We start from the raw sequence: 144,179 nt of genomic DNA on the forward strand, positions 1-144,179 counted from the left end.
TACAGCTAACGCTTTTTATACCTATTTATACACAACTCAATTTCACCCTGCACTGGATTCCACTCCCCCCCTCCACAACTTCTGCTCGATAGCAAATACCTAACACCATGGGGCCTCCAACACGTGCAGCACACACGCCATACCAGCTGCCTCTCGGACAGGTGTGGGTGGTGCAATTATCTACCTACAGGACCTTATTATCCACAGACGAAATGGAGAAAGTTGGTCAGGAAAACCGAGAGAAAGGGCTTGCAGCTCTTGCTGCTGAGCGAAACAGCGCCACCTGCACGGAGAGCAGCGCGGACCACCACACACTCCAATCTATGCTATCACAGGCATCTTTAAGAATCCTAGGCTTTCATGTGAAAACCTAATGCATGAAAAACCAAACGTTGTAGTAGGGCTTGAGGGACGTTTAAAGACCAAAGCCTAAGTAGTGTCCCCCGCTAGGACTAGACTATAAACAATGAACTTAGGGGTCTGAAGCAGAATCCAATAGTGATTCACTAATGTTGTACCTATGCCAACAAGTGTGCTTAGGAACCAAGAGTTATAAGTAGAGTGGCAGACCAAATCGCCAAAATGTGAGACACCTGTAACCGTGAGTCACCCCTGTTTGAGGATTCCCATCAAAGTCTTGTATGGATCAATATTATCATCTGGTAATCCTTATCGGGTATTGTGAAACATGTTGGTCTCTCCGCAGCTATTTGTGTGTACTGCGACGATTTTGCCAAACTGTTCTTGTTTTTAATTAGGAAGGGGCCAACGCTCATTAAAATAGATTTTTGTTAGTTCCCTATCCTTTTTTAATCACCACTCTTATTATTTTTGCACTGCACTTCCTCATCAAGTCAACATCATGTGGCATATCTGAGTGATTGTGGTCACTACCCCGAACCATCCATCAGGGTATGCATGTGGTCTCAATGATCAAGAGACACAATACCCGATAAGGATTACCAGATGATAATATTGATCCATACAAGACTTTGATGGGAATCCTCAAACAGGGGTGACTCACGGTTACAGGTGTCTCACATTTTGGCGATTTGGTCTGCCACTCTACTTATAACTCTTGGTTCCTAAGCACACTTGTTGGCATAGGTACAACATTAGTGAATCACTATTGGATTCTGCTTCAGACCCCTAAGTTCATTGTTTATAGTCAAAACCTAATGCATACCAAGTCTTGTAGTCTTGGTTTTCTTTCCATAAAGCTAACCCAGCTGATGCCTATTTGAAAGTTAAACACCCAGTAGTGGAAACAGTGCTGGTGATGATGTGGTCACCCTAGTGCCATGGGCCCTAATAATGGCAAGAAAAACATGACAGTGTAACCACTTCACTTCATGTCTTCAATGACGCTGCTGCTACTGTAACCACCTAGTGCATTGTGGGTTCTGTAGTTTTTGTTTCAGCTGAACTAGCACACCCAGTAGGTCTTGATGAAACGTGTCTGTGAGGACATGGAATGAGAAGGCCGCTTGTCCCACCCATTGGTAGTTAAACAAACAGTGCCAGTGGCCCGGCATCTGCTTCACCAATGATAGTGCTCCCACGCAAATGCAAGGAGACGAGAAGAAACATAGCGCAAGAGTGCCGTGACCCTAATACAAGAAGATTAGCTGGGCTTCCTGCCCCTAGTTTGGAAGTAAATAAACAGTCACTAACCGTGGGTTCTGGCGCTGCACTATTAATAGAACCGCCACTGGAACACGGACTCTAATAATTGCAAAGAACACGCATTGGCAAAGACAGCAGATCGGACATTGTCAAACTTGTGCAGTGGTTAATTTTTTTATTGCAAGCACAAGCTAAAAAATAACAAGCATTTGCAATGCAATAGGGCTCGCATTACTGAAAGTTTGAGCTATTGCCGTTGCGAATAATAATGCAATGCCAGTAGCTCAAACTTTCAGTAATGCAAGACCTGTTGCATTGCAAATGCTTGTTAGGTTGTGACTGCACAGCGCTTGCACTGTGCTTATGAAATCTATTGTTAATATAAATCTTAAAATGAACTTACCTTGCTTTCATTGGTTCATGTGCTTGCAACTTACTTTTCCTCTATTTCTATTGGCTGTAGCATGCTATTTCCTGGTGTTCTTCTTGTCTTTTTCTTATGCATCTCCTGTCTCTCCTTTGACATACCTCTCACCCAGCACTCACATTACTCTCTCCCTGAACTCAAATCGCTCATCCTGCACTTATATACTATTGACATACCTCTCAGCCTATAGTCCCACACCTCTTACCTTGTAGAAGGTGGCATCTCTCACCCTGTGCACTTACACAATTCTCATTCTGCATTGAACACACATCAATCACCATGCATTGAGGCACTTTCACCCTGAACTCAGACACTTATCAGCCTTCATCCATGCACCACTCACCCTCCATAGAGAGCACTGACACCATTCTCCCTGCACTCATGCCCTGCTCGCGCACCTCTTGACTTATTATTTCCCCGGCGGGAGAAATCTAATGCATTTACTAATGCTTGTTAACTGGGTCTCCAAACAACCCTGAGAAACAAACATCTGCTCAGGCACATTTCGGTCATCTGTGAGAGGACGCCGAGCTCTGCTTACCAGCAGCTCCTCGAGCGCATTAGTGGCTATCACCTTCTGCATGCTGCAGGCATTATGACCCGCCCTGCCCCTCCGTGGCACACACAGTGCTGTGCCAAATGAGCTCTTCCAAGGCATGCACAGAGGTGATAAAGCCGCTGCGCTCCATTTATAGACGACGCTGCACCCAAACACCTGTGGCTCAGTGAGTTGTTGCCGGATGCCAACAGAACGTAAATATGTGCCCCGTTTGTAGGTCGGTATTTTAGGCGTTTGGAGGCCCAACTGAACAGTAAAAAGCCGAAATCCACCTGAGATCAGTGGCGTTTATCACATTGCCAAAATAGCTCAGTTGGTTACGAGGGTGTTGCGAAGGCCTGTGTTTATCCTGGAGATTCAAATGTAGGTGTATCTATGACCTCTTATCCATTCGAGGTGGATACAATTTGGGCCATATGTATCAAGCCTTTTGTGAATCGCAAAGGCCGAAATTCGCCGAATTTCGGCCTTTGCGAATCGCAAAAGGCTATTTTGCATGATTTGATATGTATGAAACAATCGCATCTTAAGGAATCGCAAATACTAGCGATTCCTTAATTTGCCATAGCATTTAAGGAATCGCAATTTTGCGATTCCTTAAATGCTATGTATGAAGCTTTTAAGAATTGCGATTTCAGGTTTAGAAATCGCAAATTACCACTAACTTGTAGTTGGTGGTAATTTGCGGTTTCTTGTAAATATGCACAATTGTGCATCCGTGAGGGTGGCATATGACGCACATACATGCCCATTGGGCATGTATGTGCGCCATATGCACACACATGTAATTTACAGAAGTGCAGCAGGGTGTCCTTGAGACACCCCTGCACCCTTGCAATAATTCTCAAATTGCGATTAGCAAATTGCGAATTTGCAATTTGAGAATTATTTGGAAATCATTCCTATGAGCCTCCTGGCCCATAGGAATGCATTGGAAATTATTCCTTAATTGCAAATTCACAAAATGCGAATTCGCAATTAAGGATGCTTAAGGAATCGCAAAAAAAAGCGATTTTCTTCATACATACCATTTTGCGATTCCTAAATAGCGATTCCTTAAAAATCGCTATTTAGGAATCGCAAAACGGAACTATGATACATTTGGCCCAATGTGTGTCAACTCTGTAAACATACATTTTGCGGGAGAAAGCATCGCACAAAAAAACTGCTTCTAAGTCAACCTATGCTGTTTCTGTAGGTCTTAGTTAATTAAAGGAAACATTCTTATGTACTGCTGACATTTATGGATTCCCAATCTGTACCTTATGCTATATTTTTCCTAATGTAGAAACATTGAATAATGTACCTTACCTTCTGTTAAATGTTTTGTATTCACTTCTGGTATAGGAAAATATAAGCGAAGAGTGCTTGCGTCAACTTTTTCTGAGCACTCTGAGACTCTTTGTATCTAGCAACACTATAGGAAGAACTTTTTAACTAAAAAGCAAAAACTGGTGGAGGCAGAATTCAGAACTAATAATAAAACGCAAAAGCCGCCCAACAGTACATCCTCTTCCTCTTTCTGAAACAGAAACTTTCTCAGTGGTGTGAAAAACACGACTATATTGCGCATCACTCACACCATGATCGACCAGCATGTACCGGACACCACACTGGTTCCTCTCTACAAGACTAATTTTAGAGCAGGGTTCTACAGTGTTTTCTATACTGAGAGCTACTTCTGCTCAAAGAAATCCCTCTCGACCTAAAAGCACATGTAATCACTGTGAAATAGTGACCACATCTAATAACTTCATATTAGTAACCACCCTAAAAAGATGATCTCCCAAGTATTTTGGTAACAACAGCTTTAAAAGGGTTTTGGAAATACAACCTTTTTCCTTGAGACGGTCAGTTTATGAAAATACACATTTTTCTATCAAATACCACTTTTCATTTTGGGCAAACAAATATAATTTTCCAGGTGAAAAACTTCTCTTACAAAAGCACCATTGTGTCAGAGATGGCTAGAGGTAAGCCAACAATGCTCTTAATGTGTCATTGCTGGCTGTCTATGTCCAACAACCAGTGGCGGCCAGCATGGATTGATAATAGGGGGGGCGTGGGCAGGACGACCCGTGGGAAGCGGGTGTTAAAAAAGTTAATTAAAATTTACCTTCGCTCCACTTCCGAACCGCGTCTCTCCGTAGTCCTCCCTCGCTGGCCTGAACAGGAAATACACCCAGGCTCCCAGTCAGCCAATCAGAAAGCAGCATAATGCGAAGTGCGCAAAACTGCTTGGCCGGCCACGCAGTCACTGCACACTTAGGAGGGTGCTACCACTTGTGGTGTTAGCGTTCTAGTGGCAGCCGGCTAGCGTGTGACGTAACACGTGCCGGCAGAGAACGTGGGACTGCGCATGCGCGAACGGCTGTTCGCGCCGCTCAGAGCCCGGCAGAGCGCGATCCCTACAAGACGCCTGGCGCTCTTCCCCGATAATTGCTTAAATCAATAAATGAGTATTTCCCCTCACACCTGCCTCGGAGTGATCATTTGGGAGGGGGCCTGTGCACTTCCACAGTGGCGACGAGGAGTGGGATCTGTCCACTCGAAAAAAGAGACTGTAGCCTGGCAGGATCAAGAAAAGTGGAGGCACAGGGAAACCCAGGACAAGATCACCCACGCCACCAACCTGCAGAAGAAGGAGGGAGGAGTGAAGTCACTACAAAACCGACGGGAAGAGCGTGGCAGAGGCGCAGAGGTACACTCAGGTACACTGAGAGCCGGAGAGCCAAGAAGCAAGGCAACCTGCGCAGAAGCATGGTAGGAGCATGCAAGCACCCCCCACCAAGGCCCTGGCTGAAAAGGGTGTCCACGAGGGAGGGAGAAGAAGCGTACCCAGCTCCACCATGTCGCAAGCAGAAGGCACCAACGCACCTGGTAGCCAAAGAAGTCAGGGAGGGAACAATAGCGCGCCAGGCAGCCCCAGGAATCAGGAAGAAGGGCCAGAGAGACAGGTCAGAATGAGCAGCCAAGCGTCATCACTCACAGCACCGATCCCGTTTCTACCCAAGCCAGGAGAACCACAGATGAAGTGGGAGGACTGGAGGGAGTACTTCAAGAACTACTTAGAAGCCCTGGAGGTTGAATCCACTGACGAATTCACCCCCGCAAGACGGAAACGGATATTGCTGCACAACCTGGGCCCAGAGGGCATAAGGGTGTTCACGAACATATCGACGACGCCACCACAAACAGTTGACGCAGATGTTTTCAAACAGGCCCTTGATGATCTAGACGCCCATTACCGTCCGGCTGTTTGCGTCTCCATAGATAGGTTCAACTTTCAGCAAAGGAAACAAGGCGACGGAGAGTCAATTGACGACTACCTGGCAGCCCTGAGGAGACTAGCAGTCACGTGCAAGTACGGGGCACTGGAAGAAGACTTCATCAAGGACCAGATCGTAATGCATATCACCAACAGGAATGTGCAGAACAAGCTATGGGCTCACAGTGAGGCAACACTAAAAGAAGTAATTGCAATGGTGAAAAAAGCTGAACTCTCCAAGCGGTGCTGAGAAGCCGCGAAAAAAGAGAGTGCGCAAAGGGTCATGGTTAATAAGATTGATGACGCAGAACCATCGAGCAGACACAAGCTGGCGCCGGGAGACAACCGCGGAACCAGAAAATGGGCGGGAAGACCTGGCAAGCAGGGAAACAGTCCTCATTCACCAAATCCACGTGCTGTAGGTGTGGAAGTGCGAACCACGCAGCCCACGATAAACGCTGCCCCGCGGTTCGTGCGAAGTCCATGTTCTGCGGCCTGGTAGGCCACTATGAGAAAGTGTGTTGGAGGAAAGCGAAGAAAACAATGGTGAAATACATAGAGCACCAACAGCAGGAAGAAGGCGCCGAGGAGGAGTCAGACGAAGATGACAGAGTGTTATGCATCAAGGAGCAAGTACTGGGTATCGACACTCAGCGTTCTGACAAACCAAGAGCGGACATGTTAATAGGAGGAGTCAAAATCAGAATCGTGATTGACTCTGGATCCCCATACACCATTGTGCAGAGATCGGTGTGGGAAGAAGAATTCATACCGAGCCTGGGCCCACAGCTAAACCCGCCGGACATCAGACCAGTGTCGTACACAAGCAACCCGATTCCCATAGTGGGATACCGGAGCCTGAAGTTCGAATTCAGGGGGAGAACAGCTTCATGTAAGCTGTACGTAGCTGAGAGGGGCCCCTCTGTTCTGGGATGGAGAGACCAGGGAGACTTGGGGATCAAGCTGGACCCAGGAGGCAAATAACAGGTGCTGCTAACAGATAGTGAGCAATGGCCAGACCTGGAAAGGGTGAGAAGAGAATTTCCCAACGTCTTCGGGGGCAAAGTGGGGAAACTGGAGAAATTCATGCATAGAATCGTGCTCAGAGAAGACTCCCGGCCAGTATCCCACAAGGTCCGCAATGTGCCCATTGCAGTGAGGGAAGCAGTCCAACAAGAACTGTCTCGACTGGAAGAGCAAGGGATCATCAAGCCGATCGATAGCTCAGAGTGGTTGGCTCCCTTGGTGGTCGCCAGGAAACCAAACGGCAAGGTGCGCCTATGTGTGGACCTGTGCGAGCTGAATAAATGCTTGGTGGTGGAGAAGTTTCCCCTTCCTAGGATAGAAGAAATGTTGGCGGGAACCAGGGGAGTGAAATCGTTCTCCACAGTTGACCTCACGTCAGCATACCACCAGATCAACCTACACCCGTCCAGCAGGAAACTGACGTCTTCCATCACCCCCTATGGTTGTTATCAGTTCCGCAGGATGCCCTTCGGGCTAGCGTCTGCCGCGCGGTATTCCAAAAGCTCATGCACCACCTGTTCAAAGACGTCAAAGGCATCCAGTACTTCCAGGACGACATCCTGGTAATGGGGAAGGCTCGTAAAGACCCCGATACCAAGCTGGACAAAGTGCTGAGTGTTCTACAGGAGAAAGGGCTCACGGCTGAATGGGAGAAGTGCAGATTCGGAATGACGTCCGTCACCTACCTGGGGCACGAAATAGGCGGACAAGGGATCACTCCCAAGAAAGACAATGTGAGAGCAATCTGCGAGGCCAGAGCCCCTACCAACAAGGATGAAGTACGGTCATTCCTGGGAATGGCTGAGTACTACAGCAAATTCGTCCAACATTTTGCTACGAAAACGCACAGATTACGACAACTGTTAAGAGACAAGACGTCATTCCAGTGGGATGACGAGGCTCAGAGGGAGTTCGAGCAGCTGAAAGAGAACATCAGCCAGGCCGTTCGAATGCATGGGCATGACCCAGCGGGAGTCACCATCCTTACCACTGACGCCAGCGAAAAAGGTCTGGGTGCAGTCCTCGCTCAACAGAGAGACGACAACACAGTTGAAACACTCAGCTTCACGTCCAGAGCACTGTCGCACACTGAACAGAAGTTCAGCGTAATAGAGAAAGAGATGCCGGCTGTTGTGTGGGCCATGGGAAAGTTCCGGCAGTACCTGTGGGGCACGAGGTTTCGCCTACAAACTGACCACAAGCCACTAGTCAAGGTGCTCACCTCGAGTGGGCATGCCGCGGCCACCCCGCGGATTGCGAAGATGACTCTCAAACTACTAGAGTACACGTACGATGTAGAGTACATCCCGGGGACACGCATCAAAGTGGCGGACTATCTCAGCAGGGCCTCAGCCATGGAGAAAGCGCCCACGCCTGCAGAGGAGATTGAAGAAATGGTGGCAGTAATGGAAGACATGGAAAGAGCGATCAGCAAACAAGAATGGGCACACGCATATGGAGAAGATGAGACCTTGGAAGAGATCAAGAGGTACCTTGTCAATGGGTGGCCAGAAAAGAAAAGGCTAAAGGAGGTGCCTAGGAAACTGTACGAAGTGAGAGAGGAGTTATCCATGAGTGACTCACGAACATTTCTGTATCGCAGGGACAAGGTGGCGCCACCAGAAAAGCTGATCTCTACATTACTGAACCAACTGCATGAAGGTCACCTCGGCATTGTGAAGACCAAATCGAGGGTGAAGCCGATGTACCGGTGGCCAGGAATGGACATCCAGATCGAGAGACATGTCATGGACTGCAACCAATGCCAGGAGTCAGACAAGGTGCTCAAACCTTTGAGGCTGGCGTTGGGTAGTTTTGAACAACCCTGTGATCCATGGGAAGATCTCACTGTTGACATCCTAGGGCCGATACTAGATGGACAAGGAATGGCCAAGTACTTGTGTGTACTGGTGAATAGGTATTCCAAATGTCCAGAAGTGCATGTGCAGGAAGAAATGGACTCGGATGTAGTCATAAAATTCCTCACGTCGGTGTTCCTAAGGGAAGGCATCCCGAGGACTATATTGACAGACAATGGCCCACAATTCACATCCGATAAGTGGCACCGATACACAGAGAGGAACGGAATCAAGTCTAAACACACCTCAGTGTATCATCCGGCCAGCAATGGACAGGTGGAAAGGTTTAACCGAGTTCTTATGGGGTCAATTCAAACTGCCATTATGCAAGGAAAAGACTGGGAGGCAGAAATTGAAAGAATGCTGTGGGCGTATAGAATCACTCCCACTGCAACAGGGTACAGTCCCTTCCAGATCCTTAGAGGCAGGCATCCGTTCACGAAAGACAATGTAGTGTGGAGAGAAAAAACGGTCACCAGTAAGTGGTCGCTTGGCGTAGTCCAGCACAACTTGGAGAAGGCCCAAAGAGTGTAGACAGACCACTAAAATCGGAGAAAAGAGTGAAGGACTCGACTTTGGGAAAAGGGGAATGGGTGAGAGTTAAACAGGCAGTACTGAGGAAGAAGGGAGAAAGCAAATACAGCCCACCCCTACAAGTGGAGGAAGTGTACAGCAGAGCAGCCCTCCTTAGCGATGGAAAGGTGTGGTCTCAGGATCGCATGGCTAAGATAAATATAATTGTGCAATGGCCGGAGGAGAAAGGAAACTGCACTTCTGCTCAAAGACAAGATGGAGACATGGAAGAAAGAGAGTCAGTTGACGAAAGTCAGGGAGGTGGAGATGCGTGCATAGAGAGTGAAGAACTGGTTGAGATGAATGTGAAGGAAACACCAGCAAAGGAAGAGGCGACACCCAGGAGAATGGGACATGGTCAAGGGAGAGAAAAGGTAGGGAGCCCCGCTCCCGAGGTTGTCCATGAAGCCTCCACTCCGGTAAGACGCACGCGCGCTGGGAGAGTGATAGTCAGACCTTCACACCTCAGAGACTTTGAGTGAGAGAAAGCTGAACATTGAACTGTAAATGTCCGTTGTGTAAAAGGGGGAGAAATGTGGTGTTAGCGTTCTAGTGGCAGCCGGCTTGCGTGTGATGTAACACGTGCCGGCAGAGAACGTGGGACTGCGCATGCGCGAACGGCTGTTCGCGCCGCTCAGAGCTCGGCAGAGCGCGATCCCTACAAGACGCCCGATGCTCATCCCCGATAATTGCTTAAATCAATAAATGAGTATTTCCCCTCACACTTGCCTCGGAGTGATCATTTGGGAGGGGGCCTGTGCACTTCCACACCACTCCTCTCCTGCCCCTTCACGCAAAGCTGCGGAGGTAGAAGAAAATAAAATGATAACGCAAGTTATTATCATTTTATTTTCCCTTCATTTCACTGCTAAAAAGCAGTGGGTCGACGCTCCTCCGCCTTAGCGGAATCACTGGCAACAACAAGATCAAGGATTCTCAAAATCCCAAGATATATCTAGGATGGTGATTATTATGTAATTTCCGCTATTAGTTCAGGATCCTTTTGGTGGTCCTTAGCTCTGCACAGAATCCCGTAGCTGGTGCAATTAAACTTTGGTGTACCGAATACCAAGGCTGGCAGCGTTAAATGTACCTCATGCTTCTTTAATCCATTATCAGACAATCCCTGACCCTTTATCTCACTCCTGAAGGTTTCTGTTTTCTCCCTTTGTGACGGTTTTTCACTTTTTCTGTTTTATGTATTTTTTCCTCTTTTGCTTTCGGTAAATGTCTGATGGGAAAAATAAGTGCCAATGACCCCACCAGCTCAAATTAAGCACTGTTGCTAACACTGGGGAGACAGACACACACATGCATGCACACAGTCAGTCTCTCTCTCTCTCTCTTTCTCTCTCTCTCTCTCTCTCTCTCTCTCTCTCTCTCTCTCTCTCCTTTTGTCCATGTCCGTTGATCACACACATAGTGTGCTTGATAGGGCAGGACCTACAACCTTGCGATTGTGCTACATTGAGCGTGGAGACGGATGGTCAGGTGGCAGACCAATAGACTGATTGAGTCTGTTTAATGTTATCATGACTCCTGCAATTGGATTGGGTGACTGCCTCTCTAAGCATTTTAAGATGAGCAGTGCTGCTTTCTATAATAAGCACACACCCTCTGAATGAGGTACTGGGTTTGACTTCCCTCTTAGAGCTACTTGAAGGATGGGTGCTACCAGTAGCTCCCAAATAATTCTAGGAGGTCCTCGTTTTAGACATGTTTTAGACACTCAGCCTAACACCATCAGGTACGTCTGCATCACACTTACATTGTAACCACAAACAACGACTCGCTGATTGGTGCAAAAAACAACTACACCGCCTTAATCTGACACCTTTTAATCCACCATCTTGTTGTCTAACAACATTCCTAAATACTGCTGTCACTTGTTTAAGCCCAGTGAAAACAAATGTACTTATTCTCCTATCTACTCTAGGCCACGGTTCTTAGTGCAAGTAAGGAAAATGGGCCCAAGTCACTGATTTGAATACTAAAAACAGCATCAGTTGTGGTGCTTTGTAACCTTTATTCACTAGTGTCACTGCTCCTGCTGCACTAATGATAACCACATCCCCACTGGCTGAAGATGTTACCCACTGCACACCACTGGATTCAAGCAAGCCGGGCTGAAGACGGCTGGAATGCCAGAAACTGGTCCTCGGAAGTTTGTTTCCGGTCCAGGGAAGACATGGCTTGGCAGTTCGGGCTGGACTGTTCCCATGAGGCACAGGGTCAGACTGATTTGCATATGGCCATGTCTGAACTGGGGTGGTGTGGAGTGCAAAAAAACGATGGATTTGGGCCCAGATCTCTGTACTGGAGTGAATGTATGACATTGTTCTGCATACTGTCTATCACCTGTGGTTTTTGCACCGATCTCATAGAAGCAATCCCTTCTGGGTATAGTCTTGTCAGACTGGATAGGGTAGGCCGGCGAGGTGGGGGGGGTGGGCATTCTCCATAGGGAGACTCTTGTCTGCCGTACACAGCCATTGACAGCACCCCTGACCTCTACCAGGCTCTATATTTTTCAATTAATATTCATCCCACGGAAAGCTTCTCTGGAGTCCTATGTTATCGGCAACCGGGATCTAGGGCATCTTTTAGCCAGGATTTTAGAAGTCTCCTAGAACCTTACCTAGAAAGATCTTATCTTACTCTTCTGGGTGATTTTAAATTCCATTTAGATAAGACACTGTGTTAGGATCCTCAAATTCTTCTAGAAACCATGAGTTGCTGTGGTTTCATACAGCTGGTCAAGAGTGCCACCCATATGGCGGGACATATCCTAGATTATATTTTTTCCAATGACCCTCAAATCAAGGTGGGAGAACCCACTCCTCTCCCCTGGTCTGATCATTTTGCCATCCCTTTTGACTTACGGACGTCAGCATCAGGGACTGGTTTATCTGAAAATAGGAACTTGGAGGAAAGGAGAAACCTCAGTCTTATTAGTAAGGAGGCACTCACTAACCTCTTTAATAACTTTCAGCCCTCTGGGCACCAGGATGCAAATATGGCAGCAGCTGAACTATCGCAACAACTGTCAGTAGCCATGGACACCCTGGTGCCCGTGAGCAAGCACTATTCAGCAAGAAGAAGGCCCTCTGCTCCCTGGTTCTCTGATAGACTCAGAAAGCTGAGACAGATGTGACATAAACAGGAGAGGTTGTGGCATATAGATTTAGCGCCAATGTGTAGGGAATTGCACAAACAGTGTTTGAAAGAATATAAAGTGGCTATTATGGAGGAAAAGGGATTATACTATTCAAAGATAACAGAGTCGATGAAATCCTCTAGGGATCTTTTTAATGTCATTAATTCGCTTACTTCTCCCGTCACAGATTCTTCAGAGTTTTCTCAGGAGTTCTGTGACAGGATATCAGATTTCTTTCATACCAAAATCACAAATATTTATTCCTTGCTGGAAGCCTCCAACTCTATAGCGGGGACACCTGCTCAGTCTACCTTCCTCCTTAATGAAGGTGCATTAATGGAGGAGGCACCCAGGTTTCTTATGTTCCCTTGTATGGCGTCAGATGTCACTGATCGGCTACTAGAAGGAGTCAAATTGGGTTCCCCTCTGGATCCTTGCCCCCTTAAGGTGCTAAAAATTGGTCGAGAGGTTATTATCCCCACCTCACTGCTGTACTGAACGTAGTTATTTCAGAGGGGCAGTATCCTACCTTGTGGAAGACTGCAGTGGTTAAGCCACTTTTAAAGAAGCCTTCTCTGGACCCTAAGGAATAGAAACATAATCGTCCTATCTCTTTGCTACCAGTCCCAGCTAATATTTTGGAAACATATATGAATTCTCACCTTAGTGCATACCTAAAAGACTACCAGTTACTTGATTGTTCACAATGCCTCTAGAAGCCATCACAGCACGGAAACAGCATTAACTGACGTATTTAACGACATCCGTACTCAAGTGGACGCAGGCCACACCACTCAGGTAGTTCTACTTGCCCTCACCGCAGCCTTTGACACCCTATCTCCTCTGAGACTGGTTGATCTAGGGATCGGAGGCTCAGCCCTGGCGCTTCTTGCTTCCTTTCTCAGGGATCGGACACAGACAGTGACATTTGGCCAATTCTATTCGGCCTCCAATCACATGTCATGTGGTGTTCCTCAGGGCTCCTCCCTGAGCCCAACCCTTTTTAATATTTATGTTGACCCACTGGCTAAGGTGGTGAGATCCTTTGGGTTGAATGGTGTGGTCCTATGCTGATGACACCCAAATGATGGTGTCTATCACTCACCGCATTAGGGACTCTGCCCATAACTTTAGAAATTGTATGCAGGCAGTCTCCTCCTGAATGACGGAAAACTTTATGAAATTGAACGGGGAGAGGACTGAGGTCCTGATCTTCGGCAGCAAACTGGACATCTGGTCCAGCAATTGGTGGCCGGACATGCTTGGTGCCTAGGGGTTATAGTGGACAACTCGCTTTCTTTGAGCCTGCAGGTAAGAACAGTGTCCACCTGTTTTGAGATCATTAGGATCCTTAGAAAAATCTCCTATTTTCTTTCATTTGCCTCACACAAGCAGGCTGTGATTGCATTGGTAAGATCCAGATTGGACTATTGTAATGCCCTTTATTTGGGCATTAACAAAGGCCTGGTGCGACGTTTGCAGCTTGTAGAGAACACTGCAGCCAGGCTGGTGATGGGTCTTCCGAAATACCATTCAGTCTCAGCCTCTCTCATGACGCTACATTGGCTTCCTGTGGACCATAGGATCCTCTTTAAAACACTTTGCCTGACTCAAAATGCCTATTATGGCTCAGGCCCCCATGGTATAACGGCAATACTTCATCGCTATGTTCCCATTAGACAGCTTCGGTCCACAGATAAAAATCTGTTAACAGTACAGAGGTTTAAAAAGGCGAAATGGGGAACGACGATGTGGAACTCCCTCCCGGAAGAGCTTTCTGGTCAGGTGTCACATTCTCTCTTCCGAAAAGCCTTGAAGACCTGGCTTTTAATACAGATTTCAGATAGTGCACGCAATCTTGTCTGCACATTAGTCCCGCAATAGCCCTGTGACGCCCTTGGGTAAAGTTTAGCTCCCTATAAGTGCAATAGTCATTCATTCATTCATTCATTCATAAAGAGTATATGGTCTGGGAGTAGGTCATTACAAACTCCGTGCTCCATGATGGCTTTACTGAAACCTGGAAAGTTTGGTAAACTTCTCAGCACATTAAACCCACGCGGATGCCAGTGTGGGATTTAATGTAAAATGTACTCAGGGGGCATCTTAGAGAAGATCCCTGAAAAACGACCAGCTCTGGTGTGCTTTCTGAATGGCTACCTGCCATTTGCCACCACCAGACAGGTTTCTGGATCCCTAGGTAAAGGGCTTCGCTCTCTGGGTCCAGAAACAAAGCCCATCCTGGGCAGAAGTGTCATGCCCCCTTCCCAGGATGGGCTGGGTCCACGAAGGGGAATATTCAGAGGCCTGCTGCCTTTGTTAGCTGACCCTGCTTTTTGCTGCCCCAGCAACTGGCTCCCACCGGTTCTGTCCCCCCTCATTGGGCAGGAGAGTTGGCAGAAAAAGAGGAAGAGAGGTGTACCCACCTTTGCCAACCCCACCCCTGGGGGAGGCAAGATGAAGCACACATCTCAGTCCCCTCCATTCTGAGGACAAGGGGACGCAGCCAATCAGAGCAAGGCTCATGCCCCCCTCCCACTGGAGGGTGGCATAATAGGGGGTGTACTCACCCCAAGGAAGGGACCTATTGGTCCCAACCTGCACACCCCTGTAACACCTCTACATTAAGCATTTAGGGGCGACCCTGAACCTTGCCACCTCAGATTTATGCAGCCTATAAAGAAAAAGGATGGTAATCGCACAGTAGAGGAGACTGTAGAGAAGAACTGACCTTGCCCCAGCCCTCCCGGCCTGTCTGCAGTTTCTAGAGATCCTTTGCCAAAGTCTGTATCGCCTGTGATACGCAGCTCTGTTCAAAAGAAACTCCAAAGAAAGACTCTGAGTCTGCTTGATGCCTGGAGCCACCACTGCAACCGTTGTCTATGGCCTGAGTCCAAGTGGCCCACCGGTCCCAGTGAAGTTCCCCAGTGCTCCAGAGTATGAGTCCACTGGGGGTTGACCCCTCCAGGACTCCAGGACTCTCCGACGTCGCCTGTAGCCTCTGTACGGAGAACCTCCCAACCACGAGTGGCCCGGTAAGGTGAAATCCGACCTCACAAGGCACCCTTGCATCTGTCTGCCCTACGCCCTGGAGAATGGGACCTAAGGTGCACCTATATCCTCGAGTCCTCCAACATACCTGCCCTGCTGTTGGGTCCTCCCTGAAGACTTGCTGGCCCAAGCCGTAGCCAAAATCCAAAACCAGCATCATCCCTAGGACTGCATTGGGCTCCTGACACCTTCGAATCACCCTGCACATGGCTAACTCTGCGTGGCTGGTGGTGTGGACTTGGTGCTGACTTAGACCCCCTTTGCCTTGACCTTAACCCTAGGAGCTCGGCTCCCAAGACCGACTTGCCTGCCTGTGATCAACCCCCAAATGAGGTGCCCCTCAGGCATCTTTGGCTAACATTGGCACCCTGCACTCTGCACCCATCCCCCCTAGTGTTGCTGGTGGTGCACTTTGAGTGCCAATTTGAACCTTGGGATTCCTTGGTTCCAACTCCAGACACCCAGCATTGTAAGTCATTTACTTACCTGCAAACCTATAACATTCTTTTTCTCCAAAGGAACCCAGGTTGTGGTATTTCCTCTGATAATGTTCTGTTGACCTACTTTTAAATGGAACAAAAGTAACTGTGCTTTGAAAAGCACAGCAGCAGTGGGGCGACGCGCCTCCGCCTTAGCTGAGGAACCGCCACTGCTTAGGATGTTGTCTGTGAACTGAGAGGCCAGATAGGGGAGAGGGCTGTTCCATTCATGTATCACTTTGACTAAATCCTCTAACTTCATTCAAGCATCTACGATTTGGTAATCACATAGCAGCAGAATACAACTATACCTTTATTGAGAAGCTATTGCAGAAAAAAGCCATTATATAGAAAATTACATTTTGGTTGTTACAATGAAAATAAGACTCAACAATTTTATTTCCGATTGATTAAAAAAACGTTTCACATAGCCCTACTGCTTTCTTTTCAGCTTTGCCGTTCTGAAGCTCTGTAAATGGCAGGTATTATTATTACCTAATTATACACATACAGCCAGGTAAGATTTGTCAGCCTTGTAGAAATTCGAACTGGTCACCTTCAGAGGAGTGCATCCCTCGGCAGGTGACACTCTGAGCTCCTCCGTCGTTTGAAGACCTGTTCAGAGGAAGAGAGGGACATATTACCAAGGTGAAGTATTGCGGCTTTTTCGGCAAATTGTGCCTAGAAAGCGGCGATACTTCTAGCGCCCTATTAACAAGAGCATGCTAACGCCTGCCTCAAGCCCACTTTGCATGTCAGCGAGAAACATCGCTAATGACATGCAAAGTGGGCGTTCCCACATCCAACCACATGTAAAATGTGGTTGGAGGTGGTAACACCCTATTACCAAGGCAGGCGTTGGGAGAAGGAGACCTGCGATAAACTTGTTTATCGCAGGTCTCCCAACGCCTGCTCTGATCAGGTGTTAGGCATTGATAACATGGGGGTGTGGATCATAAAGCTGAATCCACCCCCCCATATTATCAAGGCACACATTAGCACATGACAACAACGCTTGTTTTCACGCGCTAATGTTCCCTATCGCCGGCTATATCCGGATTTAAAATCGCCTATGTGTTACGCATTGATAATGACGCGCTAACACAGCGATAAAATCCGGCAATAGCCAACGATAGGCAAATGTGCGATGTGCGCTTTTTAATGCACATCTTGGTAATATGGCCCAGAGTGTGTCCAAGATAACTGCTATACTTGAAGTTGTGGTTCGAGGGTCAGAGATAGATATGTTTACCTCTAATCTATCCCATCACATAGGTCCCCAACTACCAGTGCTTAATTTGAACCGGGGGCTTTCCGGTGCTAAGCACCGGCACCTAATTGGTTTCGGTTCTCGGCACCAACACCTAATTGTCAACACCATACATAGAACAGTCTACCACATGTTGGTGCTGCTCATCTATTTAAGAGATTAGCAGAATGGTTGTTTAGGAATACATTAATTATAACATTGCAAATACCTGCCTCCCCAGCCATTCCTTTAGCTTTGGGAACCTGGAATAATCTGAACTGATGCATTTACAAGCAAGAGAGATGGTTAGTAATTGTTTTGGCAGCGATGACAGGGGCGAAGGGTGGTGAAAGCTGCAGTGGCTCCCGGTCAGAGCCCTGGCACTTAATTTTTTACAAATTAAGCACTACCAACTACTAACACTTCCTTTCACAAAATTACTGAAAACACACCTTCCTCGTTGGCTTTGAATGCATCCTAGTAAACAGTGGGGTGGTGTTCCCAACAGTTGCCATTTAAACTGTTAATGCCGAGACAAAATTCCCATGTGTATCTCAGACTACCTATCCACCTAAAGTACAAAACTTGCGCCTTCTCCTAATATAGGTGCACCGAGTAATCTGCTGTGGTCTCAGAGTGAAGGACCTACATGTACTATAGGAGAAAGGACTGTGCAGCAATGTATACCTGAGGGCATGCCAAAACATGTAGCAGAAGGTACCACCGTGAAGCATGACAACCCCACCTATAGGTTGTGCAGCATTATTTAAAATCCATTTAAAGAACTGTGTAACGCCAACTAGCTAAGGCACCTACAGATAGATTCATCAACGGAAAATCGGCTCGCCAAGGCCAGATTCTGAGAATCTGGCCCTTTGCGAGCGCAATTTTTGATTTGGGATTCATCATCCCAAATGCAAAAATCGCTATTATAGAATTCGCAAATTTGCGAGGAATTGCATTTAAGGAATCTCTATTTGAGATTCCTTAAATGCAATTCATGAAACATTTAAAAATTGCGAATTCGCTATTTTGGGCCGCTATTTACCGCAAAGTCAAACCTCGTGGTAAATAGCGGAAACTTAGAAAAATGCACTTAAGTGCATTTTTCTAAGTTGTATGTTACACACACACATGTCCTTGGGACATGTGTGTGCGTAACACCAGCATCCAATATTATTTCAGGGGTGCAACAGGGTGTCCTTTGGACACCCCTGCACCCTTGAAATCGCAAACTCAACATGCGAATCGTTAATAGCGATTCGCACATTGATATGTCTTCCCATTCATTCCTATGGGCCTTTAGGCCCATAGGAATGAATGGGGAGTTATTCCTTATTTGCGATTAGGAATTAGCTAATCGCAAATAAGGAAGCTGTAGAAATCACAATAAATATTGCGATTTCTACATGAATCCCGTTTGGCGAGTCTGTAATAGCGATTCCTTAATAATCGCTATTACAGACTCGCAAAACATGCCGATGATGAATGTATGTGCTAGAGATTAGAGGGTTTGTGCAGGACTTCATAAATGCCAAATGTGGGGAAGTAGGAATTTTGAATGCAAGCACGAAGGTTTCATAGCTGCCAATTTTAAATATCTCACATTGTACTCAGTTAGATGGCTAGCTCAGTCGGTTCATTTGTAATTTGCTCCTCCTCCTTGCAAATTTACATTTCAAATCAACGTGTAATTGCGTTTATTTCTTAACGAAAAACCTAAACAATGCAATATTTTTATTGTCGTTCATTATTGACAATAAAACATTGAAATATTGATAGGTGTTTCCAAGTAACAATGCAGGACTGAAAAGAAGAAATTACAAAGATAAAAAGAGAGGTGTATTAAATACTCACTCTTAAGTCCTGAAATGCTTATAAACTTGCAATTTAGGACCTGATGTAGGTGGTAATGTAAAATCCAACGACTTCCAATGGGTGCATTAAATCCGTCATCAGGGTTCTTAATACTGGCACTAAGACTTCATTTTGTAGTATGGAAGTGGTAAAGACACAACTGGTAATTCAGCGAAAACTAGAGTTACCTCGTCCATCGGAAGTCGTTGATTTTACATAGCCACACATTCCTTACTCCTGCGGAGAGTTCTTGCTAACAGCGTTGTGATGGGTCAGGAGGTCAGTTAAGTCTCAAATATCCAGGAATTATAGCAAATGACGGGCAATCAATGGAAGGCTGAAAACCTACAAGAGAGGACAGACAGTCCAATACGAAACAGCAGAAAAAGTACAAAGTATTTTATTGGCATTATGAGTCAGACAAATATTAATGCATAAAGTATAAAAAGTGATGCGTAGATAACAAGTGTATAAACTCTTCTGCTGGGCTGCTCACGGACAGTGTCTTTTCTAGTTTGGAAACTTGCAGAGATAAGGAAAGGGATCCTCTCTGCTGGATCCGGTATTTACCCAAGAAGAGATTGTTTTGTTGTTCATCTCAGGGATTCTGCCTTTTTCTCAGTTTGTTCTTGAATGTTTGTGAATTGTCCTTGTAAATGGGTTAGGGTAGGAGAAGGTGCCTTCTTCGAAGGCCCATCATTAGCATTTTCTGCCCCCTCCCCTCACCCTGCAACCAGGTTTAATCTCTGTCCATCAGGCTCAATTTCTGGTCAGTGTACACTCGCCTGTATTTGATAAGTGTGCCTATGGTTTATATTTCGGGCTATGGCCAGGTATCCCGCACGGTTGAAGTTTGAGTGCAGTTTTTCCTTCACCCGTGTTTTGTGGCGTTGGATGTGCTCTAGGGCGTCCAGTGGCTGTTCACAGGGGTCGGTTATAGAAATGGCTCAGATTTCATAGCTGGTGCACATGCTCCCAGGACTGGTCACACCCCACAATGATTCCTTTGGGTGAGAGCAGGAGTCGGATTATTGACCTCGAGATTGTTCCAACATGTCAAAGAGGCCTTTCCAGTTTCAATGGAGCAAAGGCCAACCTCATCCTCCTGCAAGATGGCTTGTGAATTGAGACAAGAAACAATTGGATGCAAATGCATAAATCAATCTTAATGCACTTCTGCCCTTTAGCAAACCCTTGCCATGCAGGTATCCTGGCCACAGCAATAGAAGCCAGGTAAGTCTCTTTTTGTCTTAATCTCCTTGATACCACTCCTTTTATGATGCTGAATAGCTGCACACACTCTGCATGCTAATAATGTTAAATACTACAGCACCTACTTGATGTTTACTACTTGGTTATATAAATAATGCAAAACTCTTGCATCATGGGTCCTCCAGTGGAGACCAAGAAGGTGCCATAGGTTTTTATATTACTAGTATGGAGAGTGTGCGCAGCTGTCCAGTGCTGTAAAAGGTGTGGTTTAAAGTAGTTAGATCTTTGGAAATGAGAAAAAGACATAGGGTTGGCTTGAAACATGTAGACCATCAGAGAGGCAGGTACATCATCACCTATACTTTCTAACTTTTACCTGTTTTTGACCGTACCACTGGGGGTCAGATTAAAATAGCACTTACCTACCAGGCAGGTATTTTTAGCTTTTCACATAAGCCACCCCACTCCTATTTTCATCATTTAGAATGCATATAAGTGCCCTCACATAATTTGTAGGTCGTAGCATGCCCTGTTCCGCAGCGGAACAGGGTGAACCTGATGATGAAGCATGCCGCCAAGGGGTAACCCTGGTTGGTGAGGGTTATATAAGCAAACCAAGCGTTTTCTTTATCGCGTTAAGGATTAGTTCACCTAACACAGATGGGGTCCTTTGTTTTTGGTGCATATCAGTTAGAAGACGAGCACTTCTGAGACTTTCCTCTTATCTCCCCCTTTTTTGTTGAGATCCTTTGACATACAGCCCAAAATTATTCCATGCTCGCAACATTAACAATAAAGAAATAGAAAATCTTCATTTTATTTCCTTACCCGTGGATTTCTTCATCACTGCTTCTTCATTGTAAAATGCCAACTCTAACGGCAAGGACAGCTGCGGAGGGCAAGCATCATTGATGTCAAAACAGAGGAGGGAAAGCCAGATTACGTCTTCTCTTCCAGGGGGATATACTCTAAATATATTTCTTCCCCTATTTTAGGCCTGTCCTAGAGGCAGCATTAACTGTCTCACCAGCCTGATGTATTCAAAATATTCATAAATAAAAATATTTGATTATATAGATGCATAGATACATAGGATTATGTAAAATTGACATTCACATTTTGTTTCCGCCCACCACAGCACCCAGCATTGGGCAATAGGTTAGTCCATTTCAGTCATTGCACATTCACCTGAAATTTAGAGCATTGCTGTGCCAGCTCTGTTAGGCCAATCTGTCTTTTCTTCTCTTTTGTTCCTTTCTGTGTGTAATATATATGTAAACTTTATTGCATGTGGCAAAAGTATAAAGTTAGATGAAAAGAAATTGTCTAAGGAATGTTTTTAAAGCTATGGCTGCCTTCGCAAATGCTGATGCCTCTTTTACTGCTTGACCCATGCTTATATGTTTATAGTTTGAACTTTACCACTAAACCCCAGTCATTAGTCCTCAATTTACCAACACAGAATACTCTGGGTGCTTGTGGAATGAGATCCACATAGTTTTTTTTCAACAGAGAGTCATCACAGTTTGCCATACTAATTTATTTTGTATTCCTTCATTTTTCTTGCAGAGCAAGTTCTAGACAGCCAAGGTGTGTTTTGGTCACGGCAGGTATCCCAATGACTTCTTCAGGGCTTCTTCAGACTCAGAAGCCAAAGAAAAGTTAGTAAATTCACCTATAAGGTGTGCAGTGAAGAATGAAGCACTGGTGTTTCATATCATAAACTATTATAGGGTACCCAGTACAGGGCAGCTAGAACTTACTGTGAGGGGAAAAGCTAGGAATAAAAGAAGAATTGGAATGATGGGCTATGCTGACTTTCTGGTGATACTTTGGAAGTGCTCACAATTTCAGTTGAAAATTAGGGTATTTCCCAATTCCTACTTGGGGATCATTCATGCGGCTGCTCCTCCCTTTTTCTGAGCACCCGAGTAAGTACTTTAAAGACGTGTCAGACACTTACTGTGATTTGAATAGGATTGCGCTGTCGCTACTGAGGCCACTAAATTGTATTTTGTATGGATTTTTGTATGGAGATGTAGACCTCTTTCTGTCTCAGCCCCTAACAGGGCTTTCATCATGCATGTCTTCAGAGAATATCTTGCAGACTGCGTGCACAAATGAATTAGAGGTAGTTCTATTGTTTTTCTGCCCAAATGTTTGACAGCTGGTGGAATGTTTTGATAATCCTCAAATATATCGCAGTGGAACTCTTACTTGGCTTCATTCTGCCTGGCCAGAGGAGAATGTTTTGCTCTGAGTGTCAGTATCTGTGTTCATTCGGTCCAGCTCCATGGGGTCACTCCTTTTTCCATGGTCAGGAAGTGCATGAGCATCCTTGTTAGTGCCAGTGACTTCAGATGAGGTTCCTTCGAGGAGTTTGGCCAAGAAGCCCACACCTGCTGTCTTAATGAAAGAGCCTCCTACAAAGGCATACAGAATGGGGTTTACGCTGCTGCTTAGAAACGCCAGGGCTGTCACGTTGGGCCGAGCCCTGGCAGCGGCTGACTTCAGGCTCGCAGCACTGGAATCGGGCAGCAGGTTGCCTAGGACCTGAATAACATTCACTACATGGTAGGGCAGCCAGAACACTGCAAAGGCCAGTACAATCAAGGCGATGAGGCATGCTGTCTTCTTCTTGTGCTGAAAGCGGGCACTCCTCAAGCGAAGCCCAATATAGTTGTAACTCCCAAGGATGATGGTAAAGGGGAGGAGGAAGCCAAACAAGGTCTCAAACAAATATTGGAAGACAACATGCCTGGGGCTGATGTGGAATGGAACACAGACAGTGCGGTTATAGTAGAAGGTGACCACTCGGTAGAAGGGCATGGGTATGGCGAACAGGAAGGCCATGAGCCAGATGACCAGTAGGATCGCCATCACTACTGGTTTAGTCCTCACCTTCTGGGACAGTATGGGCTTGTAGATGACCAGAAAGCGGTCCAAACTCATGAAAGAGATCAGGAAGATGCTTGCATACATGCTGAGGCAGCAAATGTAGTGGCAAATCTTGCAGATAGCAGCCCCGAAGGTCCAAGCACCTGTTGCCAGCAGGTTAATGAAGAGTGGTGCTGTGAACAGTACTGCTGTGTCAGCCACTGCCAGGTGGAGGATAAGCACACAGGTAACGCTGCGCTTGGTCATGCGTGCCAGAATGGTCCAGATGATGAAGACGTTCCCGGGGATGCCCACAGCTGTCGCAATTGAGAGGATGATGATGCCCAATGTCGGAGACGAGCTTGGAGGTTGGGCTTGTGTGTGAGTGGCATTAAGGACAGTTTCGTTACCAAACTGGATGGACATCTTGATAGAAGATCTTTCTAATGGAGGAAAAAATACCTCTATCAATGAAAATGCCTAAAGGCAATCGTTTTTTTTACATTTGTGCTATTACATTCTCTTCACACATTTTTTTAAAAGACAATCATGAATAAGAATAGGCACAAGACGACTGAACATGTTTAAACACATTTTCCAGATTACATATATAAAAGCATTGCTTGTTAAAAAGTAAATGACACATAACTAAAATAATTGCCCAAACTTAGAGATGATGAAATGAGAAAAACAGTCATCAAAAGTGATTTCATTAACATTGACATTTCATAAAATTCGATTGTCGTCATTGTAGCTTAGCGGCTTGGAGGAGGCGGGAGGCGAGCAAGCCCCCATTGTAGCCGCCACCGCCAGGAGTCCACTTGTGCAGCCCACAGCGCCGCCGCTCCGGGACTACATCCCCCGGCAGCCTTAGCGGCGGCACTGCTTCCTGACACCACCACCGAAACGGAGAGCTCCGCTCCGCTCCGCGGGACGCGAGCGGGACGCTGTGCTAAGCCCGGGCAAAAGGCGGGCCCTCTGTGGCCCTTAGAGGACCCGAGGAGGACGGGATGGGCCACCCCACTTGGCCCCATCGAAGGAAGAGGTACAGAGACGCTCAACCCTTTTATCTCTATCGCTTTGAATAGCCTAGTGTCGCTCCCGGATTTTTATTTTTGTTGTCCAATAACTATGTCCATCTGGGAGGAGCTGAATGCCCTGTGTGGCACAAACTATGTCCCTGCCATATCAACCCCCCCTAAAGTGGGCAGAGACACTGACCACATATACTGCACCCCCCAGGACGTACTTTTATCCCCCGAAAAAATTATTTCTCCAGCTAACACACTGTCCCGGGGCTCTACCAGTAAAAGGATATCTAATGTCAATCAAATGTGCTGTAGCCCCTCAATATCACCACCTAACCCAACTTTATTAACGCCGGATAAGGCGGGGACTAGAACAAATGACTCTGTATCACCCCTCCAATTGACCCTACTGGCTCGCATTGAGCGATTGTTAAACTCTGCATTATCAGCCCTGGTCACAAAAATCAACGATCTGGGGGACAGGTTGACCAATATAGAAAAAACAGTACAAAGGATTCATCCATTAACTGGTAATTCTGCTCTACCCATTTGTCCTACTCTCCCTACTAACCATGAAAAGCCTCAGTCAATTGCTCACAGGAAAGCACGAACATTTGATTCCCCTCTTAATACACCCATTCCAAGTGGCCGCAATGTTACTTCTAATTCCGCACATGTCCCTCTCATAGCTCCTAGGATACTCCAAGAAAGAAGGCATCGAATTAATCTATCCCCTGAAGCCGCCCCACACGTGACCGTTCTCTCTGGGGTCCCTGCACTTAGTCAGGGCAAACTTGAAACACACCAGGACCTGCTGAACAAAGCCATTTTTTGGCTCAAAAACAACAGACCGCTGCCACCTGCTCTAGATGGCGGAATCCTGAGCGTCAGGAGGGTGGGGTGGCTAGGTATGTTGCCCAAAGTCATTCCGGGAGACTTGATAATAATTAAATTCAAACACAGGAACATTGCCCCCTATCTACGATCAACCGAGCCCAAAATTGGAGATGGCCCCATCTGTATCTGGGACTTACATGACTTTTATCCTGGCCCCCAAGTACTGAATTATAATACTTGATGAAGGGGACTCTGTGTACTTTGATTAGTTGATTCGCTAAATTGATTTTAGTTGGTTTTAAATAGTCGGTTTTCTTTTAACATTGTAATGAATTGATGAGTTATATATGCATGTATGTATTTCTTTTTTTGTCGCTTTTATGGTTTTTGAAAAAGACCGAATAAAGCTTATTTGAATTGATTGTCATCACCAATTTACAATTAATATCTTGTTTCAATTATTGGACACTTTCTGGCTCCTAGTGCAAATGTGAGGAATGAAACACTTGCCAGGTCTACTGATTAAATGGTAAACTACCATTTTGAATCATTCATTCTACCAACAAATTAGTCCACCGCTTGCTACCGCTTTAAAGACCAAGGCAGGGGCATAAGACACACCTTCACAGCTACCGTGGTGCTGGCACCCTACTTCCTAATTTGAAGAGCTCACATCATGCAGCGTGTTGCAGCCTGCTCTGTCTTGTTTGCAGAGACAGCGAGACTGAAGCTGTTTTGCAGAAACAAAAAGAACAAAAAGTATCAAGCTGTTCTTACAACTTGTGAAACATTTATTGACCTTTTTAGGTCGAGCCTGCAGGCAACACATGTGTGCTGTCGCTTGGCAACAATCTGTTGTATCTTAAAAAAACACAAAAAAAAGGTCTTTTGACCCACCCCCTCCCTATTACTTACTATTTGTTCGCTTCATGATCACTCTCATTTAATTTCTTCTGATTGGTCACTGCATCGAGGCATCGCATCCGGTTCATTATCTTCTTCATGTTGTCCTTTTGATAGAGTGCATGGACCAAGTACTGATCGATACATTTATTTATATGTGTCCTTCCACTTTTCTCATTCATTTTGAGGTACTTGATTTTTCTGCATCCCATCCCTCCAACCACACTCCATTGCTTGATACCCTTATCCATCACCCTCCTGCGCTGTTGCTTATTTCTTTTGTATGCTCCTGCCCTTATAATTTCATGGAGGGGCATTGACTACAATCTCTTCCAGTCTGTGGTCCCAATGAGATTAACAAAGGAGCTGCTATTTCTGTCAACTCGGATATCAACCTATAATGAAAAGAAGAAAGGTTCTTGGGTGCAGCAAAGCACAGTGTAAGAACTTATTGTTCTTGGTTGACTGGGGCATGAGCCCTGGTCAAGCAACAACCACAATCCCTGTCAGGGTAAGGCACGAGTTAACCCCACAATAAATTGTCCCCCACAAGCTGTCGATGCTGTAGTGTGAAGAGTCGGGCTGACAGCGCTTTGTGTTGATTCTCGGTGCAACTGGTACAGTCTAAGTAGGAGCTAGCTTCTTAACGGTCACAAAGAGCCCAAAAGCTCGATTATAACTCACTGAGGCACACCAAGGGTCCGGGACCTGAGGGGCAGCACTTGGAGGTCAGGAACTCACTGCAGCTAGGTCCAGGGGTTGGTGGTTCAGGTTGTCGGGGAGGCCTTTATGTCTCTGAGGCTCAGATCAGGAGGTCAGCAGCCTTGCCCTTGGAGTCACTCTGGTACCCTGGGTTCAAGATGAAGGTGCAGGTCCAGTTCTCTTTTCCCAGGCAAGAGGGCAGCAGGTCAGCCCTACAGGCCAGCAGTCCTTTAGAGCAGCAGTTCAGCAAAGTGGCAGTCCTTGTAGCAGTGCAGCAGTCCTTCTTCCTTGCAGAGTGTCCACAGTTCCAGAAGTGTAGTGAAGAATTGGTGTCTGAGGCCCAGTGTCCATACCCAGTTGTTCCTTTGAAGTGGGGGAGAAGCTTCTAGAGTCATGCCTTGGAAGTGCACAGATGCCCTGCTTTCCTGCCCCTGGCTCCAGACCAACCACAGGGGGATTGCAGCCCTTTGTGTGAAGATAGGACACAGCCTATTCAAGTATAAGTGGGGTTGGGTCGCCCATTCCGCCAGGAGCTGTCAAATAGCTATAGAAGTGTGTTAGGGGGTTTTGTTTTGTTTCCATTTCAGAAAAATGTAAATCAAAAAAGTAGTAATGTGATTACAGGGCAATATTGCAAATAGACTATTGTGATTGTGGGATAATAAGGGTCCCTAGAAAACTGTACCAGCAATATGACCTAGGTTACATTGTAAATTTAATTCCTTTGTGGCGCCTCCTAAGGTTTGCGCTCCGTGAGTTTGGAACAGGACATGCTACTGTTTACAGATGGGCAACAACTAACCGCATTGATGCTTGTAATATGATTTCTGTATTAATCATCCCATGCATACTACCTGTAAAAAAAAGTTTAAGTATATTTGGGGTTGAGCCCAGATCCTCCCTCCCATTCTGCCACCTGTGGCCCAGACAGTCACACCTAAACTCCGCATTGTGAGTGGTTGTCTAGGAGGAATAAACAAACCCAACTGTCATCTACAGCCAGTCATGTGACTCAGAGACAGTCTGCAGGCACCAAATGGCTAAGGCAAGAAAATGTCAACTTACTAAAATTGGCATTTTCAGAACTGCAATTGAAAATCCAACTTTACCATAAGTTAGGATTTTTTGAATTGTGATTACAGGCACACCAAACATGAAGGGGTTACCTCTTCTCAATAAAAAATTATACCTATAAAATGCTATAAGTTAATGTTGTCCTATGGGAGAGGTAGACCTTGCACTGGTGGAAATACATGTTAGAGTTTTTCACTACCATGACCTGTAAAACTTAAAAATACATGTCTTGCTGTTTAAATACATTGCACCCTGCTCTCTGAGCTGTGCTGTACAGGACCTACCTAGAGGTGGCTTATATGCATTCAAAAGAAAGATTTGGTCCTGGCAAAAGGTTTATTTTGCCAGGTCAAAATGCAGTTTAAAACTGACAATACTCAGGTTGTAATGGGAGGCCTGAGACATGCTTAAAGTGCTACATAAGTGGGTGGCACAATCAGTGCTGAGGCCCACTAGTAGCATTTGATTTACAGGCCCTGGGCACAGATAGTGCCACTTTACTATGGATTTTCAAGTAAATTAAATATGCCAGTTGGGTATAAGTAAATTCTACCATATTTAGAGTAGAGAGCACAATCACTTTAGCAATTGTACGGCCAGAAAAAACTAGGTCAGTAAAAATGGAGGAAGAAGGCAAAAATACAGTTTCTGATTATTTTAATTTGCACGCAGATTATTAAAAGTAAGTGTGGTGATTTATGCACATGTAAATTTACAATAACACTTGACAAAGTTAGGCATATCTTCTTAAGATATCTCGGAGTAAGGACCACGTACTAGTTTCCTTCAAGAAAAGTCAGATTACAAAGAGGAGCTGAATACATTATATGTATTTGGAGAACAGCTACAAACTCTCACTAGATACAACAAGCATTGAGAAAGCAAATAGATTTCATCTATGCTGGAGCTATTGGCTTTGCCAATATTCTTTAACCATGTTTTACACCAGCGTGGCTGCTGTTTAGTATGGCTAAAAGAGAGTGATGTGGAGTGGAGTGATGTAAAGTGGTGCCAAGTGGAGTATTATGCAGTGGTGTAGAGAGTCGTAGAGTGGCGTTGAGTGGATTTCAGTGGTTTGAAGTGAAGTGAACTAGAGTGCCATGGAGTGGTGTAGAGTGTTGTGGAGGCTCATGGAGGGAATAGAATGTTGTAGAGTGGAAAGGCGTAGAGTGGAGTAGAGTTGAGTGGTATTGAGTGGAGTAGAGCGTCAGAGTGTGTCATGGGGATGAGCCTTGCATTTACACTGTGTTCAGTTAGCATGAGCTTATTAGAAGTTTAAACGCCATTTTTCCTTTCTGCTGCCTTTGCACACGGCACACATTATTAGAAATGTTTAGAGTCTAGCAGACCGTTTTGCTTCACACTAGAATAATATGTTTTCCTATAGTAGCAGCCTTTCTTGGTAAGCTTTGTCTGAACAGTGAGTGCCGAGGCCTTCAAGGTTATTTGAACACAGTGGTTGTTGTTCAGTGTGATTAGCGCACGTTCTAGACATAACATATATGCAGCTGTGGCCACCTCTGATTTCGGCGCGTTTAATAATGCACTGCGCAGGCATGCTCACACACTTGGAAAACATTTGCATGCAGAGAGCTGGTGTAGAAAATGATGTGATCCATTTCTACTAGGGCCAAAGGTATGGGGCCGCCCTTGTAAACCCAAGAGACCTTCTGTAGATATAAAATAACCTACTAGCAAAGGAGGGTGAGATCTAGGTGTAATCTAGCCTATTTCCATTTAGCATTTTAACATGATTTCTCCTTTTGTATTTTATGGAATAGTAACTATGCTGATAATCTTGTTGCTTATAATATGTCTGCTTGTATTAGCTAAGATATGGCGCCTGAGAACACGGCATTCGAAATAAATATTTCAAACGTGCACGTGTCTTTATTTACTCCCAGTTTTGGACTGATAAAAGAGTATAAGGAAAGAGTGTTCATGTGTTCCACATTGCCTGAGGTATTCTAAGTTCCATGTTCTGGGAGGCCAAATCATTGGGGGTATGGAAGAACCAATGAGATACTGATTGCTAGTCTGGTAGGGGATTTTGGCTACTAAGGTGAGTTTTGGTACACCCTAATTCACTGAGGTTCCAAGTCTCTATGCACAGTTCTGTGTATAAGCAGAATCTCTGCTACAAGTGGAGTAGCATGTAATATAGTGGAGTGGCCTAGAATGTCATGGAGTGGTGTAGAAGAAAGTGGAGTGGAATAGAGGGTGTCCTGTAAAGTGGAGTAGAGTGTTGTAGAGTAGAGTTGCATAGAGCAGTGTAGAGTGGAGTAGTGTAATGGAGCAGAGCGGAGTAGTGTGTTGTAGAATAGAGTAGAGTAAAGTGGCATGCAGTGGCATAGAGGGAGTTGCATAGAGCATTGAAGAGTGGAGTAGTGTAGCATAGTGGCATAGAGTGGATCAGAGTGTTGTAGAGTGGAGTGGCATAGAGTGGAGTAGATTTTAATGGAGTAGAGTGTTGTAGGGTGTAGTGTCATAGGGTGGAGTAGAGTCACCTAGAATGAAGTAGCCTAAAGTACAGTGGTGCAGAGTAGATTGGCATAGAGTGCAGTGGCATACAGTGCATTTGTTTTGAGTAAAGTGGTGTAGGCTGCATTGGCATAGAGTGCATTGATGTAGAGTGTAGTGCCGCAGAGCAGATTACAGTGACATAGAGATTAATGGCGTAGAGTGGGGTTGCCCAGAGTAGAGTAGAGTGGCATAGAGCACAGTGGGGTAGAGTGCAGTGGCGTAGAGTGGAGTAGTGCAGGGTAGACTGGAGTGGTGCGGGATAGAGTGGAGTGATGCGGGGTAGAGTTTAGAGATGTAGAGTAGCGCAGAGGTCAGTGGAGTAGAGTGCAATGGGGCAGAACGGATTAAAGTGGTGAAGAATGGAGTGATGTAGAGTGTAGAGGTGTAGATTGAATTGACGTAGAGTACAGTACAGTAGCGTTGAGTGGTGCCAAGTAGAGTGCAGTGAAATAGAGTGTAGTGGTGCAGAGTATAGTGCCATTGAGTTCAGTGGTATAGAGTGCAGTCTTGCAGAGTACTGTCATAGAATACAGTGTAATAGAGTTCAGGGATGTAGCGGGCAGTGGCATAGAGTGCAGTGGTACAGAGTACATTAGCTTACAGTGCATTTGCTTAGAGTACAGTGCAGCAGAGTACAGTGGTGCAGAGTACAGTGATGCAGAGATCAGTGGTACAGAGTGCAGTGGTGCAGAGTTCAGTGGAGCAGAGTGCATTGGCATAGAGTAGAGTGGTGAGGAGTAGAGTTGAGTGATTAAGAGTAGAGTAGAGTGGTGTAGAGTGACAGCATAGAGTGGAGTGGCATAGAATACAGTGGCATAGAGTAGAGTGGCATAGAGTGGAGTAGAGTGACTTAAAGTGTAGTAGCATAGAGCAGATTGTTTCAGAGTAGAGTGGCTTAGAGTGGATTGTTTCAGAGTAGAATGAAGTGGCGTAGAGTGGAGTGGTAGACAGTGGATTGAAGTGGCATAGAGTGGATTGGAGCAGGGTAGAGGGAAGTGGAGTGTTGCAGGGTAGAGTACAATGGCACAGAGTAGAGGTAGAGAGTACATTGGCATATAGTGCATTGGTGTTGAGTGCAGTGGTGTTGAGTGCTGCAGAGTAGATTATAGGGGTATAGAGTGCAGCGGTGCAGAGTTGATTGGCGAAAAGTGCAGTGGCATAGAGTGCATTGGTTTTGAGTAAAGTGGTGTTGAGTGCGTTGGCATTGAGTGGAGTTGAGTGGCACAGGTTAGATTGCAGCAGCCTAGAGTGGAGCGGCTTAGAGGGGAATTGCGTAGAGTGGAATAGAATGAATGAATGAATGAATGAATGAATGAATGAATGAGGCAATTTATAAAGCACTGTAGCACCGAAGGAGTATGCAGTTCCTGTGGGGTGGGGAAAGAAGACGAAGGCTAGGTTGGTCAACACCCTTACTCAGTAGTGGAGTGTGGGTGTCTCCCAATTTGGGTAGTGGGGCCCTCACACACCCATTTAGGTGTCATTCTGTAGTGTAGTTCCGATAGTACCCTTTCATGCAGGACCTACGCTGTTTACGGATAACATTTTCTGTGGGCTAGGTGGCAAACTGAGTCTGTACAACCCCACCGAATATGTCAGCCTATGTTTTCGCATTATCTAGCTCGCAGTGCTACTAGAATCTCCTGTTGTCAGAGAGATTTGTTTTTACAAATTCAAAACATAACCTCAGACTTGTCAAAACAATATAGTACTTTTCACCCAGTCACTCGTGCATGCTTGTTTTGCTCTCAGAGAGATACACAGAAGAAACAGTTGAGCGAGTTTACAATAAAAATTTATTGTACGTAGTTCTTCTCATGTAAAATAAGTGCGCTGCTACAACTGTAACACAGTAGCAGAGATATAGAACCAGCAGTACAGTAAATAAGAAGAAATAGTATTGTTCTAACATTTCGCAATAGTCATGAACACATACATGAATATGAAATGCATTTACAAAATAAAGTGCGTACTCCTAAGATGCCTGTCTAGATGTACCCAAGTGTACCTAGCATGTGAGTAGGTGTGAAAGAGCCTAAGTCTAAGAACCAAAGTTTAAGCGCCAAGAATCCCACTAGGATTTAGTCAAATCCCCATACCTGAAGAGTGTGGGACCTCGTCCTGGACTTGAGTTGGACAACCCGCAAGGGATCGTCAGACCACTGTCAGCTGGGGCAATGGCATGCCGGAGCCACAGCGTCTCTGGTCAGTGTGTCGGCCTTGAAGTCTTGGTTCCCTCCTGACTACTGACAGCAAGAGGTGCTGTATATATACAGCCTATGTGGGTGTGTTCCCCATTGTTCAGTATGAAGATGACGTTGGGGATTAAACCTTGTGCGTCGATGGGAGAGGTGAAGTGGACCTCCTGTAGAGCGTACTCATAAATTATTCACATGTGCTAAAATTTGACGACTTAGCAATATCAATTGGGAAAAACCCACCCTCGGCGTAGAACTAGGTGAAATGTTTAGTCCATAAAAGGCTATAGTCTTAGAAGGTGTCATGTCCATACAAGGCAGTCTGTCCTTATTTGAAGTTATGACCTTATAAGGCTTGTTCATATGAAACGATGGGGAGATGATGTAGGGATGTAGGGAAAGTGTACGATGTTCCCAAGACCTATATCAGGGTACCGATATGAAATATAACACCCACTCCACCTTATACTTAACATTGATAATACACATTTGAGATACACATTTATAACGGTGTCAGTGCATAAAATCATTAAGCAGTCATTTACAATGTTTCAAAAAACATTAAAATTCAATTTAAAAACAGTTCAAAATATAAGAAATACATGTTCTTTGTGAAAATATGACATTTGTGGTAAAGTTCTTCAAATCACAGTTCCAAATGAGTTCGATCACACAAGTTGAACTACTGTAAGCGTACTTAGAAGGCCATGCTTTGGTATAGAAAGTATCAATTTTGAAAAAGTTCTTTTAAGTAAAAAGTAGAGGAAAGGAAAAAAACGTAATTCTTTCCAAGCATACTTAGAGAGATCTGAAGTGGGCATGCTCCTAGCAACAGAGGCTGGATGAAGGAGGAGACTGAGCCTCTTCCTGACCTCTTGTCTGCAACAGAGCGAGAAGGTTCAGTGGATGGTGTGAACCTCTCTTCCACCCTGACCCCTGAGCAACAAAATTACTGTCACCAGTTGCTGGGACAGTTTTCCAACCTGTTCGCCCTGATTCTCAGTGTCACTTATTGGTGCGTCCATGATGTAGACACTGGGGACAGTTCTCCTGTCAAGCGAAAAACTTGGGTGACTGACAGGGTGAGAGCTTGCATCAAGGAGGAGGTCTCCAAGATGCTGGAATTGGGGGTGATTAAGTCCTCTGACAGTCCTTGGGCCAGCCCAGTGGTCTTGGTCCCAAAGGCTGCTGCACCGGGTGTCACGTCAGAACTGCGGTTCTGTGTGGACTACAGAGGGCTCAATTCAGTCACCTGGACTGGCGCGCACCCCATCTCCAGAGCAGATGAGCTCCTTGATCGTTTGACTTAACGTCTGGGTACTGGCAGATCACCTTGACTGATGGGGCAAGAGAGAGGTCAGCATTCTCCACACCAGATGGGCACAACCAATTCCGGGTTATGCCCTTTGGGATGAAGAATGCCCCTGCCACCTTTCAGAGGTTGGTCAAACAGGTTTTGGGTGTACTGGAACAGTTCAGTGCTGCCTACCTGGATGATATTGCAGTGTTCAGCACCAGTTGGGAAGAACATCTGCGTCACCTCTGGGAAGTGTTGATGGCGCTGCGGAGAGCAGCCCTCATGATCAAGGCGAGTAAGTGCCAGATCGGGTAGGGTTCCATGGTGTACTTCGGACACCAGATTGGGAGAGGCCAGGTAGAGTCCCTACAGCTCAAGATTGAGACCATCCTGGCTGGGAACCCCCAAGACCCAGACAGAAGTGAGAGACCATTTTAAGCCACACTGGGTATTACAGGAGGTTTGTCAAGGGGTATGGTAGCATTGTTGCACCCTTGACAGAGCTGACTTCCAAGAAGCAGCCAAAGAAAGTGATTTGAACTGACACTTGTCAGAGAGATTTTGATGTCCTGAAGACTGCCATGTGCACGGCTCCAGTGCTCCTGGCACCCAACTTCTCAAAACAGTTTATTGTTCAAACAGAAGCGTCATTGCATGGTGTGGGGGCTGTTCTGTCACCGATGAATGAGGAGGGCCTAGGCCAACCTATAGTCTTCATCAGTAGAAGGATACTTCCATGGGAACAGAGGTGGAGAGTGATTGAGCTTGAGGCATTTGCTGTGGTCTGGGCACTGAAGAAGTTTAGACCATACTTGTTTGGGACTCACTTCCGGGTTCAGACAAACCACAGGCCCCTCAGATGGTTGATCCAGATGAGGGGTGAGAATCCAAAGCTGTTAAGGTGGTCCATTTCCCTACAGGGGATGGAATTCACGGTGGAACACCGCCCTGGTACAGAACAGCCAATCCTAATGGTCTGTCCAGATGTTTCCGCCTTAGTGATGAGAACTCCCAAGAGGTAGGGTAGTTCTCTCCACATTTCAGCTAGAGGGGACATGTGTTAGAACTGGCACCATTTGCGTGGGACTCCCTTCCATTTTTTGCTGTTGCCTCTTATTTGTTGATGCTTTTAGGCACTGTGCCACTGCTATCCAGTTCCACAGTGCAAGTGTTCCGTATGGTAAACTTATGTATGGATTAGGGACTTCATGATTGGCTTTATTGGTTTACTTGTCAGACCCTAGTACAGTGCACTGCGTGTGCCCAGGGCTTGTAAATCAAATGCTGCTGGTGGGCTTGCAGCACTGTTTGTGCCAACCACCGGAGCAGATTGTAAAGTGTGTCTAGAGGCCTGCCATTGCAGAGCCTGTGTGCAGTCTGGTACTGCCATGTTGACTTGGCAAGTGCACCCATTTGCCAGTGCCCAAACCTTCCCTTTTCTCCATATTAGTTACCCCTTTGGTAGGCCCACGGGCAGGGTGCATTGTAGGTTAAAGGTAGGACATGCCCTGATGTGTGTGGCATGTCCTGATAGTGAATTACAGCCATTTTCGTGTTTCACTATTGCAAGGCTATCTGTGACCTGAATAGGGCTGTGCATGCCTTCCACAATGCTGGCTCCAAATGCCTGGGGTGTGTCTGATGTCTCTGACCTACACTGTCAAAGAAAGAGAAAGATTCCTGTAAACAAAGTGTTCCAGGACTGCACAGAACTGGTTTGGACTAGGCACAGACACTCTACCCTCGGAGACAAAGGATTTTGGTGTGTAAAAGGAGGGACCCAGACCCCAGAACATTAGATCACTTCTGGGAATCAAGACAAACCTTTGCTGAGGAGAAGAACCAGGAAGATGAAGGAGGAGACTACCCCTCTGCTGTGTTTTTGGGGGTTGGCCTGCAGTGGTTGCTTCATTTCTTTTTTGTTTAAATATCTTTATTGGTCTTTTCTTATTTTTTCTTTTCTTATATTGCGTAACAGTTTAGGAGTATCTGAGACACTATCCAGACATATACAAAGCAACACAATAAGAACCCTGTGTATATCAACAATGTGTCACAGACGTGAAATTATAATACACAGTGATGCATACATGTTCCTCCAGAAGGCATTTACTGGTAAATTGTTGTGTGCTACTCCCTGTTCGCACTGCTGCACTGCATTTCCCAATCTTCCTGCAGTGGTTGCTTCATTGCCAAATGAAGGAGAAGAGGACTGAGTGTGCTTTGCATTAACATGAAGAAAAATCTCCAAGGGCTTGAACGTGAGCTTGCTGCCTGCCTGAAGTCTCAGGGATACAAGACTTCACCAACCAGCTCCCCCCTGAATTCCCTTTCTGGGAGTTGAAGTGCCTGCAGTTGTGCTGGGCCTTCTGAGAGACTGCATGTCACTGGGAGCTGGTAGCACGACGCAAAGACGAGAAGCGTGTCGCTGCCACAGCAACTGTCATCGAATCGCCGAAGAAGCGAGCCGCCGCTGTCATCTTCGCATCGCCGAAGCATGGCAAAGCACTGGAGATGCGTGCTGCTGAGCAGAGGTCGCCGTCGCATCACCAGAGAAGTATGTCACAGAACCTGTTGTGGCTCTAAAGATCTTTGAGCCACCGCACAGCCGTCGGGCGTGCATGCATCGCATCGACATTGACGCATCATAACCAAGACGCCATTTTGTTGCATTGCATCGGAGAAGAGTATTGCATCGGGCGCCATATTGTCGCATCGTACTGGAGAGCAGTAAGAAACCAACGCATCCACTCCCCTGAGTGTAAGGAACTGACGCATCACCTTCCCTGCAAGCCTTTTGTTTGTTATGCATTCAAGGTACATTGAGAGTAAAGTGTTGCATTTACAACTTGAGAGAACTGAGCTATATCCTACCATTTGAGGTTCCGTGACGATCGTAAGTGGTGTTTTCGACTCACACGAATATGGTCGAGTCTAGTATCTATGAACCGCAAATGACGAGTTTAGTGGGTGTACGCAGTTTCGCTGTACTAGCCTAAACCGTTCGTCTGTTTCGTGGGTTTATCTACATCTGTAGCCACAGGTTCCATCTTAGATACGGCATCCATTTTGTTTCTTGCCCTCAAGTAGCCAGCGAACGGACGCTGTCCGCTTCGCGACCCTGGGATTCCCAAGACTCTTGCGGAAGACACGTTTCCTTTGAAAGTGTCTTTATGATGAGGGGGATGATACTGTAAGGCAGATGGCTCCGCTCGAGGCACATCTTGCCGTGCCGGTCTACTGTCTTAGTCGTGCATCTCATTAGGCACGTCCCTTTGATTCCTGCAGCTCGTGTTTCCTGATACCACCCCTTTTACACCCTTTCCGATCTCCCCACTGTTTCTGCCTTCCTCTACACCTGTTTCTGTTCCTTCTTCGATCTGTTTACTGCCAATTGGAATGTACTAATGGTGGGAAGATGGGTTTTTACAGTTGGGAACCACCAAATGTTTCCGTACTTATGTTCCGGGCCCTGAATACATGAAAGCAACCCCCCCTTGTTGATTACGATGGGAACCAAGTTGTAAACCTTTGTGTATCATGTTAACCTATGAGAGAAATGTGTATAAAAGGAGCGACCCACAGTAGCAATTCGAATCAGGCTCCGTGAACCTACGTTATGTGTTTCTCGTGACTTCTGTGTTCCCTGCAGTAATAAACCTCGAATCTTTGACGCCGTCCCGTGTCTCTGTCATTTGTACGCCGGAACAGGTTACCCACGAAGGTTTCAGGTGTTGTCCCCTGGCACCGCTGGGTAGTAGAAAAACCCAGTCCTTCAGTTGGCGCCCAACGTGGGGCTGCATCAGTGGTACCGGTCCAAGCCCGACGATCGTGAGGAACTTCGTGTGAAATCTCCGAGGGAAGGTGCACCCCGCTTCATCGATCCTGTTGTCGAAACAAGTGGCCCGACGACTTTTCCCGCGAAGATTCCCGCCTCCTGACCGCTGCGACGGACTGCTGCCCTGACTGTAGACCTGTTTTGGCGCCTGGCGTAGACCTTGGTACAGCGAGACGATTGACAGGCCTTCCTGGTGACGCCATCGATCTTTGAGTTAAGTATTTGTGGGTCGCTCCCAGAGTCCTTAGTTGTGGGTGCTTAGTTGTTGCATGGTTCCATTGCATTTGTGGTTCTTAGTACTTGGTTCTTTGTTGTGATATTTGACGTCTGCAGTCGCCAAAAACCGAGGGTTTTTGCTCTTTGCAGGGACTTTGTAAATCCCGTAACCCTTGAAGTTTGTGAAACTTGGCTAGTGTGCAAGATGCCTGGCCGTAGTACTTTGTTCAGTTGTTTTGGTCGTTGTGGTGCGGATTCCCGACTGGAGGACTCGTGTCCGATACCTCCGGTTGGAACTCCAACTTATGAATTATATAGCAAGCACAGGTTAGGTCCGATTACCTTTAATGAATATTGCATTCGCTATACTAGAAAGGACGGTGTCCTTAGTTGGCCACCTCATGGTAGTTTCGAGACACCGATTTTAGATAACCTTGAGGCTAAACTGTTTAAGAAAAAATCAAGGCCGGCCATGTTTGATGCCTTTCGGTTATGGCGCAAAGAAGCCAAACAGAAAGAAATCAGACAGACAAAACGCAATCAGAGAGATGGAGTTGCTACTATAGTAAAGAAAGCAGAACAGTTTCAGCGAGATAAGGAGGAAAAGGAAAAGGAAGTTTTCGATAGGCTTCAGCGTATGTCTATAGATAAATGTTACCCCGCTTTGCCAACGGAGTCGGATAAGAAGGAGGAATCAGTTGAGGACCCTTTACTGTCCTATCTTCTGAAGTCACCACCTCCGTACGCACAGGGTACCACAGCTCCTGTGGTTTCCCCTGTACCTGCTCCTGTACCTGTTCCTCAACCTGTTCCTCAACCTGTACCCGTTCTTCCGATTGTTCCTGCTCCTTTGCCTACTTCTGTTCCTACTGCTCCTCCGCTTGTACTTCCTCATACTCCTGCTCCCTCTGCTGCTCCTGTTCTACTTACTCCTGCTGTTTCTTCTGTTCCCGATTCTTCTCTTGTTAATCCCCTATGTTATACTTCTCCATCTGCTCGACGTCGTACCCCCTCTGTTGCTGCTAACTTCTTTAATTCTCTTGGACCTATTCTTGAGTCCGCTGGTTCGGACGGTCCTCAAAGACGTAGTCAGCTTCCCAGTAATCGGGAACGTGCTGCGTTGTATAATATGGCGATGGGTTGGATGAAACACCCCCTTAGAAATCCTCCACGTGCGGTGCTTGATACGTTCTGTCAATTCAATATACCGACACAAAGATACGTCTTTGAAGAAATGTGTAAGGTTTTACGTGATCAAATATCGGGCGATGCATCTGACGATGTATTGACTGCTTTGACTAATTTGCAGCTCCAGTTTTCGAGCGGAATGATAGTAGATTCTAATGTTCGACGCGCTGTTGAGCAGTTATTGTCTTTTCGTCCCTCTATAATGCCTCGAGCATTGTTTGTGGAAGACATTGAGGGACCACTAGAAGCGCCTGGTCAGTATCCCATGCGCGAAGTTCCACCAGTGTGGATGCCGGGTGATGCTAATGCCGTTCCTATCGTCCTGCCGCACTTTCAAAGAGTGTGGATACATCTTCCTTGGAAACGATCGGAAGTTTTGCAGGTCAAACAATCCTTGCCTGACCCTCGCAAAAATCCTGCAGGGTATTATAAAGAATTATCGCAGCTCGTGGATGCTACGATAATGAATCTTGCTGATATCGATATGCTGTTTGGCAACGTCGTACCGCAACCAGTATGGGCAAAGATTCGTCAGGAAGACCATGCGGGAGAATTAGGCGGTGATTGGAATGCATTGCGGGCTGCTGACGCTTTGCAAGTTGGTGGGGCCAAGCCTGATCACTTAATTACGGCTCTGCCTCAGAGAATAATAACTCTTATGAAAACGCTTATGCCAGCTATGAAGGTAAATTGGGACAAACTGTCTGCTTGCATACAGAAGAAGGACGAGAGTGTCTCTGATTTCTTTATGAGATTTGAGGAGGCATTCATCGACCATAGTGGTCAAGATATGGGTACAGAGGGAGGTCAGAGGTTGTTTGTGGACAAATTTGTTTTTAACTTATTACCTGACTTGAGCAACAAATTAAGAAATTCTGAGAGTGCGTGGGCTGTCTCTACTTCTGCTCAAATATTGGCTACGGCACAGTATTATGAGAATAGGGAGAAAGAAGAGAATGATCGTGCCGATAAAAAGACGAAAGAGCTCAAAACTAAAGTGTTGTTACAGCAGGCGTATCCTCCGCGTTCGAATCAGAATGATTCGCAACAACGTAATCGATCGCAGCCGCAGTCTAATAGGTCGCAATCTCGAAATGACTCCTCTTCGCAGAGATCTTCGTTGGGGTACAATCAGTGTGCCTATTGTAGAAATGAGGGTCATTTAAAATTCGATTGTCCAGTTCTCAATGAGCGTAATAGTGGCAATTCGTCTAGAGGAGGTCGTGGTGGTTCTCAACAGACATCACGTGGTAGAGGTCGCGGTGCTCAAAACGATCGTTCCACTAACACTTCTGACTCCAATAATTGTTTTGATCAGCGTGGATCGTCGCAAGGGCGATCTGCTCAGTACAATGTGGATGATTATTACGTCGATCAGGATGCTGACAACGGTAATTACTAGGACAGCCATAGACAAGGAGAGGGAGTAGTATCAGTTCCGGTTGATCAGAGAGGGCCTTACGTCGCAGTTGCCACCTCGGGCGTCGTTGAGCCTTTTCTGTTGGACACTGGTGCAGCGAAAAGTTCCATCATGCATTCGAAACTCCCTGGCGCACCTTTGTCTGGCTTAACAAATGTTTCCGTTGGATTCTCTGGCGCCCCTGTTAGCAATCCGGTTTCGTGCCCTTTGCCTCTTACAATTGGGCCACGTGAGCTGAAAGCTCTGCTGATTTTGACCACCGGGTGTGGTGAAAATCTTTTGGGCCTAGATTTGCTAAAACGTCTGTATGCGACTTTGTATTGTTCTCCTGCGGGAGTAAAGCTCACTTTGGGTGAGAGAATTATCTCTCCAATGTACTTGTCCCTCGATAAGCTTCCACCGGAATTGAGTTCTCTTCCTGCATCTTTGTAGGCAACAGGTCCCAATGACGTGGGCCTGCTCGACATATCCCCTTATGTTGTTCACTTGAAATCTAATGTGCGATTGCCACGTATTCCCCAGTATCGTATCTCCCTTGACGGTGAGCGAGCATTGTTAGCTATTATCTACGACCTGATTGAAAAAGATGTTATTGAGGAGACTCGGGGAAACGTGTGCAACAGCCCTGTACTGCCCATTCTGAAACGTACTGACCCTTCGAAACCACCTGTTTATCGTTTTGTTATCGATTTACGGGAGGTAAATAAAATTGTGATTCCTCAGTTCCCTGTGGTGCCTGACATTACGGCTCTACTGACTCTGATTCCAGCTTCTGCATCCTGGTTTTCAGTGATCGATTTGAAGAATGCGTTCTTCAGCATTCCGATTGCTGAAGAGAGTAGAGACCTTTTTGGTTTCTCTCTTGGTGGCCGCAGCTTCCGGTTTAAACATGCTCCTCAGGGCTACTGTGAGAGTCCATCGATATACAGTCAAGCCTTGAAGGGCCAACTAGATGCGTTTGTGTTGCCGGCTGGTGCAGCTTTGATCCAATACGTCGACGACTTATTGATGGCCGCAGATACTCAGGACATTTGCAAAACCGCTACAGTGTCGTTACTGCAACATCTCTGTGACTTACATCACAAGGTGTCGCCTTCTAAACTTCAATATTGTTGTCAAGAAGTAACCTATCTAGGTCACTTATTGTCAAAGGAGGGAAGGAGGTTGACCCCAGAGAGAATTGCAGCGATTGCTCGGATGACTGTGCCAACAACTCAGAGAGATGTGCGTGCCTTTTTAGGTATCACGTCATACTGCAGACAATGGATTCCAAATTTTTCATTGCTAGCGAAACCATTGGTGGCTCTTACGTGTAAGGATGTTCCGACTCCTTTACCATGGACGGATGAATGTCAGAAAAGATTTTCTGAACTGCGTGACGCATTGTGATCGGCTCCTTTGTTAGGTACTCCTGACTACAGCAAGCCGTTTACATTATACGTTCACGAGAGGGAAGGTTGTGCGTTGAGTGTTTTGACGCAACCTTTTGGTGGTAAGCAGCGTCCATGTGCATATTTTTCCTCGACCTTGGACCCGGTAGCTAGAGCATTGCCGAGTTGTTTGAGAGCAACAGCGGCAGCTGTGGTGTCCATCCGACAATCTGCAGGATTGGTCATGGATAATATGCTTACGGTGATGGTTCCGCATGCAGTTGACACTCTTTTGAATCGTACGAAAACTCAGCACTTGACGAGTGCGAGGTTGTCTGGGTACGAGTTGACGCTGTTGGCAAGTCATATTCAGATAAAACGTTGTAATGTCCTGAACCCGGCGACTTTATTGCCAATTAGCATGGAGTCAGATGAAGTAACACCTCACGACTGTTACTTACGGACTGAGGAGGAAACGAAAGGTCGCGTGGACCTTAAAAACACTCCTTTGGAAGATCCCGATGGGACCTTGTATGTGGATGGTTCATGTTTTAAATTGCCGAATGGTGATGTGACGACTACGTATGCTGTGGTAACTTTGAATACTGTTGTGGAAGCTGCGAGATTGAATCAGAACTCTGCCCAAGCTGCAGAGCTGATCGCTTTGACTAGAGCGTGCGTGTTGTCGAAAGAGAAACGTGTGAATGTGTTTACCGACAGCCAATATGCTTTTGGCGTCGCCCATAGCTTTGGACGATTGTGGAGAGAGAGAGGTTTTATGACATCGCATGGTACTAAGATTCAGCATGGACAGCTTGTGAATGATCTTTTGGATGCACTTACACTGCCTAAGCAGGTGGCGATTGTTAAATGTAGTGCGCATCGTAAGGTGACGGATGATGTTGGTCGTGGTAATGCGTTTGCGGATGAGACTGCTAAGGAGACTGCCCGGAACCTTAGCACTAGAATATATGTGACGAGTTCGGTTAGGTGGCCTACAGAGACTAGTATGTGCGAGGATACTATCGAGAGTGTGAAAACGATACAGAACGAGGCCACCGAGACTGAAAAGACGAAGTGGAAAGAGAGTACGGGAAAGTTGGATGCGAATGGTTGTTGGATTGATTTGTCGGAGCATAAGAGATGGATGTTGCCGGATGCGTATGTACTAGCTGTTGTGACGATGGCACACGGGTTAGCACATATTAGTGCGAAAGGTATCTGCAAGTTGTTGTCCCCTGTGTGGAAGAATGATGGTATCACTAAATGTGCTGAGAGATTGGTGAAGAATTGCATGATATGTATGATGTACAATCCTGGTAAGGGAACCCCTACGCCTCCTGGCCATTTTGCTCCACCTTCATGTCCCTTTGAAGTGATCCAGCTAGACTTCATCCATATGGAGCGATGCAATAATCTTAAATACGTTTTAGTTGTGGTTTGCGCATTCTCCCGATGGATCGAAGCCTACCCTCTCAAAGACAATACGGCTTTGTCCACTGCGAAAATCCTACTGAAGGAATACTTTCCTCGGTATGGAATGCCATGGATTGTATGGTCTGATAACGGAAGTGAGTTTGTGGGGAGTGTGATGAAGAGTGTGTGTAAGGGCCTTGGAATTACTCAGAAATTCCACAGCGCCAACCATCCCCAGTCAGCAGGTTTGGTTGAAGGGTACAATGGCACCCTCAAACTAAAATTAGCGAAGATTCAGGCTACGACTGGTCTTTCGTGGCCTGACGTTTTGCCTTTAGCTTTGTTGTCAACAAGGGCGACTGTACACTCCCGAGTAGGGCTCAGTCCCCATGAAATAGTGTTCGGCCGTCCTGCGAATGTTTGGGGGTCCCTAGACCGAGTGCGTTTTCTGATCTTGAGTACCCAATGTTGATTGATTATCTTCATGATCTGACTGCTAAACTGAGGCTAATTCACCAACAGGTCTTTGAAGCACTGCCGACGCAGACGGAGGGTCCAGGCCACCAGCTCCAGCCCGGAGACTGGGTGGTGACGAGGAACTTTGGAAGAAAACGTAACCTCGAACCTCGTTTTACTGGACCCTACCAAGTCCTCCTTGCCACGAGAACTGCTGTCCGTCTGGAAGGCCGGAAGAACTGGGTGCATGCCACCCACACCAAAAAGGTACCTATACCTTTAGCAGCGGACTCGTGGGTGAGGAAAGGCATTGCTTCGTCTGAAACGGAAAGTTTGCAGACCTTCGTACCTTTTAGCGACGCCCAACCTGTCGGAGAATCCTCAGTGCAGCAGAACGACATTGTTGAACATTTGTCACCACAAAGCTCAAGATCTGAACAATTGACTGATCAACAGAACTCTGTTCCCTCATCGGATCCATTGTTTGACGAACAGACACGTCCTGGAAAGAGCCGATACTTTTTGCGATCTAATACCAAGGACAAATAAAATTTGCTTTTGTTCCTCGACATTTACGTTACCCCATTGCCACGATCAGTCTAAACACTCGTATAACTGTGATTTTGTAAATATTGAGTTTTTTTCCACATCTGTGTTTTTGCTTCCACAGCTGAGAGACTTTGTACATATTTGTGAATTAAGATACCTTGCATCCAGGTGTACCGTAGGGCCGCGCGTGTACTTCCTTCTGGTTAGTAGGTCTTGACACTAGGTCGAAGACCGTCGGTTCCTGGGAACTCCTAGGGATTGACTACTGCTACACAGAACGAAGTGCGTCAAGAAACGTTGCGGACGGTTTTAGGGGATGGCGTTTTCAAAGCTTGAGGATTTGGAAAAAGCTCAGGCGCAAAGATTCGAACTCCAACGAATTACTCGTACAAAATGCTTTATGTTTCAGGTGTTCCTTCTGTTTCTAACTGTTTCCTCGTTATTGGCGGGTGGGGTGTATTATATGATACAGTACTTCCTACCTTCTGCCATACCTACTCCTACTTCTGAACCTAAATCTACCACCACTGTGTCCCCTCATTCCTTCCATGTTCTACCCCAACACGAGCAGGCTAGACGTGCGGAATTCAGAAATAATTCCTTCATTCAGCTCCTTCATCAGCATCAGTTAGTGGTTAATACTACTAATTGTTGGGTGTGTGGGTTAATGCCACATACCACGGATAAGGGAATTCCATATCTGGTCCTTCCTTATAGTTCCCAGGGTTCAGCTCGAGCATTCCAGACAATGTTTCGAAGTGCACTAGATTCCTACCCCAATCGAGAGCCACGTCCTTCCCACTTTGGTCCTGGTCCGCCTTTGGCTATAGCGATCGCTGATTTAGATAGGGATATCTATGAGCCGTCGCTCATCCCAGAGGAGGAGGTGCGAGCCTATAGGGATCTGAGTGAGGCTGAGTATAGTGCACTCGTGGGTGAAAGACAGCTTAGAAGCTCGTCTCCGATATGGATCGTACCCCACCTTGGTAATTTCTGTCTAAAAGGTCGTGGCCGATGACCGAGAGCTCATTTTGGAGAGAGTGCTTGCTGTGAGACGTATGTCTTACCGATGCTCTCGTCCCCTGTGTTTCTGACTGCCAAGGGTACGTACTTTGTCTGCCATGATCGTGCGTATACGTGGTTGCCCTCCGACTTTGCGGGCACATGTTACATTGCAAATTTGTTGCCTCCGACGTTCACCGTAGATGCAGATTACCACAAGACTAGAGTTGTGAGGGGCGTGATTAGCGAAGAGGACACTGCCAGTCAAGAGGCGGGAGACTTTTTCAAGGGTTTCTTTCCGTTTTGGGCGCCTATGGTCAATAGTAGGAACCTGAGACAGTTGACCCGAGTAGTGGAATCGACAGCTAATATCACTGCCAGTGCCCTTGGTAATATCACCGCAGAACTTCAGGCGGATAGGCTCATGACGTTACAAAACCGTATGGTTTTAGACGTTGTTTTAGCAGATCAAGGTGGAGTATGTAAGGTGATCCATTCGAGCTGCTGTATTTTCATTCCAGATAACGCTCCGACTGTCTATCAAGCCATCTCAAAGTTGCATAAGATCTCTGAGTCCATACACGTGGACGTAGGGGATTGGACGCTACTTGGGTGGTTTTGGGGCCTGATGTCGACTTGGGGTTGGAAGATTCTGATGATCATCGGAGTCGTTGTAGCATTTCTGTTCACGTGTTGCCTTTGTGTGCAGTGTGGTCCTGCCTTATGTGGCCTCTGTGCTACAACGTGTATAAGACAGCCGCCTGTTACCAAAGGAGCTCAGATGGATAGAGTTATGTTGCAGCAACATCTAGATGGTCTGATGAATATCGAATATGATTCTGACTAGTGCTTGCCTACATGAGGGCAAAAGGAGCGTCTGAGGTTCCGTGACGATCGTAAGTGGTGTTTTCGACTCACACGAATATGGTCGAGTCTAGTATCTATGAACCGCAAATGACGAGTTTAGTGGGTGTACGCTGTTTCGCTGTACTAGCCTAAACCGTTCGTCTGTTTCGTGGGTTTATCTACATCTGTACCCACGGGTTCCATCTTAGATACGGCATCCATTTTGTTTTTTGCCCTCAAGTAGCCAGCGAACGGACGCTGTCCGCTTCGCGACCCTGGGATTCCCAAGACTCTTGCGGAAGACACGTTTCCTTTGAAAGTGTCTTTATGATGAGGGGGATGATACTGTAAGGCAGATGGCTCCGCTCGAGGCACATCTTGCCATGCCGGTCTATTGTCTTAGTCGTGCATCTCATTAGGCACGTCCCTTTGATTCCTGCAGCTCGTGTTTCCCGATACCACCCCTTTTACACCCTTTCCGATCTCCCCACTCTTTCTGCCTTCCTCTACACCTGTTTCTGTTCCTTCTTCGATCTGTTTACTGCCAATTGGAATGTACTAATGGTGGGAAGATGGGTTTTTACAGTTGGGAACCACCAAATGTTTCCGTACTTATGTTCCGGGCCCTGAATACATGAAAGCAACCCCTCCTGGTGATTACGATGGGAACCAAGTTGTAAACCTTTGTGTATCATGTTAACCTATGAGAGAAATGTGTATAAAAGGAGCGACCCACAGTAGCAATTCGAATCAGGCTCCGTGAACCTACGTTATGTACTTCTCGTGACTTCTGTGTTCCCTGCAGTAATAAACCTCGAATCTTTGATGCCGAAGGAAGTGTCCCGTGTCTCTGTCATTTGTACGCCGGAACAGGTTACCCACGAAGGTTTCAGGTGTTGTCCCCTGGCACCGCTGGGTAGTAGAAAAACCCAGTCCTTCACATTTTAAAGTATATTTTTGAGTACAGTATTGTGGATTTTTGTCGTTTGGTCTTGTGATAAGTCTATATAAAAATACTTGTTTTCCTAATACAAACTGTGTGGTGTCCATCTGTAGTATAGGCACTGTATTACTGTATGTGTTCATAAATGCTTTACACACTGCCTCTGAGATAAGCCTGCCTGCTTGTGCCAAGCTACCAAGGGGTTGAGATACCTCTGCCAATTAGAGACCCCCAAATCTAACAGTATGTTGTTGGTTGGAGAGGCCAAGTATGAGAGGTTAGTACATTAGTGTGTTTGTGTGCTTGAGGTGAGATTGGTTGGGTGTGGTTTATTGTAGTGGATATTTCTCTTGTCTATAAATATTTCATGTTTCTTATCACATTTATATTATTGTCTTTCAGTTTCTGTTGAAGACAGCTATTTTATGTGTTACTATGTGTAATACTCCCATGTTAGAATTTATGGATGTGTTGTGGTCTCATTACATATTTTTTAGCTGTGTCATTTTATATAATGAAATGATAAAATAAATTACCATTGGTGGAATAAATAAAAAAGTTTTTTAATAAAAAAGATATACAGCAGTGGTTATATGCCTGAAAGAACGATTAATGGTTAGCCCATCGAGCTTTAGCAGGCCCACATAGAAGAAATACAGGTCGTGTAGGAGTTATTTTTGTTTCATTAGGTTTTTATCCCCCATACTCCTAGGCCTACCAAGTACGTACAGGGTGTACCTTTTCTCAGATATAAACTGTTAGATTTGTTCAGCTATGCTGTCATCTAAAATGAAAGGCAGGGCTGCCAGTATATATGGCTCAGAGATTTGGGGGGATAAAAAAACATCTTCCATTTAAATTACCTAGAACAAGGTTCTACGATGGTTACCTCATTTGTGTAAGAGAAGACTTGGGCATCAAAGAACAAGAACCATATTGTCCCAGTACCGGTAAAGTATTGTATCTATATTTGGTCCAAAGAGGCAGGTGCTTAATGTAGATTCACACTATCTGACATTATGAAGAATCTAAACTATTGCTTTCTACCCTGGTTTGCTCATATATCAAATATTCTTTATAACGATTGGTCTGGAAAACCTCTTGTTCCATCCAGAAAATATTACCAAGGCCAATTTAGATCTGGTAATATAGTCTTATTGGCTGCATGAAAATCTAAAAATGTTTATTTCGAAAACGTTTTATAGCAATCAAACAAGATCGAGGTTTTAATCTTTCGTGGAAGAAACAGTGGAAAAGAGAACTCTTTATCTAACATTCCGATTGGGCACTTTGCCGGTTGCTTCGACAATCAAAAGAGGGTCCTTAAAGTCTGATGGGGATGCAGCTCTGTATCCGATGCTCTTTGGGAGGTACAGAAACAATTATTTGCTTTCTCTTGCATGTTATGGAACGTTAAGCATTCGAAAATACGATTTATGTGTGCTGTTTCTTAAATATGATAGGGTAGGATTTGCCTTCAAAGGGTTTTTTTAGAAACAAAAATACTAAACAAATTATTTATAAAGAGTGAATCTTAGGCCCTAATCTTATTGACCCAAACTAAAAAATAGACAATCACCATATAAATTTACAGTGACATTTTGATTCAGATAAAGCACTAAACATTACAACAAGAAAATATATTAAGCAATGTTTTAACAGATGAGAAAAGAGCACAGAAACCGGTATATATAAAAAATATTTTTCTTTATGATTGTATTTTCGAAGGGGGAGACCGAAATGTCGACCTACGCTTCTTCTTTCATCATTTGTTTGTATTTAATTTTAACAACGGAAGAAAGGCGTTACATAATGTTACAGTGAAGGTGTCATTATTGTATACTGTATCCCTTCTTGTCACATTGTTTATATACACCCTAGTACCCCCTTCGAAAATACAATCATAAAGAAAAATATTTTTTATATATACCGGTTTCTGTGCTCTTTTCTCATCTGTTAAAACATTGCTAAATATCTTTTCTTGTTGTAATGTTTAGTGCTTTATCTGAATCAAAAAGTCACTGTAAATTTATATGGTGATTGTCTATTTTTTAGTTTGGGTCAATAAGATTAGGGCCTAAGATTCACTCTTTATAAATAATTTGTTTAGTATTTTTGTTTCTAAAAAAAAATCCCTTGAAGGCAAATCCTACCCTATCATTTATACTGCCCAAGCCCTCAAGGGTATATGGGGTCACCCACTTTGTGTACAAAAAGTTTCTTAAATATAACATCAGGAAGTATAACAAAGCTGTAGCAGTCTTTATGAGATCAGGCAAAAAACACATTCAGGCAGCATCATCTTATATTGGAAGTCAAGCGTATGAGCTCAGGAAATCTTGTCCATACTCTTAAAGCTATTCTTGAACTATAGGCACAGATGAACATAATATTTGAACACTTCTCAGGACATCTTTGGATCATAAGCAGCGAGCCCTCAAGTTTTTACAACGCTGCAAGCAAGAAATTGTTTTGACCTTAATCAACTCCCCCTTAGTCTAATTGTTCCAAACACTTACGACGTGGTTTTTCTGAGATATCCCACTGGAAAAAGTACCCTTCCTTGCTGCTATTTAGGGCAATAATATGTTGATTGTCCGAGAGCTTGCTACTGAGGGCGACCAATTTGAACGTAATTAACTCTGTCCTCGATACATGTTGTAAAAAGAAATCATGTGGTCTTTCATGAGATATTTTGAATGAGAATATTTTTTCCTGTTGCTAATTTAGTGGAATTGTGGTGATTGCGTCACAGGTTAATAATGACAAAACTAGCAACCCACTCGCACTATATTTGAGATGTCTAACGATATTCTGTTGGAGATAGTCCTGTTTAGCTACTATTTAGTGGAAGAATATTCTGACAGTCTGAGGGGTTAACTTAATGTTTGCAAGTCTCTGTAATGCTCCAAGAAAGTGACTGATCTGAACTTAATTACCTCTCTCCTAGATCCACGTTGTAAAAATATATTATGCGGTCTTTCCTGAGATATTTAAATGGAGAAAGTCTTTCCTGCTGCTACATTCAGTGCAGGGTTCCATGAGGCCTAATACCTGCCCTTTGAGGTCCAGTTGAAACCTTTTATTCCACAACAAGAAGTCCGAAGCAGCACGAAACTGACTAGCTTGCACATAGAGGATGGGCACCCCGATGAGGAAACCTCAGTACCTTGTGACACGCAGTCCTGCAAGGGTGGAAAAAATCACTAACGTCCACGATTTTCGTACAGCTTGAAAAGTTCATTCTATTCCTTGTACAGCCCCACCTTAACAGAGCAGGCTTCCAGGCTCCAGGGGCCTCATTTATGAGAAATGACGCATCGCTGCGTGAAAGCAGTGATGCGTCACTTCTCAGTGCACACTCCTTGCGACATTCCTGATGCGTCATATTTAATGTATGACGCATCATGTCACAAGGAGTTACAGATACGTCAGTATTTCTGACGTATCTGTAAGCGCAAAAGTGACGCATTGCTGGAGTGTGTCACAAAAGTGACGCAACCCCAGCAATGCGTCCTTTCACAAAGGGAAAGCCCCATGTGAAAGGGCTTGTGTCAGTCTTATGCCTGCTGTGAGGCAGGCGCAAGATTTTGACGCATCGGCGTCCTAAAAGTGACGCAGTGAAATCTCATAGATTTCACTGCGTCACTTCTACGACCCTTTCTTGCGTCAATACGACCCCCTTGCATACATTATATATTACTAGTGCAGGTGTAATGTGGCGCAGGGGTTTACAAAGTGACACATCTGCCTAGATGCGTCACTTTGTAAATATGGCGCAACAAGGCACATTTTTTACTCCACTGGTGCGTCACAAAAAGTGACGCACCGGCGGCGTAAAAGTGACGCAGAGCCTCATAAATGAGGCCCCAGGTCTCTCTCTATCCAGGCTTCCTACCGGGTTCAGTGCACAGTCATGAGTCCTTCTGCATTTTATATCCCTGTAGCCTCAACAGGAGGCAAACCACGTGAACCTTGGTGAGCAGTTGCCGTCTCTGGGTATCAGCAGGAGTCAGGAATCCTTCCAACAGTTTTCTCCCTGCATGCAGAATTCTACACAGATCCTGTTATTGCCTTTCGTTCGCTCAGGTGGTCACCCCTCACCGCTTTTCTCTAATACATGTTCTTTTAGGTGAGTGTCCAGCGCTCAGATTCTATAATACTCTGCTTGAATCCGGACACCTGCTCAGTCCACGGTGTGCTTAAATGCTTGAAGTTTTCCCCAGTTTCAAAATGTTTGTGCTGCTACTTAAATCAATAACGTTCCTGTGCTGCACTTCACTAATTGCTTGTTTTTTTCTTTTTTTTGCACATTATTTAAGCCACTCCCTTTATTACATTACCTACGCTGCTGGCGATATCCTTTCAATCCACTTTTTTCTGCTGTACTGTCCCTCACATTTTAGCAAATTAAGGCGTTATGTTGGGCTGTTAGGGCAGGACGATGGTAGGTGGTATTGCAAGTTATTTTACCCTTCACCCCGTCTCAACCCATTGTAACCTCCTTCAGCGCTGTTCCCCCTTTAACACACTAGCACATAGATGATCATCGCTGCGTGCTCTCTTCAGAGAGGCCAGGTATTGGATGGGCGTACATCAGCCGTGTGATGCGACTACAGGCCAGGTAATGTCCCCCAAGTGACTTGTGTTCCCACTATCTATCCACAGCTTGCGCCTGTTTAGTCCCCCCATGCACCCAAATGTGCTGCTTTATTCCACATAATTTGGCCTCTTTTTTTAAATGTTATTGTTTTCTTATACCCTTTCCTGCCGCATACTATAGCCCAAGCCATCGTTGTTGCTTATTTATCTTATGCAACTAACAACCATTGACAAAGCCAAAAGACCCGACTTATTGTCAGTATGCTGCTACTCGTTGTATCATATATATGGATGCAATGACCGAAAATGCCAAAATACAAGTGGGGCAGCACAGTAAGCTAAGTACAATTTTTTTTTTTGCACGTTATTCAAGCCACTCCCTTTATTACATTACCCACGCTGCTGGCGTTATCCTTTCAATCCACTTTTTGCTGCTGTACTGTCCCTTACATTTTAGCAAATTAAGGCGTTATGTTGGGCTGTTAGGGCAGGACGATGGTAGGTGGTATTGCAAGTTATTTCACCCTTCACCCCCTCTCAACCCATTGTAACCTCCTTCAGCACAGTGCACCCCTTCACACACCCGCACATAGCTGACCATCGCTGCGTGCTCTCTTTAAAGAGGCCAGGTATTGGATAAGCGTGTCTTCTGTTAAGGGGCATCATTCATTCCAGTTACCTTACACAAAGTCACATTCATTTTTATTGTCCCGGGTATATTAGCTTATTCGTCCAGAACTCTAGGATTCATCCTTGACTCCTCCTTCTCCATGTCTAAGCAGGTCAACGCCGTCTCCTCCACCTGCTACAACACCCTCCGCATGCTCCGCAGGATCTACAAGTGGATCCCGACCGAAACAAGAAGAACGGTCACACAGGCCCTCGTCAGCAGCAGACTGGACTACGGCAATGCACTCTACGCAGGAATCCCAGCCAAACACCTACGATGACTACAACGCATCCAAAACGCCTCCGTCCGACTGATCGTCAACGTCCCCCGCCGCAGCCACATCACCCCCCACCTGAGAGACCTACACTGGCTCCCCGTCGACAAGAGGATCACCAAGCTCCTCACCCACGCACACAAAGCTCTCCACAACGCCGGACCAGCCTACCTGAACAGCAGACTCAGCTTCCACACCCCCACCCACCAGCTCTGCTCCACCAGCCTCGCCCTCGCTGCTGTCCCCTGCATCCAACGAACGACCTCTGATGGCATACCCTTCTCCTACCTCGCCGCCAAGACAAGGAAAACCCTCCCTACCCACATACGCAGACCCAAGACCTAATCGCCTTCATAAGACTCCTCAAGAACTGGCTCTTCGAACAGTAGCATCACCCTCCTCTCCCCTCAGTGCCTTGGGACCATCACGGGTAAGTAGCGCGCTTTACAAGTACTCTGGATGATTGATTGATTGATTGATAGGATGTCGAGGGACTCCGTGACTCGAACCCAATTCCCAGTTCTAAAGTCAGCAGGTCTGGCCATTACACCACATCCTGGGGCATGGGGAGTGGGGCAGGCAATGCCACATGGAGGCCAGCTCGTCATGGGCTCGAGGTGCCAACAGGACCTCGGGCTGAGCTAGAGCCAGGCATCTCCCCCTCCCCCCTTCACTATTCAGGGAGCTGAGCCGAGCCTGCCAGGACCTCTCTACAGGCCTCTGCTCTGCTGATGTGGACGGCAGTAAATGAAGAGTGTACTGTAAGGTGATGCCACGAGTCCTCGCTTCCTTCCTGATGGCTCTGCGCACAAGGCGACTCTTCTCCTTCTCTGTACATCTATCCCCAGTAGCGCCTCGCTCTGCGCACAGCTGCTTTCTCCTAGCGCTGCATGCTTCTAGCTCACTAAAGCCTCACTAAAGCTTGACAATGAGTTCAAGCGCAGTGGAAGACCTTTTACAATAGTTGACTAGTTATCTTTCATTTGTTTATTGGTGCATTTGGATGTTAAACAGGTACTGCTATAAGGTGAAATCTTTGCCCAGATGGTGTTACAAAATAGTTAAGTAATATAACAAAATGTGTTGCATTATGCCACATAATTTGCCTTTTCTTGCCATATAATTTAGCGGCATACTTTGGTCCATCACTGCCACATAATCCCAGTGGTCCTAAATATAATGTTCTAGTTAGACCACTATTTCTATGTCAGGAGAGTTTAAAAGCTCAAAAATAGACATGTGCATACTTTTGTAATCGTCTAGCGTAGGGGTGGCGTGTCGGGGTCTCGCACCCGACCTATTTTACATCTATTTTCTCACATTTCGGTAGTTTTTAGGTTTCGCTGGGGGGCGGAGCCGTTAGGCTCCTCCTCCAGAGAAATCTATTGAGTACAGTAAGCACTATGGAACACGCCCCCCGTCCCATTGGCTAGCTCCATAAATGGAGCCTAGCCATTGGACGAGGGGCCTGTCCATCCATGCCGGACCAGACACGGGGGCGTTCCCGAGATTCTTTGGCTTTTGCCGACGTCACGCGACGCCGGGAACGCCCCCGAGTCTCCTCCAGCCGGGCCGTGCTTGCTGCTGTCCTGCCTTACTCTGTGTCCCTCCTCCTGCCGTCCCCCCTCCCCCCTCCTCGCTGTCCTGTGCACGTTTCCGCCTCCCGTGTCCTCTCCCGCCCCCCTCGTCCTCTCCCGCCGATGAGCAAGGCAGAACTGCCGTGAGGACGTGAGATCTTTATTTGTGGGGAGCAGGGCTTGAGCTCCGAGAAGCATGTGCTGCATTTGAAAGAGGTCTATAAAACAGCCCAGTGTTTGTCTGTAAAGGTGGATTTATGGCCCCGGGCGAGCGTCCCCTCCTCTCCTCCCGTAAACGCTTCCTGCATGTGCTGCGTGTGTTGGGTGAGGCAGGAGGGGGTGCAGCGCAGTGTGCGCTGCCTGCTCCCCATTGTCAGGCAGCGCCGAGAGTGTGGAGAGACCTGCTGCTGCTTGCTGTTGTCCTCTGTTATCTCTCAGCATGCTGCGAGGAGGGAAGCGTCGGCGCTGCTGCTCCTCTCCGCCCCCTCCCCTGGCTCCCCGCGCTGTGCTGTGTTTTCAGCCGGCAGCAGTCAGGGCGCAGGATCAGTGCTTGCCTCCAGCGAGTGTCACAGCGCAGCGCGGCCAGAAGCTCTGCTCTAGGCACAGTACTCAGCCATTGCCGCACGTGTGCTGTCAGGGCCCGGCGCTGTAGCCGTATCCCCCCTTTTCTCCTAGGGAGGTAGGAACTGAGTGCTCACGTCTGGGAAGATGATCCACGTGTGTGTCCCTTGCTTCCCTATAAGCTAGAAGCCGTCTTTTTGGGTAAGAAGTCACCCGTAGACAGTGCCAACTGCAAAGGAGTGCTCCGAATACGAGGCAGGGTAGAACGAATGCTGCCACACCAAAAACCCAAAGAAAACCCTGTATCCCGGTGATTTGCAGCTGTGCATCTTTTTACAAGGCAGTGGTGTCGCACAGGATTGTAAACGAAGGGCGACCAAACGTTCTGACATAACTATGACAACCACCAAAGAGGATGACACGAGTCTGACCACGAGGCATTTGGAGGGAGCAGCCCTCGGCTCGCAGGATTAATCACACGAGGGACTTTATTTGTAAACTAGAACCATTCGTGTGTTTGAGCCTGGTAATGTAAACGGGAGCCCCCAGCCTCCACCCGCTCTTGCAGCTGAGGAGCCCGAGGCTGCGAGGAAGGAATCCCCTCTTAGCTCCTTCGTGTAACCTAAACAGGTCCCGGGCAGACGGGGATATTGTATTTAGTCTGAGGCGACAGAGTGCTTCGAGCTATAGCGCCTGGGGAATAGAGCGCGAGGCGGGCGGGCGGGGTCAGCATTCTCGCAGGCACTAGCCGTGTCACTGGAGGAACGGTGTGTGAACACAATTGAAACTTCACACTACAGAGGAAGGTTCCTTACTTCAAGAGATGTGGGAGAACCTCACAGCGATGCCAGGCCCGGTGTCAACTAAAGGGGCGCAGAGGTACTAATGGTGCTGGGAAGAGGCGTCCACAGACGCGGGACACCCGGGGTCTGTGATTGACGGCAGCGGGTTGGTGTTTCAAGTGTCTGGGAATGGTTCAGCTCCACTCACATACTTCGGGGCATATTAGCAAGAAGCTCGTTAAAATTATCGCAGTTTTAGCGGCAGTTTCGATAATTTTAACGAGCTTGTTGCTAATATGCGCCAGTGTTTTTACATTTTGTTGAGGGAATAATTCCAATAGTATATAGTGAAGGCTTTATCTAGCGGTACATACCGCAGCTCAGTCGCTTCTAAGCACCCACAGACAGCTGTTATTAGGCAAATGACATAGCCGGCTGGACCCCCTGCTCATGTGTTGTCCACTTCACGAATAGGAGTGAAAATATCTGGCCTGTGGAAGTCCTCTAGTGAATGGTCAGCTGGAGGGCCTGAGGGGGGAGGAGCGTGAATACGTGAACGTAATTAACACTTAGGAAGCCATCAATGTTTTGTGTATGGCAAATGCAACCTCTGTATATTGGGGGGAGGGGGGGGGTATTCAAGGTACCCCTCTTTTAAGAATCTTCTTAGAAGTGATCCATAATGAAGGGATCCTTAAAGAAAGGACCCTTGAAGGAGTCCCGATAGAAGGGGTCCATCCGGAATAGTGCAGGGCCCATATAGAGCGGAGCCGCTGTTGAAAGGACCCCTGTAGGAGGGGCCCCACGAAGAAGAATTACCTCTTGAGGTGAAATGTGAGCAAGAGCCCGTGAACCTACAGCCTTTCTCCCACGTTAGAATCGGCGCCAGCACGGATTCCACTGGCAGCCTGCTTAGCTTGCCTCAAGCCCGCCCGCTTTCAGGCGCTCGCTCTTCAACTCGCTTCCCTGCTTCGAAATTACCATATTTGCAGAAAAGGTGATGGCGTAAGTGTCAAAAACACATCTGCGCTGACAGAATGTTTTTTTTCTTTTCACACTCGGTGCAGAGAACGAACCGCACACAAATGAAAAGCGTGCGAGTTGTGGCTTCGCTTTACACTCCGCGCTCATCTTCTTGACAAACACTTTTCCCGAGAGGGAAAGCGTTCTGCATTAATCCCGGTCTGTTTTTCATTTACATATCTGTGGCAATTCAAGCAGTAACTGCTACAGCGAGGCACTCATGTGCAAGACACGCGCTTGGCTGTCTTTTGGGAAGTTTTACGAAAAATAGGGTTTGTAGTTTATTCAATTTTTAGCAAAGCTACATGGGCTTATTTTCGGAAAAAAACTTGTTGTTTTCGTATATTCATCCCTTTACGGGATATTCTGGAGGCATCCAAAACAAGGGAAAAATCAGTAAGGAGAAGTGGAAGAAATATTGCTGAATACTAGTCAATAATGTGGGCTGTAGTGTCTCAGATTGAAAAATTTGGCAAGCCATATCACTTAAAATTACTGAACACAAAGTCAGTCAATGAAGCCAATTATAGGCCTTCGCCTGGCTAATGGCCCGCACCTCAGGGCGCTCCTAAGGAGGTATAGGCAGGGACATTGGAATTTTGCGGCACTGTAGGGCCAAATTATGTGGCAGGGTTGTTTAAATTATGTGGAAAAAAAGGCAAATTATGCAGAATAATGCAACACTTTTTGTGATAGTATTACTTCGTTTGTAATTTTTGCTCATGGTAACACTGTCTGGGCAAAGATTTAACCAGGTTACTAACAATTTAACCCAGAAATACAGAAATAAGCAGTTGACAAATGACCAGTCTGCAAAGACTTACCACTATGTCGGAAGCTTGTTGCCACACTTTTAGTAACTTTTGGTCTGTTTGTACTAGAATCTTTTCTTTGTTAAAATCTGCAAATTATGCAGCAGTTGACGGATTTTGAGGCAAATGTGGCAAATCCACAATTATGCGAAAGACGCAGCAGCTGCATAGTCACATAATTCCAGTGGCCCTGGGCATAGGTTAATACTTAACATTTTATTGAAAATATAGTTATTCCTTCTAAAAAGGCACTTGTCTAGTGTGGCAGATGGGGCATAGAGTCATGACTGACATCCACTGACTACAGTCTGAGGAACATGATTGGCTACCCCCACTCTCAATATTCCAGTTAGTGTGGAAATTGCTTTTATTTGTTGCTCCTGTAGCACCAGCATTCAGCAGTACACTGTTTCACAGTGCTTGGCACTCAGAGGCAGCTTTTTGGATGGGAAGCAATGAGGAAAAAAAACACACCTCACAGCTTCTTAGTGGTCTGTTAAAGTTCTGTTCCATTCCGTTCCTCTCCTCTCCTCTCCTCTCCTCTCCTCTCCTCTCCTCTCCTCTCCTCTCCTCTCCTCTCCTCTCCCTTGTCGTTGTCTTTTCTTTATTTTATTCCATCTATGCTTATTTTTCTTAGATTTTCTTACTTCTATTATGTTACCTAGTAGTCACTATCGAATTGTTGTGCATACAAGTTGTGGTACAGTTAGTAAATATCCTTGATTATGGGCTATATATAGAGTTATGGATAAAGTTAAACACTCCTAGATCTTCTGCGGTAGGATGGTAGTTAGTCGCGAGTGTGCTTATATTCGCAAGTGCGGCCAGTAGCATATTTTCTGTGACTTGCCTTCAGTAAGAAAGAGTTCGACGGTTGTGGCCTCTCACTGCTGCGGCCCAGCTCATGCACGCCTTCCGTGGAGAGCTCAATTTTTATCTGTACTCTAAAGAGGTGATAGGTTGATTGTGGCACTAGTGGTGCAATGAGTTCACCACAGAACCTGGAGCCGTGTTTGTGAATTGACATAGAGGCAGTCATGTGGGAGGTTTTATGGGTGCACTTGGGGGATCTTTCTCCCAGGATAGTCTGGCCTGTTTTGTCAAAGCTCTTCAGGCATGATGCATTTGACCTTCCATTCCACTGGGAGCCAGTGAAGTCATTTTAATGTAGTTTGGACACATACATAACTTAGCAGGTTGATTTGCAAACATCTAAATGGCACCCAAAACATAAACGTGATTAAAAAAAGGAATGTGAGAAAATGTTCTTTGGGGGGACATATCTGTAGGCACACGTGAACTACTGCAGGATGGGTTTCTCTTTCAGTAAGAATAACAGGCAGCAATGTACACACTAAGGCCACAGAGACTCCTTTAGCCCACAGCACCCTAAAGATCTGTATCTGCAGAGAGGTCAAGACTAGTAGCTAAAATAAATTGCAAGGGTGGACAAAGATGAGCAAAGTAAAGGGGAAAAAAGTATAACAAAATACATGGAATTTGTGTCATTGCATGATTCGCACAGGCCCTAAAAATTCAGCTGTTACACTTTCCAACCAATGAACAGAGAGCTGGCCCAGTTGTCAACAGTTTCACTCTGAAGTAAAATCGGCATTTCCAGTCCACCCCTTACTAATTGAATGTCAAACATGGTTGGAAAAGAGGTCTTACATAATTTCTCGCGTGATTCATGAAGGGTTAAATCCCTGCCAGCCCTAATTTCCTCTGGTCACTTGCTTTCAAAGGCTCGCTCCCAGCCCTGCCATTTCTCAGGCTGCCAGGCGGGTTGTATGGCTGGTGAAAGTTAATAGGCATGCTTGCCTTTCCTCGGCCTCCTGTCACTCTGCCTGCGAGTACCAGCCAGCCCCTGGGCTGACTATGGGAAGAGGGGCAGGGGGCACATGTTTGCACGTCTCTGCTTTTACTAGCGTCACCCTGTAGTGGAGCCCGCGCACACAGGCCTTCTTTGTGCCTCGTAAAATAGCATGATGCAAAAATGCCCAACCTGGGTCCCCACGGTTAGAGAGACTCATTGTTCCGAGCAGTGAGCATGGGCGCCAGCCAGAGCCGGGAAGCTGAGCTTTCGCACACAATACCTGTTCAGTCTGCTCCATGAATCCTGGCTGTGGATTGTTTCCATGGATGTGGGGAACAGGTAATGGCGGGAGTGTTTAACCATTGTGTTTCCAAGGCCTCCACCACCGCTAAAGGCACAGTCTGCACAAAGCATGTTAAAGCACCACAACCATATTCCAGTTCCTGCAAGGAAGATGACAAACGAGGGTGATTCTGGCAGGGGCATCCACTGTGGACCACCACCCACGAGCACGACACATCTCCAAAACACATGTCACAGTGCAGTACATGGTATAGGCCAATTCTACTACAGTACCTGCTTCAGTGCACACTTGCACTGAGAGCAACTGCTGTGCTGTGACAGCTGTGTGGGCGGATGGCTGTGAGAGCTGTGAGAGCTGTGTGGGCTGTGTGGGCTGTGTGGGCTGTGTGGGCTGTGAGAGCTGTGTGAGCTGTGAGAGCTGTGTGGGCTCTGAGAGCTGTGTGGGCTCTGAGAGCTGTGTGGGCTCTGAGAGCTGTGTGGGCTGTGTGGGCTGTGAGAGCTGTGTGGGCTGTGAGAGCTGTGTGGGCTGTGAGAGCTGTGTGGCCTGTGTGGGCTGAGAGCTGTGTGGGCTGAGAGAGCTGTGTGGGCTGTGAGAGCTGTTGGCAATGTAAATAACAATGCCATTTATTTATAAGTAAAAAAAAAAAGAAATGTCATGAGCAATGCCAATAACTCTAACTTTTCCAAAGGCGAAACCATTGCATTGTAAATGCTTGTTGTAAATACAGTTGGGTAATTTAGGTGGCTGTTGGCCATGTCACAGCAGCTTCTTTTGGCGTCTCAGGTATAATCACCCTTGTATCTCAAGAGGCTAACTCTTGGGTCTCACCAGAGGGTCACTTTATTATCTCACGAGAAGATCATTTGAGGATATAATGTGAGGGTCACTTTAAGAGCTAACATGAGGGTTGTTTTAATAAATGCTTTAGATTTCACTGACGGGTCTCCATCAGCCGGCCAATTAATCAATGTACTGGTACACTGCTTTTTCCCAGTGGCGATAGATGCAAAGCGGAAGTGTGCCTAGGATTTATAGAGGTTTAACAGCAGTGCAAGGTATAACTCGGACCGACTGTCAAGGGGGAGCAGGGAGTCTGGAATCACATGCTTCAGAATATGAGCATTAACTGTGTGCTCCTCAGAGCTGACAACATTAGGCTTATCTGCCCCCTCACCCGCCCCAAATACACAGCCACATACACACAACCACACACACACAACCACACACACAACCACACATACAAACATACATACAACCGCACACAACCACACACAACCACACACAACCACACACAGAACCAACCGTCAGTGCACACTTTCACCAAGCACAGACACTATCAGTCATAAGTGCATGCTTTCACCGGACACAAACACCACCAGCTGCCAGTGATCGCTTTCACCTGACACAAACACCATCAGCAGTTAGTGCACGCTCCCACCAGGAACACACCATCGGACGGCAGTGCCGCGTTTTCACCAGGCACACACACACCACCAGCGGTCAGTGCACGCTTTTACCTGGCACACACACACCACCAGCCATCAGTGCACACTTTAACCAGGCACACACACCACCAGCCGTCAGTGCATGCTTTCACCAGGCACACACACACACCACCACCAATCAGTGCACAATTTCTACAGACACACACACCACCAGCCATCAGTGCACACAATTGTTAACGCATCCACAATAAACTATTGTAACAATAGCAGTATGGCACACTTTACTTTTAAACATATTCATTTAAAGTGCAGCATGCCACCATTGCTACAAAAATAAATACAGATTTTTTTGGCCTACAATTTATAGACTTTTGTTGCAATTGGTGTTGCAATATTTAGCAATGCCAATAGCTCAAACGTAATTAATGCGAGACCTATTGCATTGTAAATGCTTGTTTTTTTTGCATGTGTGCTGTCTTGTGCAGCACACATTGGAAAAAGCAAAATGCCATGGATTGTTTATGTGTAGAAAATTGTCCCTTTGTACACATAAACAATCCTTTAAAAAAATGCAATTTTGTGACTTTCATGTGTGCTGCACGAAGCAGCACACATGACAGTGACAGAATGGCATTTTAGGATTGTTTATGTGCAGGAAGGGACACCTTACTACACCTAAACAATCCTCCCTTGCACGCAGACACCCTTGTACTATGGTTTAAGTTTGTGGGTATTCAATATCAACAAGAGAGGTAGGGTGTAGACACTCCTGTACCCCAATAATATATACTGTAAACAACGAAGGAGTGACTAAGGTGCAAAAGAAAAGTGACAATCGTGATAGGTTCAAGAAATAACGCTCCACTGTGTACTGGACGCGTGATCGATGCTCACACGCGTGCAGTAAGTACAGTGGGGCAGTCTCAAAGTCCCTAAGGGGGCCCGGACGACCGTCTTTAACTGGAAGAAAGTCAGGGCGTTTACTGGTCACCCTATAGTGGGTGGAGGGAGAGAACCTTAATTCTTAGAAGGACCCTCACTCACCACTAGTTGGTGACATGCTTCATCATTGGGTCCCCACTGGGGTGACCGAATGCCTCCCCAGCGTGCTACGACGCCTGATTACAGCGGAGCAGGATGTGGTGGGTACAACAGTGCCCAAATTAGGAAGTGACTAAACGTGATAGTGCAAAAGTGTATTTAACAATTAAAAAATGCAAAGGTTGTGCCTTTAGAATTTTTTTTTAATAATGGCCAACCTGCATTGGTTAAAAACAAAGTGAGCGGACTCCCCGGGTTCATAATTAAGGAACCGGAATCCTAAGTCAGAAGTAAAATTTGGTCGACATGTTTCAGCTGTTTAAGTTGCATGTAGCTCAGCTTTCTTCAGGACCTAAACCAGAAGTCCTCCGGTGGTGTGCACGCCCTAAGGTGCACCCTCCCGTGAGGCTCTAAGTGTGAAAACATTTTTTATATAATGTCAAAGGATGGAAAACATTCCATCAACACCGCACTACTCACTCTGGTAGGGGTGTATTAAAAAGGGAACCTGTGAAAAAGAAGGGACAAGAACAAGACCACGAACACATAAACATGAAGGAGAAGGGTTAATTCCTTCTATGCAAGGTTATTATCAACATTGCTTTCTTCCAGTTGAAGACGGTCGTCCGGGCCCCCTTAGGGACTTTGAGACTGCCCCACTGTACTTACTGCACGCGTGTGAGCATCGATCACGCGTGCAGTACACAGTGAAGCGTTATTTCTTGAACCTATCACGATTGTCACTTTTCTTTTGCACCTTAGTCACTCCTTCGTTGTTTACAGTTAAGTTTGTGGGTGCCTGCGTTGGCGCTAAGTTGAAAGACTTATGGTGTAGCCTTGCATTTTAGAAGTGGCGGAGAGGTATTAAGCCAGAAAGGCTAACGCCTCTCTCTGCCACTTCCTTGTACATATCCCCCTATATTTCAAATATACTAACGTTTGCTCATGCATTCAAAATGCAAAGAAAATCATAGTGTCTATTTACTGGAGTAAACTAGGGGAGCCAAGAGGCCTGTAAGAAATTGGATTATTGGCTGAAGGAAGTGCAAACCCACTTCAAAGAATAATCACAATCCTTGTCAGGGTGAACCACAAAAGTCACTAACAAACCTGAGCTTAACCCTCTGGTAGCTTGGCACAGAAGCAGTCAGGCTTAACCTAGAGGCAATGTGTAAAGTATGTATGCAGTAGTAAAATAGTAATAAAGTAAAAAAGACAACACAAGAAAAATCCCACACCAATGTAGAAAAATAAAGTACATTTCAATATATCTAATGACACCAAAACAACAAACTCCATTCAGTAGAACCAGAGTTATGAGTTTCCAAAGTCATGGATAAAATAGCATCAACTGATGGCTATCTGGTCATGCCGGACAGGAACAAAGTCACAAGTTCAGGCTGATCGCGATGGAACACAGGCTGGGTATAGAACCTGGTACATCCTGCTGGAAGCTTTACCGCTGTGTTGCTCGGTGTCGCTCTGCATTAACGGCATCCGGTGGGGTTTATAGTCAGGAGATGCACCATTCTGTTGGACTCTGGGTTGCTCAGCATTAATCAGGTGAAGCCTTCTATGATGAGCTGCATGGCTCTGTGTCACTCTGCGTTGTGCTGTGTTGGGTCTGGTGAGTCTTTCAGTCTGGAGCTGCACAGCCCTGCATCAAATCCCATGAAGCTTTTGTGGACAAGCTGTGTGCCGTGGTTCTGGAGATGAGTGATCCTGGACACCGGCAGGAAAGCTCAATTGGCGTATGCAGGTAAATGGCAACTTTTCAAAAGAGGCATTTTCACAATAGTAATTTTAAACCCGACTTTACCGTTAGGTTAGATATTACAATCTTTTTACAGTGAGTCTTTGAATCATTTTTCTAGCTAATCCCAAACTGTAGTTATGCATTATACGGTGTTATAATTGTAACCCAATGCTTTTCTATTGGACAATCAGCCTTGTCACAGTGAAAAACAACTTTGGAGGTTTTTCACTGACACAACATGTGTAACTTGAAATATACATGTCCTATTTTTTAAATACCATGCACTCTGCCCTTTGGGCATCTACAGGCTATGCTAGGGGTGACAAGCATTAAAAAGGAAGGTTTGGGCTTGGCTAAATGTTTATTTTTACAGGTCGAAATAGCTGTTTAAAAAACTGCACACACAGGCTGCAATGGCAGACCTGAGACAGGTTAATCAGGGTTACTTTAGTAGAAGGCACAATAAGCGCTGCAGCCCACTTGCAGCATTTAATATACAGGTTATATGTATATATTAATATATATACATTTATATAGTGCCATATCTAAGGGACATAAGTACATTACATGTGAAAATTGGGTGTATGCCAACTGTAACATGTTTAAAAGGGAGAGCACAAGCACTTAAGCACTGGTCAGCAGGAGTAAAATGCCTGGAGTCCTGTGGAAAACGTGATTTTACTACTTCATATTTGACGCCATGACCGTATGCGATTGTCACCATACAAGTGGTGGGAACCATGGCATGGTTTGATTTGAGACTTGATGAAAACCCACAAAATCATGAGTTTGCGGAATTGAAAGTCCTTCTCTGACCCTTCCCCACTCTGGACACTGGCAAAGATGCTCTCTACCAGAGGGCTGAGTAACTCCGTTTTCAGAATGGGAAGGGGAACAGAACATGCCCAAACTTCACTGAGGTGTTTGGTAAAGGGTTTCTCCACCTGAAAAGATGTTTTTCCCCAAAGAGAAAAGAAAAAAGACGACAATTGGCACATCGGGCTGTCTTTGCCTAATGCATGTTATACGGTGGCCATAAGTCCATACGAGGGAACAAACAGATGTCGCGTGCCGTTCCTAGTAGTATCGCTGGAAAGCTGACACTTGGAATATTTGTGATTTCTAAAAAGTAAGACATTTACTATTAACTCACATCACTGCTTCGAAGTTTCAAGATCTCGCGTGAGAATGAGACGTGTCCCCCACTGGCTTCCGGGCTCACAGCTTGCAATATGTTACAAGAGGGGCTGGGAGGCCTGAATGGAATGGCCCTGACGCACGTTCCTACAGATGCGCCCCCCTCCTGCTCCAAGGTGAGAAGAGCCCCCAGCTCTTTTAATCAAAGTCACAGCAAGTGTGGCACCACCTGCGCGTCTTCTGCCCACACACCTGGAGCAATTAGGTGGAAAGGGCTGGTGATATCCCTGATGGTGAACTAAGCAGACACAGCTGATTTCACACCTTCAATTCATATAATAAATATCTAATCCGTGCGACCTTTAAGAATTACAGTCATGTGCAATTAGCTTTCATGAACATTTTTTGGCAGCTACACTCAGTTCTTTTAACAAACGAAGCACTGCGAATGAGTTCTCGTCATTAAGGTGGTCTTGCCCCGCATAATATTGCAGGAAAGTATTCTACATACCTCGAGGGGTAGTAGATTATGGAATAATGTTACACAGATTCTCCTATGTTCCATCACAATGTAGAGGAAAACGAACTGATCATGTCAGCCTGTGTTTAGATGAAAGAATCATATTTCTTTAATCAGTTTATTCTATACTTGATTAAGGCGACAGATAAATTCACTGATTACTGTGCCCTGTGGTAAAATATAGAACACAATTGATCTAACGACTTTACTCTCCATTGGATTAAAAATTAGCACTTCAAATAATTTTACCTGCGTTATATTGCAGAAACCTACATGATCATTTCACAATTCATTAGATTACAAGATAAATGACTAATTTTTTCATCCTTTAATGAATTACAGAAACTTGGTTTGATCTCTTGACTTACTTCTGTTGCTAGAATTACAGAAGGCCATTTCTTTGATTATTCAACCTACATTATATAATAACAAGAGAGTGCCATTATTACCATGCACTTTAAATGGACTACAGGTGAAAACGTGTATTGCATCCCGTTGATTTACTCTACATTAGATAACAGGAAGTGATTACTCTCACAATTTACGATCTATTAGATAATGGAAGGAGATTAATCCACTGATTTTGCCTTTGTTATGTTACATGGAGGCTTACTCTGGAGTAAAGTAGAGTACTATAATTATTTGATTACAGTTCATTACCTCAGCTATTCCACTTTTACTGAATTACAGAAAAATGTTCCTATAGATTGCATAAAATGACCCTGGTTATTTTACCTTACACCGAGGTAAAAAGGTGATCACACACATTACTTCACCGTGTGTTAGATACAGGGACATAGGTATCACCCAAGTCCTTTTCTAGCAGTTAGCTCTGAAGGAAATTCATGCACAGAAAGTAATTATTAGGGTGTAGATCTTTAATTCAGGAAAACATCTGCACTCAAGAGCATCATTGGGTCATGTTTGCACTCAGAGGCCCTTGGGACGTGTGCCTAGCAGGACAAGAGTAGGGCTGTAGGTTCTGACCGTCCCCATTCTAACAACCACCTCAAAAATAGAAAATGTCCTCAAAGTGGACTCTTTGTTTCCTCCGTTCCCCTGCCAGTGCTTCCTCACAATCCCACACAGGGAAGTATAGCATAGCTCCGTCACTCGTCTTCACTCCGGGAATCAAATACTTTGCAGCCAACCAGCAGGTACAGCAGGCGCCATACGCTGCCAGGGAGTTGGGGGGCACAGGGAGACAAACTGCGCCAACCAAACATGTTCATTTTAAAGTGTAAATTCTCAATTAATCTGCCCTAAACCGGGTGGGCTCACTGGCTACTAATGAACTCTTTCAATTTTCCGCAGTCCTCAAGAGCAAATATCTCTCTGCAGCATTAAATCATGAACGTTCCTATAGAATGGTATGGGCCTGGTGCTGATGCTGTGCGCACAGCAGCCAGTTAGAAGAGAAGCGTTAGTGCCTGGTGCAGTGTGCATCACTGGATCCCATATACACAGACTATCCTGTGCCAACGGGGTCACACAGACCTTACATCCCATGCCATGAGATCATGTCTGCCACTGTCCGTGGGCCAGCTGATGCTTCCCAGGTCACACAATAACATGCCATCAGACATGACTGTATCTGCCACATTCGTGCCAACACTCCGAGATAGTGCCAGGGAGCATACCCTACATCACTGTCACTAAAATATTCAGGGTTGTGTTGAGTTCTCTTCGAGCGCTGCTCACATCTTCAAGGGTGCTGCAGATAGTATGATGCTCAGACTGCCACCACCCTGGAATGCGGCTGGAGTATTGTCGGATGCAGGAACAGGCCAGGGAAGTTGAGTGGCCCATGAATGAATGAAAGAATGAATGGGGGGATTTGTAGAGTGCAGGACTCATGGGCTGGCCACTGTGCTGGAGGCTGCTGGCCGTGGGAGGCACTCTTCACCTCATCTGAGCCGGAGGGAGCAGGTGCTCTCAGCGCTGGGACTGGCAGAGGTTACCTGTCACTGTGCTCTTGCAGGCTCAGTCAGTTTCTGCTTACTCCCTTCTCTGAAGCACCAATTGCCATGCCGGGTCCCTCTTCTAGATGTAAAGCACCCGCCCATGCCAGCTTCTGCATTGGTCACTGATGAGGCCCACCAGGGCCCTGAAGAGTCCGAGGTTGCACGCGTTCCCATACAGAGACCCGGCCTCGGCTTCGGCTGTTGCTTCCTACTGGACGAAGCCAGCCTGGTTTGCATATGGCTGCTCTCACGGTGGAGTGACAGAAGGGACTAGAAAATGATGGACAGAAATGCGGCACTAGACATTATGATGGCAGACATTAATTCAAACATTCCACCTATCACTTTCTTGTTATTCCAAATGTGTGTAAAGCATTATTGCCAGGCAGCATGACAGTAGGCCCATTTCCTTTTGATCAACCCAGAATTCACCAGCGCGCAGTGCTTAATTTGAGTGGGGGGTTATCAGTGAGGGGCACTGACACTCACTATATGGAGACTGGCACCTATTTTTCCTCATCAGAAAATTCCCCACACAAGAAAGAGGCAAGCATTGGCAAAGCCATTAAGTCTCACATTTGGAACCTATTGACTTTGCCAATTGTTTTTACCAATGCTGAACAACACAGGACAACAAAGAGAGAAGCACACGTGCAAGACATAGGAATACACAGAGCTGGACGGCAGAGAAGCCCACTGATAAGAGCGAGCAACATGAGCATGGGTGGCGGAAGAGAAGCACATGGGTGAGAGAGAGCAACACGAACAAGAGTGAGAGGAGAGAAGCACTTGAGGCAGACAACTCGAAAACACATGCACTCACATGGAGTTAAGCATGGGCGGAAAATCCGTTTCGCTCGCGGATTTTGCGGATTTTCGGTAAATTCGCAATCCGCGAGATTCGCGAATCTCCCGCAAAATCCGCAAATCCGCGAGCAGCGGATTTTGCTCACACTGCTCGCACTGTTCACGTGAGTTCGCGGCTTCCTAGTACAACTTCGCGCCCCGCGAATAAGTGCAAAATTGCAGAAATACGATCTTAGCAAAACTGAAACTACTTACCAGGTTCAAAAGTTCAGGCTCATCATTAGTAGCCATTTCCTGTAGTGCTTCCTGAGGGGCCCCTCCAGAGTTCAGTTGCCAGTTGCAACTATTATGTGACCCTGCTCTGAACCTCAGAATAGTTACACATATGCCACAAAGGTCCTGAATTACAGCTAAGGGAGACAAGCAGGAGCCAGGCTGGAGGTTCAAATCCATTAATCAGCCCCTAATTCATTATTGTCAGTTGGGGCAGGGCAGGTGTTGTAACTAATTTTGCAACAATGAAAGCACTTAGCAAGTTCAAAAGATCACTAATCAGGAAGCACTAAGGAAGCAGGTGCCAGCTAAAAAAATATTCTGTGACGCATTAATCAGCCCCAAATTAATTCAGGTCACTTGAGGCAGGGAAGGTGTGCTTGCGTTGCCACAATAATGTACACTGCTGGACAACCAGAGGGTGCTGTGATGAAACAGAGGGTGGCATGGGTGGGCCAGAGGGTGGCATGAGTAGTCAGAGAGTGGCAGTGGTGACAGAGAGTGGCAGTGATGAAGAAGAGTGTCCCAAACAGGCTGGACACGTAGAAACAACAAGTTCGCGAAACTTGCGACCCGACAGGTAAGTTCGCAATTTGCGACATTGTACAAAACCCTCGCGAACTGGCAGAAACCCGCGCAAACACACAAAAAAAATCCGCAAATTCGCGAGAATTCGCGGATTTTGCGGATTGCGAGTTCGCAAATCCGCAAAATTCGCGAACGCGAGATTCGCAAAATTCGCCCATGCTTACATGGAGTGCTTAAGCCTAAAGAAAAACAATGTTTTCTAAAAGTCAGCAGTTGAAAGTATAAAAGCCAGCCGATCCGAGAAATGGCAAAGAGGCTATGCTCAGTGGGAGGGACAAACAGAGGACTGACTAAATGCAACATGGAAAGCCATTGGCTAAGAGGCTCTTACTCAATGCTTCAGACCTCTTTAGAGCTCTGGTATCATTCTTGTGTCTGATGCAGCTGAAAAGCTGTATGAATCTTATCGTGACACATGAACTGAAGTAACACATGAAGAACCGAGTGCCAACCATATGTTAAAGAGACATGAAAAATAAATGTGAGAGAACTAAGTTTCTGTATCGTAAAAGCATGCAAATAATTGTAGAGTAAATGAAATTATATTCATTTGAATAATACGTTTATGTTTTATTAATCGACTTTAACATAATTATTTCAACGTATAATAGAAATGTTAAAGTTATGTATTCATAGGTTATACAATTCTAACCATCCTCATGGAAATAGTAAATTGTGTCCACAATTAATGAAATCTTATGTAGTTTAGATAACTTTACATGTGATATTGAGGGTTTCCTTGGAAATTCCATATTCTGCATATGTAAAATTGTGCACCAAATGAGAAAAGTAAAATTTGTACTACACAGTCATATTGAGTGTAAATATCATGAAACCTTCAGATAATAATCTTCATACATAAGCTCATACAGAACACCTGACATTTTACAAGTTAGTACTTTGAAATTGCAGGAAAACGACATAGTTATATGCAATCTTAGCCAACAGATTATTAAAATCTTTGAATACTTATAAATTTAAATGGTCTATTAGAATATTGATTTACCTTTATGAAAAGTATATTCCATTACTTTATATCTTGTAACTTCTTGCAATGACTTTCTTATAGGCCTGCCTTTTTACTATTCAGCATTGTCTTATACCCATGAGAAGCTTTTCCAAACTTACAATGTGAACAAAACTGTTGCTTCCTAGAAAGAGTTATCACTCACTTAGAAGGACTGCTTGCATCGAAGTTGACACTCTGGGAGCATCTGCAATGGGAAACTATCCTCTTGAACTCACTCATGTGCTTGCTGCTTAAGGATCATAGTCTGAAGGTTTACATGTGCTGGATGACCTTACAAATTACATGATCAGTACCACCTATTTCTTTAAAATGGTTCTTCCTTTATGTCTCATGAAGATCATCCTATATGAACTGACCAATGGACTGAGTGGTCTGAAATGATGTGGTGACCAAGGAGGTTTCACCCATCAATTATACGCCATCAAAGTATACATTGATTTGATGGATGGATGGCTTTTCCTGCATCTTTGTGCTGGGAACAGTTTTGCTGACTTTGTTCATGCTCATCCCTTCGAAGACTTTGCTTGCTCCTTTCCATTGGAGGGACGCATACACTGTGTGTGCAATACTTGGACTCTTCCCTGATGGGACAGTACCCATGAACTATTGTGGCTCATGTTCTGGCTAAACGTTCTTGAATCCTTTGACACTTTATGGCAAGCCCAAGCTAACTAAATTACCCTGTACTCTAGGCAATAAATGTTTAATAATAATGTGATGCCCTTTATTTGAAATCTTTGATTAACTAAACTTTAACTAGAAACCTGAGTCTATAAACTTTCATAATGTGTTTATTTGAGTTGATCGTGCATTCTAAATGGATTTATTAATGCCAAGGAGAGATCAGCTTGGAGAAATCTCCGAACATCAGATACTAATGTTATTGTTTTGTATTGCCCTAGCAGAATTATTGGTTTGCATGATTTTAGTCCAACTTAATTTCCTCAGAAGGTTCAGACTTGCGGTGGTATTACTCTACATGCATAGTCTGGTTTTGAGAGTCATATACATAGATCTAACTTTTAGTTAGTAAGTAGGTTAGCCAATTCGTGATCCGCATTGGATTTCTGGATATTAGATCTCCTATATCCAACCCCATCATTGGCACTAAACAAGATCCATCGTAGGATCAAGTGAGGGTTGAAGAGTTAAGTCATATAAAGAAATCAGTAAATGAAAAAGGGCCCAGTATCCGCTGGAACATGCCTGTAGAGGGACATTCTTCTCTCTTGTGATTATCTTTCCATCAAAGCCAAGATTTAAGACAGTTTTAGGATCCAAAAAGAATATTGCAGACATCTAAGATTGAACAACAGAAGTTTCACTACAAGATGAGCCTTCCCACTTAGGGCGCCAAAAGCAAAAGGAACAAATGATGGACGGAATGCTGAATAATGCGAACATTCACCCCCAGTCACAAAGATCTGGGTTAAATCCATCGTTCTTTGCGATAATATAAATTAAGCAGTATTGCTTTGGCCAGCCTACAGCAAAAGACTTCAGGAAAAGTTGTCTGTTCTTAAATTTGCTGTAATAGGTTCATCGCTGGCTTCGCTTCAACAGGTAGCAATGCTCATTCAATGTGCATATCTATTCTCATTAGGACTGGCAGATTAATGTTTACCTACACTAAGACACGAGCTCTGAGCTGCACCTCCTGCTTTCAAGGAAACTTTGACATCATGATATCTTTTCAGAATGTATCAAGCCAGCACGGTTAAGTGTGCATCCACACAGTAAAGTGAAGCGTGTCCTCTGACTGAAAGCTTCTGAGGACAGTCTCACATTGATGTTAACTTTTATTATAACTATAAACAATAGCTTTGTATTTGTTTAAAAGCTTGCAACCAGACTTCCGTTGAGAGCGAGACTCATTGCCAAACTTGCAGTGTGTATAAGGTTAGTCTTCACAGCAACACATGCGGACAGTACATAATACCATAGCTGCCAAGGTTTCATATTGCTTATGCGTGTCATTTTAATATTTTCTGGGTATTTATGAGTGACATTCAATGATTATGAGTGACACTTTCTCGTGAGAAAAATCAAGCAATGAAGATGAGGAAAACATATAAATACCAGAAATTACACCCATTTTAACAACAAGAAACTGTAAGAAGATCTTAAAACTGCTTCAAAGCGCCTGAAATGGAAGGGCACTAGGATGTGAGAGAGGCCACAGCACAGAGCTTGAGCCAGCCTCACTGACGCTGAACTCAACTCTGTGCAGACAGTGACTGCAATGAAGCTCAGCTCAGACGCTGAAATTTACTTACAGGCTATAGCTGTCACATTTTCAGACTGGTTGCCATGGTTTCAGTACACTTACGAGTGACATTCAACTGTCAAATCTGTGACCCTTTTTGTGATCCTTTCTTGCGAATAAAACCAAGCAAAGAGTGCATGGAAAGAGAAATACCAGAAATTATACACCTTTGAGCAACGAGAAGCTCTAAAAATATTCTTTCAGCTGAAATGGATGACTTTAGAGTGCAACTCCTCTTGTATACTGTGTGCAATACAATTTTAAAACAATAACCTGCATATTTGCAGTGGTTTCAGTTACAGGCTGGGACTTCATTGCACTGTAATACAGAAGTCACTATTCCGCCTGTGCCATGAAATATTTATATTTCTCTCTGATTGCACACAATATAGCTGCAGGGATAGAATTAACCAATTGAGATTTTATAATGTGAAAGAGTGCATTTCCCCTATTCTTTCCTTGTTTCTGTTCTGTTGTGAGATCTAGGCTGCATTGGCTTCTCCAGCTGTCAGAGCTAAAGCCCATTTATTGCCTTTTGACCTCCACAGATTGCACCAGATATTTACTCGAAGACTGGCTTTAGTGTGGGCCATCAGAGCAGCACAATAGATCAGGGGATACTGAGAGCTTGGGTTTTACAGCTGAAAGGAGTTAGAAATTGACACACACAATCCATCTCAAAGTATTTCATTGGATTCATTTGCTCTTTGTGGATGGAGCAAGTTAACCTAAACCCATGACATTTTCGTGGGTTTCAAACGTCTGAAATATAAATGAAGAAAAATATGCCTCCGCCTTACTTTGATGTAAAGTAATTGGAATTACCGCCTACTATTGTTAAAACATATATGCCTGCAGCGGTCAGAGTAAATTTCTGTGCAGTCAGAGAGAGTTTGTGGGTGACTCACCCAGGTTTCGGGTTCACAAGTGCCTGGGCGAGTGTGTCTGCCAGGCAGAGGGCTTCCCTGGCGATGGTCTACTTTCTAGCGAGCAAAATCAAGCAATGTAGACCAGGAAAACATATAAAAATCAGAGATTACACCCATTTGAGCAATGAGAAACTCTGAAATGGTGAAACTGCTGCGAAATGGAAGGGCACTAACCTAGTTCTTCCTTTATGAACCTAGATCGCCTGTCAGAGTCACTGCTCCACACTGGCTCAGCCGGCTGCAGACACTTGACTCTGACTGCTGCTGTAGAGATGAGACATTGGCGGTCTATGTCACGACGGAGGCGGTGAGAGGAGCTCTCAGATGCTTAGTTAAATGGGCGGCTCGGCTGTTATGAGAGAGCCGCGCCCCGTGGGCCTTTTAAAGTCCTTCAGCACCTCTCCGGTCATTGACTCAGCACATGTTTGCTCTGTTGCCGGGCGGCAGTGAACTGCTCAACAAATTCCTGGGGGTCTGGGCACGGGCAGGAAATTGAACATCCTGCCACACTTCCTAGGTCAGACAGGTGTTCTGTTGCTGGGTAGCTGAGCAGCAATTCATGGAGCACAGGCAGGACACTTATTGAAACATATCCTGCCAACAGCCGGCCTGCGCCAGACCAGAACTAGTCGATGGCAATCGACCTCAAATACTTGACACACGGAGTCTGTCCAGGCTCTGTCCCAAGTGGGTCCCGGCCAATGAGGCCGAGAGGCTCTGCGCGATCTCAGCTAAATAATAAATTAAGTACTGAGTCAGCAGCTGAGTGGTCCAAGCACTGCTCAGTCACCCACAGTAGCACCCGAGCCTGAGGAGAGCACAGCCGTGAGCTACAGCGCTCAGCTGTAAATTAAACTATATTTTCCAGTCTGAGGAAAAAGGTCTAAGCAGCCATCATCAGGGAAGAGGATGAGAAGCTAAGGCAGGGCTGCTGGAATTGGGGAACCATGTTTGAGTTTCAGTGTCGGCTCAAAATCCTGTGATTCTGGGCAAATCACTTACTCTTCCAGTGTCTAAAAAAAAAAACAAGATGGTGTTATGTGTAGCCTCAAAAAGGCAACACATATGTAAAACTAAAAGCACATTATTTGTACAATAACACCTAAGTATTATGAGGTACAGGCAAGCGTCGAGCAGGGGTGGGGGTGATAGGGCTGCTATATGAGAAGGTGGGGGATAGGGAAATAAGCATCACGCGCATGTAAGAAGGGGAAAAATTAATAATACCTCAATCACAGTGTGAGCATCAGACAGACACTAATTAAGTTGAATCAAACTGTGCTTGGTCCGGCTCCACAAAAAAACGAAGGAAGGGATGGTTGGCATAAGCTAAACCTGTTCTAAAGATTGCACCTCACTTGCATTGCCATGTGTGGTTTACATCAATATGGCTGTATTGGCATGACACCAGTTTACATAACACAAAGTAAACAAAAATGTGTCTACACAACACCTGTTTTGAAAGCCTATTGGCTTCCAGGGAAGGTCGTAGGGAACTTCAAAATTGTGTGACTCATGTCCAATACTTACTGCTTTACTCACAGAAATGAGCACCCAACTACAGAGCATCTAGAGTCCTGAAGTCAGCAAACTTCCATACCACCATGAAGCCACAATTCAAGGATCCGTAGCACAAAGTAAAATCCCTTGATGTGAAGTCCTAAACAGTGGAGTGCCTTTCACCAGCTACAATCTCTGTAAGGGCACTAAAGTAGGCAATGTGCCAATCCTGCACTCCATTGCACAACAAACGGGACTTGGCCATAGTCACTCTGACCAGAATAGATTAATATACCTAGTACAGGGAGCTCTGCACTCCTGAAGGAAATGATGTTCATCTATTCACCCAGAAGCCACGCGCGGAGATACCCCTTAGGGGCTGATTCTCGCGCGATACAAGACTATAAATAAATAAATAAATGTCTACAATAAAGGTTTCACTAACACAAAAAAGTGGGGTTTCGATCAGGGATAACCACCTGGAAGGGAGAATGTGAACCTCAAACCAATAAAGTACCTGCCTGCAGATGCAAAAGAAACCCACAAAACTGAAATGATGTTGTTGGGTGTCTTTAGATTTAGGGTGAGGAAAAAGCATTTTTGTTTATGAAGTCATAGAATCGTACCGGGACAGTGGCATTTCTTTTTGTCCTAATGAATGCACAGGACCAATTTTGGCCATAAGAATTGCACAGATACATCTTGACAAGCTAAGAGTCATAGGACCATTGTACTCCTTGATTGCCACTTCCCATAATTATCATTAACATAATTTTTTGTATCTAATAAAGGGATCCCTGGACGTGGATGAATCATTTTAATATTAACCCCGAGTCACTATATGCAAAAAGTATACATACAAAGAGCTCCCTGGAATACGGCGGAGCCCCTCCTCGCTTTTCGAAGCCAGGATGAACCCAATGACGAAGTATGTGTAAGTGAGGGTTGAATATAAAAACAAAAGCTTTTTCCTCCCCTGAATCTCAAGAAACCCAACAACGTTATTTCTGTTCTGTGGATTTCTTTTGCATCTGCAGACGGGTACTTTACAGTAAAGGGTTTACAAAGAAGTGTCAGTTCGAACTTATTCGGAGGGAAAGAGGAGTTTATCGTTGTCCCGTTGTTATCTTACTTCAAGAAATGTCCTATCTATTGTCTTCATGGACATAACTATTAGGGCTACAAACACTATTATAGACAGCATGTGCTACTTATTCAAAGTCTCGAGGGTCGCAGAACTAACCAGACAAACAGATCCACCAGCTATGAACACCAGGCAATCAAGAAAGTGTATCCAATCAGTCAGTCCTTCCAAGATACATTTATTGGCCCAGACGCAGACATTTACACAGATAGCTCTTTCCTGATTCTGTGAGTGGCAATGTATTGACCCCAAGAAATAACATATGAAACAGACCATGTACCTAATACTTCAGGTCACTCAACACATGAATCCAAAAAGAAAGGAAGTTGTTTTCTATAAGGCAAGGTAAAACACAACTAGCCCCTGGTTTCCTCAGAATAAGTTCTAATGTATTCCCCTCCAGAAAACCTTGGCGATAGTTACAGAAAAATGACTGTCTCGCAGTGATGGATGCCAACTCGAGCCCCAAACCACCCTACCTTCAGAGTGAATTTTCACGTGTCTTTTTCTCTCCATTTTGAGGGGCACACGTGTGAAAGGTTTCCAGGGATATTTTGCAAGGTTCATCTCTGCTTTGAGTAATGAGCGCTCCCCAAAAACCGCAATATCGCTGCATGGGCCCCACCCATCTGGGTCCCACCCACCTCGTGGCATGTTTCTCTGCCCCTGACTCTGCAATCACACAGGTGTTTTTAATGGTCTCTGAGGCATGTGTCTAGAAGCTGTAACATCCGTTTCAGTTTGAGGATAGCTTTTATGTGTATGGATGTATGTAATGAAAGGAGTCTGTGCCTCCGTGTGGCATACACAAATGCTCAGCAGGCGTTGTTCTGAGTCTGTATGATGTGTGGGATGAAATGGCTATTCTCTCTGTGGAATGCGTGTAACCTGAGAGATGCTGGCAGAGGCCCCGGTCTCTGGAGCAAAGGTAACAAGGTGACAGACAGACATCAGCTTCTTTCTTTCAATTCAGGGAATAATATATGTTCTATGATCCCTTGGATTCTGTAAAATCATCATGACCAAAGAAATTGTGTTTTTTTAACAAATGTTCTCTTTTTTATCGAATTTATTGTATATGTTCAAATCAATCCTTTTTACTAATTTTATTAAATTTTGTATATCATTGTAATTCGCTGTGTACTTTCCTTTCATTGCTGTATTTTCACATAAGCCAGTTTTAGTTTATGCTTTTTGTATTGGGTTGTTACCTTTGCTCCAAATTGCTTACCTTGACCCAGGAATTATATCTGAACCAGGGGGTCCTTGTTTCTTCCAATAAGAGGCCTCGGTCTCTACCATGCTTAGCCTGAGGGTTTGTTCGGCTGCTAGTTGACTCACTATAAGATCTGGTCAGTGAAAGGAAGGCCTCTTCTGAGCCTGTTTTTCTTGTGCTGCGTCACTGAATGCTCAGAGGGCTGTGACTGTCCCATGGGTACACTGAGAGGTCGATCTAGTGCTTACACCTGTGTCTTCTGCTCTTTCACGCCATAGCATGGAAGGGTGGGTAACTTCACGCGCTGCTGCCTGTTTGTTTCAGTGCTTAGAAGCACAGTCTCCACATAACTGCTAAACAATCCAAACTTAATTATAGGTACACAAATCTCCTCTGTCAGAAGGTCCAGTCTAGGAAGTGGGTATTCCCTACTTCACCTTCTTGAGGGCCTTACTTCAAAGGCTGAGTTGTTGAGGCTCCCTGTTGAAGCCCAGAGCCTTTGGGTGGTTTTCAGCAATGGAGCTGGACGCATTTATATTAAAGATGTATTGTATTGTATTGTATCGTATCTGTGCTTAAATAGCGCTACTGCCACCCTACGGGTATCCTAGCGCTCAGATATAAGAACACTTCATCAGCATGATGGCGAGCAGAGAGATAGAACATACGGATCAGAATTTCGGAAAGAGCCAAGTTTTCAGGCTCTTTCTGAATTCAATTTAAGAGTCAATCTGTCTGATCCTTTGTGGCAGGTCATTCCACAGCCGAGCCCCTACCACAATGAAAGGCCTCCCCCATCCGGGAGCGTTTAAATCTCATGGTTGCCAGTAAACTGGCACCAGAGGACCGGAGCTGTCTCTGCGGAAGATACCAGGAAAAACTTTCCTGCAGTGGGATTGGACCCATCTCGTGTGATGCTCTATACACCTGACAGAGTGATTTAAAGATAACCCTTTCCTTGATTGGTAACCAATGGAGCTCTCTCAGTGCGAAGGTGGAAGACGAGTTACGCCACAGATTCAGCACCAGTTTTGCCGTGGCAGACTGGACTCTTTGCAACCCCTGGAAAATGTACTGAGGAGCCCCTAAATACAAGGAGTTGCAATAGTCCAGTCTGCTCATCACTGTGCTGCTTACTACCAGGGAGCGCAGATCCTTTGGTAGGATCGGAAGTATCCGGCGTAGCAAGAGTAGCAAGCTGAAGCAAACGCTAGCTGTCTTAGTTGCCTGTGACTCCATCTGCAGGTTCTTATCTATCAGGACCCCCAGATTCCGTACCGTGCTGGCCGGAACCAACGGATCCTCCTCGGGGGTAAGCCTAAACTCAGTCAGAGTATACGAGGACAGCCTCACGGAGAGCAATATAGCACCTCAGTCTTCCCTCCATTGAACTGCAAAGAGTTCCTCCGCAGCCAGTCTGCGGTCTGGCGCATGCACTCTTGGAAACGGTCCATGGAGACTGCCTGTTTTCCTTCCAATGAGAATGCCAGCTGCGTATCGTCCGCATAGTTGACCAAGTCAACCCCGAACGATTTGATGATAGGGAAAAGCGGCTGCAGATATACATTAAAAAGAATAGGACTGATGGCGGAGCCCTGTGGGACCCGATAGGTGATAGGTGATTTACAGGATGTGAATGGTGCCAAGGTGACTGTCTGTTCTCTCCCTGTCAAGTAGGACTGTAACCATTGCAAGGCCCGTCCCTTCACTCCTATTCTCTCCAGTCCCTCCAGAAGGATTGAGTGTCTCACAGTGTCGAACGCGGCCGAAATATCGAGAAGCACTAACACTGTGCCATTCCCGTTGTCGGCCCGCATACGTAAATTGTCCATCATAGTGGACAAGGCTGACTCCGTCCCATGCCCAGGAGGAAACCCGAACTGGTCCTTATCCATTAAGGGCCATATGTATCATACTTCCGTTTTGCGAATTCCAAATAGCGAATTTTAAGGAATCGCTATTTGGAATTCGCAAAACGGTATGTATGTACAAAATCGCTATTAAATAGCGATTCCCTACCATTCCTAATTTGCGATTAGCAAATTTCTAATCGCAAATTACCCATTCATTTCTATGGACCAGGAGGCCCATAGGAATGAAGGTGCAATTTGCGAATAGCAATTTGTTAATCACAAATTAGGAATTTTTTCAAGGGTGCAGGGGTGTCTCAAGAACACCCTGCTGCACTCCTGAAAAAGACATTTGGGGGCATATGGCGCACATACATACCCTAAGGGCACTTATGGGCGTCATATGGCACCTTTTGTTTTTTGGACAAAAGCTTTTTGAAAAGAATTTGCAAATTACCACCTACTAGAAGTTGGTGGTAATTTGAGACTCCTTAATGGCATTTTTTGAATATTTTTTGTTTGATACATTGCATTTAAGGAATCGCAAAATTTGCGATTCCTTAAGTGCAATCGCAAAATAAGGAATTGCAAATTTTGCTATTCCTTATTTTGCATCAAACATGTTTGATACATACCATTTGTCAAATTAGCATTCGCAAAGGCCAATATTCGCAGAATTTCGGCCTTTGCGAATGCTAATTAGCTTGATACATATGGCCCTAAATGATGTTCCTCCAGAAAGCCGGATAAAGATCTGCTTACAACCTTTTCCAAGATTTTAATTGGAAATGGGAGCAGAGAGATTGGTCAAAAATTAGCCAGGTTTGTCGGGTCCAAGGTGGACTTCTTGTTCAGGGGTGTTACCACCATCTGCTTCCATCCCACCGGGACGGCGCCTTCTTCCAGGGACTGATTGCATATCTGTTGAAGCCAAGAGAATGTCGTTTGGCCATAAGTTTTCCACACTTTCTGTAGCAGAGGGTCAAGTGGGGACACTGAAGATATACTTTGCACTACGATGTTAAAAGCAAGGTCAGAAAGAGCCTGAAAACCATCCAAAGTATATAGCTGACCCGGAGCCCCTTCCGTCTCCTGTAGGTCATGAATCTGGGCGTCAGTGTTATTCTCCGCAAATGAGCTAACAATCTTACCCACTTTATCCAGAAAGTGCGAAGCAATTTTATCGCATAATTCCTGGGAGGTCACCACTTTATTACTCAAGCAAGTCGGAGCCGATATGTCTCTAACTATCTTGAAAAGTTTTTTTGTTCCATTAGAGGCATGAAGGATAGAATTAGCATAAAAATGTGCTTTACATTCTAGGATCCATAGCTTATACTTAATCTGTGCCGACCTCAACTCTAGCTTATCCCCCTCTGATGCAAATTGCAACCAGTGGTGGTGGAACACTTTTCGGAGTGGGGGTGCTGGCATCAGTGTTACATCACTGAAGTCACAGGGATTGTGAAAACTCCAAGTGTCACACAAAGAACAGGAGTTACAAATGAGCCATGCCCATTAAGCAAGAAAGTGGCGAGGATGTGGTATGTAGTCGGTGCAATCTGGTTCACACTGTTGCAAATATATTACTAAAGCCTATACTGATAGAACCCAGTCAATACAGACAGCACATTTTTTATTGAAATGCCCACAAAAATTCGCACTGACATGCAGTTTTACTGATAAAAGCGCACAAACGATAATGTGTAAAAATCAGTTTTCAGCAAATATTTCCATTTGGGCATTACCAAGTAAACAGTCTTGATATGTATGATCCTATTCAATTGTTTGTTTCCATCAAACCTCAGAATCACAAAAATATCTGCTTCATTTGTGCTTTCCGAGCTGCTTTCAAATATTTGTAGTTATTTTACTGATATTTAAATGTTGATTGAAATCCTGCAGCCTTTTCTTTTATTCGTCTTGATTATTGGATAGTTCCCTTTACATTTCTTTCTCTACCTGCAAAGTAAGAGGTTTTTTGTAAACACCAATCTGCCTGAGGTTTGGCCTCTGTCTTTGACTGCACAGAAAATGTGACAAGACAAGCATAAAATGTAAAGGTATCTTTATTGCTCATTCACCTTCTGAACTCACCATGATTGTTTTGGGGATGCTGCGGCCCCCCACACACTCTTACTTCAAGCATCCATGAATGCAACCATCAATAGCAACCCCACAGTGCCCAAGGACTTAAGGTGCTGCAGCCTTTAATCCCACAGACTGCTTTTCATACGGATGTGCCCTATAAGACGCTATGGTCCTGATTTTGAGTTTGTCAGACCGGGTTACTCCATCACAAACGTGGTGGATATGCCGCCCGCAGTAGGACAAGTTCATTATATCTTATGGCACTTGAAATATGGTGGATGGGATAACCGGCACGTTTGTGAAGGCGTGACTCATCCATGAAACTCTACATCAGGCCATAAGTGTTTCTTGCCCCTTCACAACATTTGACTAAGTGGTCGAGTCTACTTTAAGGTGGTAGTTTCAGTCGCACAGGCTTTCACACTGTAAATATCACATTCGATCAAATAAAGACAGACAAGCACAATCAGCTATCAACTGCAGGTAAAATTATTCTGCTAAGTTTACATTTTACACATTAACCCCTTGGCTGCGGGCGTTTTCACCTGCTGTTCGAGGGGGAGGGGGGCCGCGCGCGGCTCCGCCGTGCTTGTGACGAGCTCAGCTCGTCATGAGGCACAGTGGAGCTGCACTCATGATGAGGTGAGCTTGTCACGACCACACCCGTTTTGGAACGTTGAGCACAGCGGGGAAATTATCCCCGCGTGCAAACGTTCCAACGGCATTGACGAGCTCAGCTCTTCATGAGTGCAGCTCAACCGTGCAGCTCAACCTTGTCATGAGCATGCAACGGGTTAAAAAAAATGCATTCTTCAAATCATATTTCCCTTCTGACTCCCTTCTGTAAATATCAGTGCTTGTGGTGAAACTGGCTCTTGATATCTATTCTTGCCAGTCCATATACTACAATCGTATTCTGAACCACACCTAAAGCTGTTTAGTTTGGAACTTTTAAACACTGTAAGTATAGGAAAGCCTTCTTTCATCATGTTGCAACCAGTGTTCTAACGTGGGCATACAGTATTTAATCTCTTGAGGGACTTGGGCCAGCTGATTAGGTCTCAGCTACATTTTGTTTGCTTTGAAATTGGCACATTTTACACTGGTATAAATCATAAGTAATTTTCGGCTAAAGTACTGCACAGCGCCACAAAGTTCAAATATGGCCTTCAATTTTGCAAGAGGTGTTTCCCACACTTGCAATTTAAAACAAGCCTTGGCATAGCCAATACGTCTCGCTTTTGGGACCTTAAGTGTTAAGTTATCCAGCACAATATCCTGAGTGCAACAACATCAACTGTTGAAGGGCTACACACTTATAAGGTCCCAAAAGCGAGACCTATTGACTACTTCGCTCGCCTTGAATTTAGTTGGTTCATACCATCTCGGCTTAAAGCACTTTCCATCTTTGAGTAATAGCTCCTCTTAACATTACCTTGAGTGCTTTGGTTTCTACCGCCTGCTCATATAATGGTCCTCTTTTCCCCTCCTCTCCCTGGCCTTGGATCATCTCCCCCACGCCATCAAAGAGTGCCTTCCCGGACCAAACACTCTGTGAATCCCATTCCTGACCAGCACTGGTTTTGTTTTTTGATCTTATTGGTCTTCCTTTGTCCTTCTCTGACTAGACCTGTGGCATGCTTAACCACCTAGACTTCCTGCCTAGGGCGCTCTGCCCATTCATCGCTTTCTGCACGCCATTTGCTCTTTCACGCCATAGCAGTAAATGTCAACTTATGACGTCAATTGTTCATGTGAAAGTTTATTCTCTTTTTATGCAAATGTTTAGCACTATACTATATGCCTTCTGGCAAAACTTTTAATAAACAGATTTCAACAAGCAACAAAAAAAAATCCTGCCCCTCACTCTAGTGACAATGCCATTAGCGAACAAAGAGGCAAGTCAGTTGTCATGGATAATACCCTGTATGTGCCTATACTCTTATAGTGAGATCAAAATTATAATCTATTACATTAAACACAATACGTTTTTGTATTGCTCATATTATGAAATTACTTTTCTGAAGTTGCTTTTGTATGCGGTAATGAAGAAAAACGAGGATTGGGGAAATAAAATATTTGCGGAAGATTGCACAGTTTGGTTAAGTGAGGAAGCCGGGCCTAATCCTATGTTTTCTGGTTTCACTTTGCACAAATCAGCACTAAATGGGCATTTGTCTCTCTTTTTTACAACAACTTTGAATGCTTTGCTTTAAACCTTTTTTGCAACGGAGTAGAAAGAGGGAGAAGGAATGAAGCCGCATGAATGAAAGCTCGCTTGCTTTGCTCTCGATATTCTGGAGGACATCGAGCTGAGCCAGAGCCGGAGCCAGTCATTTGACTCGAGCCTGGCTCGAACTTCGAGCGGCTTGTCCACCTCTAGTAATAGAGAGGAGGACTTGTTGCCTCTTATGCAATACCAAAGGCCTGTTCACTGCAAACATCACAATGCGCCAATTGCAAGTGGGCTCCACGCTCTGTAATGTCCCCCGCAAGGCCCTTGCAATAACTTTGACAATAGAGTCCCGCGGTCTGGTAAAGTTAACAGAAGAGGCCCAGCGTTTAATTCTGCATATTTCTGTCAGCGTCTCCCGAGGCACCAGCTCCTTGCAAGCAAACACTCATTGGTTAGTTTTTGATCAGCAATAACTAATCACTTTGTATCATACACAGGATGTTCCAGCTGCATATTTCACTGTTATACATGAAAGTGTAACCCCACGTGCTACAATACTTATCTGCGCAAGCACAAGACAAGCCTTGTTCTAACAAAACAAACACAAGTAAAAAAGTTAAACAACGTGTATCTAAACTAATCTGTTGGTGTCTCAAGGTTGAAATGCGCGGCCCCTTTTGCCGTGAACTATGCATGGGCGACATTCCGCATTCAAAAAATGTTCCTGAGTCAATTAGAAGCAAAGACAAACTTGCTTGTGCGCGACTGGATTATACTTCGTGCCTGGCTGGCATCCCAATGGGCGGGTATGTACACACATGCCCGCTCACACACATTAGTAAACAAGCACAAACACGCTCCTCCCGCAGCGGGGGGTGGGTGAGGAGGTAGGCGGGCGCGATTCACTTGCGGGAGAGAAGATTGCTGCCAGATGGTGGCGGGCGCACCCGCAAGTGAATCTCCTGACGTGCACGCGTTGCCATTGAAGGCAATAGAACGCATGCACGTGCTTGGCTGAAAAACCAAAGCAATAAGGAAAAAGTCTTTTTTCCTTTGCAGCGCATGTGCACTGCAAAGGCGAGACCTAAAAAAGATGTCCTAAAGACCACTTGGATGTTCATTGGGTTACCGATCACCCTGGACAAAAGGAAAAAGGAAAATTTAATTTCTATCAAGAAAACTTTACATGCTACCAATTCGAAGTCTGTATATCAATATGTTTGGCAAAATCAATGTAAATATAAAATTATGATGAGCTCTCTTTCTCTACGAATAATGTATCTGACTGAACGTCTTGTGGTCTCACCCCACTGTGCACTTTCACACCTAAACCTCCCTGGGAGTTTAAGAGGCCTATTGCATAGCTTCACAGGCCAGCTCAAAGGGATGCAGAGAGGAAAAGATTCTAGTTGACCCCAAACACCATTATTTCCTCGTACAAGGAAAGCATATCACCTACGTTCTTTTTCCGGATAGTCCATCCTCAGGAAAATGAAGACCCTACCTGCATGGAATAGAAACAGATGATACTTGGAGGTGGGAGAGACTTTCTTTGCTCCTGGGCAGGCAGACTTGGGCCTGCCTTGGGAGGAGTTAGGAGAGAATGGAGGGATCTAGAAGTGAATCACATTTCTGCCTTTCTGGATACATGTAGTAAAAAGACCTCTGTAATAACTATTACAATAAACAATATTTTTAATTCAGGAAATGAGGCCCACTGCTAAACATTTTAGACATAGAAAGAGTAAGTACTTTAGTTTGATTTCCTCACGGGGTTTGCACAAATCATAGACTGACCTAGCCTTTTAAATCTCTTATTCGATCATATTACTTTCAAAGACTGGCAACATTAGAATCATTTTACGAAGTATTGCTCATATTATGAAATTACTTTTCATAATATGGTGTAACAATTTCCTGTAAGAACCAGAACTTTTCTCTAGGTCTAGTGGGCTAGACTCTTGCTGACCCCCAATGACCTGGGGGCCATGGCTCTGCCAGGAAGTTTGCTCGCCCCTTTGAGCTTTTAAAAAAAAGCTGAAACATATAGAGGAGCCTGGAGAGAAAGGAAGCTGTAAATGTCGGTAAAGACGCAAGTGACAGCTGTACATTTCCATTGCCTATTATTTTTGGAACTTTGTAGCTGTGCGTGGGGAGAGGAAAGGGTTTTTGGGAAAGGAAGTTGTTCCTGCAGCAGAAAAGGACATTTTGCTGTGGACCTAACCAGGGTTTGTGGGAGTTAGTTGCGAAAGGAAACCAATGACTGGTGTCTCAAGAGCCATTTCTGAAGATGTATTTTTGCATTTCCCTTAAGTTTCAATCGTTTTTTGTCATTTTGAATCGATAGTACAAACAATAGGTGAGCATACCCACCTACAATCCTTTCCTCTTTCCTACATTCCTCCCTAGCAAAACCAACCGCTTAAATGTCCTGAAATGGAATGAAAAAAACATTTATATAGCGCGATAGCTACTCTGAAGCATCCTAGCGCTGTGAACAGACGCAGGCAGAGGACAGGGATCAGCGGTTACAGGTGTTTGTTAAAAAGCAAGTCTTTAAAAGTTTGCGGAAGGGTAGAAGTTTGGGCTCTGTCCGCATTTGGAGGGGGGGAGCATTCCAGAGCTTGGCAGAATTGTAGGAAAAGGAGCACCCACCGCATCTGACTCTCTTTATTCTGGGCCGTAGGGCAAGGGAATAGGAAGTTGAGTGGAGATGCCTGTTAGGTTGGTAGGGTGTTATTAAGAGCTGGTTGATTGAAGAGCCCGTCCTCCAAAAAGCCTTATGGGCAATGCACATGGCTTTAAATTGAATTCTTTCCTTGACCGGTAGCCAGTGGAGGCTCCTTAAAGCAGGTGCTGCGGACTGTCGGTGAGGGATCTGAAGGAGCGTGTGGGCTGCACAGTTTTGGATTATCTGAAGCTTGCGTAAAGTGGACTGCGGGCCCCTAGATACAGGGCTTTCCCGCAATCCAGATGGTAGAGGATGAGGCCTTGTACACTGATTTTTTTAGCTTGAAATGGAGAAGGGGAAGTATCTCAGTGGCGGCTGGTGACATTTGAAAGTGGCGGGGCGTAGCGCGGGTGCCCGCCCCCCCTTCCCCCCCGAAAATTAAGGGGCACAACGGAATAACAAGTCCCGCTCAAAGCCCTATACTTTAGCAAGGGCCCTCCCTTATAAGGCTCAAGTTAGGTTGTGCAGATCAGAAACAAAAAGGTTAATTGCCTAATAAATATATAGAGCCCCCTAATCAGTTTTTAGAAAAGACGGTTGTTTCACACAGACAGTAGATAATTGGCTTTGTCTCTGACTCTTGCTTGCATCTATTCTTCCACAGTCCGTCTCTAATGAATTTCTTGTAGCAAACTAAAAAAAAAAGCAAATACAATTATAGAGTGCTCAAAGGCTCGTATTTGAAATGGAAGCTTCAAGAGCAGAGAGCATTCTTGACCTCCAACGTAAAGACACGAGACCTCGGTTCAAAGCAGCGCGCATGCCTCACGGACATGACAGAGGACTTGGACACCGGATACACATCACGTGGCCCGATCACTCTCACTGCGGCGCGCGGGCCCCACTTATTGATCGGTGTCCAAACCTCAGGACAATCTGGCGCTCTCGCACATATCCGAGTAAAACAGTATGAAAACCTTATGTGACCTGCAGACCGTTGACAAATATTGTAAGCCTACATGTTATCAGGGTGAAACGTGACGAACAAATAAAACTGCGTATTTAACAGCCGCAGCCATGATAGAACCGAGAACTGTACAATAGATGTTGCTCACGCTGAAGCAGTGTTTAAATGAAGGGCGGCTAATTTCGATTATGTTCAAATATTTCAAGTACCTTTTACTTCTTCAAATATATTTTAACAGCAACACATATCTCCTTCAAATAAATAAAATTCAAATACTTTGTAAAGAAACTGCTTCATGAATCGACTCAAAGAAACGTACACATTGCACCCGCATGCTCAGGGTTGTATCAATACAAGCCATTTCACATTCAAGTTCGAATGAACCCCATTCGTGTACAATATACACAACATAACACAAATAATCAGTTTGTCTCGAGGAAGGATTAACACGAAAAACACGAAACGCATCAAGAATCCTCAACCTATCAGGCTCAGTGAGTCTGTGGATGACAGTCACGGCTCGCTCACAGTGGGGGCCAGGGGGGTGGGGATAAATAAAATAAAAAACTTACCTTGTCTTTACTTGACCGGGTCCGCACCATCTCTGCTCTGGGGTCCCGTTGGCGCCTAGACTAATTAGTAATGGCTGCCAACTTGCCGAGACACAGTAGTAGCCAATCCTGATGCTGCTCTCTTTAGAGGAGAGCTGCTCTCTAAAGAGAGTAGCATCAGGATTGGGCTGAGCATTAAAAAAACGTCGTTCGTTTTTTCAGCAATGGGGTGCGTTGCATTAGGCAGGCAAACCCCTAATCGGTTGTTTTTTCTAAATGCACATAGTTTGCTAGTTAAAAAAGCCCTGCCGGGCAAACACCACATGCGCAGTGAGTGCGCACTGTGCCGGCACAGTCAGTCCAGCGCCACCCAGTGTCAGACAGTGCATACTGTCCAAGTCAATGACACACACCACGGCCGCAGGGCAATAATTATCGGGCAATTTATTCGAGCGGCGCGTTAATTTATAAAACTTTTATTAACGCGCCGCTCGAATAAATTGCCTGATAATTATAGGTGGGGCAACGCCCAAACGCCCTAATGGTAAAACCGCCACTGAAGTATCTTACGCAGCATCCTCAGCAGTCCGAAGGAGGCGGTCGAGAGTATCTCCGCCTGATAGTTAAAGCTGATGGAGCGGTCCAGCCATATGCCAAGGCTTTTGATCTGGTCAATTTGGTACTTGGGAGGGGCCTAGACATTTCAGCCAAAATAGCTCTGAGCTGAAAGTGGGTGATTTTCCAATAAGCATGATCTGGGTTGTATCACAGTTGAGTTTTAGGCAAGAGAGTTCCATCCATTTGGCCACCTCCTTGAGACAGCCTTCAAGAATGATTGATGATTTTTCTGAGTGGTTTAATGCCAGCACAAGCTGAGTGTCATCAGCGTAGGTAATGATTTTTAGGCCAAATGAAAGGACAATCTCTGCCAGGGGATTCATATAAATATTAAATAGTGTAGGGCTCAGGGAAGAACCCTGAAGCACACCACAACTAAGGGGCATCCGTTGGGAAACAACATCGCCTTCGAAGACCTGGAAGGACTGTTCGCCTAGAAAGGATTGTATCCAGGTGATGGCATTGTCTGAAACACCCAGATCCCTTAGCCTCATGATCAGCGTGTCGTGGTTTACAGTGTCAAATGCGGCACTGAGGTTGAGAAGAATGACAGCCGCTGAATCTCCCTCGTGCAACATCCTTCTTTCCTCCTCAGTTACAGCGAGGAGGGCAGTTTCAGTCCCATGTTGTGGATGGAAACCAGTCTGTGAAGGATGGAGTAGGTTGTTGGTTTCTAGAAAGTCTACCAGCACTGTGTTAATATGTTTTTCAAGCATCTTACTCATCCAGGGAACTAGGGAGATTGGGCGATAGTTACCAAGGTTGTTCTGATCAAGATTTGTTTTTTTAAGAGGGCCTTTACCATGGCACATTTCCATGCCAGGGGACCACTCCAGCGGAAATTGAGGCGTTCAGCAGGTCGAGTACGGTAGGTAAAATGTTTGCAGTGATTGGTAACAGGGCACGGGGGCGCTGGGTCTAAGGGAGAACCCGACTTTACCCACCGCATGATGGGGTCTAGGGATACCGGGTCCAGGGGAGGAGTAGTTCCAGTGTGACTTGAGTTCCACGTTCTGGAGATTTAGAGGCTGCTTTAATTTTTTCCTCGTAAAAGGCAGCTTGAGCAAATTTGATTTCAAATGTGTATGTTCTTAATGCCTCCCTATACACGGATTTGCTAGGGACTGCATAGGTCTGTCTTCATTTTCTCTCTAAAGGATGCGCCAGTTAATGTGCGCCACAGCTCCGCCACCCATGGTGCGCCGCATTTACAATGCGGCGCACCATGGGGCACAAACGGCACAGATGCGTGACGCATCTGTGCCGTAAAGGTGGCGCATTGCTGGAGTTGCGTCGCAAGCGCAACGCAGCTCCAGCAAGGCTCGGGGGTGCCCCATCTTCACAATGCTGCGTCAAGACCTACGCCTGCTTCAAGCAGGCGCAGGGTTTTGACGCAGCATTGGCCTGAAAGTGACTGAGTGAAATATTATAGATTTCACTCAGCCACTTTTAGGAGGCGTTCCTGTGCAGGAACCCTTCCCCCCCTGCACAGGAACGCCTCCTTATGGCGCAGGGCTTTACAACGTGACTCATCTCCTAGATGCGTCACATTGTAAATAGGGCGCATTGTTTGCGCCGCCGTTGCGTCAAATAAAGTGACGCAATTGCGGCGCAAAGAGGCACAAGGGCATCATAAATCTGCCCCTAAGTACTTTAGTTTGATTTCCGTAGGGGGTTCCACAAATCATAGACTGACCTAGCCTTTTAAATCTTTTATTCGATCATATTAATTTCAAAGACTGGCAACATTAGAATCATTTTACGAAGTTCTCACGGTCCTTTCCTGTAAGAACCAGAACTTTTCTCTAGGTCTAGTGGGCTAGACTCTTGCTGACCGCCAGGACGTTTGCTCGCCCCTTTGAGCTTTTAAAAAAAGCTGAAACATATAGAGGAGCCTGGAGAGAAAGGAAGCTGTAAGTGTCGGTAAAGACGCGAGTGACAGCTGTACATTTCCATTGCCTATTATTTTTGGAACTTTGTACCTGTGCGTGGGGAGAGGAAAGGGCTTTTGGGAAAAGGAAGTTGTTCCTGCAGCAGAAAAGGACATTTTGCTGTGGACCTAACCAGGGTTTGTGGGAGTTAGTTGCGAAAGGAAACCAATGACTGGTGTCTCAAGAGCCATTTCTGAAGATGTATTTTTGCATTTCCCTTAAGTTTAAATAGATTTTTGTCATTTTGAATCGATAGTACAAACAATAGGTGAGCATACCCACCTACAATCCTTTCCTCTTTCCTACATTCCTCCCTACCAAAACCAACCGCTTAAATGTCCTGAAATGGAATGAAAAAAACATTTATATAGCGCGATAGCTACTCTGAAGCATCCTAGCGCTGTGAACAGACGCAGGCAGACGACAGGGACCAGCGGTTACAGGTGTTTGTTAAAAAGCAAGGTCTTTAAAAGTTTGCGGAAGGGTAGAACTTTGGGCTCGGTCCGCATTTGGAGGGGGGAAGCATACAGAGCTTGGCAGAATTGTAGGAAAAGGAGCACCCACCGCATCTGACTCTCTTTATTCTGGGCAGTAGGGCAAGGGAATAGGAAGTTGAGCGGAGATGCCTGTTAGGTTGGAGCTGGCTGATTGAAGAGCCCGTCCTCCAAAAATCCTTATGGGTAATGCACATGGCTTTAAATTGAATTCTTTCCTTGACCGGTAGCCAGTGGAGGCTCCTTAAAGCAGGTGCTGCGGACTGTCGGTGAGGAATCTGAAGGAGCGTGTGGGCTGCACAGTTTTGGATTATCTGAAGCTTGCGTAAAGTGGACTGCGGGCCCCTAGATACAGGGCTTTCCCGCAATCCAGATGGGAGAGGATGAGGCCTTGTACACTGATTTTTTTAGCTTGAAATGGAGAAGGGGAAGTATCTTACGCAGCATCACTCAGCAGTCCGAAGGAGGCGGCCGAGAGTATCTCCGCCTGATAGTTAAAGCTGATGGAGCGGTCCAGCCATATGCCAAGCCTTTTGATCTGGTCAATTTGGTACTTGGGAGGGGCCTAGACATTTCAGCCAAAATAGCTCCGAGCTGAAAGTGGGTGATTTTCCAATAAGCATGATTTCGGTTTTATCACAGTTGAGTTTTAGGCAAGAGAGTTCCATCCATTTGGCCACCTCCTTGAGACAGCCTTCAAGAATGATTGATGATTTTTCTGAGTGGTTTAATGCCAGCACAAGCCGAGTGTCATCAGCGTAGGTAATGATTTTTAGGCCAAATGGAAGGACAATCTCTGCCAGGGGATTCATATAAATATTAAATAGTGTAGGGCTCAGGGAAGAACCCTGAAGCACCCCACAACTAAGGGGCATCCGTTGGGAAACAACATCGCCTTCGAAGACTTGGAAGGACCGTTCGCCTAGAAAGGATTGTATCCAGGTGATGGCATTGTCTGAAACACCCAGATCCCTTAGCCTCATGATCAGCGTGTCGTGGTTTACAGTGTCAAATGCGGCACTGAGGTTGAGAAGAATGACAGCCGCTGAACCTCCCTCGTGCAACATCCTTCTTTCCTCCTCAGTTACAGCGAGGAGGGCAGTTTCAGTCCCATGTTGTGGACGGAAACCAGTCTGTGAAGGATGGAGTAGGTTGTTGGTTTCTAGAAAGTCTACCAGCACTGTGTTAATATGTTTTTCAAGCATCTTACTCATCCAGGGAAGTAGGGAGATTGGGCGATAGGTACCAAGGTTGTTCTGATCAAGATTTGTTTTTTTAAGAGGGCCTTTACCATGGCACATTTCCATGCCAGGGGGACCACTCCAGCGGAAATTGAGGCGTTCTGCAGGTTGAGTACAGTAGGTAACATTTTTGCAGTGATTGGTAACAGGGCACTGGGGCGCTGGGTCTAAGGGAGAACCCGACTTTACCCACCGCATGATGCGGTCTAGGGATACCGGGTCCAGGGGAGGAGTAGTTCCAGTGTGACTTGAGGTCCACGTTCTGGAGATTTAGAGGCTGCTTTAATTTTTTCCTCGTAAAAGGCAGCTTGAGCAAATTTGATTTCAAATGTGTATGTTCTTAAGGCCTCCCTATACATGGATTTGCTAGGGACTGCATGGGTCTGTCTTCATTTTCTCTCTAAGCTTTTGCAGTGTTGTTTGAGCTCCCGCAATTTAGGGGAGTACTAGGGAGACGACTTTGCTCTGCATTTATTATGGGTGTGTCTTATGGGGAGCACAGCATCTAAAGATCTCTGGATCCAGCAGTTACATTTCTCGTTGGCCAAGATGGGATTGGGGTCCCTGTTGGGTCTGGAGGTTTCAAGGGTTTATATCCAGAGTTCTGTAGTCCTCTCGTTCCCAAACCCATCCACGGCCACTTATGTGTTTGTGAGTAAAGTCTTATACTAATGGTCCAGGACCCCTCAAGTAATAATGAGTGCATGGGGTCAGTGAGGGTGAGGAGTATGTTATCTGCAAAGGCAGTTAGGTTAAATATAGTCTTAATACAGGAGGGAACACTCTAGGTTTTCTGTAGAAGGGGTTCCAAGAAGAGTTCTCTAGTTTTTCTGTAGAATTGGTTCTGAGGGGAGTTCTCTAGTTTTTCTGTAGAAGGGTTCCGAAAAAGAGTTTGAAGAAGAGGGATGAGAGGGGGCATCACTTTCAGGTGCCTCTGTTTATTTTTAAAACGTGCTAAGAATGAGCCATTGACCTTAACCTTCGCTCTAGGATTGCACTATACGCTGTAATCCAACCCAGAAACTTTTGACCATCATCCCCAGTCCATCTTTCTGGTGTTGTTGATTTCAGTTCTGTGAAGTATGAAGCCTCCTTGATCTGAATGGACCAGGTCTGTAATCAATTTGCTTAATGGATAGACTAAAACTTTAGCAAAGCTCAAATAACTTCTAGGTTAAGTGCAGATATAGGGTGATGAGATAGGCATACTGTTGCGTCATCGCCAGGTTTGGCAAATGAAGCAATACAAGGCTCAGCCATCCTCATCGCGACTCCTTTGTTCCCATTTAGATCATTAAAAAGTACTGTTAAGATCTGTTAACATAGGGAGGGTCTGGGGAACAAACAGTCTATGAAACAGCACTCTAAATCCATCAGGGCCTAGCACCTTAGACTAAGTTGTCTGATGCTCCCAGGATCTCTGCCTTTGTGATGGCTTCCACAAGCGTAACCGAGAACTCGGAGGACAATCTTGGGAGTGATACTCAGGGGTCGATTCCGATCCTGGAAAAAAACCATCCATACGATTCGTATCCGGAGCCCTCTCCGTACGAATCGTAAACATGCCGTATGACCCGACGAGTACGATCGGGACCGGGGTATGAGGACGCGATTCCTACGGTCCACGTCAGTTAAGGGGGATTCATACGGAAAAGCACACAATCACATGCACACCGTACGGTCCGTACACCCCATAATCGCGGGGTACGGTGCGTACCCCTGCGATCATGGGGTGTACGCACCGTACCGCCTGGGGCCGTTCCGTACCTGTTTCGGGGCAAACTCTGCTTTTACGGCTGTTTTCAGCTCCCGTAGAAAAAGGGTTGTACGGTGCGTACCCGACTCGAATCGTACTTGCTGGGCCGGAAAATCCAGCCGCGAACCGTACAGATGTTGCGTACAGCAGGTTCCGAGGGAGATTCGTACGGGGATTTGATTCGTACGGTCTCTGTACGATTCGCACGGAGTTCAGCTCCTGGTACGAATCGTACTTCGTCGTACATACGGGGGACGTTGCAGGGTACGATTCGTACGGGAAAAACGCTCCAAACGGCTATTAGGAGTGGGTTTTCCTGAATCGGAATCGACCCCAAAATCTAAATAGGCATCATGTGCTGCTTGTGGTCTGAAGGATATAGGGTCTGATAATAAATATCAAAAGCCCAAAGCTTGGCCTCAGTCTTGCAAGATAGGGAATCAGCCTAATCCATGACACTGACACAATACATTGACTAAACGTTTCCACAATGCATAAATATAAATATATTGCATTCATTTCATAGCTAAAAACATGTGCAAAAATAGCAGTTTTGATAAATATTAATAAAAACCAAGTCCTGGTAAAGAACGGTGAATAGTGCAAATAGTATGTAACCATATACCAAATAAAGTGCAAAATTTAATAAATTGTGAAAATAGCAGCGCTACAATTTTTTCTGTTGTGAGCAGCAAATACCCCTTGTTTGTGCAATGGGGCCCCATTGCTCTAGAGACATTTTTTCAGAGATAGCGGTATAAATACAGGGGTATTTGGTATATTTGGAGCTTATGTGCAAAGACAAGGTGACATGAAGTGGAAACAATTCCCATACCTGTTGTCCTAGACATTGAGCGAATTCAGGATTGTGGATTTTATATATATATATGTAACAATTACTTCCAATTTGGCAAGGAGATTTACCATCAGGAGCGCGGGGTGGCAATGGGTTCATGCTTCTCCCCCAGTTATTCATGCTTGCATGTTGGCTGGTGGGAGGAGCGTGTGCTTGGCGTCACCCACGCTCATTGGCTCCCCCATTTGTTGGCCTATTGGCGGTTCATAGACGATATTTATATCGTCTGGAAAGGATCACAAACCTTAGCTGCTGATTTTGTTAAAGAAATCAATGTGAATACCAGAAACCTTAAATTCACTGCTACAATTAATGATACATCAGCTGAATTTTTGGATGTATTGGTCTACATCGAGAATAACAAAATCCAATCCAAGCTGTTCAGGAAGAGCACTGCGGGCAATTCCATCTTACATGCCCGTAGTGCTCACCCCCGTCATACTATCAACAGTATACCCCTGGGTGAATTTATCAGGATTAAGCGCATTTGTAGTGATCCAGTTGTCACCGAACAATGTCTAACAGAATCTAGAGATAGATTCCTTCGGAGGGGCTATAAAAAAGCAGTTTTAGATAAGGCCCTTAATTCAGTGTCTATACGTACACGAGAATCACTGCTGACCCCTAAGACAACAGTTGATATTGATGTTACTAAGCCTACAACAGCTAGATTTATTACTACTTTTTGTGCTCAAAGCTCCAAGCTTAGCCAGATTATCAGATCTGAATGGCCAATTGTTTTAACCGATGTGATCCTTGCTCCTTTTTTGCCAAAATCTCCTGCAATAACCTTCAGGAGGGCTCCCTCAATGAAAGATTCCCTTGACCGTGCACAACCAGAAAACCAATTGAAAACCACTTGGCTCCATAAATCTGGTTTCTTTAGATGCACCTCATGCCGTGCCTGCACGTTTGCAGTCAACGGCACGGAGTATACATCTGCATTCAGCAATCGGCCTATACCAATCAGGGAACACCTGACATGTCGCAGCGACTTTGTTGTATATAAATTGACCTGCACATGTTCATTGTCATATATAGGGAGTACCAAGTTGCAAGCATATCAACGCATCTTACAACACATCCGGGCAATAGTAAATTCGGACATGAATTACCCGGTTGCTCGCCATTTTAAATCTGTTCATGACAAAAAACTGAAAGACCTCACATATACCTTGTTATGTTCAGTGGCTAATCCGGGTAGGGGGGGTGATCGAGAGAGACTTCTCCGTCAAAGAGAGGCTTATTTCATCGCCCTGCTCGATACCAGATCCCCTAACGGATTGAATGCTTTTGATGAATTGCACCATTATTTATAATTTCAGTATGTTTTCCTTGATGTGTATCAAAAAATGTGTACTTTCTGTTATCTTTGAAGAGGGGGAGCCTTTTTCAGTCTTTTTTAGTTATTTCAGATATTCACAAGATGAAATAACAGCTGGGCTTAATATAGCCATGAAATCTGAAGTGTTTTTTGTCAACTTCCATAAATTGAAGTCTTTGCCGCTGTTTGTTTCTCCATGTATATAACATCTAAAAGAATCTCTTTTGGTCTAAATTAGTTGACTTGTATATATTGGCAACCTGTGATGTTCTATTGATGATGGTGAGGGACATGATGTATTTACATATTTTCAAAGAAAAATATTTCACTTATTGCACTTGCACATTGATCTAGATGTTTCATTTATATTATGAATTCTTGTCATTTTTCTTAAAGTAAATATGTTTTATTATCCCTCATCGCTTATGAGCACTATGCTCTAATTTTGTTGCAAACTTTCCATTATTTTTGGGAATTGTTTGTTTATGGACTTATCATCACATATATTGTATTGCCAATTAATGTCGTTATTTTACCCTTACAACCTGTTTCTTTAGGTGTTTGGGCTTTTAATTTTATTTAATCCACCGCCTACTCCTGGCGCGTCATGTGACCAAGCCCCGTCCGCGGGGCGAAACGCGTCATGGAGGGCACTTGCTCTGCACTTTCCACTGCTTATTAAATGCACTGCTTCAACTAACAGCGTTGGTGTCTGGCTCATCTATTGTCTGATTGAGGATTGAGGAGATTTCTCGAGGTCTGCGCTCGCTAGTACTGCGACCATAGCAGTTGGGAGTCTGCTGTTTTCATATATATATATATATATATATATATATATATATATATATATATATATATATATATATATATATATATATATATATATATATATGCAAATCCTGACCACCAGTAAATCAGCGGACTACGCCAGGCAAGGACCTCTGCACCCAATCAGAAACCTCAAGGAAGAGTCAAAGCCAGACTTGCGAACAGTTCCATCCGTTTATTTATCAAGGTGAAAATGCCGGACCAGTGTCCTCCATAATCATATCTTTGTTGCACAACAACCTTTCATCCAATTGCTCACTCAAATGCGAAAAAAACTACAATCCCCATCACCCCCTGGGTTTTTGTAGGCACAAATCTGCCGCATGATAATGCATCATATAAGTATAAATTACGGCCAAAATTCATAAAACGTCATGGTCACAATACATTGGGAAAAATTTCCTGTACCCACCAAGGCGGCTTAGATTTGGAGTTCGAATTCCACATAAACATCCCGTGAGCGAATTCCACACCGAACTACAACTCCCACCTACACCGGGGTTTTGTAGGCTTCGCCTCCATTCAAGTAATGCAGCGCGCAAACGCGGTTTCTCCAGCTGATTCCGTCAGTTATTCCCGCATCGCATTGATGAACGCCGGATTGCCCGTAAAAAGGTAGGAATCATATTTAGACCGTTCGGCACGCACAAGGCATTGCAATATACGGCGTGTGACTCCCTGACACACTTCGCACTTGTGTCTTTCAGGAGGAAATACGAGCGAGATTGATTCAAATCCCATTGGTTGACACGATGCGTGGCTACCACTACAGAGATTGCGATTGAGGTAATTTCCCCACCCTGAACCCACAACTAACGTCTGCTGATAGATATACAGATAGGTCCAACAGTGGATTACATAGGAGCATTTATTGTACCCATACAGGATCCCTGCTTCTTGACCATTTTCATCAAAGAACCGCTATTGGTCCATCAAACCAGGGGCTGTTGTGAGTATTCTCGCACAGTGTGTAGCATGTGGCATGCATGTAAGAAAATATTTGGGTGAACAGTATGGATTAACATTGGTGGCTTGTCTGTTTTTGTCACAGTGTCCCTCGTCGGATAAAGTTTTGAGACTCCTATTCAGGAAGGAGGTAAGAGGTAGTAGCATTAAGTAGGGGTCAGCTATTCCCCCGTCACCAAGAGATAGTTTTAAACAGATCTTTCTGTTTTTTCCACAGTCATGAGGTCCTGATGAGAACTCCTAACCCATTCGGAGTTCGAAACGCGTAGAACGCTAGTTTATACACCATATGATCTCAAATGTTGAAAAAACTTTTTGTTGAAAAATACAAACATAAGAAACTATTGTTTATGGTGCAATGATTGTCTAATGTAAATGGTTAATCATTTTTCTATGAGTATTAATTGTTCTATGAGTATGAAAGTGACTGGGTGAATGTGAAATGTGTGGATTGGTTGAGAATTAATGTATGTTTTGTATTGTACTCGTATTGTTCTTTTAATTATTGATTGTATATAATGTTTATGATTGCAGGGATGTAAAGATTTGTAAAAAGTGTACAAAATAATTGACATATGTATTGAAAGTGAATAAAACTAAATAATGATTTAATTAGACTGAACAATTAGTCTTGGAACCCACTCTGGTTTGATTCCATTGTGCTGAGAAAAATAAGAGGTCATAAGGATAAACAGTATTGCCAGTTGTTTTGTTTATTCCAGAGAAAGCTGCATGCTCATTGGCTGTCAACACTTCTAACCAGGAAGTGTTGGCATCCATCTTGTGCTCGATAGACAAAGGCAAAAGAAAGCAAAAAAACAAATGTTGAAGAACATAAAAAGGGGGTAGGGTAGATACACCCTAGGCCTGCCCAGGTGGCCCCACAAGGACAAAAAAGGACCAATTTTTTTTTTTTTTTAAACCTGGTCTGTTTTTTAAAAAATTACCCCACGCGGGGACCAAATCGCGGGGGCATAGTGATAAAGAAGTGTGGGGGGTCCACAATCCCCCCCACACTTCCCTGGGGACTGCCGCCCCCGGGGCAGAGCAACGCAGCCCCTTGGCACATACTGGAGGCTCCTGGTGGGCTAGTTGGCTGCCAGGGACCCCCAGTATGCAAGGGGAATTAGTTCCTACTCTGCAAACACGCCAGGGGTTGCGCTGCAGAGAGGTGTAAAAAAGAGTGTGGCCTCATTACACCTCTCTGCAATGCAGCCCCTGGCGCATTCTGCAGGTTCCAGGTGGGCTAGTTGGCCCCCAGGGACCCCCAGTATGCAAGGGGAATTAGTTCCCCCTCTGCAAACACGCCCGGGGGCTGCATTGCAGAGAGGTGTAAAAAAGGGTGTGGCCTCATTACACCTCTCTGTAATACAGCCCCCTGGCTTATACTGGAGGCTCCTGGTGGGCTAGTTGCCCCCTAGGGACCCCCAGTATGCAAGGGGAATTAGTTCCTCCTCTGCAAACGCGCCAGGGGTTGCGCTGCAGAGTGTTGTAAATAAGGGGGCGTTCCCTCTGAACACCTGCCTGCAAAAATGTAGTAAATCAGTATAAAAAAAACCAAATTAATACATTTAAAAATTGTCATTTAAAAAAACGTCGAAATTCAATGAAAAAACCATAGGTTTCAGGCCTTATATAGTTAGGAATTAGCATTTAAAAAAACCTTGCAAATTCAATTAAAAAAACATAGGTTTCAGGCCTTATATAGTTAGGAATTAGCATTTAAAAAACCTTGCAAATTCACTGAAAAAACCATAGGTTTCAGGCCTTATATAGTTAGGAATTAGCATTTAAAAAACCTTGCAAATTCACTGAAAAAACCATAGGTTTCAGGCCTTATATAGTTAGGAATTAGATTTAAAAAAAACTTTGAAATTCACTCAAAAAACTTTAGGTTTTAGGGGTGTTATAGTTAGCTGGACATTTCACTCATACAAAACCATTGAAATTGCTCCTATATAGTTAGTTGTACTAACTATATTTCGCGCACCCGCAATCCACTGCTGATGATGTCACATATTACATCATTCATGACATGGTCAGTGACATCACTGATGACATCTCGAATGACATCAATGATGACATCACTGACATCATCCACGTGACAATCATATACACCTTTTCATACACTAGTAAAATCTTTCATCACTCTTTGTAAAATACAGAGTATCATATTTGAATCCATTGACACAGCAATAAAAGTATTTAAAAACCCACTCATTGATTCCTAGATGTATACACACATCTAATCACTTACCTGTAGATTCACTCATACATGCTGTCAATGAACAATAGAACACTATCAAAAATACTTATACACCTATATCAACATTACACACCAGCACACAACCTATTCACATATGAAGTTATCATACTCACTTATGCAAACAATGGATTATACTTACATACTTACTTAGATACACACTTATAAAAACACCACTTCATCTATTCATTTAGATAGTAAGTCATATTTAGTATATTATAAAATCATTATTACAAGTATACCGTTATCCATACAGTCACTCACACAATCATTGAGTCTTATGTATACTTATTTATATATAACAACTGACACATACACTGCCTTTTATTGTTCTAGTTTGTTGGACGTGTACCATTGAGAAATATATTTGCTCATCACCACACCCATAAAGATTTTCACTCACCCAAACAACTGTTAGAACATGTCGTTTTAACTTCATTTATCTACTGAATCAACTATTCACACATCTTTGGGCAGTCACACACCCTCCACCAAACCACACACTCATTCACTCTCCCATACAAATACTCAATTAACTAATCAATAACTAATATAGACTTTCACATAGCTAGTAACCAACTGGAGAACCAGTTTACACAACAACTGACAAAGTGATACACATATTCACACAGTTTAGTCACTATCCACTATATTCAGTGAGACACTATACATTGTTAAAGTACTCCATCCAAATATTTATTTTTATATATCCACTCATACTTCAATGCAAATTGCTATATATATAATGCATATTTAAATAACGAAGCAAACCACATTCACTGGATGATGTCATCAGTGATGTCATCATTGAAAAGTACTTCACTTCAAACACATTATATATTTTTATAACCTCATTAATTGGAACAAATATCAAACTCTTAATGTAAACATAATTACCATTAATACACACACACATATATATATATATATATATATATAAATTAAAAAACAAGCAGTAATCAATTAAATATTTTATTATAACTAAATAAATTGATATTTAATTATTACGTATTAACTTTCAACCCCAAACAACTACAAACCTAGCAGCCTACATCTAAAATAAAAATAAAATAAATAAGTATAGCACAAATTGCATAATTGATAATAAATGAAATAGTGAATTAACAATTCACTGTTCATTCATCATTACTTAATTAACTTCCCATCTTATACCCCTACAAACCCAGCAATACGCCCTGAAGTATAACTAAACTATTATACAATTTACATCATATACAACCAATTTAATAATTAATTAACAATTATGAATGATAGTTAAGTAATTATTACTTAATTGAATTCCCCACCTTATACCCCTACAAACCTAGAAACCCACAGCTAAAATGTAAATAAAACATATAAGTATTATGCAATTTACATAATTAATAAATGAATTAAATAAATATTTCTAAAATAATAATTAACAGATAATAATTATTAATGAATTTACTCCCCACCCTCTATCCCTACAATCCTGGCAACCTGCACCTAAAATACAACTAAAATAAATCAGTATTATGGAATTTTACATAAATAATATTAATCACAAACTTTATTAAAATCATTAATTAATATTGAATTATTTCTTAATTAACTTCCCACCTTATCCACCTACAAACCCAACAACTCGCTACAACACTATCAATTTCTATGAACAATTACATTTGAAAAAATCTTTTAAAATTACAAACTTTATTTAAAAACCTTAATAACAATTATATAAACAATAGCAACATAAATTTCCTATATGAACTAAAACAAATTAAAATAATTTGTAAACATTATTTTTTACAACTATATTATTAAAAACAATATTAAAAACAATGATATTCTTTAAAAAATATATTACCAAACTAAAAGATTTTTTTGCATGATATTCTTGCATCACAATATTTTTGTATCATGCTATTTTATTTCCGATATTTCTGTCCCCCGCTATTTACAACTCGATATTTTATCCAAAAATTGGTATGCCATGAATTTCTGTGCTTGGCTTGGTTTCCCCTTCATGAATGCGAGCTCCCAGTCTCAAAAGTATATAATTTGCTTTATGTCTAGCTATTGGGTGCGAAGCAGACCTTATATGGTGATCGCCTTCCTACAGGTCTTCTGAGTGGGCGTATGTATTATATCAGTTCTCTCATTCTTTAAACTTCTCTACCAGGGTGGCTCTAGATCAGTGGTTCTTAAGCTGTGCTCCATGGACCTTTGGTGGTCTGCGAAGCCTACTCAGGGGTCCGTTACGGCTAATTATAAAATAGTAACTGATTAACTAAAGTGTGTATAAAAGAAAAAGCAAAATGTTCAAATGAACATTTTAAAACGTTCTGTAAATGTAAAGGAATCTCAAACTGAAGGCTAAAATGTAGCAATCTCAGAATGATTCGTGGAAGCAATGAAAGTGCATCAAACAGAATATAGTATGGATAAATAGCGTCCTCAATTGGAAAGCTCCAGCCTTCCTATTAAGATAGATTGAAATATTGATTTTTATTATATTTGTTTGTTAATTACAAAAATTATTTAATCATATATGTATTTGTTTGATGAATTTTTGTTTCTGTATGTTTTATGTATTTTTTGTGTGCTTAAAATCATCAAAAATGCTTAGATCTGGGTCCGCATCTTCAAGTATTGACTAAGTGGGGGTTTCCGGAATCCATTAATGAATCTGTAGGGGTCACCTGGTTCCATTAATGATTAAGTGGGGGTCCGAAGCAGTAAAATATTTAAGAATTACTGCTCTTAATAGTTATGGTATTAGTCTAAGTCTCACTGCCTCCTGTATGAGGGTTCCCCTAACCATCTTCGTTTCTAGCTCTCCAGTATCTTTCACGATTGGATAGTTTCTCTTGACTACTGTACTACAGGATCTTTCAGTAGAGTTTTTCAGGCACCAAGCATCCCCTGTGATCCTTTCCTCCTCCCACTGCTATTTTAGAGTAAAATCTACTGGACTATGGCCTGAGAGCGTTTGGGGGGAGTCAATCAACTTCTTCTAGAGCGTGTTCCAGATTCCCATCAAGCAAAACAAGGCCAGCCGTGCAATAGATGTTGCACGCTGTGGAGTAGTAGGCATATTCTATTGCTAGGAGCTGCTGAGTGTGCTACATGTCAATCATACCCAGGTAATTTAACCACGGTCTTCCCATGACTGATTGTTCAAGGTTCCCACTGGGACATTACTGGGATCTATCCTTAGTCACTCCATACCCACAGTAAAGTATTCTCCAACTTTCGGGGGCCATGTGGCCAAAAAGGTAATGATTCGAAGGGTGCACTGTCTATATTTTTCCTGTTCTGAATTGGGGGCATATATAGCTGCTAGGGAGGTCAAATTACCCTTCCATAATCCATTGACCATCAACCATCTCCCTTGCTTGTCAACCTTGGTATCTTGGTCAATAAAAGAACCTCTAGCACAAATGAGAATTGTTACACCTGCTCTTTTGGAAGGGGTAGGATATTGAAGAGGGAACAACTGGTGTGTCAGAAGGTGACTCTACTGAAGAAAACATATATCAGCTTCTGCCAATCTAAGATCCTCCAGGCTGCCATTCTGTTTGAAGGGATTAATGAATTTGTGGACATTTTACTGAGGGGAAAACACCTCCTCACTCTAGACTCTGGTGTTTGCTCTGCAGTGATTACTGGTTTCTTTTTTTACAGGAGGCGTCCCCCTATCCTCCTCCCCCTTCCCACCTTGCTGATAGGCATTTCGCCACCTACAACTGTAGCACTTTAATTAGTAGTATGTATGTAGGCAAGAATGTTAGAGTCCTTATTGTGTCACTACACCATCATGACCTCTGGTGCAAAGGGACTACTGCTGCAAGCAGGCGGTGGGATTTAGGGTCCCAGCTGCACAGGTCCTGCTACCGCGGATAACCAACTTGAATCAGAGACCATACTATATAGTTCAGTGTCAGGATTGAGCATCGCCAGGTAGCCGACCAGTGGGTCCTAGGACCTCAGGCTGAAGCTGCTGTATGTCACTTAGAGCTGCTAGGATACTTGGTGAGGCAAGTCAATCATGACCCCTCGCACTGCTCACTGCTCCTTGCCCTGGCCTCTGAGTACGTTGCCTCTGCAGAGGGCCGAATATTGCCTTATGTGCAAAAACCCGGAGATTCTACCCCATCAGGTTGGGTTTCTGGGGTCGTGGAAGGTATGATGTGAAGCTGGTTCATGTGCTGTGAAGGGGTAGGAGAGAATGCCCTCAATGTCCCGCATCCTATCATGGAGACGCTGCTGCTGGGATGCCATAAGCTGTATTGCTCTGTTGAAGTGGGATTCAATTCAGGGACCCCTCCAGATTGTGGCAGTGTCTGCCTGCAATCTGATTTCCTGGTGGGGTCCGGTGTCACCCGGTGCTGAATTACGCTGTGCGAGGTGCCACGCGGGCCGTCCTGCGTATGGTTGTTCCCTGGATCACTTTTGTCAATCTTTCGAAGGGCGCAGCCTTTTTGTCGGAATTCCCTCTGCCATCTCTTCAGGGTCTTTTATGTTCTCTCAGTGTGGCAGCAGAAGCCCCCCATGAGTCCTGGCTACCTCACTCACTATGCACTGCTCTCAGTGGGCCTGCTGTGGGAAAACAGTGCTCCCACAGCCCTGAATGGCTCACCCCTCTGCCACAATCTTGGGAGACATTGAGGCGGCCACTACCACTCTCTGGCCATGATGCACCCTCAGATGTCCTGGCTTCTCTTTCCAGAAAAGGCTCCAACTTTCTCCTATACTGTCGGAGCAGGTCTTACATAGGCCAATGCAGGCTGCCCAAACTGATACGGCTGGGATGGTCGGAATCAGGTGGGGAGCGCTGAAACTAAGATTGTGCCATTTTGTGGGCTCAGCCACACCCCTTCAAGGCTCTTTTATGCAATGAGGCTTGCTGCTGCATGAATGCAGAACATACAGGGTCAGATTTCCCACGCTTTTGCACAATACAAAGCAGAAACATTCAACGTTACTTGAAATGCACAGAGCGTAAGAGCGCCATGTCTAGTAAGGCATGGTGCTCTTTAGCTCTCCTTCTGCTCTGCTGCACTTTTTGCGGCCTTGCACCAACACAGATGCTCTTCCATCACAGATGCTCCTCCATCATGGTGTAAGGGAGTGAATGTTATATCAAGCATAGGGCTTGTACTGAAAGGGTAGCCTTTCAGTTTATTTATTTACTTAATGCATTTTCATATAGCGCTGACTTTACCCGAATGTGTCAGAGCGCTGTACAATAGAACCAGTTATGTTACATGAGAGAAATGTTACAAAATAGAACGTTACAAAAATAAACAGGAGAATAGAAGGCAAGGACACAATATCACAGCAAGCAAGGGTGGGGAATGTACAAGAAAATATTAAAAATTTACAATAGTGAATGAACTTCCTAGAGAAGTCTGAGAATGAAGGTATTAGTTCCGAAAGTGTCTTTGGAAGAGAAGAAATTTGAGGTCAGCTTTAAAGATCCGAGTAGAGGTGGTGGTATGGAGCAATAGAGGAAGCAAGTTCCAGATTCTCACTGCATTACCTGAGAACGATTGAGCCATCGATCTTTCCCTTTTAAAGGAGGGGGGCTCAAGCAGAAACGTTTCCGCATTCTGAGAAGGTCTCGAGCCTCCAGACATTTTCAGTTTATTCCCCAGGTAACGAGGGGAGGAAGTGTGCAAGGCTTTGTGGGGGATGCAGGCAGTTTTGTAAATGGATCTTGCCTCGATGGGAAGCCATCGAAGAGAAAATGAATAGGAGTGATGTAGTCACTTCGTTTCGACCCTGAAAAAAACTTTTCTCAAGCTTTATGCCTGTGTTGAGGAGACGTTAATTTTTGGTGCAGAGTCCTGTCAATGATTTTTAGTATGGAGGGCTTGGTGTCAAAATCCATAGGTGCTAAGTAGCATAAAGTACTACTTTGTGTTACTTTAAAGCTACTTTCCAACGCAAATCAGGATTTGCACCAGAACATTAAATCTCAAAACAAATGTTTTGTGTCATTTTTGTGTAAATCTTTGCCAAACTTTTTATAGGCATTTTTCAAAAAATATATTTGACTCCTGAAAGGTTGTATAGGACTCTACTAAAAAGCAAATATCCACAGGTAGCTGTTTTTAAGATAGACTTAGGGCCTTATTTAGACTCCAGCTCCCTTTGCAGTACTGAAAGTTTGCCAAGTGGGTTCCATGTTTAAAGTAACCACTCACTAAATTATTTTCGGGGTGAAACAAACTTCCAAGGTGGTATCTATTTCCCTATGTTTGGAGGCCATTTTACATTTTTCCTGCCCATTTCACTACACCAATGCAATATTCTGGGACTGGGTCATGCAACCAAAACTGAGAAATTCAACTAGGAATATATATAACTGTTTGTGAATGCTTAAACAGAAAATAAGCAACATAAATCTACTATAGTGGAAATTACATTTTCAGATAAACATGATGTGCATATCTAATCTGCACATGTTCTCATGTATCATAAGAAGTTTACTTGATGAACACACTATACACATTCAGCACAGGGGGTTATAATATAAAATGCTGGTGTAGAAAATATGCATTTTGGCAGGCTGCATTGAGATAAGAGATGTTCTATAATAATGTGACTGTAGGCCTTGATCGAGTATAGGACATTGATGATGTGTTACTTGCTGCAGCTCCTCATCAACATAGAAACTTGAGCGCAAAATATCTGCCTTTCCAGCATTCTTTATTCAGTATTTAATTATGTATGATCAGGCCTGTCACATCATGTTTTTAGTAGTGACTATTTTGATGACCTGTCTACTGATAACTTAAAAAGCAAGCATAAAAGTCCTGTACATCATTAATGTGATGGGTAATATCCTATCATTAGAAATGTTAGCATGAACAGTATATTTATATACTTGTTCCAACATGTCATAGAACAGACGGTGTGGATGAGTATGTCTTCTACAATAAGGTTCAATTCAAACAGGAGAGTGACGGAAGGATTGCCTAAACAAGTTCCCTAAAGATCCATAGGAAAATGATTTGAATTCAGATCCCTTTTGGACACTGATGCCGCAGGGGAAGGTGAGGGTTACAGCAAGAGAAGACATGGTTAGCCTAGAGCTTTCAATATTTCTTTTGCGGGGGAAGCAGCAACTATACTATGCTAATTAGGTGAAGCCCCTGAGCTAATGAACCCAGGTAACGGGCGCAGAGCACATTTGCCCTGTATCATGTTCTTCTGACACTGGAAAATCTCAGCTTTGAGCACTGACTCACAAAAAAAGATGTGGCAATGTAAGAATAGAACTCAATACCCAGGTTAGCAAATGGTTTCTGACCATTTAATCCCCCTGGATTTCTCACTTTTGGATACCAGGTTTTTCGACATTTTACTTTGAGCAAGTCTCACCAACTGAGTTTCACTCACTGTAAATTTTATGGAAATGGACTGAGAGTGCTAACCACCAGTGTCTGCCTTTTAAGATAAGACAACTGTTGTGCAGCTAGGATAAGAGGCTTTGGGCTGGTTACACGTAAACATACAAATGTGCACGTGTGAGACAACATTTGTGCACCACTTTGTATCTATGCACAGGTAGCTTGTTGCAGGAGGGTGCTGACCTGGGGTAGCCCTCACAGTGTGACTGGGCATTCATAGAGTAGGTTTGTACTGCTTACTGAAAGTCTGGGGTGCTTAACTGAATTACACATTAAAGGAGAAGTCTGCAACAAAGTACAGTTTCACCCCAGTTTACAATGCGACACCAGAGCACTATAAAAGCAGTCAATACAAACAATAGCAAGTTTCTTCTATAATAAATGATTCATAAATGTATTTCTCTTCAGTTTTCCAAATGAGTGCATAAACCAGATAGCCAACACATGTTTTGTCTGGTCCAGACTTTTTCAAGGCTGAAATTGCACCTCTCAAGAATACGGTGATCATCTATGCCAGACAGGAAAGGACAGAAGTGTCTGGCAGACGTATCGGTGTATTATTTTAGTACATCAGTAATCTGTCCAAAAAGTTACAGATTAAAAATGTGTCTGCTATTTCTATTTTTCATATTTTGACATTTTTTTTTATTTCAACAATTAGTTTCTTTGAAAAACAAAACTGCAATTTAAACAAATGACCTCTTTCAGAGTATTGAATTTTGTCTAGTTTTCAGAAATGTATAGCTTTCTATGTTTACCCATGGGTTCCTTATCTGTTTCCACCACAAACTGAAAGTAGGTTTGCACCACAAAAAAAAAGAAAAATGGGCTACCACAAATGCAAAAACTGTGGTAAAATATTTTTTACTGCTCTGCTTGTTCCTGAAAGTTGGGAAGATGGTGATCTTAGCACAACAAACCTTTAGAAAAAAATTGCTTTCTTTCACAGCACTTTTTTCCTATCTTCGAAAACAAAAAACTTTTCCTACATTTTAGCCATTTTCTCTGTCCCTTCCAGTTTAAGCCACAAATTGTGGGCATCTTTTGAATCCCAAGTATGTGGGGTAAAGGGCACACATTTAGACTATGTATAATTTGAGGAACAATGGTTATGAAGCACAAAGTGCTTCAAACATCAAATAAAGGGATAAGCACTGGGGCGGGCAAAGCCTCAAATGATAAGGGGTTCAGTGCAGAATCAATTATTTCACCCGAAATTATTTTTGCTAATTAAATGGCATATATTGAGTGAGAGTGGCTGAAAGGGTAGTTAGATCTTCCTCCACCCTTGGTTTTACTTCTATCTGGTCTCTAATGTGTGGCGGTTGTTTATGACAGCAGAAAGAGTCACATTAATTCAAGAGGGTATCTGGATCAAACCCCACACCTTTAAAGGGCCAATATCCTGACACAATCTCATGTTTCATAAAAAGCTAGAAAGACTTCTTCACGTGTAGAAACCATAGAGAGAGATTTATGAAAGCGGCTGACATCTAGTTGACAAACATTTTTCTTTTTGTGCTGAAACTGCAAAGCCACTCAGGTGTCTTTGTGAGTTTCTGTAGTAGGATTATATCTAACTACCACATTCAATGGCACGAGCATTCTATTGCACCAATTCTGGCTAGCTGGCCATTTTGTTTGACCTGCTGCCCGAACTGCCCTAAGTGATCAGAGAAAGGCTTATAGCCCTTGAGATCCCTAAGGAGCAGAAGCTAGCCTACTGCCCTAAGGCATTTGAGACAGCTCAGTTCTTGGCTGCCATGTGGGTCTTTATATCAGGAGAAGTAGTAAGTCATTGGTTGCCCAGTCTTGGCCTTGTGACCTGAGGAGGCAGCGAGATCTGCTGTCCCAAGATCTCTGGTTCTAATGAGGAAAAGTTAGACTTGTTGTCTTGTAGGGCCTTTCCACTGTGGCCTGCACACCCTCTTTACCCCAGTAAAGGAGCATGGCTTGGTGCCCTCGGTTATTTATAGCCTGAAGAAGTGGAAGGGTGTTTTATTTGCCTTAATAGCACTTCAACCTTGCTATATAGGCCCTGAGACCTGAGGAGTAGAGAGTGCCTCAGCTGTTCAAGACTGTGGGAACTCAAGAACTTAGGGGCCATTCCCATTAGGTTGTTTTGACTTTAGAAACAGTAGAATAATGGCCTGCGGTGCCAATGGGCCTGGATAGTTTTTAATTGCTGTCTGCAATGAGTGTGGGTTTCATTTCCGAAGGCAGAGAATTCCAAAGGCGCTATGTAGTATTAGAGAAACATGTACCACCATAGCCGGATTTTTTGAAAGTGTGTTGAATAAGGAGAGATGGAGAGAAAAATCACAATTACCACATTGGAGTATATTTTGTTTTTTTTAATAATTTAGGTGCTCCTCCAAGCAGACATCGATGAACCATGCAGCAGCCGAGGCCCGTGCAGGTAAGAGCGGTGGTGCCCGGTGGTGGGGGATTTCGACAGACGATGATGACAGAAAATTTAATAAATAATTCATTTTACCTTGTCATTGTCCATGGAATTCCCCCCACACCCGGCCCCATCGCTCTGCTCTTACCTGCACGGAACACGGCTGCTATACAGAGGTGTTTAACCGAAATTCACTTTTGTCTGCCCCAAGACACACAGCCGGCAGTGGTAGTTTGCATGAGCTTCGTGAGGGGTCCTTTAGGGTGGCACAATTCATGCTGCCGCCCTTGGGGACCCTCTTTAGTGCCTCAGGCCAAAGGGAGTTGCCTGAACTAAAAGCTCTGATGGAACCAAGAAAGTGAAGCAAGTGAGCACCACCCTCCCCGTTAGACCTCCCTTGTCTCTACAAAGTAAACTTCTACCCACTGATATCCACCATTTTACCTTTAAAACTTGTCATCCATTCATTCTTTCATCCATCATTCAGTCTTTCACCATTCCATCCACCCACCCTTTCATGCATCCACCCTTTCGCCCATTCTTTCACCCATCTTGTTACCAATCCACATATCCTTTCATTTACACACCCATGCATCATTTCATTTACCCACCCATGCATCATTTCAATCACCCACGCATCCTTATGCCCATTCACCCACCCACATATCTTTTTACCCATCCACACATTATTTAATCCACCCATGAATCCTTTTGTCCATCCACCCTTTCACCTATCCTTTCACTCACCCACTCATCCCTTAACCCATCCACCCGTTCACTCATCCTTTCATCCACCCATGCATCCTTTCACCCATTCACCCACTCACACATCTTTTCACCTATTCACTCATCCACACATTATTTCATTCGTCATGCATCCTTTCACGCATCCTTTCACCCACACATCCCTTCACTCACACATCCTTTCACCCATCCATCCTTTCATCCTTTCACTCACCCACTCATTCCTTAGCCATTCCACCCTTTAACCCATCCTTTCACCTGCCCATGCATTCTTTCAGCCATACTTTTACCCATCCATTTCACACATTCACCCTTTAACCCACACATGCATTCTTTTATCCATCCTTTCTCTCGCTCACAAATCCTCACACCCATTCACCCGTCTTTTCACCCAGTCACGCATCCTTTCATCCACCCACCATTCCATCCATCGTTTCATCCACCTATGCATCCTTTTACCCATTCACCCTTTAACCCATCCTTTCACTCACTACACATCCTTTCAACCGTCCACTCTTCCCAGTGCTTTCACCCGCATATTCATCCTTTCATACTTTTTTCTTCTACTCATCCTTTCTCCCACCCACACATCCTTTCTTCCACCCACCCATTCACCCATCATTTCACCCAGTCATGCAGCCTTTCACTCATCCTTCCTTTTAAGCTTTCATCTTTCTTTTCCTTTACTATCAACCCATCTTTTTTGCGTAATTAGGAGCTTTTATCTTCCAAGTTGCAGACAGAAGAGACGTATAAAAAACCTATTCACGCTGTAGCTGGTAAAGTGGGGGTGCACGACACCCCTTATCAGGTCCTAGGTACCTGGGATACCATTTACTAAGGACTTACAGATGGTACTAAAGTTATTGTAAATTGGTAAAAACAATTGCACAGTTTTGTGAAAGAGATCTGGCACTGGGCCCCTGGTTAGCAGGAACACAGCGCACTTCCAGTCGAAATCACATCAACTATCAAGCATAAAGTAGGGGGTGACCAGTCAACAAGCACTTATAGTGTATTTGGTCTCGCATTTGCGAGAGTTTGATTTATTGGAATTGTAAATAATACTGCCTTTTATTTATGTGTCTATAAAACCTGCAAGCAACGTTTACGTACCGTTTGCAGGTTTTGTAAACATAATAAAAGGCATTATTATTTATAATGCCAAAGTGTGCCTATGCTTTGGTGTTGTTGGTGTGATGGGGTAATAGCATTATCGAAAATAGTATTTCTTGTGTTTTAATTTATTTTGTGTATTAATGGAAGTAAAAGGGGCATTTCTCGTGGTATGTTACAAAGTAATATAATGCTGTACGAAGGATGGACTAACATATGTATGTAGGAATTAGAAGCTATTATTTACAATCGGGAAAAAGATAAGCAAATGACCAATATGGGCGGAGAGTGTGTAGAGCTTAAACATTAACTGTAATATAGTATACCTCATTGAGCAAGCCGCGTATGCGCTTTGCATGTAGCTCGACTTTAAAATACCGCAATGTTAAACAAGCAAGAATGACAAAACAATAGAAAATGTGGAGAAATCAAACGTCAATAAAGTTGATCGCAAGCTACGAAGGGAAATCAAACTGCAATACACTGGGAAACAACCTTTACAACGCAACTTTTACAACGCACTACCTTTACAACGAAATTTTTACAACGCAACATCCATTACAGCGCATGCATTACAACGCAACCATGACAACGCATGTCACTACAATGCATACCACTACAACGCATATCTTTACAACGCAGTCATTACAACCCATACCATTACAACGCATACCCACACTATCCAACACTTACCCTACTGTTGCACCCCCTGGAGTTAGAATAGTAATTTTTACCCCTACACTATCCAATACTTACCCTACTGTTGCACCCCCTGGAGTTAGAATAGTAATTTTTAGCCCTACACTATCCAATACTTACCATACATGCAATGTAATGGTATGCGTTGTAATGGTATGCGTTGCAAATGTAGTATGCGTTGTAGTGGAATGCGTTGTAAATGTAGTTTCAAAGATTTTGTTGTAATGGCATGCGTTGTAATGGAATGCGTTGTAATGGATGTTGCGGTGTAAAAAATGTGTTGTAAAGGTATGCGTTGTAAAAGTATGCGTCGTAACGACATACATCCCAATACACTCGATCGCAAGTTTGGTGACAAAATATTAACAAAATGTGGTGAAATCAGACACTACTCTATCGCAAGTTACAAAAAGAAAAAAAAATACTTACAGCTGAGGCTACCGCAATGTTAAACCAGCTGTCGCATTGTAAATCATTTTTTTTTAAGTGCTTACCCAGTAATTTAAGAAGACCGTCTAGGGTCACAGGTAAACGTTCGAGTCGGGGTGGGCCGTTCGAGAAGCCTCATTTTCAATCGGAAGCCAGCGTTTAGCATAAATGATGACGCAGCCCAATCAGATTGATGGGCGGGGCTTAAACTCCACTTCTGAACTATCTCGATTATAAGAAGCCTCGCAGAGAAAGGAGCACATGCACACTGCAATGGACGGCAAGGCCTAAAAAGGGCACTTTACTACACATTGGCAGCCAATGAAGTTGGGCCTGCAGTGCTGGCCGGGGGAGAAGCATGACAGCTGCCTGGCAGCTTCCTTTTGAATTCCTTCTAATCACTGGTCAGAGGTTTAGAGATCCGGGAGTATAGGGAAATACAGTAGCCAAGTCTGGCACCCATGCCTAATGCAGTTACGGATTTACTACTCTCTAAGGAAAGTACAAGCGTGGTGGGCCTACGCCGGCGAGTCCAAAATGTGCAGCAGGATGCTACTGCTGTCACCTGCTTATCCACGGGAAGCTTTCAGTCCAGAATCATCGCAAGGCTTTTTATGAAAGTATTGGATCCTGGAACAGAGCCAAGAGAGCCAGGCCAAAATGAGGATACCCAAAAGAGAGGACCTTTACCGATAGCAAGAACTTCAGTTTTTTCTGCATTTATTTTCAGCCAGTTGCTGTCAGTCCAGGTCTTGATGTGGCACAGACACGTCTGGAAGGCAGTGGGGGAGCCAGAGGCTCCGGTAAGAGTGAACATTAGCCAGTGTTAGCTATAGCTTGTAAATACACTGTAATCCTGCCGCACTGCATCCTGGGCTTTGTCAATGTTGGGGCTGGAGCACTGCTCTGCAAATACCCCTCCACCTTAGCCTCGGGCACAATATGTTCTAGTAGTAAGACCTAGGTAGCTATCAGTGCACATCATTCTTGGCCTACATGTACTCTGCTGCTCAAGCCTTAAGTTATCCCATTCCTCAAGCTAACCTTGGACTGAGGTCCACACAAGACTCTGCAGATGCACATTGGCTCTTGCCTACTACAGCATCTCTTGTTCAAGTACTGGGAACGGGCCCAGCTCTGCAGATGCTCCTCAAGCATGAGGTTTAATACCACCTGAGCTTCACGTTCTGGGTCGTGTAAATAACTCTGCCAATGTGCCTCAACTGTCAGCCAGGCCTGCAGCACTTCCTGCTGTTCCACTATGGGGGACCGTGCAGAGTCCTTCCACAGCACATGAGCTGTGTGGTGAAGTGCTCATCATGTGCCAGTATAAATGAGCATGCCTCTGACAATGCTGGATACTCCCTGCTGTGCCAGTGCTGGGCATTACACTCAAATCTGCTGATGCACCTCTGTTACGGTCTAAAGTGCCCTCTGCTGTTTCAGTACTGGACCAACTCTTCCAGTGCACCTAAGTAATGACCCACAGTACCTTCTGCTTCTCGAGTGCTCAAAAAATCTGCCAATGCACCTCAGTCCTGACCTGCAGCCCCTCTTACTTGTTCAGCACTCAACAGAAATCTACCAATGCACCTCAGTTGTGGCCCGCAGCACCTTCTGCTTGTTAGCACTCAGCGTCGGATTGGTAACAGGGGCATTCGGGCAATGCCCGAGGGGGCTGGGGTCCGAGTTCCCTCCCCCCCCACTTTTTATGTTAAATTACGCTGAAAGCAGTGATTTGAGGGAAGGCATTATGCAAATGTGGGCCGATTTTTTATGCGTGCCCGGGCCGATTTTTAATCCCAATCCAACCCTGTTAGCACTCAACAGAAATCTACCAATGCACCTCAATTCGAATCTGCAGACTGCCTTCTTTTTCAGTGCCAGGCACCACACGTATATCTGCTAAAGAATCTCGAGTCTGCCCAGGGCTTTAATTGTGCCAGGTCTCATAGGGTCTGAGCACCAGCAGTTTTTTCAGGGAGGCCTCGAAACGGGTCTCTGTCAGGCTCTGTTTTGTGCCCGTCCATTTTTTTCCGGAATGCAGAGGCAGCAGGAACATCGATGTGCGCTGCTCACACAGCTCACTTCTCACTAGTGGAGAAGTTACGGCATGACGTCATGCCAGGTGAGCAATATAGGAGAAGGGAAATCCTTTAAAGAGAGTCATTTTCTCTCCCGATTTCCCTTCCCTTTTTGAAACTCAGGAGCAGCAACATTGTCGTGGTGTCACCAGGGCTTTAGGTGGAAGCTTTTTCAATATTAAATACAACAAGCCAGAATTGCTGCTTAATTATCTTATGCAGCCAACAACCATTGACAACACCAATAGTCCTAACTTGTTGTAGGTGTGATGTTACTTGTTGTATCATATACCTGGATGCAATGACAGAAACAGCAAAATACAAGTCGGGCAGCATACTATGTTAAGCACATATTTTAGCTTGTGTTTTTAAGCCACACCCTTAATTACATTGACCACGCCCCTTTGAGGGACACCTCAGTTTTTTCATCCCACTTAAAGCCCTTGGTCTGCCCTATAGCATCACTGACCTGGCACTACATAGGACCACACAACATTATCAAATGCACCTCATTCAACCTGCTATGAAAGTACTGAGAGCAGGAGAACTCTGTCAATGCAATCTTGACTTACAGTACCCTGTGCAGTTCCAGTAGTGTAGTACCAGTGGACCCCAATCTTTCCGGCACCATCTATGCCATTTCAGACCTGGCACTCACACACAGCTCAGCCTGTGCACCTCAGTATGAATTACAAACACCACTTCTTTTCCATCACTCTTAGCGCCACCTATCGTCCGACCCCAATGCACCTCCATCCTAACTTGCGGCCCCTTCTGCTCCAGAGACGGGTCATTCTCCTTGACCTGAAGCCTCCCTCCACTTTTCCAGCTCTGTAAACCGGGTACCTCGATGCGAAAGCACTTCAGCCCTAAACTACAGGCGCCCTTATATCCCAGGAGGGCCCGCACACCTCTAAGCATGCACCTCAGCCCTGCGGCATCTCCGATACCTCGCTAATGGCAGCAGCACCCAGCTCCCCATCTCTAAGTGCCTGAGTTAAACACAGGGCCAGAGCGGCTGTAGGGCGCTGCTTGCGGCTAGAAGTTACGTTGCTCCACGAAACGCGCAAGTCCCTCAGGGCTGAGGAGGGGTCTCTCTTACCCAAATCCGTGAAATACGTGGTCCTCGGTGAAATCTTCCTGGGGTTAGATTCCAAGAAAGTCCTCTCTTCTGATCTCCGTCCCCTCGTCTGATTCCGAAACGAGCTGTTCTCGCGCAGGAGGAAGTGCCTTGCAGCCCACGGTGAGGCGCGCGGAGGGAAGCCCTCGCGTGAGGCCCTGGAACGGTGCCAGCCGGGCAGGCCTAATATGGGCAGCAGAAGCCCAGGGGTGGCACAGTCCAGGCCAGGAGTCATGGGCCCGTTATATTCAATGGCAGAAGCGAGGGACTATAGCGTGAGGGAACCAGTGAGTGATTAGAACGTGATGTACGCTGTGAGTGATTAAATCACACGATTGCAACAGCGCATGAATGCGACACGAAGAGGGAGCTTTGAGTGATTGTAACATCTGGTGTCCGAAGTGAGTATCACGAACCGGAAGGACTTCGTGATGATTATAACGCGATGAATGCAAGGAGCGGTTGCAACACCTGACGAATGTGGAAAGTGGTTATAACGTAAAGTCAACAGTGAGTGAATATTATGAGCAGTGAGGGAAGAAGTGAGTGAGCGATAAGAAGCGACAATTTTACTAGATGCAATAGAAGCAACGCGTGATATTATGTGATGTAGCAATGAGTGATCATGAGATGGAAAGGAAGCACTGAGTGATATTAGATAAAACTAAATGGAAGAATGGTTAGGCTATGTGATGGGAGCTTGGAAATATGATGGAAGGAGCAAGGGATTATTGAAGCATTTTTACTGTTCAGCAGATTCATAATGAAGTGTTGATGAGGGAACAGTAGGTTTACAAGCACACATTTTTTCAGTTGCCCTACCACTATACCTGTTGGGCTCTATCTATCAGTAGATAATATTCTTTACTGGTGGTTGCCAGTAGGTAGTTATAGTTAGCACCTAGTTTCCATAGAAAGAGCATTTTTTGTTTTGATAATACCTATGGCGCTGTTTGACAAATAGTCACAACATTGTAAAACTAGTTTGCCAACTTTGGCAGAAAGCTAGATCTGCTCATTATGATGACGGACGGATCGCCACCGCCAGCCGCACGGTGGCGATCCGAACGTCACCAAACATAGAGTGACCACCTGCCATATTATGATGGCAGGCGAATCCACACTGCGACCGTGGCGGATGGAAAGACCGTCCGTCACAGCCCGGCCACAGTTAATCAGACCGATTGCCTGGGGGAGCGTCTGCAGGCATAAAATGGTGGCGTGCCTAGCAGGCACCATCCATCATATCATGATGCAGCCTTTGAGCCAGACTTTCCATGATGGCAATACCATCATGAAAAGGCTGGTGGAGGTTCTGTTTGGGGGCCCGTTGAGGAGAGTGTATGTGCACAAAGGTAGCCATGGTACCCTCCCTACATTTCAGGGCACCAAGTGGCAGGCACCATGTGGTGCCAGCCACGTAGAGCACTGAAATGGGTGCTGCTGTCAGCAGCACCCGCCACAATGTTGACTATGCAAGATGCGACCGCCTTGGTGATGGTCGCATCCTGATTTGTGTGTGCGGGACCGCCGCCGCATGTATGACGGACGGTCGCGGTTTACAACAGGATGGCGAACGGACCCCAGTCTGTCTGCCATCCTAATAACCCCCTTAGTCCCAAGAGAGTGCTTTTTGTAATGTGATGTACATTTGTTCAGTAAGTATTAAAGTAAAATTTGTTCAGGAGTTATTAAGGAAAAAATATTATGCATATCTAGAGATGCAGATCTAATGTGGCAGATCCATGGTGGATGCATGGATCCACACGTCAACAGCAATTCCTTAATTGGCTGGCCTCATTTTGAGCATTAGGACCCGATTCCCAGAGGGGGAAATACAATTTAAAAGTGATTGAACTAATGGAGGGACTGTGAGGGACCACTCATGGGCAAGATATTGTCAGATTTTTTTTTTTTAAAGCATGCGAGGATTTGCGAATCCACTGCAGATCTTCAGATCCAGACCCCAATTAAAAAAACACATACACTGACTCAATGACCCACACACCTACTCACATACCTTTAGAGCCACTCACATACTCACTCACAGACCCACCAACCACTCACGTACCCACACAGCCATTCCTACACCTACTTACACACCCACATAACCACTCACACACACTTATAGCATTCACACAGTCACTAACACAGCCACCCACACAGAGGCAATGATATTCCTATAGAAATTGCAATAGCATATGTTTGTATTAAAAGTGTTGTTGTTCAAGTCCCGAATGTGTGCTTTTGGTTCGGAATAGATTGCATTTAGATAAAGACTACATAGGTTGCCTTATGGATATATGATGTTACAACGCGTACTTTTAGCACGCATACCATTACAACGGATTTTTTACAACGCAGGTCATTTTACAACGGATACCATTACAACGCAAAAAACTACAACGCACATACTATTACAACGCATACCATTACAACGTAAGTATAGGTAAGTATATGATAATAATATATATTTTTAAAATATGTTGTAAATATTTATTAATGTATTATTTAATTTAATTATTTGTTATATATTATTTATTTGAAATTATTAATTAAATTAATTTCAATTTTTTAATTTGTAGAAATAGGTTAAAAATACCCCTCTACCCCAAAACCCAAACCCAGCCCTAAAACCTAAAAATACCCCTGTACCCCAAAACTCAAACCCAACCCTAAAACCTAAAAATACCCCTGTACCCCATAACCCAAACCCAACCGTAAAACCTAAAAATACCCCTGTACCCCAAAACCCAAACCCAACCCTAAAACCTAAAAATACCCCTGTACCCCAAAACCCAAACCCAGCCCTAAAACCTAAAAATACCCCTGTACCCCAAAACCCAAACCCAGCCCTAAAACCTAAAAATACCCCTGTACCCAAAAACCCAAACCCAGCCCTAAAACCTAAAAATACCCCTGTACCCCAAAACCCAAACCCAGCCCTAAAACCTAAAAATACCCCTGTACCCCAAAACCCAAACCCAGCCCTAAAACCTAAAAATACCCCTGTACCCCAAAACCCAAACCCAACCCTAAAACCTAAAAATACCCCTGTACCCCATAAACCAAACCCAACCCTAAAACCTAAAAATACCCCTGTACCCCAAAACCCAATGTTTAAAAAAAAAGATAAACTTACCTATAATTATACTTACGATGTAATGGTATGCGTTGTAATACTATGTGCGTTGTAGTGTACTGCGATGTAAAGGTATCCGTTGTAAAATGACCTGCGTTGTAATGGTATGCGTTGTAATGGTATGCGTTGTAAAAAATCCGTGGTAAAAGTTGCATACCGTTGCCTTACCCTTTACTGATGTATATAATAGTAATATATGTCCCCTTCCCAGCTATTTCTCTATGATGCCCATTGGGGCTGTTTGTATGGCTTTTTCGGAAAACCAATGAAAAATTTGTTAAAAAATAGTTTGCCTTACCTTTTTTATACATTTTAGTTTTAAAATATCTAATAAAAGTGAATGTGTGAATAAAATGTATTTATAATCTTCTGAAAATGTATATTAATAAATTGAATTTATGGGTCAAATTGTAGTACAATTTATATATTTTTTTAACTGTGAAATTCACTAAAAACCAAAGGTTTCAGGGATGTTATAGTTAGCGAAATAACATAAAAAAATAGGAATTCACTGAAAAAAACAAATGTTAAAGGGACTTTATAATTAGGCAATATAAATTTTTTTTAAACTTAGAAATTCACTGAAAATGTTTTTTACAGAGACGTTATAGTTAGGTTTGGATTTTACACACACAAACCCATAAAAAGTCATCAGTTATAGTTTCCTGAGCTAACTGTAACTTACACCCCCTGTGATTAAGCATGGGCGAATTTTGCGAATCTCGCGTTCGCGAATTTTGCGGATTTGCGAACTCGCAATCCGCAAAATCCGCGAATTCTCGCAAATTTGCAGATTTTTTTTTTGTGTTCGCGCGGGTTTCTGCCAGGTCGCGAGGGTTTTTGTACAATTTCGCAAACGCGAACTTACCTGTCGGGTCGCAAGTTTTGCGAACTTGTTGTTTCTACGTGTCCAGCCTGTTTGGGACACTCTTCTTCATCACTGCCACCCTCTGTCACCACATGCCACCCTCTGGCTCACCCATGCCACCCTCTGTTTCATCACAGCACCCTCTGGTTGTCCAGTGTACATTATTGTGGCAAAGCAAAGCACACCTTCCCTGCCTCAAGTGACCTGAATTAATTTGGGGCTGATTAATGTGATACAGAATATTTTTTTAGCTGGCACCTGCTTCCTTAGTGCTTCCTGATTAGTGATCTTTTGCACTTGCTAAGTGCTTTCATTGTTGCAAAATTAGTTACAACACCTGCCCTGCCCCAACTGACAATAATGAATTAGGGGCTGATTAATGTGTCACTGGATTTGAACTTCCAGCCTGGCTCCTGCTTGTCTGCCTTTGCTGTAATTCAGGACCTTTGTGTAACTATTCTGAGGGTCAGAGCAGGGTCACATAATAGTTGCAAGTAGGCAACTGAACTCTGGAGGGGCCCCTCAGGAAGCACTACAGGAAATGGCTACTAATGATGAGCTTGAACTTTTGAACCTGGTAAGTAGTTTCAGTTTTGCTAAGATCGTATTTCTGCAATTTAGCGCTTATTCGCGGGGCGCGAAGTTGAACTGGGAAGCCGCGAACTCACGCGAACAGTGCGAGCAAGCCATAAAATCCGCTGCTCGCGGATTTGCGGATTTTGCGGGAAATTCGAAAATCTCGCGGATTGCGAATTTACCGAAAATCCGCAAAATCCGCGAGCGGAACGGATTTTCCGCCCATACTTACCTGTGATGCACTGCTTATGGTCTCACATATTACATCCCTCATGACATGGTCAGTGACCACTGATGACATCTCAATTGACATCGCTGATGACATCCCTAATGACATCATCCAGCAAAGTAAACTTCAATATACTTCATATAATACCATTTCAGTTTTTTAAAAATAAGTAACTATGGGTGAATTTTGCAGATCTGCGGTCCGCGAATTAGCGCGAAATCGCAAAACAATCTGGAATTGCAGATTTTTTTGCGATTTGCACTGGAGTACTTTCTACTGGCTAATCCAGTAAGTGCTACCTCATTGGGTAATGTATAGTGCTTTTCCTACACTGCTATCGAAAAAGCGAGAAACCCAATATACCCTTGAGGGTTCGGGCAAGAAGTATGGTAGGGTAGAGGTACCTTCAAGGGATTTTGTTTGTCTAATTTATAACTTCAAGCAAATAACGCAAATTTTGTGACTCAAAGTGATTTCGGTCAACCGTGCAGTCACAGTTGGTGATCTGAACATGAAGGGCAAAAGCGAAACAGATGTATATGAAATATTTGTATTTAATACAATTCAAGAGATAAAAAAGGGTACACAATCAATATCAACAATTTTGCAAGAAGTAAATGTTAAAATAATACATTGAACAATTCATTGGAACAATTGTTTAAGCTTTTCTCCCTATTTACAATTAGTACATCAAATTGATCAAAGAAAAAGCGTGAGTCGACGTTTCAGTCTCTAGCACACAATTGATGAGACCATCTTCAGGACAAGAGGATATTTCTGGAGACCCTACAAACAATATCGCCTTGTAAATGCCTATGACAGTAAGAATGAATGCAATTTGGTTGACAATATGAGACAACTAGTCCCAAAAGGGGCCGAGGTCCCTTGAGTGAGCTGCCCATCATAGTTGGGAAGGGGCGGGAAGACGTTTGATACCGCTAGTGTGTGGTGCGGGGCCAAACGAGCGGGTCTCTATGCGTGTCAACATGCCTCTTGTGTATAAAGGGTCAGAGAGCGAGCAGGGCAGCAGGTGAGGAGAAAGCAGCCTCCTGGTCACAGGAACTACAAGGGGATTGCGCTGGAGAAACTCATGGATGCAAAGACCTCCCTCGAGTATTACAGCTAATTTTCGACTGCAGATATGGGGTTAAAGCACACTTGGACAGCCTCTACCATGCTCACTAATGTTTTGGGCTGATTAAAACGTTACTGAATTTGAGCTTCAACTCGGGCACCTGCTTTATTTATAACATTTCTGTAAGTGCTTCCTGTTGAGGTTTAATTTTTGTGACAGGAGCCTCGTGCAGAATGAATCCTGCCCTGCATAGTTATCCACGAAGATGCCATCGTTTTGTGCAATACCTCTACTCAACTGGAGTACTTTCTAATGGCTAATCCAGTAAGTGCTACCTCGTTGGGTAAATGTATAGTGCTTTTCCTACATTGCAGCTGCGTAAAGGGCCAGAAGATTTGCCTCCAGTGACCGTGTGTGCCTGTAACTTTGGTCCCTTAAGTGAGCTGGCCATAAAAAAAAAAAATCCGCCCGTGAGCGAATTTGCAAATTTTGCGACAATTTCACAAGATTCGCTGATCACGAAATTGACGAAAATCCGCAAATTTTGCAAGCGGAACTCATTTTTGGCCCATGCTTAAAAATAAGAGAAGGAGACTGGTGAGAAACTTACAGCAGAAAGCTCACTGTAACCTTATCAACTTGTACACTCACTTATCCCCCAGGAGAAAGTTCTCAGCTAATGGTCCTGTCTCTTTTTAACCACTGCTCTTAATGTTAATGACCAAAGGAAGAAATCCGAACATGCAAACTAGTCTATCGCAAACTGCAACAACACCATTTAGCAACCTGGAAAGAGGTTTTAGCGCAGACATCAGTTTTACACAAACCACTACAGCACACACCCAGAAGAGAGGTCTTAGTGGACCGGCCACTATGTTACAAACCACTTGTAAAATTTTTCTTAACCTGGACGAAGTTGTCAACAGAAACTCTGTTGCAAACCACTACTATACCAAATCATCTCACTAGAGAGAAGTCTTAGTTAACAGATTCGTTTATTGCAAACACTTATTCATCACAAAGGAGAGAGGTCAAAGCAAAGTGGTCAGTATGTCCTAAAACGCAACAATACTCAGCCATCACTGTCCAGTAAAGCCTCAATGAACAGCTTAGACAGTTGCAAAGCACTACCATACACATACATAAGCACGGAGCATGTGTCAGTGTAGAGGCTAGTTCACACATAAATAGTACACATTAAAAACGGCATTATAGTTCAGATGATATATGCTAGAAAGACTAACACTCATTAGTAGTACAGAAAGAATAGTAATTTAACTTATGCAGTAGCTTCATATATAACTTTCAGGAACAGAAACATTTTATGAAATACTTACACTCACTGGATGATGTAATCAGTGATGTCATTTGAGATGTCATCAGTGATGTCACTAATCTTGTCATGAGTAATATAATATGTGAGGTATAAGCTGTGTATTGCAGGAGGCGTAAGTTATAGTTAGCTCAGGTAACTATAACTGCTGTCTTTCTGTGGCTTTGTGTGTTTAAAATCTGAACCGAACTATATCGCCCCTGTACCCTTTAATTTTATCAGTGAATAGCTAATATTTTTTTAATTCTATTTGCTATCTATAACATTCCTGTAACCTTAGGTTTTTTCAATGAATATGTATATATATAAATTAAATGAAAGATAAAACATATTAACAAATTAACTGCAAAACAGCAAATAAAATACCACATTAATTAAATATAAAAAACTGTAAAATCCCGAAAAGGTATTTACTAAAAGTAATACATTTTTTTAATATAGATTTATAGATATAGGCAAATAATATAACATTAAAAAAATAAGCAAATAATAATAATAGATATATTCAAACTATATCAAGGAAAGTATTGAAGTCTGGGAATAATAGATATACTATTTCCACTCCAGTTTATGCAAACCACAAACTTATGCAAGGGGATATATTTACTAGTCCCACTCAAGTCTGTGCAACAGTAGGGAATGTATTGGACTTTTGAGGAGTAAGATTTACTATTCCAACTCCAGTCTATGCAACAGTAGGAAAAACGTGGGAGTTCACAGGGGTAAGATTTACTGTTCTCACTCCAGTCAATGCAGCAGTAGAAAAAGTGTTGCACTTTGAAGGGGTTATATTTACTATTCTGTCTCCACTCTGTGCAGCAGTAGACAAAGCATTGCCCTTCGGAGGGGTAATACTTACTATTCTGTCTCCACTCTGTGCAGCAGTAGGGAAAGCATTGTGCTTCAGAGAGGTAAGATTTAAAGGTGGACAATAAATTCTGCTCAGCCAGCGGAGTTGGTGTAGTTTTGGCCACTCCATGTTATGCTTGTTAAATGGAGTTCCTGGCAAACTCCGCCAACTGCCACGTGGCGGAGTTGTTTTATTATGTGCAACTCGCCATCGGTAAATTGGCAAGTGTGAGCTACAATTGGTATCCCCCTAGTTTGATTTCGGAGTGCTAGGAGGGCACTTAATAAAATGTTCTCAATGTGGGCGGTCACAACCACTGGTGGAGAGAAAGCTGCTGCTCAAGTAAAAAATATATTGAGCAGCTGGAAAAGCAACACAAACAGTAGAGCCCTCTGGCATGCAACGTAGTGGAGTTCCAGGTGCTAAAAATCAGTGCAAGCAGTGCAATGTACTGATTTCCACCCATTTCCAGAATCTCACAGAGTTTTCATGCAACTCTGCAGATTTCGGTGCCGTGAAACTCCGCGAGTTCTGCCCACCCCAGTAAGATTTAGTATTCTCACTCCAGTCTGTGCAACTTTAGGGAAAGCACTGGACTTCGGAAGAATTCAATTTACTATTCCCACTCCAATCTGTGCAACAGTAGGAAAAGTGTTGGACTTCAGAGAGGTAAGATTTGCTATTCGCACTCTAATCTGTGCAACAGTAGGTAAAGCGTTGGACTTCGGAGGGGTAAGATTTTCTATTCGCACGAAAATCTGTGAAACAGTTGGTAAAGCGTTGCACTTCCGAGGGCTAGGATTTTCTATTCCCACTCTAGTCTCTGCAGCAGTAGGGAAAGCGTTGGACTTCAGAGGTGTAATATTTACTATTCCCACTCCAGTCTGTGCAGCAGTAGGGAAATTGACAGACTTCGGAGGGATTACATTTACTATTCCCACTCCTGTCTGTGCAACAGTAGGGAAAATTCTTCACTTCAAACACATTACTTATTTGAATAATTCTATTAAATTAGAACCATTATAGATTTCTTAATATAAACATTATTAATTAAACCAAAAAATGTATATATATAAGAAATCATAAAAACAATTAAACAGCTTGCATGATTAAACAATTTAAAAATTAATTTTCAGTTGAAAATAAATGTTATTTATGTATTACTTAATTAACTTCCCACACTATAGCCCCACAAAATAACTGCCCGCACTTAAAATACAATAAAATAAATAAGTAGAACACAATTGATAGTCAATTAACTAATTAATTAACAATTAATAGTTATTGGTAAATTAATAATACTTAATCACCTTCCCACAGTATATCCCTACAAACCAAACAGCCCACACCTAAAATATGACTAATATATCAAGTTATTACAACATTTACATAATTAATAATCAATTCAATAATTGATACTATATTGATAATTCATTGATAATTAATTATCTCTTCATTTACCTGCATACCCTATACCCCTAAAAACCCAGCAGCACTGCACCTAATATATAACTAAAAATAAAATGATTACCCAATTTACATAATTAGTAAACAATTAATTAATTACTAATCAATTCATAATCAAATGGTAAGTAATTAATGATTACTTAATTAACTTCCCACCTTATACCCCTACAAACCTAGCAACCTGTTACGGCATTGAAAATTACTATTATCAATTAAATAAAAAAATATTAAGCATTTACAATTACAAATTATATTTAAAAATATTAACAAGTATGCAAACAATAATTATTCATACAATTAGTATATGAAATATATTATTGAAAATGATATGAACAACAACGTTATTCCTGGCAACAATATCACTCACTCAATCAATATTCATGAAAACAATATTTCTGCATCACAATAATTTTGTATCACAATATTTTTTTCCCAATATTTCTGTATCCTGATATTTAAACTAGATGTTTTGTCCAAAAACCCTAGCAATAACCTGAGGCACTCAAAGAAGTTCATGACTATTCTACTCTGCTCCAAGTACAAAATAGGGCACTGCGCCTGCAAGAAGATCGTAAAGGCAATGTAGGGTATCTTGTTTACTATTGAGCAGCCCTCACTTACTTACAGAAATCTGCCCACTCGTATGAAGCTAGGTTCATCTCTGTCTCTCCTCTTCATTCTTTGACTTCTACTCTTCACTTCCTGTTCCTTGGTTCCCGCTCAGGAAGTTTAGTCATCTGGCAGCTGGACTGCTAACTCCTAGCGCGGTGAGTCCTCCTGCCAGAGACATTACAGTGACAAAAGCATAGACCATGCTATTTCTTCACTAAGGACTTAGAAGTACATTTTCCAGGTGTATAAATGGCTGAATTGTGACCCATATCTGACTTGATGGAGCTATTTACTCTAATAAGTGCGCTAGAACTGAAACTGGGAGAACGAATCCAGAAAATTGTTTGTTGCAAGCTGTTATGAAGCAAAGTTGTCCCTCGTCACAAATCCTCATTTCCATAGTTATGGAACTGGCATGCGTGGTGAGACAAATGGAATATGCTAGTGAGGAGAAAAGATGTGTTCCCGCCTTGTGCGGATAATCCGGATACCAGAGTTCTTCTTACTTGCACCCCTCTTTCGCAATCACAGATCTGCCACTCCCCTTGCAGCCTGACCCTCCCTTCATACCTCACACAGCACCTTTCCACGCTTGGTTATGTATCCCTTCTGCCCCTTGCCACATTCACTCCACCGCTTTATACCAAAGTTGTATGCTCATCACATAAATACATGCATAGAAATCCTCCAAAGGGGGGGGCGTGGCTTGGGCGCCGATGGCGATGGTCGCCTGAGAGCTCGGCTCCGGGACAGAGCCCTCGATTATCCTGTAAATCGGAGGCTGCGGGGCACCCCAGACCCCGCATTCTGCTGAGCGGACCGACGAAGACCTGCCGGGACCCTTGGCATGGCTCGGATGAGTGGTGGTCCAGCGTAAAACCGAAGTTTGCGGAGTTGCGGAGTGCGACCCAACATGGCGCCCGGACTTCATTGTCCCCCTGGCCGGATCCATTGAATAGGAGGAGCGTCGCCAGCAGCATCTCGCCCCTGGCTTTGCCATCCCCTGCTGATCTGTGCATTAGATATCGGTCAGATCGGACTTTCTACAACGAGAATGCACTCGGTTGGGTGACTGGGCGGATGCCTACGTTATAGTGGATCCCGTGAGCGGACGTATGGTGAACCTGGCGGTGGCCCCACTCGCGACACCGCACTTAGCTACGTTTTCCTGGCCAGTCCACTTCCATGGGAGGCGCGACACTCTGGTGCCACAAATCGCCCGGTGACGTTGGTGACCCTCACCCCGGGACTTTAGCGGCTGTGCGGGCCTGCCCGACCTGGCGGCGGTTGTCCCCGCCCCCTCGTCGGTGCCCTCGGACGCCTTGGTGGTGGCGCGAGACAAAGCGGAGAAGTTCCCGCTGGCCCTGGAGAAGGAGGTCTCCGATACTCGATTTGGGGTCCAGTAACCGGGAGGGACGAGGTCGGAGTCTGCGCCCGGAGAAGCCTGTTCCTGGACCATCACGGAGTGCCCCCGGCGACATGGGGAAACCTAGAGGAGCCAAGGGGGCTACCCCAACCGCCTCGGACTCGGAGACCCAGGACAAAGAGGAACATGGGGACCCAAAGAGTTCTGGTGGTGCATCACTGCAACAGCAGTTTGACCGCGTCCTGGAGGCGATAGCGACTACGCGGTCGGCCCTCCAACAGGACATTGCCCAGGTGGCGACGAGCCTAGGTCTCCTTAGAGCGGACCACGGCAAACTTTCGGACCGGGTCAAGGAAGTGGAGAGCTCGGTGAAAACCTTGGAGCCGGCGCAGCGAACGTTGGCTGCGACTATGAAGGACGCCTTGTCCCGGATTGCGGCCCTAGAGCAGAGAGCGGAGGATGCGGAAGGCCGCAATAGGAGGAGGAACATCCGTGTGGTGGGCCTTCCGGAGAAGATCGAGGATGGCGACATGGTGGCGTATCTGGAGGCCTGGCTCCGCGACACGTGGCCCCGGAGGGGCTATCCTCCTTCTACACCTTGGAGCGTGCCCACAGAGTCCCGGCGCGGCCACCGCAGCAGGGACGTGCCCCGAGACCAGTGGTGGCGCGGTTATTGCACTTTCGGGACAGAGACTTAATCCTCAATGCCGCCAGACATAATGGGCCATTCAAAGTGGCGAACAGTCAGGTGAACATCTTCCCAGATTACACCTACGAAACTCAACGCAGGCGGTTCTCCTTCCTGGCGGTCAAGCGTGAGCTCAGGAGCGAGGGCATCCAGTACTCGCTCCTCTATCCTGCAAGGCTCCGCATCATTGTCGATGACAAGACTCAATTCTTCGACACCCCGGAGGATGTCTGTGCCTGGCTCGAGCTTTACAGAGCAGGGAAAGATGGCTTCGGCTCCTCATCCCAACAGACGGAGGAGCCGGAACAGAGACGGCGATCCAGGAGGATTAGGAATCGCCGCGGCCGCTCAGGGGGGCCCTCAACTGCAGAGACGTCGACGGAGCGGAGGGGAGTGCTGGAGGTGTTATCCGAGTTGTCTGGCGCACGAGGCGATGCCATCGAAGAGGAAGCAGACCCGGGCGACGAGGGGGCACCATCGGACTCCGAGGACTCAGTGACTGATAGCGCCCATACACCGGTGATTACACCGAAGTCGGTGGACGACCTTCTGGATGGACAGGGGTAACGGGGTGAGCTACCTCTTTTTGGGAGGGGGCCCGGCGGGGGGGAGGCGGTTGCCGTCAATTGATGCTGACAACGAGGGCGGGGAGAGTGGGGTGCCCCTGTGTTTGCCCCGAGGGTCTTCGGCACTGTTTTGGGCTTGTTTTAGTCCTGGTAGCCTGAGCGTCGAGGGCCCACTGCCTCCGCCCGGCCCGCACCTGGCCCTTAAGGCCTTCCTACGGTGGCGACCGCAGGATTAGTAGGGATTATTGGGTTGTTGGAGGGTAAGGTTTGGATGGGATCTGGATGGTGCTGTTTGGGTCCTGTTCTGGGGAGGGTGGGTAGGGGTCTGGTTCGTTCTTGGGTTGTTTGGTTTGGGTTGGGGAAAATGGCCGCCATCAGTGCTGGGATGAATGATGTCCCTTTTTTTGTGGGGACCCGGATGGGGGAACTGTGCGAGACCAATGTGGGACAATGGCTGAAGTTGCTAATTTGAAATGTGTCACTTGGAACGTGAGGGGGCTTCATACTATGTCCAGGCGCCACAAAGTCCACGCTTATTTAGTGCGTAGGGGAGTGCAAATGGCGCTGCTGCAGGAAACTCATTTGAACAAGGCGGAAGGGGCGGCGCTACAGCGTAGATGGAGGGGGCAGGTCTTTTACACATCGTACTCCGCATATGCCAGAGGGGCGCTAATATGGGTTAGAGCTGGGGTCCCCTTCCAGGTCACGAAAACAGTGATAGATCCAGAGGGGCGTTACGTGGCCATTTCGGGCACTTTAGGAGGGAGGGATTTGAACGTTTGCTGTGTGTACGCTCCTAACATTGACCAGACTGCCTTCCTTTCTAGGTTATCGGGCTCGTTGGCCCACTTCTTCTCCGGGCCCCTTTTGCTCGGGGGAGATTTCAACTCCGTAGTGGACGTAGACACTGACCGCTCGCATCCACCCCTTCCCGATTCTCCGGTTCGTCGCACGGCTAAGGGTCGTAAGGATTGGCAGACCCACTGGGGCCTGACGGATATCTGGAGGGCGCACCACCCCACATCTAGGGACTATTCATACTTCTCGAGCCTCCATGAGCTGCATGTCAGACTGGATGGATTTCTTGGCTCGCCCGAACTGGTTTCGGCAGCGATCCGATCTGAGTACTTGTCCAGACCATTTCAGACCATAACCCCCTCCTGCTGGACCTTCGCTGGCTCCCCGGGGCGCCGGCGGTGCCCACCTGGAAGTTACGACCCGAGATTCTTGAGGACAGTGTTTTCAGGGCGGACCTGGGGGATAAGGTATCGGAATATTTTGCGTCTAACGGCGGCACCGCGAGTACAAGAGCGTTAGAATGGGACGCTTTTAAGGTGGTGGTGAGGGGTTACTGCATTTCTAAAAAGGTGGGCATGAGGCGAGTTATCCTGGCCGACCTAGATGCAGTGGACCGGAAGCTCCGCGAGCTGGAAATTCGCCGCCCCGGGCACCCGGAATTACAGGTGCATACGGCGGAGGCGAGGGAGAAGGTGGCGGTGGAGGTCGAACGGCTTCGCTGCTTTGACTACAAGGCCTATACGGTCCGGTCCATCGCGGAGGGGGACAGATCGAGCGCGTTGCTGGCATGGCTGGCCAACCCTACGCGTCAGTCCTCATTGACGACAAGTATGCGTAAGGCAGACGGAACCGAGGTATACACTCAACCGGAGATTCTCAGCTGCTTCCGACATTATTATGAACGTTTGTACCGCGGTCGCTCCGCCCGAGACCCTGACCGGCTCGATGATTATCTACGCCCACTGGAGCTCCGAACAGTGGAGCAAGAAGTGGCGAAAGCCCTGGGGTCCGACATAGAATTAGGGGAGATCCGCGGTGCCATTAAGCGGATGGCGAGAAATAAGACCCCGGGCCTGGACGGCCTGCCCGTGGAGTTTTATGCAGCTTATGCTGACCTCCTAGCCCCTAGATTATTGGTGGTCTACAGAGAGGCGAAGAGGTTGGGGCGGCTCCCGAGCTCGGTGTGTGAGGCGTTGGTGGTCCCTCTCCTCAAACCAGGAAGGGACTCGTCCGACCCGGGTTCTTACCGTCCCTTATCGATGCTGACGGTGGACTATAAAATACTGAGCAGTATCTTGGCCTCGAGGCTGCTGGGACACATGAGCTCCCTGGTGCATGAGGACCAAGCGGGTTTTATCCCGAGGCGTAACACGACTATGAATATTCGCAGGTTGTTCCGTTTGCTAGGGGAACCGTTTGTGGATGCCCCGTCCCCGGTGGTCCTCTCGGTAGACCTAGAGAAGGCTTTTGATAGCCTGGAGTGGGACTACCTCTGCACGGTGCTGCGGAGATTCGGCCTCGGTGAGGGCTTCATAAGATGGACCGAGGTTCTCTATGCCTCTGCGTCGGCCAGGGTTCGGGCGGGACCACTGATTTCCTCACAATATCCGGTAGAACGAGGTACGAGGCAGGGGTGTTCATTGTCCCCACTTCTCTTTGCACTGGCGGTGGAGCCACTCGCGCTGCATCTTCAATCGGGAACCCACTATATGGGCCTGTGGACGCCTTCGGGCCCGCACTACGTTTCGCTGTATGCAGACGACCTGTTGCTCTTCCTAGAGGACCCGCTCGACGCTTTACATGGAGCGGCGACGGCGCTCACGGAGTTTGGGGAGGTCTCGGGCCTCCGGGTGAACTGGTCCAAGACCTGTCTTTTCCCGGTTCGTAAGGGTGCTCCCGCCCCCGCCTTAAGTAGGGAGATTAGATGGGAACCCGACTGCTTTAAGTACCTGGGGGTATTCGTCTATCACGACCCGTCCGACCTCCTGGATGGGAACATTGCCCGCAGCACTCGAGCTCTTCGAGGCTGCATGGACTTCTGGGCCACGCTGCCGCTCTCGGTGGCGGGACGGATCGCTCTGCTTAAAATGGTGGCGCTTCCCCGGCTATTATATTATTTCCGGACACTACCGATCTGGGTCCCACCGGCCACGTTTCGACTATTACGATCTATGGTGGTCGGATTCCTCTGGGGCTCGGGCCGCCGTCGGGTGGCCCTCAAGACCCTGATGAGGCCGAAAGATGAGGGGGGGCTTGCGGTGCCGGACTTTGAAAAGTATTATCTGGCGGCGCAGCTCCAGACCTTCACCCAGGAGATCGCCCGGGAATTCCGGGGCCCGGAAGACACAAGGGGGACGGGCATGGCCAGGCATGTTCTCTCCTTCATAGCGCTGCGACAACGTTTGGCCCTGCGGGACTTGTCACTGGAGGAGCGGACCGTACGCCTGTGTTGGAATCGGGCTCACGCCCGAGGCCATCTGAGGACACCGTATGCGCCCGAAATACCTTTGGGGATGCTGACGGCCCTCCCCCATGGAGGCGATTGGTCACGATTGACGGCCTGGGAGGATGCCGGCTTACAGCTAGTTGGGGATCTATATGAGGACGGGGCGCTCTTGCCCTTCCAGGATCTTATTGACCGCTTTGAGATCCCCCGTGGTGACTTTCTGTTGCACTCGGCCATTGTCCGAGCGATCCAGGCACACTGGAAGAGCGGGCAGGAGGAACCCGCCTTATCTACGGTGTGCCAATACGTGATGATGTCTGCGGGCACGGTGAAGGCGGTCACTTGCCTTTACGGTAGATTGCTCAACGAAGGGCTAGCTCCTCTCACTACTTTGAGAAACCGTTGGGAGGAGGACATTGGCAGGGAGATCCCGGAGACGACCTGGTCCCAGTTGGTGCGGCGAGCCTGGAAGGGCACACGCCACTCCCGTTTTCAGCTGGTCCACTATTACGTTCTCCATAGAGCATACCTGACCCCAATGAAAATTAAGCGATATTTTGCCACGAATTCGGCGGATTGCCCTAGGTGCCCAGCTCAGGAGGCGGACCTCCTCCACATGCTGTGGGCCTGCCCGGGATTATCATCCTACTGGGTGGAAGTGGGGAAGACCCTGGAGGAGGTGACGGGGAGATCCTTATCAGTTGATGCGGCGGTGGGACTCCTACACTGGTTCCCTCATACCCCCAAGAATAAAATTTCCAGCAAATTTATCGACCTAGGGCTCCTCCTTGCTAAGCGAGAGGTGACCAGGAACTGGAAGGCACGAGCTGGTCCGACAGGAAGCCGATGGCACAGCGAGTTCTTGAAGTGGGCGGCGGGGGAGAGCACACTGAGATACCAAATGGCTTGGAGGCAGCGTAATGAGAAGGCGCAGGAAGCAGCGCTGGAGTGGGAAACGTTAGTGCAGGCCCTCAGGGATTATTGCGCCCCCAGCGACTCTGAGAGTGAAGAAGCGACTCGCCCCGAGTCCCGATAAACATTTGCACTCTTAGTCCGGTTGCTTTCCCCGTGGGTACCATTGCAGATCCTGTAGCGGTTGTTCCCAGGCGCTGATGGCGGGGTTGGGTGGGGTTTACTTTGGTTAGTAGTATTTTGAGGGTGGGAGGTTTTCTTTTGGGTTTATAGGCTTGTTTGGAAAAGCAGATGACGGACAGTGGATCATCCGGATCAGCTCTGACATCCTTCTGAGCCCCCATTGAATTTCGCCGCCCGACCCCAGGGTTGTGGGCCGGTTGGCTGTGTATGGAACTTACGGTGCGGGGACAGAGGGTTGTATTTCACTGATATTGCTTGTGATATAATGCTGGTCGATTTTGTAACGATTTACTAATTCCTGCAATAAAAATATATTTAAAAAAAAAAAAATAGAAATCCTCCAAAGTAAGCGCCCTACCAGTTCTAGAGGGCGCAGACAGATTTGGGTTGACCTCAGCTTCATTACAAATGGAAGGCATCGTGCCTCTTTCCACTGGGAGGCCTGGAGGAGCAGGTGAGGTCACGCCCATGGCCCTAGCCTTGAAAGCGCCCAGCCATGCCTGCTGTTAGATAGCTAGCAATAGGAAACATCCTCACAGATACTACTGTGCTTGGGACCCACACACTGGGGCTACTGAGGCCACTGAAAAATAGCCTGGAATTCTGCATGAAGCTGCCACCGTCTGCTAGGGACAGGACACGCTGGGTAAAACTATTCTCTTCTGAAAATCTCTCTTTTCAGGGGGATCCCAACACATCCAAAGATCTCTCTAAAGAAGTAGCTAACGTTGTGAGAGGTAAAGTCTCAAGAAGCTTGGATCAACAGGGTTGGGTTTCCCGTATTTAGAAATTCACTGCCTGGCAGTACAACTCAGTAAGTAATACAGCTGTGAGCGGTGCTGGGTACAGGGTGGAAGGTGCTGCTATGAACAGGGGCAGCTCCTCACAAGATGAGGGACCTGCCTCTGGTGGGCCTGCCTGGGGATCCACCCCCACTCCTTTCCAAGGATTGAAACTAGACAAATCAGGGTCAGAACCAAAGGATGAACATTGAGAGGTGCCCCTGTGGGCGGGGAGCCACTTTACAAATATGTCTTCCAAAATAATGGTGCAGCAATACATCAATTGCCTGGGGGCCGTGCCAGAACCAGAAACGAAGGACTTTTCTGGAAATAAAAAAAGCATGGTGCACCGCGGCTAGTGCAGGCAACTAGAACCCATGACCCTAGCAGACTTGGGGAAAGCTGGGGTACTGCGAGCGACCAAGGAATGGGCGAGGTCGAAAACACTTTATCTGTATTGTGTAAAGACCAATGCGAAAAGGATCGGCGTGGCACAACGTGAGGATAAATGGATACAAAGATCCCTCGCCCAATATGGGGTAGGACAGAAGGGACACAGTGGCTTCGAATTACCGTATTTATTCAAGAGGCTGTCGGAATCCAGCGAGGCGATGTAAAATGCTTCCAGAAATCCATCATTTAAGTTCAGCCTGAAATGCTTGCACGCAGAGCTGATTTCTTCCACATGGCGCCGGACGGTGGTGGAGTGTGCGAAAATCCCACGAGGAAAGCGAAATGCAGGAATTGTGCCCATTATGTTTAGTGGAACTGGGGATGTTGCACTGCTCTGTGAGCGGAAAAATTCAAAAGCACAGTCGCTGTGAGGGGTCAGACAATGTATTTGCCTTAATGCTACCTGCCTCTAGCCCCATTATAGTAAATACATTGGGGCAGATTTACAATTACTGGCGCATCCCAGCTGCGCTGCAGCTCTGCCACCCATGATGCGCCACATTTACAATGCGGCGCACCATGGGGCAAAAACGGCACAGATGCGTCACGCATCTGTGCCGTAAAGGCGGCGCATTGCTGGAGTTGCGTCGCAGGCGCGATGCAGCTCCAACAATGCTCTGGGGGGCCTATTTTTCCAATGCTGCGTCCAGCCTTACGCCTGCTTCAAGCAGGATCAGGGTTTTGATGCAGCATTGGCCTAAAAGTGACTGAGTGAAATCTTGTAGATTTCCCTCAGCCACTTTTAGGAGGCGTTCCTACGCCGGAACACCCCCCCACCCCCTGCGCCGGAACGCCTCCTTATGGCGCAGGGCTTTACAACATGACGCATCTCGGAGATACGTCACGTTGTAAATACCCTGCACCATGGCACATCTTTTGCGCCGCCGCTGCGTCACAAAAGTGACGCAACGGCGGCGCAAAAGAGGCGCAAGGGGTTTGTAAATCTGCCCCATTGTTCCGCCCTGCACGGAGCGTTTAAAGCAACCAGCATCATGCGCCTGCTGCAGCTCCTCCGGGCAGGTAGGCACTACATTGAGGCCCCTCTGCTGGGACAGGTCTTTGAGAAGCATTATCAGGGTTTGGCCACTGTGATTAATTCAATGTACTAGCCATGTTCGCCAAACCGAACAGCGCCACAAATGATGAATAATTGCCAACCCCTTGGCGAATGTTTTTGGCAGCCTAGTGCCCACCCCATGACTAAATGCACCACAGCATGGAGCTTAGAAGGAGCCACCCTAGCCCAGTGCTCAAGAAGAGCTCCATCCAGGGCCCTGGGACTGTCTGTCATGAGGCAATGTTAATGTGTCGAAAGATGGAAATGCAACGTCAACTGCCGCTCTCTTGGCCCACTGCTAGGCAGCACCCTGGCTTGTGGAGTTGTGCACATTGTAAAGCAGCAGATGTAACTATTACACCTCTTTTAAAAGCAGGGCCATTGGAATTATGTGGCAGGGGATAACCACAATATGTAGACCAAATTATGCAGCAAGAAAAGGCAAATTCTGAGGCGTAATGCAGCACATTTTGCAATATTGCTTTATTAGTTTGACATTTTTACACGTACTAATTCTGTCTGGGTAAAACGTTCACCTCATATTATACCAACCTAACACCCAAATTCAGCAATAATCACAAAAAGGTGACCATTCAACCTTTGAGTAGCAAAGAGTGTCACTGCATTTTTTAGAACTTTTGATCCATTTGAGCCAGAATTAATTTTTTTTAATCTGCAGATTATAGTTTATGTGGCAAATGTGGCAAATCCGTAATTATGCAGAAAATGCTGCAGCTGCAAAATTACATCATTCCAGTGGCGCTCCTTATAATTGTTACAGTTACGAGATATGTTTTAAAACAGAGCACAAGGCCTTCCAGGCACTGTAATATTATCCATATGTTGCAAATAGGCCCCTCTGGATTAATTAGGGACTCTTGAAATATCAGTTTCAGACAAAATTAGGGCCCAGATTTACAAAAGTGCCACGGAACGCAGCGCAGCACCCAGAGTTGCTGCACTGCGGGCTGCAGCGCATGTGCGCTGCTGCCCGCACATGCGCATTGGTTTGCAGACGGCGTCGTGAACGAGCATAGGGAGCCCTGGGACGCCGCGGACAAGGTAAGTGTCATTATTTATTTTTATGTGCCCATTTCTTAAAAATTAGGTATGTTCGGGAGGGCGGGACGGAGGCGGGTGGCGGGCAACTTCGCTACGCCCAAGGAGTGGGCGTAGTGTTGCCTGCTTCGCCTACTTTGCATAGGGCGAAGTAGGCAACACTATGCCCACTTCGTGGGCGTAGCGAAGTTGCCTGCCCAGGGTTAATATTTACCAGGCCATGCAAAGCCACCCTCCGTGGTTTTTCATGGCCTTGTAAATATGGAGTAGGGCAATGCCTTACTCTAAGTGGAAGAGGCGTTCCATGGGTGTTTCTTTGGGTGTTTCCATGTAACACCCATGGTTTTTGACACTGCCCCATATTTACAACATAGCGTAAATCTGGAGAAGTGACAACATTAACGCCCTCTCAAAGCAGAGGTAACTAGGAGAAATGCTTACAATTCTCCTCGGTTTTTTCTCTTTTAATGTGTGCTGCATTCTGTAGCTCACATAGAACGAGGAAAAGGCCTTCTTTGATTGTTTTTTGTGCAGAAAGGTGTCCCTTCCTACACAAAAACAATCATGCCAACAACACAGACACCCTTGCGCACAGTTCAGGCTGCCTGCGTAGGCGCTCAGCTGCAGTTTGTGCGCTGGCGCTAGCATAAAGGACAGGAATGCACCTTGTAGATATGTCGCATTCCTGCCCTTTTCTTTTGACCTAGGGCATCACAGGTAGATTGCTTGCGGCTTTGCCCTAAGCCAACATATTGTAAATATGCCTCAGGGTTTTGCGTTAAAACCATGGGAGGTTACATAGAAACGCCCTTGTACCACCCATGGAATGTCCCCTTGACTCAGAGTGACGCAAAAGAAGGTCTGCGTTACTTTTCCTTACAAACCAACGCAAAGACCAATTTGCATTAGTTTGGAAATCCTGAAAAAGATTTTTCATTGAGTCTGTGTTATAAAAGTAACACAAATCTTATGAAGAATTTTTGTAAATCTGTCCGTTTGTATTTTAAAAAGTGCTTTCTATCGGTGGATTTTATTCTTTTGCTGAAATTCGGATTTGTTAAAAATTTGCTTTGCAAAACTGAGGGGAATTTTCCTGCCTCTGCTGAGTCCGCTAATTATGAAGCCAGGGGCAGGCAAACTTCCGTCCAGGGTCTCCCTGCTGTCATGGCACATGTTTGTCAAATAGTTTTAACCGGAACAACAAATAGGTTTAGAGGAACTTTCAGTTTTGGCCATTTGAAATACAGGATGTGCGGTTTGGGTTTTAGAAAGCTAGAAAACAAAGTCCCATGAGAACTGCGGTTCCACACTGCTGACAAAGGTCAGGGCTAAACAGGACTCCCCAGGATTGACTAAAGGGCTTGGTCCCATCAGTAACCAAAATACGTATTTCACCGAAAAAAAACACGTTGCTAGCTCATCGCTTTAAACAACTTTGTTGCGACTTCAACTAAAAGCTACTAAGTAAATCCGGTCACAAACCAGAAATAGACAAAACAATTAAAATAATACATGTGCTAGAGCGCGCAGTTTTCCCCAGGTCACCCGGGATACCAATTCTCTAACACGCACTGGGCCCTTGGCGTGAAGAACACATTAATTTCGTTTGGGTGAAACTGGGTGAGGATTTCTCCTCCTGCACGCTGCTAGGAGTAATCAAGTTTGGATTTACCTCTGCTTACCATGCACCCGACTTACCACAGGCGCAATTCCTTGACGGACCTGGAGCTGTTAAGGAAAAGTAGACAGGCCTAACATCCAATACACCTTAAAATCCGTAAAATACTTTCCACAGTTTTGTAAAATGACCACAGACACCTGATTAAGTTCGAGTTTTTATATAAGATTTCAAAGTGAAGAAGCCAAAATAATAAGCGATACACAGAGTAATATATCAAACATCAAAATCAGTACCAAAAGGTAACTTTGCACAAAAAATATGACCATTTAGAATATATGGGAAACTACAGGGAGAAGTTTTAGCACATACTATTCACTGCAACGTTATACTAGAACATAGGAATGGGATGGGACCTAGAACATGTACTTAACCTAAGTATTCAGAATATTCTTGCTAAGCTCACTGCTATCCACTAAAGGAAAGGGAAAAACGGGAACCTGCTATGGTTTTATAAAATCAATGAATTTCTAAAGGAGAGGGGGAGAGAAGGAACCAACTAAAATTCAGGCACATATAAGTTCAATGGCAATAAGGCAATAACACAGGTAAGAATGCTTTAACAGATCAGAGAGAGAGAGAGAGAGAGAGAGAGAGAGAGAGAGAGATACGCAAACCCACAATCTATATTTACCTAATTCAGATTGAAGACCAACCCTGGCCACGGGTCAGTTGGGAAGGCGGGGACAGGGACCCTCAGAAAAGGAATGCCAGACTGTGAGCAGGTACAGCTCACGGAGAATAAGGACAGGATACCCCTCAGGTTCGGATCAAGGACTGGGCCTCCCAGGGTACGACCAACACCCACAGCTTCGGACGGCAACGCCTGCGTTACCCCCTCCTGCAAGTAATCCGCCAGAAACCCCGATTGGATTTTCGAATTCCCCAGCAAAGTGCTTCGCCAGCACTTAGGATTTTCCACCCCTTGGGAGTTTGTGGAAAGTATGGACAAAGTGCTCCGCAGCACTTTCAGGATTGAACACCTATTGAGATCGTAGGGTCAGTGACAGGTCTGCTACTCGGACAAGTCGGACAATTTTCCTAAGCTAAACTAGGGTAATTATACAGTTTGGGGACCCTCAGACCACCCCCTAATGTTGCAAGTGACAGTTTCCCATATTGTGATTGGTCAGGAGAGGTGGTGCGGTCTTTATCACCTCCTAAATTCAACGTTCCCATCATAATTATTCAATTTTCATACCCGCCCCCTTGGTTCACGTTCCCATGCATGGAATACAATAGTACAGGATAGTCTACAGTAGGTAGCAACAGTATTGCTTTTTCCAAGGTGAGACGCCGTATTCCCAGCGATGTTCCCAGGCGCATTGTGCTTCAGGTGCCAGCTGGCTAGGTTTAGCTTCTGCGCAGTTGGAACTTTCTCCGGTCATGTGACGGTGCCCAGCAGAGCTTCAAGCATGGCTCCGCTTATGATCACCCCAGCCCACAAAGACGCGGTACATGAAAAGTAAGCGACAACAAATTAAAATCATACATATAAATGATCGCACTGTATACCATGATAAAAGAAAACCAACCCTTACTTTTATAATAACTATAGCATTAAGAATTAATGCGAAAGAATAGATAGGCTAAAAGCTGCTGCAGTAAGCAGAGAGCGTGGTAAGAGACAAGCGGCCATATTTAGCATCAATGCGCATGAGCACAGAATCCCTCCAGAATGCGAGTGCGTCACATCACATGGGTATGACCGACGCATGCGCAGACTGAATTTGCGGCAAAGCAGCCATTTTCAGTGCAAGCTTCGTTAGTACGTAAAAAGACAAACAAGCAAGCATCCTAGGGACACCCGCGTGTAGGGGAAAACACTTTACAAATGACGAACAATGGTGTTAATATTATTATGTAATTCAGACAAGGGTTTTGCATACGAGCAAGGCGCTATACATGCGAATCCTTGCTCCATCAATCCCCTCTTTGATGATATTTACTATCATCACTACATGAAGGAAACAGATGCCAACTTTTCTCATTCATTCATATCGTCCATTTCGATTTCAATAAACTTATTGTTTAGTTTTCTTTCAGCTTCCCTATGAGAGTGGTGATTTTTCGCCTTCTTATAAATTGCACTCTTCAGCTCCTCTAATTCTAATTCATCAATGTTTCTTTTCACCCCCCTCGGATTTACTGTATATTTCTTTTTACACTTCTGACATTTGCAGCAGATAAAAATGATCAATACAATCACACCTATTATGACTATTGGCATCAGTATTTTCCACAAAATATTTCTACCTAGATTAGTAAACCAACTACCTATAGAGGAGAGACCTCCAGTCAGTCTCGTCCAGGCACTGTCAACCTCCAATGGTTTGAGTTCCTTTTCCAAATTAGTTATGTTCCTCACATATTGTTTTAATTCGACACTTGTATCAGGAATGTAAGTGCAACAATGTTGCGCTCTCAGCATTCTACAGACTCCGCCCTCTTTTGCTAATAGGGTGTCAAGGGCAAGACGGTTTTGTAAAACCATTGATCTGATCGCAACCATTTCAGTATTGACCAGCAGGAAACCAGCAGCAGTGTCCGTTGATAACCGGTCAACTACTGTAGACAATTTGCAGATTCTATGGGTGTTCAGAACTACCCCCATTCCAGGTATCAGTGCACTAAAAATATCACCTACAATTTCGCCTACACTTTCGCGTCTACTACGCACTAAGCCATTAGTTTCATCATCGCTTCCAGCTGCATTGTTCACATGGTATATTTTCGGGAAAACAATGCCAAAGTAGCAGCTCCCATACCAGTGATCCGGCAATTTGAAATAAGCCTTGTTCCCACATATATAATATATTCCGGGAAACACAGGTTCTGACCCATTTTTGAAACCCCAACCTCCGATTACCTTATAATTATGTTCACACTCGCTGGAACCGATGAATACATTGTTATAGTACTCTGTCTTTTCCCTATGGATACAAAGTTTCCCCTTTCTTTCAAAATCCAGCAACAAGGCAGGACTGGCTTCGCCTTCTGAGGTGTTCTCCATGTGCTCAGCCCACCTAGGGATTCTACCTTTCTCGTCATTTGCCTTCTTCTGAAACTTTTCTCTCCTTCTGTCTGCCATCTTTATAAACATCTTTTCCTGCTCTTGCAGTGAACAGGTCAGATTGTCTTCTTTTGCTTGATCTAAGTCTATGGTACCTATAGTCAGGAAATAGTCTCCCATATAGCGGGTCACGTCACTTGTAGTATGTACACGGTTCAAATGTCCCCTAACTGGAAGTTCAGAAAATACTACGTCATCATTTGAATAATAGTATTGCAAGGTGCTTCTATAGAACAAGCTAGCTAATATACTACAGGAGATTCCATAGGTCAAAGGTAGATGGTGGTATGTCACGCCTTCAGCCACTGAAGTTGGCAGCTTCATGCAGACATATCAGTCCTCTATTTCCATAGCTTCTACATAATGCACTAACAAGTTAGCAAAAACATTTAAGTGCGTCCTGTTCTTCATTTTGTGAAAGTGTAGTCCATCCTCATCTGGTGCTTCTAAATCAGGTCGTGTGTGTGTCAGTCCTACTCTTTTGTCGCGTCTTTCTAGTCTTCGTGGTGTTTCTGCAGTCTGTACATCTCCTACATCTACTACTTCGGGTTCAGTGGGGGACAAGTTAGGATTCTTACTTATCATGAAAGGTAGAAAAACTGTTAGTCCTATCCACATTACTATTAGCATAGCTACACTACACAAACATATCTTACAACAGGTTTTGAGACACCCACAGCGGGATCTCCCAGAGACACTCGGATCAGACATATTTAGCTTACAGGTGGCCTTTGCTACCCCTCTTCGTTTCTTTGCACCAAAGGCTCACTTCGGGGCTCTCTTAAGGAGGGTCTTCGTCCGAACTCCGATCAGCAATGGACTCGTGGTCACTGTTGCCACTGTGGTGAGGCTCGTCAATCTCTTCCAACACAAAGTACGTCCACTCAGGGCTCCGATACAGTCGGTTCTGTTTCTTTATTCTGTCGCTCTTTCTCAGCGATTTGCCTTGGGCTGCATTCCTTTCACTTAAAGCCCTTTTTCGGTCTTTATCGTTTTCTTCGACTGTTTTTAGTCTGAGCCTTAGTCTCTTGACGTATCGGGGTGTACTTCTTCCCCCGTGCCTCCCAGTAGTTGAGGAGACTTCTCCTTCTCCGTGCACTCTTTTCACTTTGCGTTGTGGCACTTCGGTTTCCCTGCCTGTCTGACTAGTTCCAGGACTTTCGTCTATTTCTTCTGCCTGGTCGCTAATCTGTCCCTGCTCAGATTCAAATCGCACTTTCTTTTTACTTCTTGTTACTGTTGTTTCCGTTGTCTGAGCACTTTGATCTAGTTCTATCTGTTCCTGTTCATGCTCTTCGACCTCTTCGCTTTCTTCTGCATGAACGTCAGCTCGAATTTCTAACTGTCCCTCTCCACTCTCGGGAGTTTCAGGAGGAGTGTCGATGTCCTGATCTGACCCTACTTGGCCTATTTCCTGATCAGGTGTGTTAGGGCTTTCATTGACCTGACCTTCTTCTTCTACTCCTGACTCACCTGGACTATCCCACTCACTATCTAAGTAGGAATATTTCCTTGTTCGTATTGGATCATGAACTGGTTCGTCGGCGGGATACCATTCAACGTCTCGACTTGTGCTCGGCAGTTCGATGTCAGCTAGCTCCGGACTCTCTTCCTCGGAGGTCTCTTCAGCTGTGCTGCCTTCAGCTCCAGTCGCGTTTTCTCCAGATACCCGCTTTGTGTGGCTGGCGTGGATCCACTTCGGTACACCAGCGCACTTCACAGCAGTGGTAGTGACGAGGATCACTTGTCGTCGCTTTCCCCACCTTGGCTTCAAGCAGCTGCTCCGGGTGTGTTTCTTTAACACCACCCAGTCTCCTGGCTGCAGGTTGTGTGCTGGAGTCTTTGGCCACTCGTCTTCTGTCTCTCCAATCTGCTGAGAGAGAGAACGCACTTGGTCACCCAGCTGCTTGCAGTATTCTAGCACCATATCATCAGAAATGCTTAGCAGTTTGTTTCCGGGTACCCATGCCTGGCGCATCACTCTTCCCATCAACACTTCATGGGGACTTAGGCCAGTCTTTCGATTCGGGATACTTCTCAGACTCATCAGCACCAGGGGTAAAGCTTCTATCCAGTTCATTTTTGTGGAATCACACATTTTTCCCAGTCTGGACTTCAGAGTGCCATTTATTTGTTCCACTACCCCAGAAGCCTCTGGGTGGTAGGCGCAGTGCAATCTTTGCTTCATTTTGAATGCTCTACAGAGTTCCAATAGGACATCGTTGGCAAAATGCCCACCTTGGTCCGTTTCGATTGTCTCTGGGATCCCATACCTAGGTATCAACTCCCTGAGCAATAGTTTGGCTGTGGTAATTGCGTCATTTTTCTTAGCTGGATATGCTTCCACCCACCTAGAGAATAGACAAACTATGACTAAAACATATCTATATCCGTTGCATCTGGGCATGGTTATGAAGTCTGCCTGGATTCTTACGAAGGGACCTACTGCCTTTCCAATAGTACTCTGTTTCACTACAGTCTTCTTTCCTGCATTGAATTGCTGACACACTAGGCACCTCTGGCAAAGCCTGTCCGCCTGGTCCCTGAACTTTGAATTGCAGAACACTTGTTCAAACACCCGACACATCGCATCTCTTCCCATATGTGTTGGCTCATGTATCATTCTGACCATGGGGTCGATCAAACTATCAGGCAGTACAGGCACCCCATCCGGATTTACCACCACAACATCTTCTCGCAACTCGCATTCCTTTGCGGCCCACCTGCCTTTTTCTTGCCTGTCTGTGGCTTGTTGTATCTCTCTTAATTCTTCCCACGTTGACACATTATCAAACAACATAAGTTGGCAGCTGGTTCCATCCCACCGGGCAATTTGTAGGGACATCTGGTGTCGGGCACAAAACTGTGCAATTTGGTCAGCGTACCTATTACCGGCAGTCACATCATCATTTCCAGATCTGTGAGCCGCACACTTGACCACAGCCAATTCTTTGGGTAATTGGATGGCTTCCAGTAAGTTATGCACTACTTTCCCATTTCGGATAGGTGTGCCAGAGGAAGTCATGAATTCTCTTTGCAACCACAATTGGCCGAAGTCATGAACAACCCCGAAACAGTACTGACTGTCTGTGTAAACAGTAATTCTTTTGTTTTTTCCCCTCTTGCATGCTCGAGTTAACGCTATGAGCTCCGCCACTTGTGCAGATTTCACCTCGCGCATGTAAGATGCCTCGACGACTCCTGTCAGAGTAACCACAGCATAGGCAGCACTCAGACTCCCACTCTCATGTCTCAAACACGAGCCATCCACAAACATTGTTTTATCCCCGTCCCGTAGTGCTATTTCACGAATGTCAGGAC

General features: G+C 45.1%; 1 protein-coding gene across 1 annotated transcript; it reads right to left on the reverse strand.

Moving 5' to 3' along the window:
- Nucleotides 1-21,578: 21,578 nt before the first annotated feature.
- On the reverse strand, nucleotides 21,579-115,918 carry LOC147715142 (leukotriene B4 receptor 1-like). Its single transcript, XM_086923626.1, has 2 exons — nucleotides 115,628-115,918; nucleotides 21,579-23,663 (listed from the first exon to the last, which is right to left on the reverse strand). The coding sequence occupies exons 1-2, from the start codon at nucleotides 115,878-115,880 to the stop codon at nucleotides 22,567-22,569; spliced, it is 1,350 nt and encodes a 449-aa protein (XP_086779752.1). The 5' UTR covers nucleotides 115,881-115,918; the 3' UTR covers nucleotides 21,579-22,566.
- Nucleotides 115,919-144,179: the final 28,261 nt, after the last annotated feature.

This window comes from Lissotriton vulgaris, chromosome 5 (genome assembly GCF_964263255.1).
Source record: "Lissotriton vulgaris chromosome 5, aLisVul1.2, whole genome shotgun sequence".
Lineage (NCBI taxonomy): Eukaryota > Metazoa > Chordata > Amphibia > Caudata > Salamandridae > Lissotriton > Lissotriton vulgaris.

Excerpts from the sequence above, each read along its gene's own strand:
- LOC147715142 (XM_086923626.1), bottom strand. The coding sequence starts at position 115,880 with ATGACTCCTGGCCTGGACTGTGCCACCCCTGGGCTTCTGCTGCCCATA. Across the intron at positions 23,664-115,627 it reads CACGTATTTCACGGATTTGG|AAAGATCTTCTATCAAGATG; the intron begins GTAAGAGAGACC and ends TTCCTCCATTAG.